This window comes from Euleptes europaea, chromosome 5, assembly GCF_029931775.1.
Source record: "Euleptes europaea isolate rEulEur1 chromosome 5, rEulEur1.hap1, whole genome shotgun sequence".
NCBI classification, from domain to species: Eukaryota; Metazoa; Chordata; class Lepidosauria; order Squamata; family Sphaerodactylidae; genus Euleptes; species Euleptes europaea.
The window spans coordinates 68,151,485-68,295,394 of record NC_079316.1 but is presented as its reverse complement, the minus strand read 5'-3'; the positions used below and the strand labels follow the sequence as shown (position 1 = coordinate 68,295,394).

Below are 143,910 nucleotides of genomic sequence, written 5' to 3'. Positions count from 1 at the left end.
GTCTCAAGAAGGCTGTCATTTTGCGAGGCATGTCCAGGCACGTACGCAGACCTTCCCCCGCCTTCTTCATCAGCATGATTGCTAGCCCATCAGAAGACCAACGATGAGTCGTTCCTCCAGCAATGCAACAATCATTAATCCCATCTTCAAGCAACTCTTGACCCTTTCAGTGTTGCGCAAGTCACTGGATTTAGAATAGATTTCCAAATTGTCACCACCCCACCCAGGCAGCCGACCATTAAGGCCCTTTGTCACCTGTTGTCACCTGGGAACCACGCAGGGTAATCCAATCACCTTCCTCCCCCCCAGCAAACAGTATATCTGAGGTCTCCTGAAAGTCCATACGATCACTCTCCTTAGGTCTCCTCTTCCATACTGACTGTCACTATGCCGGTCTGGGTAGCAATGCCAGACCACCCAGCTTTCCAGCCCCGCCGGTTAAGTCCCGGAAATCCATACCCCTTCCCCCTCCTCTAGCTGCATGGAACTCAGGACATCTCTACAGGAAAGGTGCAGTATTACCCCCTCATCAATACCTGCCACATGGCAAAAGTCTCTCTACTCCTCCCTTTTGATTCTTAGACTCTCTGTATGTTTGTGTTTGCAACATTGAATGCCTGAAAGACATAAACTCTCTTAATTTGGAATCCTTTTGCCTCTGTCATTATTCTAAGGTCACTTAAATGGGCTTTGGTATACATAGGCTGCATCTCGCTATATAAAAAAATATTATAGTTACCGATTGCTCAGCTAATTTCCCCATTTAAAGGAGCATTTCGGGTAACACGGGGGGGGGAATCTCATTACTATGCTGGGAAAATCTTTAATCATGAGCTTTCCTTTTACACCTCAGGCTGCTGCAAAAGCCATAGGAGCAAAGAAAGTCAAAAATGGTGGCAACTCTGTGTGAAACTCATTGAGACCCAATTTTCAATTTGCAGAATGAGAATAATACTATTTAGGAATGAGACAATAACTAAAAGCAACATGCATTTATTTGGGTAATGACTGGAGGAGAAGCACTGCTGCATAAAACTGTAATAACTGCCCACAGAAATAGTCCTACCCTGGATTAAGCAATGGAAGGGATGGTGTGGATCAATACTACTCCGTGCTCCAGAATGTTTGGAATGTAATGGGGCACTCTAGTGTGGGCAAGTCTTAGGCATCCTTTAAAGCTCCCAATTGCATAAGTTGCTTAAGTATTGAAACATCTCATAACCAACCACATAAACTGATCACATGGTTCTTTCATACAGAACTGGCAAGAGCCTTTGCATGTTATCCGAACTACCTGTGAAGGGGTGCTAATTCTATGGGATATTTCTCCAGATATGTGGGATCCACACATGGATAAGTGGATTTACAGCACCATCCTAAGTAGAGCTACACCGTTCCGAGCCCATTAACGTCAATGGGCATAGAAGGGTGCAACTTTGCATAGGATGGCACTGTTGATACAGACAGAAGAATGTTTAAGGTCACCTGTAGCCATTTTGGTTGTTTATGGGGCTGCTAGCAAAAGTGCTGCCCACACACAACCAACCCTGTTCCAAGCCTGTTTATGGGGCTGTTTAGTATATAAACAAGAGTTTAATAGTCTGGCTGGATGGATTGAGCACAAGGCTGTACGTTCAGAACTGTACTAATGAAGGCAAAGACAAGAAAGAAGGAAGGAGAAAGCCACCTTCCTGTAGAAAACAAGGGTAATTGTATGTGCAGAGAATGCACTAGGTATGGTTGTTAACAGCCATATACTTAGGGTTGCCAGGTCCCTCTTCACCACCGGCGGGAGGTATTTGGGGCAAAGCCTGAGGAGGGCAGGGTTTGGGGAGGGGAGGGACTTTAATGCCATAGAGTCCAATGGCCAAAGTGGCCATTTTCTCCAGGTGAACTGATCTCTAGCAGCTGGAGATCAATTGTAATAGTAGGAGATCTCCAGCTACTACCTGGAGGTTGGCAACCCTACATATTCTGCATTTAGATAGGACACAAAACCAATTTTTCAAACCAGGATCTAAATTTGGTGTGCCTTGGTGATTAAGAATAGTTACTCAACCATATGATCACACCATCTAATTGGAGCACGTGGTCGTGAAGGAAAGCAGCCCACAGTGGGTCCTCCTCTTGCCTTGTGGGGAAGGAAGTCGATGGAGCCAGCTTCTGCTGCCCCAGACGGCACACACTATCCCGCTTCAGACAAACACAACAATCCGAGCCACTTCTCCTAATGAACTTGGGTAACATTTGCATTGCTAGGTTGCCTCTGATACTATTTATACCCCCATGTCATCATTTTCTAGTAATAAAAGCAAACTGCTAGCAGTGTCAGGGAATCTGTTTTCAGGAGGCAGGAAGACTTTTATTTAAAGAAAGGTTCTTTTACCCTCCCATGGTGTGACTTCAGTACATTGACAAAAATTCTAAACTATCTGGAAATGACCATTCCAAGATTATTTCATTTCTTTGGGGAACCCGTATCTTGTAACTTTCATTGTAAATAAGACTGTTAGATTGGTTCTTGTAGGTTATCCGGGCTGTGTAACCGTGGTCTTGGTATTTTCTTTCCTGACGTTTCGCCAGCAGCTGTGGCAGGCATCTTCAGAGGAGTAACACTGAAGGACAGAGACTGTCCTTCAGTGTTACTCCTCTGAAGATGCCTGCTGGCGAAACGTCAGGAAAGAAAATACCAAGACCACGGTTACACAGCCCGGATAACCTACAAGAACCAATGAACTCTGACCGTGAAAGCCTCCAACAATATTAAAACTGTTAGATATTTGCACATTCTAAAGAACTGTGAGGGAAGGATGCTGGGATATCTTCCATGCTATAGATTCACATAGTCATGGATACCCAACATTACTTACTGCTTTCATAAGAGCTCTTAAAACTGGAGACATAGGCAGCAATCCACAGCACCGTAAGTGCAAACAAATAGAGAGGGCTCTTTGTGGTCCTAAGGGCAAGAGCAGCACCACAGCAGAAATAGGTGTGAAAGGAATACACAAAAACAAGAATTGGTTTTCAGTGGCCACAGCTTTATTGATAGGGTTGCCAACCTCCAGGTACTAGTTGGAGATCTCCTGCTATTACAACTGATCACCAGCCGATAGAGATCAGTTCACCTGGAGAAAATGGCCGCTTTGGCAATTGAACTCTATGGCATTGAAGTCTCTCCCCTCCCCAAACCTCGCCCTCCTCAGGCTTCACCCCCAAAATCTCCCGCCGGTGCCAAAGAGGGACCTGGCAATCTTATTTATAGATTACAGCAGATGGAGAATTGGCAATGCATAGGGCACCCTGTCGGCCAATGGAACGTGAATGCTGGGGAAAAATCCGGAGCGGCGAGCAAGTGGTTCCACATAGGCACAGACCTCTAAGTGGTACTCTTGCCACCTGGGAGCGGAGCCATGTGACAGCCCCCCCGAGCTGGGCATCCATTGTAGGACTTGATCCCCCCCAAGAACCCTTATGGGGGTCCCCAAAAACAGGGGGTGGGCATGTAGGTGCAGCCCCCTCCCATAAATGGATCCGGCCCAATGCCGAAACCACCACAAGCTGTGACAAAGAAGCATAACAGGTAAACACTTAAACATAGAGAGGGAGGGTGGGTTCGTCGCATCCAAACAACAAGGCTGGAAACTGGGCAGTGGAGGTTTATAAAGGGAGGGCTAGGGTGATGCAGCCAGGAGCCAATGTCATGCTCCAGCCCCCTGCCCCTTTGGAGGAAGCCTGCCTCACAAAGCCCACGATAGACTGCAGCCAGGAGGAGGGCCGACCCAGCTTGGCCAGCATGCAAGCAGGCCGGAAGCAGCTGGGAAGTCCTTGCCTGGCTGCCCGGACTTCATTTCTGGGTTGGCGCTACACCTTGCAGCCGCAAAGGAGGCCTGTGGTAAGTTCTGTGGCCATGTTTTCAACTTCCACAGGTAACGATGGGATGTCCATTTGCAAATACACGATGTATCCAGGAATACTATAATATACAATGTTGTGGGGTTAGCAGGTCCCTCTTCTCCACTGGCGGGAGGTTTTTGGGGCGAATCCTGAGGAGGGTGGGGTTTGTAGAAGGGAGGGACTTCAATGCCATTGAATTGCCATTGAGTAATGCCATTGAGTCGAATTGTCAAAGCGGCCATTTTCTCCAGGTGAGCTGATCTCGATCGCTGGAGATCACTTGTAATAGTGGGAGATCTCCAGCTAGGACCTGGAGCTTGGCAACCCTACAGTGTTGTGACACTGACAGTGCAAACCTATGTTTACTGAGAAGTTTCATTGTGTGCAACAGGGATTACTAACAGGTAAGTGTGCGAAGAATTTCAGACAAAGATGCTATTTTGAGTACAAGTGTTGGAGAAGGAAATTCTCCTGCTGTCCCTTGTATTTTGCTTGCTTGTCGCTATCCGTTTTCCTACATCTTACAAGAGTCTCATCTCTGACCTGATTACCCTATCAGGGGGGTGGCTAATATTGGGCATCAATAATATAGAAGAAGGAGGTGGAGTTGGTTTTTATACCCTGCTTTTCTCTACCTTGAAGGCATCTCAAAGCAGCTTATAATCACCTTCCCCTCCCCATGGCAGGCACCTTGTGAGGTAGATGGAGCTGAGAGAGTTCTGAGGGAACTGTGACTAGCCAAAGTCACCCAGCAGACTTCATGTGGAGGAGTGGGGAATCAAACCCGGTTCTCCAGGTTAGAGTCCGCTGCTCTTAACCACTATACCACACTGGCTCTCAATAATGTAATCTCAATGAAAACATTTGTTATAATGGTTGTGTTTTTGCAGGAATTACAATTCCTTCCTGTATGCTGGTGTCCAGAATGTCCAGGCAACTCTCTTCCCGATAGAATATTCTCTTCTGTAGAGTAATTGGGTCTCTGAGAATACAGAAACTCTATCCTCAGATCTCACTACTTTGATCTGGAGAGGAGCCAAAGGTTGGCCAGACTCATCGTCTCCAATCCTAAAAATATCTGCACACATGGAACCCCAACTTGCAAATAAGATTTGAGTCTGTGACTGTGTCTAATCTTTGAGAAAGGCTAGGGACTTCAGTACTGCTATTAAAAGAAATGATTTGGGTTGGTTTTAATATTAAGGGAAACGTTCCAAGGTTTCTTGCACGTGGGACTTTTGGGGTACCAGATGTTGTCACAGATAATAGCTCTATAAACCACATGATTCCCAAGCTGAGCCCACCCTAGCCCTATATCTGTAACCACAGAAGAGGCCGACTATAGCAGGCCAAAGTGAGATGGCTGTGCAAGCTCACTAGTACTGGAGCATACGTAAATTTTAACAAGCTGTTTTTGAAAGTCTTGTTTGGCACTGAAGTGATAAATAGGAAGGAAATCCTATGTACACTTACCTACAACTATATTTTCTGTAGACAACACGAAAGAAACAGGATCAACAATTCCTCTACAGCAGGGGTGTCCAATCTTTTGGCTTCCCTGGGCCACACTGGAAGAAGAAGAATTGTCTTGGGACGCACATAAAATACACTAACTTGGGCCGCACATAAAATACACTGACACTAACGATAGCTGATTCATAATGTTTTAAGTAAGTTTACGATTTTGTGTTGGGCCGCAGTTTGGACAAGCCTGCTCTACAGAGATGCTAAGGGAGCAACTTTGTGGCACATTGTCTGTACACAGTCTGTACACAGACAATGTCCATCCAACTCCTCAGATCATATGGTCCTGTCACTTCAATATGCCAGGGAGAGCGGGATATAAGAAAAAGAAAGAAAGAAAGAAAGAAAGAAAGAAAGAAAGAAAGAAAGAAAGAAAGAAAGAAAGAAAGAAAGAAGAGTTGGTTTTTATATGCCAACTTTCTCCACCACTTAAAGGAGGCTCAAACCAGCTTAAAATCACCTTCCCTTCCCCTCCCTGCATCAGACACCCTGTGAGGTAGGTGGGACTGAGAGAGCTCGAAGAGAGCTGTGACTAGGTCACCCAACTGGGTTCATGTGTAGGAGTTGGGAAACCAACACAGTTCACAAGATTAGCGTCCGCCGCTTATGTGGAGGAGTGGGGAATCAAACCCGGTTTGATCCCGATTAGAGTCCACCGCTCCAAACCACCGCTCTTAACCACTACACCATGCTGGGTCTCACTGTTGTGTTTGGCCCTTCCTATCAACACTGCAGAGGAAAAGATTGTAAAACTAACGTTTCAAAGTCTGAACAGTGAACTCCAATACGATGTAGGGCTTTCAGCATTGGAGAAATCTCCTTCGTGCCCCAGGTTCAAGTTCCAATGCCCTATGTGCTGTATAACACAATGGCTTTCTGCCATCAGAACGTAGAGGGCTTCTAGTGTGCAGACTGAGGTAACTTGTGTCTTCTGATTCAAATTAGGAAAGCCTAGGCATCAAGATTTCTTAAACTTACACTGCTTTATGCTTTACAGAAAAGCATAAGCAACTTTGTATAATTGCTGGTTTCATATTTACATAAACACAAGTGTTGAGCATCGCTGTGGTGGGAAGGCAGACTGTGAGCAGCAGCTTGTAACTCTTCTTCTAATAAGAAGATTGCAAACTATGTTTAACAAATTGTGAAGCCAGCTTGAGTAATATGTAAACTATCAAGGATTTTGGAAATATCTTCCCGATTACTTTTCCCGCTAACAAACAAATGCTTCTTGTTATGGGTCCAACAACTCAAGCTTCTGACAAATATATGAAAAAATGTTGACCACAAATTTCATAAACTACAAATTAATGGTGTGTTTTGGCTCTGCAGACGTGTGCAATGCTCCAGATTTGTGGGTAACAGTAACAGTTCTCATAAAGAAAGTGGTTAAGCACAGTCCTCCGCTTACCATTTTGAATGGCTTGGAAACAGTGAGCAATAAAACCATTTAGATGTCTCACCAGCAGCTTTTCTCAATACATTTTCCTCTCCCTCTAATATTTGCCTTTTGCAATAAGATAACTCAAACCATCTGCACTGCAAACCATCTGACTACTTCACTCCACTGATCTTTTAACTACTCTTTGGTCTCATACAAAAGCAGACAGACATATTGTGCTTCTTCATGTAATGCAGGTGAATGCAATCCTTTGCCTTTCTTCGCTCATGCAAACCCAAGATGGTTCATGAAACAGAAAAAAAAAGAAAAGAAAAACCCTGATGGCCCAATTAAAAATCAGTATAAAAACTGACAACTAATTAACGGTACCTATACTTACACTATTGATGGGAGGACGACAGAGCTCTGTCTCAGTGTTGTGGAAAAAAGTAAATGAAAACTTGTAGGGGATTAGGTAGCGAGCTTCGTTACATGTCAGACAGACAAGGGTTAATATTGATTGTATAGAATGCTGACCAGTTCTAGAAGATGATGTAATCTCCAATGTGTTAATTAGCTAATGGTCAGTGAGGGATTCATTGAATACATGCTTATTGTCACCTACACAAGTAATCTGCATTTTACTGCTTTCCTATTTCCTTTATGTAAAAGAGAAAGTAGTACCCAGTTACCTTTTGAATCTCATCCTGAGAAGATGGGACCTTTCTATCTTTTAGAAATGCCATATGCTTAAACTTAGGACCTTTCTGGCATGTTTAGGGAACTTAGCTATGTAGAGAGAATTTGTTGTTTTAACCTCCCGTGAACCTTTTCCCTAATTTTAGCAAGTAAACATTGTTTTTACTAAGACAAAAAGGATTTTGTTTATTCTTGTGTGCGTGTGAATTAATTGACTTTTGCTAAGCCATAATCAAACGATCCTAAATCTCTGATTAAAGCCCTTTTCCATAAGTGGAAGGTCAAGAACTCAACAAAACTGCAGAAGCCTTCCTATTGGATCAGGCTTATTTCAATAGCTGTTTCTGGATGAGGAGTGTGGCCAATCCCCTCAAAATCTTTTTGATGATGAATTAGGGTTGCAAACTTGTTAACTGTTCCCTTTAGCTGTCTCTTTAATATCAGCTTGACTGGCAGCCAGTTGCTGTTATTCCATTAGGCGTTCCCTAGGGTTGCCCATTCCAGGTTTGGAAATAACTGGAGATTTGAGGGTGGAGCCTGGGAGGGTGGGATTGTGGGAGGGGAGATACACATATGTGTACCAAGAGAGGAAGGAGAGCCAAAATGTTCTTGAAAGCAGCACATTTGAATTTGGCAGAATATGCCACTGTGCATTACGTGGAGGAAGGATGTCAGAAGCCAACAGAGGTAGATCTATTGGGGAGCAGACACCTGAGGAATACGTTAAATGACTCTTGAATAGGATGTGGTTGCTAAATATAAAGAGAAGTCAGCAGCATAGGACTGGCAATCTCCACAAACGCTCTGTAAATTAAGGACAAAAATTTGAAAGCTGGGGAAATGAGACAAAACTGTGTTATTTGCATAAGATTGTGTGTAAAGGGAGAAATTTTGGATTATAGAAACCTATTGTAGGGCACGTTTCTTGAAAAGCATAGAAATATTATTTCAAGTAACTCTTCTAGAGGCCCTACAACCACCCATGGGGCCAAAAACAAATCGAACCCCTTTTTTTCAGATCCCTATCTAATGACACTATCCTACACACAGCTCACAAGCAGCAACTGCGAAACTGGCTACTACAGAAAGAAGAATGTATTCACCAAAGGAGGCAGGGTAACTCATGCAACAATTGATGTGTCTTCATATTTGGTTCTCCCTCTGACAGCCTTTCCAAAGGAACTATAGGCACAATAGCATGCCCATCATTTGCCACTGGGCTTCCAGTTTCCCAGATCAGGGCAGTAAACTCTTTCTTGCAGAACATGGTGCTACAGGTCTTAGTTGCATCATGAACCTGATCCAAAAGCTAAACAATGAAATGTCACGTCCTAGCTTGTACTTTATAACAAAATTAATTAGTCAAAGAATGCAGTCCTTTGATGTCCCAGACCTGCTGAGCAGTGCATTTGAAAATGTGCCATAATCCCTAATGCTGTTTCCAAGCAATAGAGCTGAGAATGCAGATACAAAACAAGATGTTATGTTCTTTCATGGTTTTAATATAAACTATAAATCAATGGGTATGCTTAGGGGTGTTTAGCTTGGAAAGAAGGCGGTTAAGTGAAGACATGATAGAGGTCTATAAAATTATGCATGGTATGGAGAAAGTGGACTGGCAGAAGCTTTTCTCCCTCTCTCATAACTCTAGAACGCGGGATCATATGCTGAAGTTGGAGGGTGAGAGATTCAAAACAGATAAAAGGAAGTATTTCTTCACACAGTTGTGGAACTCCCTGCCCCAGGATGTGGTGATGGCTGCCAACTTGGCAGGCTTTAAGAGGGGAGTGTTTATGGAGTATAGGGCTATCCATGGCTTCTAGTCAAAATGAATACTAGTCATGATGCATACTTATTCTCTCTAGTATCAGAGAAGCATGCCTTTTATATTAGGTGCTGTGGAACACAGGCAAGATGCTGCTGCAGTCATCTTGTTTGCGGGCTTCCTAAAGGCACCTGGTTGGCCATTGTGTGAACAGACTGCTGGACTTGATGGGCCTTGGTCTGATCCAACATGGCTTTTCTTATGTTGTTATGTTCATGGCTTCACATCACCAGCACTACTGAATAAATCCTGAGTGAATAAGTCTATGAAACGGTGCTTTGAAAATTCAAACTAATAACATCCAGTTATTCACGAAACCAACAATTACCCTATTCACTATGCCCCCCCCCAACAATGTGGGGTCAGAAAAATGACACGGGGGAAGGCAGGATCCCTTCCACCACAACCCTTTGCCACAATGGTCCCAATCAGAATTGGAAATAAGTAAAAGAACTCACAAGCACATTATGATTCTTTCTTTAATTCCATGTATATTACTTACATTAAAAACAAGAAAGAAATCCATTTAATGTAGTTCTTGTTTTCAGATTCTGTGTGGACCAATACGACTATACAACATTCTCTACGCTGCAAGTTAACTTACTTCTGTAGAGTGTAGTGTGGGTTCAATGATGACACAGCATGAATGCATCTGATCCCTAATTGAACTCATGATTGAAATGCTGGGATATCCTGGGACCAATAAGCTACCCCTAGAGATATGGTTCCCAGCTGTTGTCATAGTCTTAAATGCTCTCTCCCCACCTTTATCAGTTAAATCTTCAATGAGATTAGCACACTTGCCCATCCTCCCTCCAGCTGTTCCGTATTCATGTCTCGTCACAGAGAGTTTTATGGCGGCAACGGTGTCAGTCAATATATGGGGGTGGGAGTTGCCTAGTGGGATTTACCCTCAGAGTGACTGAAATTAGGTAGCTGCACAAATTATAATCAATGAGAACAAAAACAACTTATTTTGAAAGCCTTTACTTTCTAAATTTTTGCCGTTTGTACTATTAATATAAAATTTCTATCCAAAAACTGCTTTTTTTAAAAACTGAAAATAAACTGGAAGAGGGTAAGATGTCCCATCTTCAGGCATTGCAACTGATGATTTTATACTAACGTGATACACAAATCCCCACATATGGCCAGTGTGACTATGTTCATCAGCATGTATGATGAATAATAAAATTATATATAAATGCTGAATAAGTTGTCCAGTATTGTATAAAATGATTCATTTCAGCTTTAATTGAATTTTAATCTTTAGAGTCTTCGCATTTTCTTCTTTCTATCCTACCTAACTCTTCTGACAAGCAGCAAATTTGGCTTAGGATGTTTGGTGTCCAATTTATTTAAGTTTTCAGTTTGCCATATTATGTAATTTTTGGCTGTCTTTATTTATACCTTCCTCTCCTCCTTCTTGGAGATAGGGCTGCCAGCAGGTTGGGAAATACCTGGAGATTTTGGGGCAGGGCTTGGAGAGGGGAGGAACTTCAATGCCATAGAGTCCAATCGCCAAGGTGACCATTTTCTCCAGGGGCACTGATTTCTATTGCCTGGAGATCAGTTGTAATAGTGGGAGATCTCCAGACACCACCTGGTGGTTGGCAACCCTACATGGAAACTCAAAGTGCCTTACAAGATTGTTCCATGGCAGAATGGGGATTCAGACCTGAGTCTTCCAGAGCCTAGTCTAACACCGTAATCACCACTATATCACACTGGTTCTCTATCAGTGCCTCATTTACATTAGCAGCCTAACTGTACTGATATTAAAAAGAAGTTCCAAATACAAAACACAGAATTCATAAAAACTGAGTCCTAATGTCTCATGCCATGGTTCCTTCATGACTCAAAAGTTCAAATACACAAGGCCTGGGCCAATTGTTTTTTGTACTGACAATATATACAAAGTAATTCAAAATAGCTCATGCTATTAATAATCTGATTTTAATTTAGCATCTGGTTAGTGCAGATGGGAAAACACTTTTATCAACTCGTAATAACTGAGTCTCCACCTGTGCCTGTGACCTGTATGATTGCAAGCAGCAAGCTCCACCTTGGGAAATGAACTGTTTTATGCAATGATGCCATCCCAACTCCCAAGTTCACAAATGAGACCCTAACTTCTGGCATCTTAAAAAGAACAACTATGTCAGAAAACTCCCCTGGTTATAATTAGCAGCATTTGCAAAGTTCCCTTGCACCTTTTAAGTTGGCATCGCTTTTCCATTCCAACTTTAGGACATATACATTATATTAGAAAAAGAAAAATTTCTAACTACTCTTCAAGTTATGTGAGCGATAAAACAATGAATGCATCAGTCAGTAAAAAAAATTCTCTTATAATTCCTATAACACTTTGCAAAACCTGGCTAACAAGGGCACTTCTAAACTTCACTGTCAAGATCATGCATAAAAGTGGGATCGGCTGTACTTACCTAAAATGTTTTTAAAATGAATCTTCCCCTGATCTTTCAGTGTCTTTCACTGCCTTTTACTCCTTCTCTGTGTACTGATCCCCTTCTCCCTGCATCACATGAAAGTGTTCTATTAATGTGAATTGGCTTAGGTTTGAGAACACTATGCCTAGCAGTGAAGTGTAAGGAATCTGACCCCGAAGCTCTAAGCTGCAACACGTCAGTTCGCTAGAAGAATTCTGAGTTCCTGGATGAGAAAATAGCATAAAGGACAGGCAAAACACACAAACACACCCTCACAAGGGCTGCAAACTGGGTGCAGAATGTTTTAATGTTTATTACTAAATCCAGCTTGTTAAAAAAACACTACTGTGGGATTTTTTATTCTCTATACTGCTGACTTCAATCCTACATTGAAAAGTAAGTGGAACTCCTCTCTGCCTGCTAGGGCTGCCAGGTCCCTCTTCCCCACTGGTGGGAGGTTTTTGGGGTGGAGCCTGAGTAGGGCGGGGTTTGGGGAGAGGAGGGACTTCAGTGCCATAGATTCAGCAATGCTGATTCTATGCCCTTAAGCAGATGATGAGAGGGAGGGCATCTTGGCCATCTTCTGGGCATGGAGTAGGGGTCACTGGGGGTGTGGAGGGGAGGTAGTTGTGAATTTTCTGCATGGTGCAGTGGGTTGGACTAGATGACCCTGGTGGTCCCTTCCAACCCTATGATTCCAATTGCCAAAGCAGCCATTTTCTCCAGGTGAACTGATTTCTATCGGCTGGAGATTAGTTTTAACAGCAGGAGATCTCCAGCTAGTACGTGGAGGTTGGCAACCCTATCTCCAGCTAGTACCTGGAGGTTCGCAACCCTACTGCCTACTCATTAGGTAGCACCACACACCAAATCAGTCCAGGAACATTAAGGCTGGAATCTCATTATCACTTATTTCTAAGTTAACATACATAGGACCGTGCAGAAATATTTGCATCATGTTGCCTATTTCATCCCTACCCCTTGCACACACTCTTCCCTTTGGAAGATCAGCAATTCCTTAAGTGACTACACTCATCTCCATTGTTTGGACATTTCCCCAAAATTAGACAAACAAAAACAGGAAGAAAATCAACTTCTGATTTTTTGGGGGCTACATAAAGAACGCAGATTTTTCAGAGAGGCGCTTCTGAATAGCTGTCACATTCCCATGATTTGGGTTCATTTGATATATGTCCTGTCAGATTCCCTGATCACACCAACTTTTCAGGTTCTTGTAGGCACCACAAGCAGCATCCTGAAGAGTTCAATCTCTGCACAGCAATGGGTGTAATTTTAATTTCCATCATCGCAGTAGCCTTCTCCCCACCCCAATCTACAATTTGTAGTTTGACAAATATAATGGAGGAGCAGACATGGGGGGGGGGGGTGTCATTCATTCCTACTGTGGTTTGTTCTCATCACCAGCACTAGGCCAAGACATTTTGATGTATGGAGTGCAAACTATAAATGGTTCCTTTCCCACAGTAAAAATGTAGTAATTCATGTAACAACTGATATTTTGCCACCTTTTGAAGATGTCCCAAATCTGCCTCCGGACTGTATTTCTGCCAACTTTGCACTGCCTGCAAATCAATGTAATTTTATGAAACTGACTAGACACCATATATACCCACCAATTCTCTGAAACTGGGCAAGAGGACTTTCCTCAATGAAGCTGCTTTATGCTGAGTCAGACCTTTGGCCTTTTAAAAATCACTACTTTCTGCTCTGACTGGCAGTGACTTTCTAGAGTCAAGTAACTATTTTTCATATCACCTACTATCTGGTCCTTTTTTAGTTGAAGATGCTGGAGATTGAACCTGGGACCTTTTGCACCTAAAACAGATACTTAACAGTGAGCCATTTCCCCTTCCTTTGCTCAGAGCTCATCAGTGAGCAAGATTGGCCTTGGACTCAGGACAGTACTTGCAGAACTGACTAACTAGTAAGAAAGAACCGCCAAAGACCAGCACTAAGATGTTCTATTGGCATAGCAAGTCATGATTATTTAGTCTGGCAACTGGTCTACTTTATTGCCTGAAATTGAACTAAGGAAACTAAACTAAGGTGTTATTATAAAGACAGGGAGCTAAAAACAAACCTAGAATGAGTTATCTGATTAAACATGAATCATCTGCAATTCTCCTTAGTTTGCAGAACAACATGATTTGTGTTTACCTGGCATCATGTTTCCTCTATTAGACTCAATGGGTCATAAGAAGAGTTTTAAATGCTTAACCCAGGATAATATTACATCATTTGTGCCAGTGCTTGAACACAAGTGCCAGAAAAGATTTCCCCCACCTTTTAAGTGTCTTATTTTGAAATATAAGTATTGATTGCTCCTGGCAGCTGTCTATGCACTTTCCTAGGCAAACAACTATGGACAGTTACGTTTTTTTACTTGCTACTAACTGCAATACCAAACACAGGCATGAGGAATTTCTGGGGCATGAAAGTCTTTCTACAGGAGTATAGTTTTCTCCTTCCCAGAGGACTTAACTTTCAGTAAACATTATTAAATCCTAACTGTTGTCTGTGCTGTCTTTTTGAAACTCACAGAACAGAGGTCCCCCAGTGTGGTGCCCGTGGGTGCCATGGTGCCTGCTGGCGCCTTTTCTGGCGCCCGCCAAGTGTTTTTTAGGAAGTGGGTGGGGTCAGGTAGGGCTTTTGTACAAGGCTTACGATTGACTCTTGGAGATTTGCTTGGCTGTGCAGATTTTTTTTTAAATGTTGCTTTGGCAGCTGCTGCCACCACAGCACAAGGATCTGCACTGTGCTACTGAAGTTAAGCTGTGGCCGTCATTGTGTGGCTGGCTGTGCCCACCTCACTGTGTCTGAAGAATTACAAATAAATGCCTTTTTCTCATTGACACTCAAAAGGGATTGCACAACATCAACCGCTCTAATCTACAGAAGAGTACCAGTATTTGTTGCTAATAGGGTTGCCAACCTCCAGGTACTCTCTGGAGATCTCCTGCTATTGCAACTGATCTCCAGCCGACAGAGATCAGTCCACCTGGAGAAAAGGGCTGCTTTGGCCATTGGACTCTGTGGCACTGAGGCCCCTCCCCTCCCCAAGCCCCGCCCTTCTCAGGCTCCGCCCCCAAAACCTCCCACCGATAGCAAAGAGGGATCTGGCAACCCTATGTGACCCTGCTGATACAAAGTTGTTAACTTGTGGAAAGTACTTCAGCGCTCTCGCTGAATGATAACAGGGGCAGAGAAACAAGAGTTGGGTGTTACAAGTCGAACTGTCCTGGGGGAAACGGTGTTTTAAGTTCTTTTCTTGCGCAGCGCTCCATGAAGTCCATATTGCGTGCTGATCTAACATTTGTATTACCATGTACCGTACTTAAGAATGCCGCAGACTAGGCGAAGTCTGCTTTGAAACACAAGCAGAGACAAAACGGGGGAAGTATTTCACGCAATTTTTTTTTTAAAAAAACGCAACGATCCCTGCAAGCACTTCAGCGTCTCTTGCTTTTCAGCCAGTGTTTGTGCGTGTTTTTCCCCCCGCCCCACTCCACAAAAAGACCTTCACGTGCTATCTTTCTAGACCAAACACTGGCGGGGATTTAAAAAAAAAAAAGAAGAAAAAAAGAAGTCCTTCCCTTCAGTCAACAGCTGAACCAGAGGGTGACGTCATCCCCTCTCCTCCCGGGAGGCGGAGAAAAGGAACTTGACTCACGCAAACTATCAGGATTCGCGTTCTGGTTTGGGCCTGCCGCGGAGCCGTAGTTATCTCCTTCAACGCTCGCGATAGGTGCCGCCTTCGGTTTCAGATCGTTGACGCATTTCCCTCCTTCTTTTCCCCCCACTCCACAAAAAGACCTTCATGTGTTATTTTTCTAGACCAAACACCGGCGGGGATTTAAAAAAAAGAAGAAAAGAAGTCCTTCCCTTCAGTCAACAGCTGAACCAGAGGGTGACGTCATCCCCTCTCCTCCGGGAGGCGGAGAAAAGGAACTTGACTCACGCAAATTATCGGGATTCGCGTTCTGGTTTGGGCCTGCCGCGGAGCCGTAGTTATGTCCTCCAACGCTCGCGATAGGTGCCGCCTTCGGTTTCAGATCGTTGACGCATTTCTCTCCTCCTCCCGCTGCGTGGCGGCGGCGGCGGCGCGGGAAGGAAGAGCGCGCTCGGCCGGAAGCCTGAACAGCGGGGTCATGGACGGGGCGAGCGGCAGCTCTCGACGCTCTTCGTCCGAGGACAGCGACGGAGACCTGAACGGCGAGGGAGAAGCGACAGGGGGGGCCGAGCGAGGCGATGGAGACGGCGGGGACGACGCCGCCCGGCGGCGGCTGCTCCGGCAGGAATACCGGACGCTGATCAACATGGTTCAGCGTGAGTGGCTTCCTGGAGGGCGGGAGGAGCAGACGGCGCTTAGCTGGGTGTGTGTGTGTCAGTGTGTGGCCCGGAGAGAGAGAGAAAGTTTAAACTCCGTGGGGAGGGAGGCTTTCCGAAATAACAACATTTTTTTAAATTACTTTTTATCTTCATAACAGGAATTTATATTGTAACCGAATGGAGGAACTCGGGGCGGTTGTTTGTTTGTTTGTTTTTAATTACTTATTTTCATAACAGGAATTTATATTGTAACCGAATGGAGGAACTCGGGGCGGTTGTTTGTTTGTTTGTTTTTAATTACTTATTTTCATAACAGGAATTTATATTGTAACCGAATGGAGGAACTCGGGGCGGTTGTTTGTTTGTTTGTTTTTAATTACTTATTTTCATAACAGGAATTTATATTGTAACCGAATGGAGGAACTCGAGGTGGGTTTTTTTAATTACTTTTTATCTTCATAACAGGAATTTATATTGTAACCGAATGGAGGAACTCAAAGTGGTTATGTTTTTTTTTTTTTAAATTACTTTTTATTGCTTATTCCATAATAGCACAATCCATCTTATTCGGTATTTCATAAAGCTTATCTTTCCATATGTTAGTAAATAGCAATATATAGCTTAAAGTATACCTTCATTGTTAAATACATCTAATATTTTAGATTCCCCCTCCAGCTTCCTCTTACCTATTCATAATCTAGTCACTTCTTTATATTAAAAATTATCTATTCTTACTAAACTAGTATATAATTATTTATAATTTTCTATTTATTCCTAATATCCATTATATACCCACTGTCATATATAACCTAATCATTAATATTGTCAATTGATATTAAAGAAAAATTAAAAATGCTAGTAGGTTACTTAATAACTCCCGAGAAAAGGATAGATCTATAAATTCTTTACATTGATAACCACTTAAAAATGAGGGTTTTTTAAAATTTATTTATGTTAAAGGTGATATATTGTACTTCCAAATGTATCATGGTGGTTCTGGCACAAGTGATAAACCTTTGCTTTCTACTGAGAATGATTTCTCTTGGCTGTCGCTGGTTTGTGGCTTAAACTTAAGCTTCTTTCTTTTACACGGAGGTTCTTTAGTTGTAAGAGTTAGGAATGTTAACACGCTTCCCCAGTTTCTCTCTCAAACTGGTCTGTGATCACTCCTTGGAATGCAGCAGACTGTCATATGAACTTTTTGAATAGGTCTTGCTCTGCTGATTTTTTCTTTCTTTTAAGGTATATAATATATATTTTATTGTAGATAATCGTGAGACGATGCTGAGTACCAGAAATGATAAACTGACAGAAACACTAGAAGAAGCCAACAGATTGTTTACTGGAGGTAATGCGATAGCTGCCCAAATGTTTGCATTATTATTGTTTTTATTTACTAAAATAAAGAGCCAGCGTGGTATATTGGTTAAGAGCAGTGGTTTGGAGCGGTGGACTCTGATCCGGAGAACTGGGTTTGATTCCCCACTCCTCCACATGAGCAGCAGACTAATCTGGTGAACCAGGTTTGATCCCGCGCTCCTACACATGAAGCCAGCTTGTCCTTGGGCTAGTCACAGTTCTCTGAGCTCTCAGCCCCACCTATCACACAGAGTGTCTGTTGTGGGGAGTGGAAGGGAAGGTGATTGTAAGCCGGTTTGATTCTTCCTTAAGTGGTAGAGAAAGTCGGCATTTAAAAACCAACTTTTCTTCTAAAAGTGCGTATGGAATGAAAACACAGAAAAGTTATATTTTATCATACGTGGCTATATGAACATAGTTATTTAATATATTGAACCTGGTCCAGTTGTAAGTAATTTTATAACTTACAGAAATACTTGACTGATATCTGTGGAAAAGTCTGTATCTCAAAGCACAATGCACCTGAAATGCTCTTTCTTGCCCCTGAATCGTCGTATCTCTTCATCACATCTTTATGCCTTTCTTCCAGGAACTTGGGGTTGGTCTCCCAGCTCCTACTCTGGCACTCTAATCACTACATGGGTTCTGGGCACAAAGAAATAGAGCTTGCCAACAACCACTCAGTCACTTTGTAGTTCCTAAATCATCATGGCTAAATTAAATATACTGTCTCTGAAAACCTTACGGAGGGCCATTATCCACTGCACTAGATTGATGAGGAAGAAATCAATTATCACCAGCTAACAATTGGGGTGAGGGATGCTTAAGTTGTCAGAGTGGTTACTGATTAGGTTAGCGTTGTCTGAATATTTCATGTTGCAAAAAGGACAGATAAGGAAAATTTCATCAAGGACCCACTCAAGTTATCTGTTTTCATCTAGACCTCTTGCATTAAATTAAAGGTATAATTAATTTTAACATTAAGGTTATTTGTACACTGTAATAACTTGCCACTGTTATGGCAAATCATCTATTCTATTTGCATAATTACATAAAAGTAGCCAAAACATCAATTGCCAGTAATATGATTTTCTGAGAAACTTGCAAAAGGCAAAGCTATACTGGATGGTCACACAAGAAAGCGGAATTTACTGTTCTAGTAGATTTCATTTAATGTTTGGAGTCTCTGCTTTAAGACATGAACTCTTTGAGTGCTTGCAAGTATTCTAGGAAGTGGTGGTAATGAAATACTTGACTTTCAATAGCCTTTGCTAGTAACAAAATATTCTTCTTTCTTAAGTGTCCCGAGCCAGGGAGGCTGCTCTGGATGCTCAGGTCCTAGTTTTGGCATCAAATCTAGGAAAGGAAAAAGCAAGCCAGTTGCAGTCAGACATGACAGTGTTTGATCCATCTGCTTTTGCTGAAGATCTAGTAAGTTTGCAGGAATTAGTTATTTGCTAAAATAAGGTTTTTGTGCTTAAGAGTTCTTCAACAAGAACTTGTTGTATAAATCACTTTTCCTCTTTGGCATCTTATAGTATAGCAGAATTTTTACTCTACCATCTTTCTTCATTTACAAAAGCTTAAAAGTAAAGCAGAGAACAACTTTATTGTTGTGAGATGGGCAGCCCATACCTGAAAGGGGGGCGAAGCTCCTTTGGAGCCAGTGTGACCCCGCACCAGTGAAGGTGCCACCTTATCAAGGAATAAGGTGGCACCTACGCTGGTGCAGGGGCAAACACGCCAGCATCTGGGTGCTGCCGGCCGGACTTTCTCAGAAGGGAAAGCTTGCACCAGCACGGGAGGGCGTTCCCAGGGATAGAGCTGCCTTTCGGCTGCTTCCACAGCCCTTTTGCCCTAGGAACACCCCCTTGAGCGGCAAGGCTGTGCCACCTTTTTCAGTGGCACAGCCTCACTGTTTTCAATAGGGCGTTTCCCCCTTTTTCGTTATTTTATTTTTTTAAATGCTTTTTTAGGCTCTGCGGCAGCCGGGAAGCCTCTGAGGAGGCAGCATTGCTCCCAGCCGCATATATACCCCCCCTTCAGGATTGTGCTCTTAGTTAACAGTGTTAACAAATCTGCTTAAAAAAAAAAAAAATCCAGAAGCCCAGTAACCTAAAATGTTGGGTTAGGTAGTGTACATTGTCCCCCCCAGTCAAAGTTCTGAATTGCAAAAAGTTGAATCCAACAGTCTGTATAAGCAATGTATATATTTTATGTTCTTCTTTGGCTAGTTATGAGTAATGCCAGTAAGTATGCAGGGCACTGAAATATTACTAAAGTCTCAAATGAGAGATGACTGTACAAGATCACTAAGTATTGGCAGCATGTTTTCAAGCTTATCTTACAGCTACAAGAGTTAGAAACTGTTTCTGACTTTAAGTGAAACGTTGTGCGACGTGTTGTGCTTCTTAGGAATCCTGAGATCTATGCTCAGTAAAACATTCATTCCTCTGTTTACTGCACTTGTGTAGCATCTGACTGCCCATGCTGATCCATTAGGCTGCCCTACAAATGTGAGAAATAGTGTGGTGACTTGACTTGTATAAGAAGATAAACTGTTTGTGTAATATATAGAAACAATATTGGTACATCAGACACATTATCCTGTTGCAGGGTTAGCAGACTGACCTGTAACATTTGCAATGGTGTTACACCATTGGTTGCCTGGTACCACTGCCTGGTCCAGGAGAGCCAAATAAAATAGGTGCCATAGTATAATTCTTGTGCTAATAAATCTAAAGAAAAAAAATCTTTGTGCCTATTAGACAACTAATTCTGGATAATGTGTGTGTTTTAAAGTGTATAGAGTAAGGGTAAGATAACAGCATGCAAAAGCTGGAACAATGCTGGAAAATTAAGTAATTCAGTTAAAATTCTGTCAAGGGAATGACCACGAGTTCCTGTTGAAATGGAGCATCAAATGATGCATCAAAATTAAGTTTAATTTATTTGTATCTATCCTTAGTTCAGTTTGGTGGAGTGTGGAAAACACCTTTAGGAAGCTGATATTAAGCCTGGTAGTCCTTTCACACACCTGCTTTCTAGGAGTAGACTTCTGTTTCATGGTGACAAATGGAAACTGATACCAGTATGTTTCCTCTACAGTTATCATTCATGGGTTTAAATCGTCTAGAAGGAGATGAAAGTGATAATGACAGTGAGCAGCTTGCCAGTGGATTTTTGCCTAGCAATGCTTGGCACAAGCTTGGTGAAGAAGCAAAAAAGTACTTTAGAAGAGCACCTACTTTCCACTTCATGTAAGTATGATACTTTTTTTCAAATATTGACAAAATAGCATGTCTTCAAACCACAACTGGAAACGTTTTATATCTAATGCTGAACCTGAACAAGCTCAGTGGGAAGCCCAGGTTCACAAAAACAAGCAAACAAACCTCAAAACTTTTGTTAAAAAAAATCAGGGATTGTCTTGAGCACCCATCCTGGTCCCCATGGTTCCCTGTGTTAATTAAGCTTACTAGCAAGAACAGGAGCAATGCCCCACAGAAAGGAAGAGGGTTTTTCTTCCAAGTGGGATCACTTGATTGGCTTAGTACCATGTGGAGTGGGAAAAGAACAACTAACCATGTGAGGGGGGTGCGATCATGGGAAAAAAACGATAAAACCTTGAAGTGAGAGCTGCATTTGCTTTTCTGTGGAGGGAGCAGAAGATGAGGCCCCTTGCCGGATAAGCCCACGTCAGGCTGATATGGCTCAGGATCTGTAAGCCAGTAGGGAATCGGTGTATTTAGCTTGCATTAGCTTTTTGTATTTTATCTGTTTTGCATTCTCCTATGTGTATGAAATCCTTCTGTTCTCTTTATGTTTTCCCTTCAAGTAATTTCATCTACCTTCCCTTCTCACTCTGTTTCTGGGTGGCAGAAAGAGGCAGAAGTAGGCTTGTTAGACTCTGCCTCAGATCTCATTGTGACAGGTGGTGGCAGCTACCCTGTGAATGAGTGTGTGTGCTATTGTTTCAGGGGCAAGCAGTAGCCAAATGGCCCCAGGTAGGCTAGGGAAGTAGAGCCCTCCATCTCTGGTTCTACCCTGCCTTTCCTTGGGGTCTTTGACGGATTTATCCGCCCTCCTCCCCACAAAAGCAGAGAAAGCTGGCCAAGATTTTTTGAGATTGTGGTTAGCATTGAGGAGTTGCCTGGCACTATGATTGGGAGAAGGGAGCAATTTAGTAAAGAGTAACTGAGCATTTGCAAAGCATCTTTCCTTTCCCCTCACTGAACAAACGCTGTTGTATAAGGGCAGGGCAGGCATCATCAAGCTCACTGTATCCGTATTCTATCTGCAACATCTATAATCCATTTTAAAAGTATTACAAACCGCAGGCTTGTGACTTTCCTATCATACCCTAGGACAGGGGAGAGGAACCTTTTTTCTGCCAAGGGCCATTTGGATATTTATAACATCATTCGCAGGCCATACAAAATTATCAACTTAAAAATTAGCCTGCTATATTTGGTCAAACATTTAATTAACTCACCTCTAATGTGATAGCTGGAACTGCTTCTCTTTGGTGAGGCGTGTGATGTGAGCTGGTATTGATGTTGCTACTCGCAACTGCTTTTCCAGATTGTGCAGATTTTTTTAAATGTTGATTTGGCACCAGCTGCCACCAAAGCACAAGCATTTCACTGTTACTGAAGTTAAGCCGCAGCAATCATTTTGTGACTGGCTCTGCCTCCTGTAGTAGCCATTTTGCTTCCTCGCTCACCATGCCACGTCAAAACCATGCCAGGTCACAACTCCAAACTCTCCAAAGGAGAGCCAGCCTGGTGTAGTGGTTAAGAGTGGTGGACTCTGGTCTGGGGAACCGGGTTTGATTCCCCACTCCTCCACATGCAGCCTGCTGGGCGACCTTGGACTAGTTGCAGTTCTCAGAATTCTCTCAGCCCCATGTGATCAAATATCTGGAATTTTCCTAGGCCGCCTCAAAAGAATAATAAATGTTAACTTTAAACAATTTGAACTTTGAATTGTTGCACATGGGAGCCACGTTGTTTTACTTTGTTTAGGTTGGGAGCTTTCACTGCTGATCCTCCTGTTCAAAGGCCACGAATTGAAAGGCAGAAGAAAGCAGGGCCAGCTGAAAAAAGGGTCATGCCTGCACAGGTAGTGTGGGTGGGTGGGTGGCTGGGGTAATGCATTGAATTGTAGTCTGTTACTGTTGTGAATTTCAGCGTCCAGTTGTTCTCAGTGTACTTGCTAAAGGGAACTGCCTTTTATAAGTGTAGGATCCAATAAAAATTCAGAAGACTTTTCAGGCACAGATCTGATTTGTTGGAGCAGGGTGGAAACGTAGATATTATTCTTTGTAACAGTCGTTTTTAACATGTATGCAGTGTCCCTTTCTCACCAATCAGTTATGTAAAATGGCTTGTAATATGTGGCTGAAGCCTTTTAATCCAACACTGGAAAAAATATTTTTCAAATGGGGGGTGTATGTGAGGGTGAGAGCTCTGGCAGCTTCCTTGCAAGTTACCTTGAAGGGAGTGATTTCTGCTGACTACTACTTGAGCTTCAGTTCTCCAGTGTTGCATCTACTCTAGTTCTGAAGATCACCCAGACCTTGGGAGAGGATTGTGACAGGTGCAAGGGACTAAGGAGAAGAGATGGTTTCGTGAACTATTTTTCATGGGTTAGTGGACCCAACTTTTTTGTGTAGAGATTGAAGCCTTGCGTCAAACATTGGCTGCATTATCGCGTATACTCTTAATGGTTTACAGAATTGTTTTTCCTGCTATAAGGAAAGAATATTCTTAGGGGAGAATACTGTATAACATGGACACAGAATATGCACCCTGAAGAGTACCGGTGGTCTGCTTTTCTAACACTTCAAGGCAGACAGCCTACTCCACCTCCAGTGAAACCATCTTGAATGTTGTGCCTTCCATGGTGTCTTGGCCTGACTTGATAGGAGTGGATGCTTCTGGACTGGAGGTGGTCTCCTTGGTCAAGACATCATGATATCATTGGTGAGGGTCTGATGTTGAATATATCGGAGTGCAGCCTGCTTAGTTCTGATCAAGCTTTGTTCTGGCCCATGTAACAGCAATGTACCCCTACAGTATAATGTAGTTGTGAATGACAGCTTAATTGAATTGTACTTCTAGCTGAAGAAGATGGAAGAATCTCATCAGGAAGCCACAGAAAAAGAAGTAGAGAGGATCTTAGGATATTTACAATCCTTTTTTAGAGACGAACGTAAGTATGCAAGTAGAACACTGCTAATGCCAAAATTGAATTGGAGCATTACTTGTTCCTATCTTAAAGCTTGTAAAGGAGGGAGGGGAGTTGTTCCTTTCTCCTTTGCAGGGTGAAGGAACATAATTAATCTGAAATGGCTGCAGAAGCCAGCAGTGGCTATAGGGAGTCCTGCGTTAAACTCCAGTCAGCTTCACAGTATCCGCAAAGTGGGGAGGAGCAAGCTGCTTAAGCTTCCTACTGTTAGGCTAGCTCAAGTTGCTTTGGCTCCACCTGTTTTTGGTGGTACTCAACTCTCTTTAAAATATTTTATGTAAACTGTCACTCAGCTGTATCATTATCCTGGGATTGCAGTGGGATTGCTCTTTGTAGCTCCCTCCCTTGCAAGTATCAGATTAACGCCATTCTCCAAATGCCAATAGGCAACAGGATGCAGCAAATACAGGTTTAAAAGAAATCTCTTAATGCCGCTGCATGGAAAAGAAAGAGCAAAAGGATGGTAAAAGCAGCACCATGTTCTCACACCTCATTTTCTATATTTGTAGCTGGTGTTCCAATATCCTTCCTTGAGTTTGTGACTGATCCAGATTCTTTTCCTCGTACTATAGAAAATATGTTTCACGTATCCTTCCTAATAAGGGTAGGTGTGAATGGTTTGCAGTGTTATTTGTCATTTAAAAAGCAAAATGCATCCATTTGTCATCGCTAACTTTAACTTTATCTGAAGCAATATTGTCAGGAAGCACAAAGACTTATTTTTTTATAGCCTTGAAGATTCCTAGTTAAATAATTTCTTGCTGAGTAAAGGTAAATGTTTCCATGCATAAAGCCACAGCTTTGGAGCCCAGTGCCTATGTGATATCACTAATTAATCTTATACAACAATTTGGTCTGATGTATTTTTAAAAACTGAAACCAGGATTAAAAAGCAGGCCACAGGATTACCTGGACCTTCTCTTCTGAAGAACAAACCTCTCCCTTTCTCTTCTAGCTTGATCCTGTCAGACCTCAAAAGCTAAGTAGGGTCGACCCTGGCAAGTATTTGGATGGGAACACCAGGATCTTGACATGGAAGAAGGCAATAGCAAACCGCCTCTGAATGTCTCTTACCTTGAAAACCTCACCAAAGGTTGCTTTAAGTCAGATGTGACTTGATGGCAAAAAGAGAAAGGAAATAAAACTAATCTCTAAACTGGCTGTTTTCAAAACATGCTTTGAAAGTCTAACCAAAGTTCCCAAAGCAAATTTAGGACTGTATTTGGTTTCATTTTAACTTGGATTGATTATACTGGGGAGTGGAGTGGGGAGGAAGACACAGTACTGGTTCCTAAATCTTCTGTGTATAAGCTGAAATCAGCTATCTGGTTCTATCTCTTGCCAACAATGGAGTCCGCTTAGAAATTAAGGCTTAGAAATAATAGGGAATGTAGTCTGATTCTGTTTCCCTGATTTAAAAAATCATCTCAAGGCCTGGGAATCTGTGAAATAGAAACATTGTCTTATTCATTTAAACATTGCCAAATCTCAGATTCTTGTACACCAATTAGGTATTTTTCGGTAGTTTTTGCTGGCTTAATTATAACCTGAGATGTGTTTATTCCAGGATGGGCTTGCAGGAATCAAGCTGGATGAGGACAAACTTCCCATAATAGGTAAATTTTAAGAATTCTTTTATAAAAGTGACTATTTGATTGCCATAAGACCTGATAGATACTTGCGTAAGTATACTGTAAGTTTTGTCTTAAATACTAACTTTTCTGTTCTTAAAATGTGATGTGTGATAGAACCTTTATATCCAGAGGAAGGAGAAAACAATCAGGATACTCAAGCACGGAAACAAGCAGTCTTAACAATGAACTATGAAGAATGGCAGGTAAAGTGAAAATGTTTCTCCTTTCCCTTAAGCTAACTAAAGTGTTCCCAGGAGACTGTGATCTAGATTCTGGAGTACTGAATAAATGGCAGAACTAATTGTACAAGCCTGCCCATCAATTAAAGTCTGCAACAGTGGCTCTGTTTTGGATATTCCTGCCTTCAGAAGTAAGACTTGAAGCGGAGCCTTTTCAGTGATAATCTCCACAGTCAAATTTTAGACGCCAATTGTGGTGTTGATGTACTGGTTAGTATAACTTGTTCTGGTTCTCTTTTGGTAGCCTGGGACATCTTTTTGACCTAATTCTGTTGTTTTTTTATTGGGAGGGGGCTGTGACTCAGTGGTGGAACATCTGCTTGGTGGTTCAATCCCCAGCATCTCCAGCTAAAAGGAGCAGGTGGTAGTTGTGAAAGACCTCTACCTGAGACCCTGAAGAGCTCCTTGCAGTCTGACTAAACAACACTGACCTTGTTGAACAATGGTCTGATTGAGTGTGAAGCAACTTCATATGTTGGTGTAGTCTTTTCTGTCCTCATAGGAATTTTTTAATCTTGTGGCTGTAAAAATAAGTATTTTATCATATATTTTGTGGACCATAGCCCACTGCCTCAGATGCTTATCTGAAAATTATTGTTTCACTTTGGGGTTTAAAAAAATTATTTACTGCTGATTTTAAACTGTTTAAATTACTGTTATAAAGCAGCTCAAGTGTGTTAAAAAGATTCTGACATGATTAAAAGTGAAGTGTATGTCTTTACAAAATGGGTATAAGCAATTTTGTGTCCTGCTTGTAGTAAAATTTTGGAAAGTTGTTTGTTTTTTCTTGATTCTGATCCTTTCACTTTAAGCCTGTGCAATAAAGTGGTAACAGCTACATAATTCCATATCTTATTGAACAAAATTGACACAAGCTCCACTTGTTATTCAGGGTAAGGGGGAGTATGATGCAAACGTTTTATTGAATGGATGAACAGGTGGTCACACTTATTTCTTAGTCCCCCCCCCCCAACATGCATCTCAAATTATGTTCAAAGTTCTGAACCAGGTAGCTGATGCTGGAAGAAAGGCAAAATGCTTGATTCTCTTTATTGTTGATGTGAATTTTAAATTCAGTTAACATTAGAAGCCAATCCTTTTTTCTCATCAGAATATTGTGAAGACTTTTGAAATTTCACAGCCCATGATTCCACCAGCTAACCAGGAAACCCAGTGATCTGGAACAATTCTGAAAGGTACCTTTCAGATATTAACTTAGTCACAAAGTTATTGAGAGGTGGTTATTTCTATGATTTTTCAACTTGTTTCATGTAACTGAAGACAGAACGAAGCCTACTTTTTTCCCTTTACAGGTATTGGAAAGTTCCATGAGAGGATTAGTACTAGGCAATGTCCTGTTGAAGTTGTTGCCCATAGAAACCAGTCCTTCTCTTTCAAGAAGCACAGTACTTGCTCAAACAGAGAACTTGTTGGTGTTCCTACCCCCCAGGTTTTTTTTAAATGAGATGTGATATTCTTTTTGTTATAACTTGTTCTTAGTTCTCCGTTTGTGGCTTGTTTATGTGCCAAACTATGTACCTTAACAATTTGTTAGAAATTAAAGTTATATTTGTATTCTATACAAGTCTCATGTTTGTGGTGTTTCTTCCTATTATACAACAGTTTAGAAGGGCTGTATTAACAATTTTTATTAATGCAAATAGCCTTGAAATTAGTGGAAGAATACTTATCTTTGTGGGTGAATCCAGAAGTCTTGCCAAGTGCGAGACCAAATGGGGAGAAAGGGCACGGCTTTGGTTAAAAACTCAACAGAATGTTTTCACGTGTTGTAATGAGAAACTCTGTTTCGATATTTCAACGTTTCAGTGGTCTGTCTGCATTTCAAGACAATTGCATGAATGTATGTATTTATTTTCAGCTACTGTGAATGTACTTGCATTTGTTGAAAACAATGAAGTGGAATACCTGTAAACACACAGGGAAGAACAGAGCCGTTCTCTTAGCTGTTTGGAAGGTACACATGCACATGGAAGTTTTGGCTTTGTGAAATCACACCACACATTGCTAGATTTAGTTCAAGAATTCACACTGAGGCTGTTCAAAGGACCAAAACTAAGAACAGTGTGCAAAAACCAAAAAACAATGGCACAGTAGGAAAGCGAGTCATTTATTAATAATGACCTCTATACATTTGCATGCTGCTTCATCAGATCTGAAAATATAATAATCTCCAAAGCTTTTCCTACAACTGATTTACGCTCAAAGACAAGAGTGGAATGCAGTAGCTCAAAAGGCAATGGATGTGTCGTATCTCGTCACTACCTCCTACACCCATGCAGGCAACAGGCTGGATCCAAGGTAAGTCTCTGAGGTGCTGAAAGTGGTGCTCAACTTCCCACATTTGGCCACCTTCAGCCATCATTTCTTCACTTGTTTTTGGGTGCAAGTAAGCTCACTGGAAAAGACAATCATGCTAGAAAAAGTTGAAGGCACCAGGAAAAGAGGAAGACCCAACAAGAGATAGATGGACTCTATAAAGGAAGCCACGACCCTCAGTTTGCAAGATCTGAGCAAGGCTGTCAAAGATAGGACACTTTGGAGGACGTTGATTCATAGGGTCGCCATGAGTCGGAAATGACTTGACGGCACTTAACACACAAGCGTTCTGCACTTGAGATAAAAAATGTTGCCTATTCCAAACGCATTGATGCATGAAGAAAACAAATTTGCCTCTTAACATAATTGGGAGCTGGTGTAGAGGTTAGCAGGTCAGACTACGATCTAGGAGACCGCTACGGAAGCTTGCTGGCTGACCTTGGGCCCAGTCTCACATTTTTGGCCTAACCTACCTCATAGAATGAAATGGAGGAGGCCTGGAAGCTGCTTTGGGTCCCCATTGGGGAAAAAAGTGGAATGTCAATTAAAAAGAGCAGCGCCTTTCAATAAGGTGATATTTAAAACAAATTCAGTACCTCTTGACTGATGTAACTGTGCAAACAGAATAAATGTGATAATTTGCTAATGCCTTGCCAGTATCCTTTGATGGTCATGCTAATGTAATAGCTTCAGTTCTATGTGAAAGCTATAGGTAAGTACTGATAGATTTTACAAGGCAGCAATTTACTAGAGAGTATTGTCCTGTTTAGGAAACTGGTAATCTACTGGAGTTTGTGTGAGAGAGAGAGTGTGTGTGTGTGTGTGTGGTGATCACTTTCCCCCCTAATTTCCCAGTGTGGTTCATTGTTAAATTTCCTTAACCTACTTCTCCACCATGTTCACATAACTGTGACCTATGACACCTTTAATCCCCTTGCCCTCAAGAAGAAAGGGAGCATTTGCCAACAATTGTTTTAAATTAAACTTAATTTTTGTTTCTATGCAGAAACATGAGCTTGAAAGAGTTTCCTTATTTATTTTTTTGTTTGGTTATTGTTGGCCTTGCTCACTGAGACTCAAGGTGGATTAGACAGTGGAAGTCAAATACAGTCAATAGGACGGGACATCCCATGAACAATACAACAGAGTTTAGACTACAGAAATCTGAAAACAAAGAGAAATCTCGGAGTTGAAACAAGCAAGAGCTTTTAAACACGATACATTGTAGTGTAAAAATTACCTAGTCTGGAGCATTCTTACAATGATAAGTAGCAATACAGAGGTATAGGTCACAGTCCCTCTCCCTGTACCAATGCAATGTTCTGACAGTACAGTTTTACTTACCTGCACAAACAGCCCTCTTGAATAATTCTGTTATCTGCAGAAAAGCCCTGCTAGGATGAGCGAAGTTGTGGCAGAGCATGGGGAGGGAGGCCATGAAGGGCTTTGTAAGTGATAGTCAATACCTTGAAATGAGCCTGTCGATGAAGTGATTGCAGAATGGCAGTGATATGCACATTCTGCCTAGCTCCAGATCATGTAGCTGCAGCGTTTTGAACTAACTGGAGTCTCCGGATTGACTTTACGGGGAGTCTCATGTAGAGCACATTACAGTGGTCTAGTCTTGATGTTAGTGGCATGAATCCAGGCCACCAGATTGGCTGACTCAAGGTAGGGGGCCATCTTGCAGGTTACTCTGAGTTGGAAAAAAGCTTTTTCTTCAGCCATGTTCACTTGCGTCTCCAGCAGTAATGCTGGATCCAGTGTAACCCCAAGGCTCTTAACCCTGTCAAAAGTGGGAAGCACAAGAGCCTTCAAGCCATCTGCTGGGTCAGAACGGTCTGTCATCAGACCAGGTGATGTATTTAGGCATATCATCAGCCAGCCCTATCTTACCTGTAGCATCCAGGTCAGAGTGTATTTGTGTTATTTTATCAGCAAAGAACCTCGCAATGGTGTCACAGCTAATTGATTTCTGTGGGTGTGTCAGGTCACCGGGTTTTCAAGGCAAGAGACGTTCAGACATAGTTTGCCATTGCCTGCTGAGAGAGCTCTGAGAGAACTGTGACTGGCCCAAGGTCGCCCAGTAGGCTTCATATGAAGGAGTGGGGAATCAAACATGGTTCTCCAGATTAAGAGTCTGCCACTCCAGCAGATGATGGGACACCTTAAATAGTTGGGTCAAGAGGTAGCTGACAATTGTTGCAGAGAATGGTAGCCTTGCCACTGTCATTGCCACTTCATATGTTTTCCAATGGGCTATGTAGCATACTCTTGTCGGGTTCACTGCAAGCTTTCTGCCAGCATCTTTCCAAAGTCTTCTGGCACTCTTTGGGTCACCCAGTGTTCTGTCTAAGGGCAGGAGAGGTCCAAGAGATGCAATCTTGTCAATGGCATGGAATCATGGCGTTGGAAGGGACCACCAGGGTCATCTACTCCAACCCCCTGCACAATGCAGGAAATTCACAACTACTTCCCCACACACACACCCAGTGACCCCTACTCCATGTCCAGAAGATGGCCAAGATACCCTCCCTCTCATCATCTGCTTAAGGTCATAGAATCAGCATTGCTGACAGATGGCCATCTAACCTCTTAAAAAAACCTCCAGGGAAGGAGAGCTCACCACCTCCAGAGGAAGCCTGTTCCACGAAGGAACCGCTCTAATTGTTAGAAAGTCCTTCCTAACGTCCAGAAGGAAACTCTTCTGGTTTAATTTCAACCCGTTGATTTTGTTAGCAAAAGTATATGCAATTTATTTTTAGATGGAAAAGAGTGAGGCGGGGGGGGGGGGGAATCCTTTTAATTTTACATTACTACTATTTTTGTCGTTTTGTACTACTTTGTCAATTTTTTAGTAAATAGATGTTGACCTATATGCTGATGTATTAAATGAAGAAAATAATAAAAAAAAATAAAAAAATAAAAAATTTTCAACCCGTTGGTTCTGGCCCGACCTTCTGGAGCGGCAGAAAACAACCAGAGTTTTTTTTCCCTCTTGGCCGAGGTGGCGGCGGTGCTACCGCTGCAACGAGCGGGGAGGGGGGGGGTCCCTTCTCGAGATGAGCAAAGAGCTGTCACCGTCGCCACTCTAACGAAGGGCAGGCGAGGCAGTCGCTGGGGCGCGTGGCCGCCCGAGCCCGCAGGGGAACAGCGGCAACAGCCGCCCGGCGCCACCATTCGCTCCCTCTGGCCACGTGGTTGCCAGGAACGCCGGCCAGGAAGGTCCCCGGCGCGGGAGGGGCCCGTTGCCAACCGTCCCCGGGGGCCCAGAGCCCAAGGAGGAAAGGCCGCGGCTCGCGCGCGGGCGAGTGGCTTTGCGCCGAAAGCGCGGCAGCCGCTCGGCGGCGACCAGTAGCCCAAGCTGGGGGAGCGGGAAGGCCGCTGGGCACGATGTACTCCATCGTGGAATACAAAGGGAAGACGACGGGCTACCGGTGCGGCTACTGTCGCTCCGCCCAGGGGAGAGTATCCAGCGGTAAGTGAAACGGGGGTGGGGGTGGGAGAAGTGGAACAAAGTTTATTCTTTACGGCAGCAGGTCCTCGTGTCCCGTCGCGGCGCTCGGGGTGAACCTGCTGCTGAATACGCGTCGTCATCGAGCCACCTGCCGAGTGTCCCTTTGCCTCTAGGCTCTCTAATCCGTATACTTCCCAAAGAAAACAAAAAAAACCCTCATTAAAGATGGCGGCGGGCTCGGCTTTGCCCTTCTTGCTTGCCCGTGAGGCGCGCGCTGACTGGCGCTTCCTCTGTGCGGAACGCTCAAAGACTCGACGTGACGTGCCCTCAGTAAAGATGGCGGAGTTCGCGCTTCTCATCCTGCGCGATGCCGGTTTTCCCTATAGAGGAAACAGCGCCCCACGTGGTCTTCATTTCCGGTTGTTAGAATTCCTGAGCTGGATGGCAAGAATAATATTGTGTGTGTGAAGTGCCGTCAAGTCGCTTCCGACTCATGGCGACCCTATGAATGAAAGTCCTCCAGAATGTCCTATCTTTGACAGCCTTGCTCAGGTCTTGCAAATTGAGGGCTGTGGCTTCCTTTATTGAGTCCATCCATCTCTTGTTGGGTCTTCCTCTTTTCCTGCTGCCCTCAACTTTTCCTAGCATGACTGTCTTTTCCAGTGACTCTTGTCGTCTCATGACGTGACCAAAATACGATAGCCTCAGTAAGAATATTACTCACAGTGGGTCGCCGTGTTAGTCTGTCTGCAGTAGAATAAAAGAGCAAGAGTCCAGTAGCAGCTTAAAGACCAACAAAAATATTTTCTGGCAGGGTAGGAGCTTTCGTGAGCCACAGCTCACTTCTTCAGATACAGATATGAGAAAGCTCATACCCTGCCAGAAAATATTTTTGTTAGTCTTTAAGGTGCTACTGGACTCTTGCTCTTTTATACTAAGAATATTACTGGTTGGGAAACCCCACATAAAAACCTCGCAAGGGGGCGGGGGATAAGCACTTTGAGAGCTGGCCTCTCTCTGTGTGCGTGCTTTAGAATACAGATATCCTTTCCCCGAAAAGTTACTTTGTTCATTTGATGACTCTGTTCCACAGTGGTTGTTGGAATAGAGCTCCAGGGTTGTAAAATTGAACAATAAGGTGGGCTGTTGGTGAGGCAGAAAAAAAGTTCAAAGCAGCTTACAGAGTTCCTGGAAAAAATTACAAAGCACAAGTGCTAAATCCAGCGTTCACTACTTCCTCGGTCCAAAGAATAGTTGGAAGCTGGAAGAATTTTTCACGCAACCATTTAATGCCTGTTTAGACAAGCAGTATGCCGTGTGGTTAGACTGTCTGGCTAGGATTGGAAAGACCAGGCTTAAATGCCCAATCTGCCATGGAAACATGCTGGGTGAACTTGGGTCAGTCATACATTCTCGGTCTAATTGACCTTACTGGATTGTTAGAATAAAAAATGAAAAGGGGCTTCAGAGCACATCTTCAATATTTATTTAAATTGGTTATAGGATACTTTCCCCACCATAAATGGGGACGTACTAAAACTAGGAACAGCACTTGCCCATAGACAATGCTCAGTTGCCAGGAGGGAAGAGTGAGAGCACTCTTGCCAATAGGGAACAGCGAGAGCACGCTTGCCAATTGGGAACATTGAAACTATGCTTGCCAATATTGGACAATGAAACCACGCTTGCCAATAGGGAATAATGAAACCATGCTTGCCAATACAGCAAGTGTGGTCTCAGTGTTTCCTATTGGCAAGCATGGTCTCAGTGTTCCCTACTGGCAAGCGTGCTCTCATTGCTCCTTATTGGCAAACATGTATTCACTATGGGCAGTCATGTATTGTCTGTGGGCAAATGCTGTTCCTAGTTTTAGTACTTCCCCCATAAATGCTGTTTCTTAAAGCAACAACATCGCACATCAGTGTTTACTGTTGTACAAAGTGCAGTACGTTATGTGTTTGATAACTTTCTGCGCACTGTTAATACGGGAGGCGCAAGGGCTGCAAAGTTTTTTCTTTGGCGTAAGCGTTGGCCACATAGCTACAACGGATGCATAGTGGGCATACATTTGGCAAATTGACAGCGCTCACATCTGACGAAGGAGGCTCTACACCACAAAAACGTGTGCCGGAATAAAATGTTGTGAGCCTTTAAGGTGCCGCAATAACACTCCTACTCAGTTTGGGTGTAATCACCTAACGCAACGCCCCCCCCCCCAAATATTATGATGCCGTAGCTGTTGAAACCATGGACTAACCCCACCCTAAATAACTTGGAGGGGGAGGTAGAGGACGAGATGCTTTCGAAGCACTGTAAACAAAACCAATCCTGCAAATCCGGTAGGTGGCTTTAAAACAGGGTTGCCAGGTCCCTCTTCGCCACCAGAGGGAGGTTTTTGGGGTGGAGCCTGAGGAGGGCGGGCTTTGGGGAGGGGAGGGACTTCAGTGCCACAGAGTCCAATTGCCAAAGCGGCGATTTTCTCCAGGGGAACTGATCTCTGTCTGCTGGAGATCAGTTGTAATAGCAGGAGATTTCCAGCTAGCACCTGGAGGTTGGGATAAGGATAGTACGAGGCTCTCAAATAACTGCAGAAACAAGTATTGACAAAGGAGTAAGTGAACGTGCAAACACGTATCAAAGGAAACGGTGCTAAGTTTCCTTTGATACGTGTTTGCACGTTCACTTACTCCTTTGTCAATACATGTTTTTGCAGTTATTTGAGAGCCTCGTACTATCCTTATCCCAGCCTGTCTATATTAGTACTTGTGTACCTTTGCTCCAGCACCTGGAGGTTGGCAACCCTGCTTTAAAATCTGGCCATCGGCGGCGCGTTTTTATTTTGGTTTTTTGCCAGTCACGAGTCCCCCCCCCCCCCATGAACCGCGCTATGAAAACGAAGCTGATGTCATGATAGACGTTTCCTTCAGGCGCCGCAAGACTTTTGCTCTGGCGGATAAACACAACAAGCGATGCCTGCAGATTGGTGGTGGAGGGGGGAGCTTTATCTAATCATCTAACTTTCTCCCCTCCAAAGATAAAAGGGCGCAAGCACTGCAAGCTCTATGCGTGAGAGCTCGTCCTGACTCCCGCGTGCGCCCACCGCCTTTCTCCCCCGCAAAGGGAGCGCTCTAAGGGCCGCGGTCCTAGACCCGGAAACAGCCCCTTCGTCCCGCCGCCCGGACTTTTGCCCTTGGTTAAGATGGCGGCGGCGGCGGCGGCGGCAGCTGCGGTCCCTTCTTCCGGGAGCCCCTGAAGGGTCTCTCAGGGCCGGCGGAGAGGGGGGGGGGGGGAAAGGAAGCCGGCAAGGATGGCGGCGGCGACGACGGGGGGCAGCTCCCTCAGCATCGTGGAGTATTTCGGAGGAGAGGACGGTTACCGCTGCGGCTACTGCAAGGACGACAGGGGCAACTTCTCTTACGGTGGGGGATCGCGATGGGGCGGGGGTTGGGGGTTGACTGTTGTCGGCCAAGCGGGTCGGGGAGTAAGACGGCTGGCCGGGCTGTGGGAACTAGCCAGAAAAAAAGGGGCGAGGATTTGGCGGCGGGACACACGTTATTTGCTGTGTTGGTTTGTGCCCGGCGTGCCTATATATGGTGGTTGTTTTTTTTAATGAACGCAGGCGGTGTGGACCCAATGTGCCCTCTACGTCGCAGGTTCCCAGGCTGGGTGCGGGTCTGCTAAACGTTCAGCGTGTTGGAAGGGTTGGGAGTAGACGGTCCGCTGCTTTTAGCTGGATGTGCGTTCTTGTGGAGAACCGGGTTTGGCAAGCGAATAAACCTTCAGTTCGTGACTGGAGAGAGAAACTATGGATGTATGTGAGGCTGGCCAAATTAACAGAATTCCTACATGGAAAAGATATGGAAGAATTTAAAAAAAAAAAAAAAACCTTGGGCAAAGGCCGTCTCAGATTGGGATAAACTGGCAAAAATGGATTTTACTATTTTAATTAGTGAGTTACAGAAACAAGTTCTATTACTTTTCTATTTTACTGTTAATGTAATTGTTAAAACTGTTTAGACACTTCTTTGGAAGTCTGGTGATGGGTCACTTTTTAAGGTCAAAAGGGTATTTTTGTTTTTTGAACTTTACAACTTTGTAACTATGATTGTATTAATTAGAGCATACAATTGATACTCTTTTGTATTTTCTTTTTATTTTCTTTTTGTTATTGCATTTGTTTTGTTTTGTTATAAAAATAAAAAAAATTATATAAAAAAGAGAGTATACGGTACATTGCTTTTATCTGAATGTACGTTCTCGTGGAGAACCGGGTTTGGCTAAACTTCCCGGGGCTGTAGCTAGCCAGATGCAGGTCATACACTGCAACTTGCCTTTTCCTTTTCTTAGAGCACCTTGTGTTTTAATGAGATGATGTCGTGAAGCCCGCTAGGGGTTGCCAAGTTCCAGGTTGCGTCTGGAGGTTTCCTGGGATTGCAACTGATCTCCAGGCGACATCCGTTCACCCAGAGAAAATGGCAGCTTTGGAAGGTGGACTCTATGACATTATACCCACCCTCCTCACGCTCCACCCTCCCCAACCAAGAGTTGCCAATTCTAAAACCCACCCAGAGCATTTGACTCTGACATCTAGGATTCTTGTTCTGAGCATATTAGATTTAAAACTGGAGAGGTGTTTTACAAGAATCTTGCTTCCAGGTGTAATCCTGTCACCTTTCCCCCCACCCCCCACCCCAAATGTTTTCATGACTTGTTTGGCTAACTGAACCAGAAAGCTGCCATGCTGCCACTGGGCAGTTGGTGTAATGACCCAAGCATAGAGAGGCTTGGGAAACAGTGGTGGGTTAGGAGATAAATTGATAGTAAAAGATGGGGGAAATGAGTTGGCAGTTCAGTAGTAAGGACTGGCTAGTCGGATAACCTAGCTGGGGGAAGAGAGAGAAGGTATGGAGAGAGGGTTAGTTTCTGGACCTGTCTGTGTTAAAGAGACCATTGGTGAGTCATCTTATCTGGACATCCTGCGTCTCCTCTCAGTGCCGGGAAGCATGGCACCTTTATTTATTTACACATCAGTACTAAGGGCAGCCCTGACCTGGATGGCCCAGGCTAGCCTGATCTCGTCAGATCTCAGGAGCTAAGCAGGGTCAGCCCTGGTTAGTATTTGGATGGGAGACCACCAAGGAATGCTAGGGTTGCTGGGCAGAGGAAGGCACTGGCAAACCACCTCTGTTAGTCTCTTGCCATGAAAACCCCAAAAAGGGTCGCCATAAGTCAGCTGCGACTTGACAGCACTTTACACACACACACACTAAGGGTGGGCCCAGTGCTGATGCTCACAAGGTCAGTGGGATCCCCAATTTATTCCAGAGTCCACAATTACCTATTAGTGGTGTGGTCCTAATGGGAGGTGGCACAATCAGTGGAACGGGTTGTTGTTGACTCTCTGCCCATGTGTAGTGTGTATGAAAAACAAATGGTAGTACAAATGTTGAGAAATTTATTGAGGGTCTGGTTTCAATGGTGTCACACAAGATTTGTATTTTAATATGCTTTCAATGGCAGTTCCTCAAACGTTTGGTTCAAAGAGTGCTGGGGCCTTTTACACCAACAGCTTTCCCTAGAGACTGCTTTTACTATCACATTGTTATTTGAAAGGGAAATCTATTTCACTACCTTGTTTGTCTGTTTATTCCAGGCATGTGGGCGCATTCATTGACTGTTCAAGATTATCAAGATCTTATAGACAGAGGATGGCGAAGGTGAATCAAGGAAGAGTCTTCTGAACTGTGTCAGCTTAATTTGATTCAGTATTCAGTGTCAAAATGTCAATATTTAAATGTCATAGTATTTTGCCAGGTATAGCAGTCTTTCATTTTTCTCATAAGTATAGTCCTGCTGTGCAGTGGCGGAGTTAAAAATGAAACTTATTTCCCATTCTTGGCTTTTCTGCATTCATCTGTTACTTCTCAATCCTTGTCACCAAAGGAGACGAGGAGTGTAATAGTGTAGACGGTGAAACAAGTTGCTACTGCCACATTTGTACCCTTACTATAAGGACCTGTCTTACCCCGAATCAATTGATGAATGTAGCTTTGTCCTGTTTATTCTTGCAAGCAGTAGCTTCCTGAGGTTTTAGAGATCTTTCCTTGCTTTGCTTTTTAACCAGAGATCTCAGGGACTGAACCTTGAAATGTTGTACCTATGTTCTGCTACTGAGTGCTTGAACCGCAGTTCCAGATTCGAGACAAACTAATTGATATGCTCTGGTATTTCAGACATGGTTCACCATGTCCTGGAAAGGTGGTAAAGATCTGAGCTGAATTTATATGGCAGCTCAGTGACAGGAAACTTTCTTTGAAGCATGGGCTCTTCATCTCACATTAAGCTTCATGCTCCAATTGAGAAACCTGGTTTGGTTCATGCACAGTTACTTCCTATATTTATTTCAGCCCTTAACTACAGTGAAAGCAGGAGGGGGGATTTTGCTTTAGAGATGGATTGCAAGGAAAGCAAGTACATGATTCCGTGGTCTATTCTCAGTCTTTTAGCTTGAGCATAATGTTTACTTTGGTCTGGTATAGTCTGAACTCGGAAGCTAAGCTAGATTGGTAGTTGAATGGGAGACCACCAAGGGAGACTTTGCAGAGGAAGGCAATGGCAAACTACCTCTGCTTAATCACTTGTCTTGAAAATCCTATGGGGACGCCATAGGTCAGCTGTGACTTGATGGCATTTTATACACACAAACATAATGTTTAATTTAGCCTTGTGGGCACTTTAAAGGGACTTTAATTTGGCCTTTTATGGACTCAAGTTCTCCTTTGACTACACCAGTCGATAAATAAGTATGAAGTCATTTGCTATTCTTTTCCTGCTCCTGTATAACCCTTATACTCTCAGGAAGTGTTCGAATTCATTAATGGGGACAAATCATATGTTTCGTGAAATATTTTATCAGACACAGTGGTTTATTGTAAAGTGCTTCACTTACCATTTAAACTATAAAGTAACAGGATTTATACCTGGTATAGAACCACCAGTGCTCAGCATCAGTAGCTGACAAATATTTATTTGGAATCAACCTATACAGGAGAACTTTCCCCCACTCTACTGCATTTAGGATTTAGGTTTCCAGCTACAATCCTAAATAAGTGTAAATTCTACTAAAGGTTGTGGAACTTTCATGTAGATGCATTTATGTTAGTTTTAAAAGACTGGTATATGACTGTCAATTAGGGAATATTTCATGTAGCAGATGGAAAATTTGAGTTGATTAGCCAGAATTAGCCAGACCAGGCACCTGGTTGGCCACTGTGTAAACAGACTGCTGGACTTGATGGGCCTTGGTCTGATTGAGCAGGGCTTTTCCTATGTTCTTATGTTCTTAGCTATTAATGCATGTGTTTAGGATAACACTGTTTTAAGAATTTGTAAAATGTGTTTTAAACATAATTTTTCAGGAGTGGAAAATATGTTTACAAGCCCATTATGAATCGGACATGTTGTCCTCAATATACAATAAGGTAAGATCATATTATATTATAAATCTAACATCTGCTCTGCCATGAATATTACTGGGAGTGGGGAGGCTGATTATACTAAATGTTTTTATTACATAGTAATCAATATACAATAAATAATATGCACTACAGAAGAAAATCAGTTACTTTTATTTTTTGCACCTTTCTGCATTGTAAGTGTTCACAAGTAGTTTTAGCTCACACTGTTTCAATTAAAAAAATACTCACTTTTTTATGTTGATGCCCCCCCCCCCCCAAAGTAGAACCATTAGGCAAAGGCTCAGATAAATTGACTGCCTGGCAGTACCGTCCTAAACAGACTTATAGCCTTCTAAACCCATTGAAATCAATGAGGTTAGAAGGATGTAACTCTCCTTAGGAATGCACTGTTCACGCCTGTTTTCAGTAGACTGCGAAGTCACATTTTTCCAACAGAAGATGTAGTGTCTCCAGTCCAGCAGGACGAGTAAAATTAATGACTTGCCCCTTATCCTTCTCTAACTCAAATGTCCACAAACTCATAACAGCTACAGTTAATGTTGTGCTAAACTGTTTTACAACCCATGGGCTTTTTGAGTTTTTCTCGGGGGGGGGGGCTGAACTACTAGGCAACTACAAACTGTAGCACAGGGGAAGAAGCAAAAGCTGGTGTGGAGAACTATTCTGAGCTAGAAACAGGGGTCAGTAGAGGGGCAAATCCACCTCAGCTGTTCCTGCTGCTTCTTGCTCTTTGCCAGTTTCTACAGCTAGCCACCAAGTCCGTCTGACTCCTCCTCTCTCCCCTTGCAATACAAAGCAGCTTAAAAGGCGGTATTTGCAGACTCAGCATGGCTTTCACTGCCACTCCTATCCTGGTGAATGAGTTGGTGCAGTTTCTCCAGAGGTTTCTCTGCGTGTGCACTGAGTCAGCTCTCACGCTCAGTGGATTTGTATACCCAAGTGGAAGACAACCCCCCCCCTATTTTTTTAGAAAGCCAAAAAAGTTTTAAAATGTCTGCCTTTTGAGTAAATAGTGCCTTTGGGTAATACACTACAAATCAGTTTCATGCTTCAAGTACTCTATTAATTGGGAGACATCTCAAAATATTTCTCTTTGTTTGCTAGATGCCGTGTTTTGCATTTCCAGCCTTCTAAATCCCATAAGAAAGTTCTAAAGAAGATGCCGAGATTCCTAACAAAAGGGGAGACTTCTAAAATAAATAGTGAAGGTAAAGAGGTCCTTTGAAAATGAGTGAGTTTTGTGCTCTGCAGTGTATGTTTTCCAAGAAGAGGTTAGTAGTATGTAAATTACAGAGGGCAATAGCTATCTTTCTTTGTTAACCAATGAATGCTGAATTCTGGTTCATAGTACAGTCTCCTGGTAAAATAATAAATTGTGAAACGTCACGCTATGGTTCAATTTTGTTGAACTTAGAATGCATGTAATTTATTTGTGTCTGTGAAATGTTAAACTATTTTGATTGTTGAATATGTCTGGCTGTTTAAAAATATCTGTGAGAGATTGTGATGACAACTAAATTCAACACACTTGAGGTTGTCATGCAGTTTGTTTCAGCAATTTAAAACATTTTTTAATCCTAATAACCGGATATTTACTAATGTTGTCAGGGCGGCTTTTTAAATTTGAATTCAGACAGAGTTCAAGATATATAAACCTCATCTGCATGAATCCCTTAATTTTAGAGAATGCTGGTAGTTGCTTAGATCCAGCAAATGTTTTGCATATGTGGAAAAGCTGTTCCAGATACCCCCTCGATCCTTCTGTGTGACATGAGGAACAGAACACACAAACCAGTGTAGAGGTTTGTTTTACATGCATAAACCAATGTTATCCGTTCCTATTGTCAGCTGCAAATGGACATCCACCCCTAGATATGCATGTCCTTCTCTTATTTTATATACAGATTGTTATTAGCCGGAGGAGGATTACAAAATATAAGAAGCAGTTCATCAGACAGCAAAGACATCCGATAAATAATGCACTAGGACTACAGAACTGGAAAAATTCAATGATAATATATATTCTATTAGAAATAGTTAATTGCTTTTTGAGTCAAATTAAAAATGGCATCCAAAGACAACAGTGATTGGTAAAACCAGCTTTCAAAGACCACATTTGTTTTTTGTTCTGTAGCAATGGTAGTGGAGAGATTTTGTTTCATATTAAATAATAATTGCATTGCATCATGGTGTATGAGTTGTTCTTTCTATTGTGTTAACAGTTCATATTATTCTTTACAGGGGAACCCATGGATTCCCACACAGAAGATACTGGCTGTAATGTTTTGTTAAAGAATGAACCAGACACCAGCCAATCTGAACTAGAACCCGACAATATTTACACAGAAAAGGTGGAGAGTGAAGAGGAAGAAATAAAAGGAGAAATAATTGTAAAGACAGACTCTGGACACACTGAACCCTGTAACGAGAAAGATAAGGCCAACTTGAGCAAGCCATTGAATCCAGCTAAAGTTGGTCATGCACCTCCCAAACCAGGTAGTTGATAACAATGATAATTCTTTCAAGAACAGGGACAGTAGCATGGGACCCACTAAGGTACATGCATGTGACAGGAAGTCATGTGACATTACAGTCACCTGACAGGAAAAGGAGTCAGTTATGGCCTTGTGATTGTTGGGGGTGGCCTGGCTTTGCTTCAGGGAGGGGGTCCTTAGCTTCAACAAAAAGGCATCAGCCCTGTAACTAAGTGTCCTCACCTCACTGGCCTGCTGCTTATCTCAGCATATGCACAAGAAGAGGTGTCCTTGCTCGCTGTACTTGAGCTCCATCAGTAGGGACTTTAAAAAGCAGAAGAAAAATGGTTGCTTTTTAGGGGCTTGCAACCCATCTAGTAGGGCGCTGTAGCCATGTGGGGGTCCTGACCCATGAGCTGAAGACCTCAGGTTTATAATGTAGAAGCCTGACAAACTAATGTAACACCTACGTTCTCCAGTGGTTCTTAGGGTGCTGCGGTCTAGAATGTTGGGAGAAATGCCTCCTAGACACAGTCAGGGTTGTGAGCTTTTTCCTGACTTCAGTGAGAGGGACTTGCTCTGGGTTTCTCAGTTTGGCTCTGCCTGGCAAGGAGCAGGTTCACAGCATCCTGTCTGCACTGAGCAGCTCCAGTTTTCTACTCAGAACCTTTTGTTTTCAGTTTTGGTTCCCCCCCCTTCAAATCTTAGTTGAGGGTGCTGAAACAGCTTCAGCTAGGCCTCAGAGCCAGGCAGTGGCCTGGCTTCACTGGATGTTATCTGCCCCACCCTGGAATTTACTAGGGGTGAAGCAGTGAGTGATGAGAGAGGAAGCCAGCTGGCCCGTTGGGGCTGTCTATGGCAGCAAGGGTCTCCGGTCAACTCAAGAGACCATCTGTGAAACCGCAGCTTTGAAGATGGCCTCAGAGAAAGCCCCACACTTCCAACTGCTTGAGGCTTGGAGCTGGTCTCTTTAGCTGCACTTAAACCCCAGTCCCAATGATGGTGCGAGGGGAGCTTGAACAGAGGCAGTGGCTTGGTTATAGATGTACCTAGACCCCACTTTCAGTGGAGGCAAGAGACATGGTTTTGCTGACAGCAGCGGTTGCCTGTTGGGTAGGGTCAGGCTAAGGATGTCTGGTGCACCCCCCACTCCCTAGGCAGCAGTTGGAGGCTCATGGAGGGCTTGTGTGAGTTGCTGGGAGGGGACGTGGCTCAGTGGAAGAGCTTTTGCTTTGCATGCAGAAGGTTCCAGGTTCAATTCCCAGCATCCCCAGTTAAGAGGACCAGGCAGCAGGTGATGTGAAAGTCCTCTACCTGAGACCTTGCTGCCAGTCTGAGTAGACAGTACTGACCTTGATGGTCTGATTCCATATGAGGCAACTTCATGTATGCTACATTTTTGGTAGGAACCGGGGAGAGTCAGGAATTAAAATGGTGGTGAAAGCATGATTGGAACTCCTTTCCCTTTCTGAAGTCTCCCAGCCATTCATTTCTAGGGCATCCTCTCCTTGTGATGGGAGCCATAGGAAAGCTCCTTTGGAGTTCTGTTGCTGACTTTTTGACTCAGTCTGTAGTTTCTTGGATTGCTGATGGTGTTGTGCTCAGCTGCCTATTACAGAAGAGGAAAAGTGCTTGTTGCATTCTTTTATTTTAAGAGAGGTCATGGTAGCTGTTGTTATCAACAGGAGCCTGTTCCACTGACCTTGAACTGTAAACTGCAATCACCCTAATATTTTAAATTAATTTTAGCTCAGTATCTGCTAATAGAAGCTGGGGCCCCACAAGCAACTATGGGACAGGAAAACAATTTAGAAATCACCGGTAGCCCCTAAATCATCCCTCCAGAATTCTGTAAGATTACAATGCTTGAACAGGCTATTTTTTCCTTCCCTCCTGTAATGTACAGCTTGGTCAAGAAATCTTGATTTAGCAATAACACCTATAACTAACAAATGCAAGCACATTGTTTAACCTAAGTTAGTTTTGTACCACCAAGCCAGGATTCTAGTTCTGGCCAAAAGCTGTATTGAAACATTTTTTTAAAAAAATGCAGGAAGCAATAGAGATGGTTCTTAACTATGAAATTTCAGTCACAATTTGTGGGTGGAATAGTATTTCAAATTCTATAATGCTGGCATCGCAATTTTAAGTAGCAAGTCTGCTGTGGTTTCAATAACCTTTTAGCATTTTTAGGTGCAAAGATCAAGGCCCTTGGTCCCTAGGTAACTTTGTTCCCCCCCACCCTAGTCTACAGTGTACGGAGAGAGCCAGCGTGGTGTAGTGGTAAAGAGCAGTGGACTCTAATCTGGAGAGCTGGGTTTGATTCCCCACTCCTCCACATGAAGCCTGCTGGGTGACCTTGGGCCAGTCACAGTTCTCTCGAGCTCTCTCAGCCCCACCTACCTCACAAGGTGCATGTTGTGGGGAGGGAAAGGGAAGGCGATTGTAAGCTACTTTGAGACTCCTTACAGTAGAAAAAAGTGGGGTATAAAAATCAACTTCTTCTCTTTTAAGCCCAGTAACATTGCTCTGTGTTGTAATTTGGCTGTTACAATTCTAATTACTTAATCCAGTTCCTGGCCAGCTTCATAGGTTTATATATCTGCTTTATTCTTTGACAGCTGGAGTAAACTTTATCTCATATATGAATGAGGAAATACTTATGCTGCTGACATTTTTAAGGGAGCAACACAAGGGCAGAGTGCCTTTTTGCTTACAATATTTTCGCCTTCTGGGTAATTTCCCACAGAAAACATGTAAGTTGTCATTCCAGGCAAAGGAGCAGACTTAAGCAAACCGCCCTGTCGTAAGGCCAAGGACATACGGAAGGAGCAGAAAATGCAGAAACGCCTTCAGAACCAGACAGGGAACCATGCACTTCAAGAAGAACCTCAGATTTCCCAAAGGTCTGAGCCTAAAGCAAACCCGCTGAAATCAATTGAAGACTTCGTTTTTGTCACCTTGCCTTCTGAAGCTGTGCACCAGTTAGAGGTATTAATACAAGCAATATAAATGTGGAGAGTTCTGGTTATTTTAGCGGCATTGTTAACTTTCGAGGCAAAATAGTCTGTTACTGGGGGGTAATTTTAAATTCAAAAACAGGACAAATGGTAGTCAGTGGTCACATTAGACAAGGCTTTGATATTTTAAAAGGGTTATTTGCTTTCATGTTCTTTCCCCAGGGATTTTGTTTTGCATATGTATAAAACTTAAGTGAAGGTGTACTGTGCTGGGGCACAAGAGGGCGCTATAGTTCCATCTGAATAGGTAACCCTACACATAAAAAACAAAGATAACAAAGCCCTAATGAGGTTATTAAATGTAGAAATGTAGTGTCCTTTCTGATATCTATACCTATATATTCTGTACTATATATATTTTAGATGACGAAAGATAAAAAAAATTATTCTTAACTTATTAGAAGGACACTAATACTATACTTGTACCTATAAATCGCATGTGAATCTATTAACATACAAACCTGTTCAGTGGTGCTAAATATGCTGGGATGCAATTTTTTACATCCATATTTACTAAAAAAAATTTTACAACTAAATGGCAGGCCAAATTTTGATAATTTCTTGGACTGTCCATGTAGTCTTGGACAGTGTGCTGAAAATTATCTGCAAGGCAGCTAATGCAGGTATGTAATAGTTATATATTCTTGGCTGCTGTTGTGTGCACCAGACTGTTCTTGAGATAACAGTTTTGGCTTTCAGACCACTCATTGCTAGGCTGATGCTGTGCATCCATAGGGAATGAAAGAAAGCTGCCATAAGCAGAACTTATGCCTCCTTTAATGTTAGAAGGAAAGCGAGGACGCTATGGGTACTGCCATTTTGGATTTGCAGTTCTCTATTAGAGTTCAGTTGGGTGAGCAGGAAATGCTGTTCATTCCTTCCTTCATGGGCTGACGTTTTGGGCAAGGGAAGGGTCATCTATGGACACATGACCAAGCTCCTCTTGGAAGGAGAGCCTCAAAAGGCCTTATCATGGCTCAGGTTTGTAACTCTAGTGTTAAGAACCTTTTGTGTGCGAGAGTCACTTAAGGGAACTAACTCTCCTTTGCCATTGCTCCAAATCTTTAGATATTCAAAGAACTAGTTACTTAAGCTTCTGAAGCATGTGGCTTTTCCTGTTCTCCTGGCTTATAACCGTGTCCCTTATGAATGTTGCCTGTTCCTTGGTTCCATTCCCCAAGCTTGTAATGTTTCTTCCAGTAAGGTTTCCCTTGCCATGTTTCCTTTCCCTTGAACATGTTCCATGTTTCCTTGCCATGTTTGAAACCCTTCTCTTGTCATGTGTCATCTCCTGTCTCTGTCCCATTTTTGCTTCTGCTTTAGCTTGTCTCTGACCTAGGTAGTCATTTGACTTACACTAAACATGATTTTTGAGTCTGTTGATTTCCAGTTGCTATCTCTTCGTGGCTATGCTCAGCACTTGGCCATATAGCATGTTTGCTTGGTCTCTTGCATGGCATGATGCGTAGTCAGAGCCTGATTCAAAATATATTTTTTTCTCTTGAGCTTACAAACAGAGTGACCCAGAGTTCATTCAACCTGAGCCTTAGCAATGAGAATCAATCCCTTAAGCATCCGTTGGCAGTAGAATTCAGTAATCTCACTTTAAAATAAAAAGCTTTCAGCTTATTTATTTAAAATATATCTACACCACTTTTCCCATTAAGGTCCAAGATAGCTTATTTAGCACTAACAACACACTAATACCAGGTGCAAAATTGCTGATTTTCCCAGTTTGGATATGACTGTCTTATGAGGAGTTGTGGTATACTCTTTGTAAGAATGAAAAAGGAGGTGCATCGAAACACTTCCAAACTTGGGCATGATGTGTTAATGGAACTCAGGACATACTACAAAGGGTTTAGTTAGATGAAAGAAAAGCTCAGCAATTCTGTTCATAAAGATTGGTTAAATATTGATCGTGAGAGCCAAAGCAGATGTGAAAATCTGGTTTTTCAGGAAGGTCTACTCTTTCCAGATGAAAAGTTGTTTGCTACAAACCCTCAAATTTCCCTCAGTGTGTTCTTATATAGCAAGTTTGTTTACCTTTTTGTTATGATTATAGAACTCAGCCTCCACTTTTAAATTTACATTAGTATAATTTTTGTATCCATGCGTAGAAAATATACAACTTATTTTATACAGGTTTGTATTGCTGGGTTGTTGTTTTTTTTGAAGTTTTATAAATCAAAAATTGGGAAATAAACCCAATAGTTACTTTACATCTAGATATTCCCCTGCTGAAAATAAAAATGAGGTAGAAAATAAGTTTGCATCAGTAGGTTGCAGAATTTTTGTGTTAAAACGTACAAAAGGAAATAATAGCTTAAAAGTTTATAAACTATTGTCAGTGTTTCTGTTATTGCAAAATTAATTTCTAGCTATTCTTACTGTTCTAGTTCTTCTGTTGTTATTGCAATAATGACTGTCTCTAATTCTTTGGAAGGTGAGGCTGGTGAGATCATCTCCACCAAGTTCCCAGTTCAAAGCCACATTTCAGGAGTCTTACCAGGTCTATAAACGTTATCAGATGGTTATTCACAAGGACCCACCTGATAAACCAACCGCCAGTCAGGTCAGACAGCGTAAGCTTTATACAAACCCTCCATCTCACTTGCGTTTATTTTGAAGCAATTTGCCATTATTTTTCAGTAATATTCCATAGATGCTTATAAAATGGTATGAACTGAAGGTCCTGAGAATACAAGCTGGTTTTGCAGATCTCATTGGTGCCACAAATGATTAAAGAGATGCCAACACATTCGCATAGATTTTAGTAATGTTCTGGAAGGAGGAACAGGAGGGCATGTGAAATACACAATATATCCTCTTTTAACAGTAGGGTAATCTAGATTTTTTAAATTGTGGTTCAATTTCTACAATGAACAGTTCCACTGGGACTAAAACGTGTTGGACTAATACTCATAATTATGAGGAATGCTTGCTGTTGGATGTTAGTCTCTTGAGTTAAATTCATGCCGGAGGTCCTATCCATAAAGTATGATGCACTTCAGGAAGGGATGGGGAGATTAAGCAAAGTTGTGATGAGTGAGTGAAGTGTGATGAGTGAGTGAAGTCTGTTGAGTGAGTGAAGTCTGTTGCATGAAATGCTTTCCCTTCTCTTTCTCTTTACATAAACTCAAGTCCTTTGCTTTAACCTTGTGTTTCTACATGTCAGTCCCTTCTGTCCTTCTGTCCTAGTTAATTTCTGTTCCAATTGTTATCGTTGGTGGGGAGAAGCTGGGGAACACACTGACTTTTGTAGAATGCTGTTCAGCTTTCTTAAAACACAAACAATTATTATCCCAAATGCATGCTGCTTGAGCTCATCCGAATACCAGGCAGAGCTCAGTTTTATTCCCACTCTGCAGTCCTCCTTAACAAGACCTCTGACCTCAATGTAGCATTGGCGCTCCCGTTCAAATTGCAGCTTTTTTGCCTTCTGGCAATTCCAGCCTGGTTTCCCCATCTCTAGTTCCTCTCTCTTCACCTGACTACTTCCTGCCCATACCCCAAAATACAGTGTTCTGCCTGCCATCATGGCAGAATACCAGCCTTCGGCGCTGAAAAATGCATGGTTCTTTTCAAAAAATAAAAGTGGCAAATAAGAGTCACTTTAGAGAAGAGTAACAGTTTTGAAACGAGTTGACATTTCTTAACAAGCATCAGTTGAATAAAAGCATTCCTAACAAGGAGATATGTATTGTAGGCATGGAGAATGTGATCATTGGTAAAAAGCTAATTGTTGGTTTAAATTAAGTTGAATGGTAGGTAGAGTGCTGTGATAGAGTGAAAGATTAGTAGAAATGTGTGGAGCAGTCATTTCCAAACTGTGTCATACTTTATGGGTAGTCCCTTTTGAAGTTAAGTGTATTCAACACTTTGGCTCCTATGTTCGTTATGATCGTATTTTAACTCAGAATATGATAAAAGTCAGGGTTGCACAAATAGCCTCTAGTGCCTAAAAAACAGAGCCCTGTGCCTGGAACCTGGGTTATTACACAGGCCACGAAGCATGGTTCTCCTATCATAGTCCTAGAAAACCTTGCTGGCTTCTAGATTTTGCAGAAATATTTGTGCTGTAATGAAGACCCCAATAGTCACATCCACTTGAAGTAGCTCTACTGATGTAAGGATATCAGCCCTATCTTTGTGGGGCAATCGCTGTATGTTTTAGAAAAAAATCTAGGTCATGTTTACAGTGCACAGTAAGTTCACATGGATCAAGATCAAGCCTCTGGTCCTCATTGTTACTGTGTGTGAACAGAGAATATACATTAGAATACACCCAGCACACTCCTATGGCTCCACCTTGTATGGCAATTATTGGAAGTAATGGGAAAGTTGACCTCAGCAGAAGCTTTTATGTCATTACTGACCTTCTCATTGAGGAACCTTAAGGTTTCAACCACTGGCATATCCTTCTGGAATATGAGTAAAATCCTTATTAGTTTATTTGCACTTCGTCTTCATATTTTTCACGAAGAAGCTGCGTGAGCTAAGTGAGCACATAATATAAAGTTACTAAACTGAGGGTTGCTGTGGCTAAGCATGTCAGCTTCAGCTATTCTAGGATTAAAAAACTGCGATTCATATAGATCAGAACCAGCCTAGCACGAAAAGCTTGCTGTTGCTTGAAATTCTGATATACTTCTGCGGTTGTTGGGCTTCCTTGTGTGTCTCCTTGGCAGAGGCTTTGAAATGGGTTCGAGGAGATAATACATTAGCCTTACCTTCAGGAGCATTTGAACATATTAGAATTCAAATAAACACGTGTTTTCGTTGCTCTGAAGGTGAGGTTAGTACGAGTCTCTTTTGAGGACCCACAATTCAGATCATCTTTCACCCAGTCGGCCACTTTATTTGCCAAGTATCAGATGGCCATACACAAGGATACTCCTCCTGAATGTAACAAGGACCAGGTACAGTTCACTGCATATACTTGTCCGTGTTGTTGGTTGTATGAGTTATGATTTAGCTCTCCGTTTCCACAGCAGAACTGGTTGTTACGGCACCATGGAGAAAAGAATTATTCATTGCATGGGATTACATGCAAGATACCAGACCAAATTAAGTTGTTTGGTGATTGTAGTTAGAGATGTGAAATCTGGAGGGGAAAGGGGGGGATTAACATTTTTTTCCCTCTAGGCCTTCACATCTCTAATCATGGTGGAAAATGTTGATGCTAAGAAAGGAAATTGAATACTAGCAAATGATTTAGTAAAGTGTATGAAATGCTGAAATTGACACTAAAGTGTGCTGGGTGGGGGAATAGTGGAAATGTTGACTTGTTTTGACTGGCAGCATTCATCATACAGGCTCTAATATGTTGTTGGCTGACCAAGTTAGTTGGAATAATATTGACAATGATTTTCTCAAATCATTTATTTGGAAGCAAGGCCCTCTGTCCTGAATAGACTTTGCTCTGAGGTAAATATACTTCAACCCAGTGACATTATTTCTCTTAAATATGGTCTGTTAACTGTACACAAGAGATCAGGACTGCCCAGCCTCTCATTGTTTTTCATCTTTATTTGTCTTGCACCATGTTTTATATATTGTGTTTGTCTTCTTCCCAATTTCTTCTTCCTTGCTTAATTTCTTATCTCCTTTCCCCTCTCAGCCCTTATAATGGTTAGCCTCATGTCTGAATGGATTTAATGTCATATGTGGTGAACTTTTAAAAAAATGCATTTGTAAATGAGGCTTGAAGAGGGTATCAAACTGGTTTAAAGCTAATGTAGCTATAGTTAATCTCAATCCACATTAAATAATAATAATGCCAAAATGGAGTGGGTTGGAGACCTTGAATGAAAGACAAGAGGAAGTGGATTGAGGGCATGGAGCATGTGAGCAGGGTGGGGTGCATGGAGCACATGAGCATGAGATTAGGGAGACTCACAGTCTCTTAACCATGGTTAAGGAATCAGAAATGTTAGCATATGGCTTGGTTCAGCTGTGATGCTGTGCTGTGGTTTGGCACTACAAGAATAACATTCCGAAGAAGTTTTTTTCCTTTTGCACAATCTAATACATTGCTACTTGCTGTTTCACTCAAACTGTGGTTAGCATTTGTCCTGCAAACCAGAATTGAATTGCACTCCAACCATGGCTTTCAGAACAAATGCTTGAGCATGTGTTGGAACCATTGATCTTGGCTATTCCAGCAGGCTACAAGACATCTTATGTATTTTTGAGTAACTGTTTCTAGAAAATGTTACAAAAAAGTATTGTTAAAGTTTTACGGAAGTTGCAAACTCTCATTTGACTATGGCTTACAACTCATGTAAATATTTTTAAACAAATATGTTAATTGAACACACATGAAGCTTCCCTGTACTTAATCAGACCATCAGTCCATCAAGCTCAGTATTGTGTACTCAAACTGGCTGCGGCTCTCTGGGGATATCAGGCTGTTCCTCAATTTGTTTACCTGATCCCTGGTTTATCTGAGGATGATAAATGCTTTTTGTTACTCCTTTTGATCGTATCCAACAATTTTTGCTTTTTATAATGTTGCAAGGGATATTTCTTGCAGTCTATTCCTTGAAAATTTCCATGTATTGTGACTGGAGAAAATGCTAAAGCAATTTCCACTTGCTTTTATAAAATGGTTCTCTGTAGAAACAGTTTAAATCAGATGACCTTCCCACATTTAAAATTTGCTATATTCTTTTCAAAATATAGCGATTTAATGTGATGATTATGCTCCATGGCAATGCAAGCAAGAAGTCCTAGTTTATGTAGGTTTGTAGAATGGAATGACAACTTCAGAACAAACTAATGTACCATCATCAGTCAGTTTCTTACAGAAAAGGTTGATGAAAATCCATTTCTTTTAAATAGGTGCAACTTCATCTGCTTTTCCCCTCAAATTTCAGACGTTTTAAAATATTAGTCTAAATAATCTTTTGGGATAGTTGATATTGAGTGCCCACACAATCATAAAGTATTTTATATTTTATAATATATAATTTCAATTTAAATAAGACATTTTATTGGTCTAGTAATTATTTTTAGTGTATTGAAAATAGCTGATTTGTATTGCTTTGACCACTGGCCATTTGTGATAAATAAAATCTGATTGAATCCTAGCGTAATTTAATGCCTAATATATTATTGCAGTATTTTAGGCACTGAAAGCTAGAAAAATATCTGAAGACCAGTATTTACAGCATAGTTAAATACTTGGAGTTGTATACATTGGTTGACTCCAAATGGTGCAGTGTGGAAACATGCTTTTTTTTTAAACGTACGTTTAAATGTTTAAAAGTATGTTGGTTTTTAATATAGCACATAGACTGATTCTGGTTGGCGCACTTTTATTGAAGTCAACAGATTGTTCCAGTGGTTGAACTCTTGCATTTTTTGTTTGCCATTTTTGTTCTCGATTCAGCATTCATATTTGTCATACAGTTAATACTCGATGGGATGTAATACACATTGACTTGTCTTAGGCAAAGAACGTTTATGTGTTTTACACATAATGAATTAAATTGTTCGGATCCAGAGAAAAACTCTTCTGCAAAGCAGTGCAAGTGTAAATTTAATAAATGATAGCTGGCTGACTTTTTGAAAAAGCAATATTGTAGTCACGAGAACATGAATTTATTTCATTGTGCTGTGTGTCAAATATTTTGTCAGATATCCTAAGTAGTTGAAGTAAGTGTTCCTGGATTCCAGGATGGCCACAGTGCATTTGTGTTGCTCCATTGTGGATTCTAATAAGTGTTTGCTATGCACAATTTACAGTGTGTTGACTTGGGTATTAAAGTGAGAAATTTTAATGCGAGGTCGTGTACTGGCTAGACCGTCGTTTGGTGTCTGAACCGGGAAATCCCAATCTGTTTTGCTTTCTTGCAGAGCATACCTGGTTCTTCCCAAACTTCATATGGAATGGGTGCAGTTATTTTTTGACTTTGGTTTAAGTATTAAAAGAGAGCCATTGACATAGGAGTAGTAGGGTTTTTTTATTATTATTATTAGCTGACCTTGTTTGGGAGCTGTCAACGTTTTTCTTTTTTGTATGTAATTTGTATTAAACCTCGCTATTAAGCAATCAAAGTACTTGAACTGAAAATAGAATGGCTTTTGAAAGGAATGACACAGCATCGTTTGTATTTATGTACTTGCTGTATTTTCAAATGAAAAAATCTGAAGATGTATTTGTATAATATCCATCTTCACAAATTATGATGCTTCATGTATAAAGCATATTTATGGTGCTAAATATACTTATGATAATGGTTTGTTCATATTTACATACCATAGCTCCCTAGAATTTTAAGAAAAATTAATTAGACGGAGATGCAAAGTTGATGAGGCAACATTGAGTAACAGCACCCTGGTTACAAGCAGTTGGATGAGGGTTTGTCCATCAATCACATGCCCACACACAGCATGTAAAGGGTAAACTCATATGTAGCTTTTCTGTCATAAGCTGTGTCACAGTATATGGAATCTGTTGAATCTGTCAAAGAACAAAGATTTTAAAGAGAATTCCTTTAAACTTTGTAATTATTTCAAAGGGTAGCTATTGTGTAAATAATAAACTCCAAAACATTGGAGGTTTTGTGATCCTGAATCCAAGATATCCTGGACCAAGATTGCTGGAAGTGTCCAACAGTGGCATCCTAAGTGCACTTAGGTGCGTGCATTTAAGTCCTTGAATTTGCAGAGTTGCTCTGTAAATACAGTAATCTGAGGGATAACCCGTATCCCCAGAAATGTTGCCTGATGATCGTCAAGGAATACTTGGACCTTTTCTGGAAAAAAGGTCTAGCAACTCTGTGAACACTTCATTAATAGGTGGCATGTGAGAAGTGGGAGCATAGTCTAAGATCAAAGTTGAAGCCCATCGGTCAAGCACCCCAAATACCTCCCATGTTCTTGTATACACTCACTTTTAACTACTGCCTATATTTATCAGGTGTCATTTTTTTAAGCTTTCCCTTCATAGATCTTGGAGTCAGAGCTTAAAGCTTAACTGAAAGCTCACTAGATGTGTAGTTTTATATTGTTCACTTCCCCAACTAGCACTCTTGTGACAGTGATGAAGGATTTGGCAGTTAAGTAGGCTGCTAGTCCTTGCTGTAGTGCCTTAATGGAATGGGATTTCCTGTGATGGATTACTGTCCATGGTATGCTAGGATAACAGTATTTGGTGCTTTTCCTGTTCTTTAAATTTAATATACGTCTGAAAAAGGGAAATGCTTCTGAAGAAATGCTTCTGTGAACACCAGTGCATAGTAGGACATGTAGATTGGTCCATCACAAACATCTGCATGGCTCATCTGCCTCAACGTATCAGTGCCTTGCTGATGTTAATAACAGGGACAGGTTGCAGTATTAGTTTGGAGATCAGTTTATATAACCCATGATGTTGTTGCATGCAAATTACATTTCTGAGTGTTACAGTGCAATGGAATCATAAACATATTTTCAGAGTTTTCCTGTGTATCTGTTTCAGCAGCTTCACACGAGCCTTCTCCAAATTCTTTTAAAATAAATGCTTGCCATGTCTGTTGCTTGGGTTCAGATGTGTATCTGTGTAGAAAACATTCACCTCAGGACTTAAGAATTCAGGTTATCTGCAACAGATGGCTTGTTATGCATTTTAACAGATCTTTGCTTTATTTTGTCTAAAGTTGCTGCCTGATTGTGAGTAGGGTTTTTTCTCTTCTCCCTGAAGAGTTCTGTGAGGTTTGAAAGCTTGTATATTCCTCTAAGAACAGTAATTTGGTACAGCTACCATAAGGTTGCCAACCTCCAGGTACTAGCTGGAGATCTCCTGCTATTACATCTGATCTCCAGCCGATAGAGATCAGTTCACCTGGAGAAAATGGCCGCTCTGGCAATTGGACTCTTTGGCACTGAAGTTCTGCCTCTCCCCAAACCCCGCCCTCCTCAGGCTCCGCCCCCCAAACCTCCCGCTGGTGGTGAAGAGAGACCTGGCAACCCTAAGCTACCAAGATATTTTTGGATCTCCTTGTCATCCAGAAATAGAATCGAACATACTAAGTATACATATGTGGAATGGCTTTCTTATAATTTATAAAGTTTTCTTTTAATGTTCAGTATTGAACTAAATTTATGCTACCTCCCTCTATTGATGCAGTTAAGATGTTTTAACTTTAAAAATACTTTTTTTTCCCCTGCCTGCCGTTGCTCCCATCGATAAGAGTTACTATTTGGGGCTGCCATATGCGGTTTCCATAATGCTCTTTTTGTTAAACTTAACTTTTGGGCAAGTCCCTTTATGGTATTCTGTGTCTTCTGAAGAAACAGTTTACATCTGCAGTGTAACCAAAACAAACCAAGTGGCAATTACACCAGTTAGAAAACATTTCCATACATGATCATAAGTCTGACAGTAGTTCTCACAAACAGCCATAGTTAACAATTTTATTGCTATTTAGTCTTTCTGAGGCAAACATTCTACTCCACTGCTTGGCCATATTTTATAATGACAAGTTTATAGGAAAAAAATAGTGTGTTGCTCAGTTTCCACTGCAAAACTGGACACCCTCCTTACCTTAGGCTTAGTCAAATATTTGTTTTGGAAGAAGGTTTATTGAAAGACCTGCAAAATATTCACTGTCTAAAAAGCTGCAGTAATGTGACCGAGCTGGTTGTAAATAGACTTTTCCTTTATTGCCCACTCCAAAATGACAGTTGAATGTTAAATATGGAGAATAAAGCAAAGGAAGGTAAAAACAGGGAAACTGGTTTTTGTTTTTGTTTTTTTTAAAAAAGAGTAATCTATGTAAAACCTCCTTTTCCCCCCTCTCGGCCCCCTTCCAGGTTTAGCTCTGAATGTCTGGAAGAAATCCACAGCTTAAAATCATTTATTTATTTATTTGCACTCTATTAGGCAATCCAGGTGTGTGAGTGGAAGCCTTAAGGTGGGCCTAGAGCTCCCGCATGAGCAATGGAATAGCTGAGTTGTGTTGCACACACTATTGAACTGAATGGGGAATTTTTGTAGATTTCCCACATGACTGAGTGTGTGTGAGAGAGGGGGGGCAGGCCGGATCAGAGCAACATTTCTTAAACTTCCATGAAAATTCAGACCACTCCGTCTTCTTTTCTTCCTTCGCCCATCCATAACCAGTTTTTCCATGGGTGAGTGTGTGGAGGTGTCCCTGTACAGGGATTGCTCCCTTTTGTTTGTAATATGGTTGCCATGCAGCCAAATCTGTTCCAGGAGGGAAAAAGAGCTTTAAAAAAAAAAAAAAAATTGAGGACATCACAGCAGCAACCGTTCAAATGAAAGAGAGGTACGGAGTACAGGCAGAATTATCATTTTGGACCACAGTAAAGGCTGCTTTGCACCAAAAATGTATGTTCTAAGGTGTGCGCGTGCGTGCATACACCTCTTTGCAATCTGGTACTTCTAATTTGTTATTTTAATATATTAAACTGTATGGCTGTTCTTGTAATAATTATGGGTTTTTAAAAAATTCTAGCTCCCAAGCTTCTTAAGTTTTATTACTGGTTTTCGTTTGTATCATTGTGTTTTTAGACTGGCCTACAAATTGCATTGTGAATCTTCAGTTTTAAGAGCCCCAGAGAAAAGCATTAAAATAAATAAAAACGAATTAACACTGCCTTTATCTGAATAAAGCATCATGTCTTCCTGAATTTTTTTTTTCACCCTAAAATGTGGTGGGATAATTTGAAAGAATGGGAAGCAGCGGGGGCTTCTGCTAAGGAAGGCAGAAGCTGCTCTCTTCTTCAGGTAGCACATGCTGCCTCTGAACCTTCACTTCTTTCTTTACTTCTGTATTTGTGTTCTCTGGAGTTCTGGAAGATTGGATAGTTGCACAGACAGTCCTTTGCTTCAAGAAGGTTATTGCATGGGGTAGGTGAAGGGGCATGAAATCTGAGGCTGCTTAGATACTCAACCTATTTTTGGACCATATATAAATGGAGGTATTGCAGCATTGACTCATTATGCGATGTTGTGCTGCTTGTCTCTTCAGAGTATCAAGGAATAAACAGAAATAATAAAACAACGTTTCCAAGAAGTCATATGTTCTCCAAATTGTGTGAGGGAAAAGTTGGCATCCCACATCAAATTATGCTACCATAATGAGCTGGGATTTGGTTTCAGGAAAGGGTAATACTCAAATTGAGTTAATTTGTAAATTTCTAAGGTAAAACCAATTCCTCCTATTGGGTGTTTTTCCCATATAGAAAGGAGCCAAGACCCAAATGTTGGATGCAAATGTATGGATTTAAACCAGAGCAGTTGTTTTAGGCAAACAAATTCAGGAAGGGCCAATTTTCAGCAAAGGACTGTTGGGGGTTACTTAAACCTTTCCATGCTTTCTGCCTTTTCTTTGCCAATCTCATGATACCACCCTGCAGGGTTCCAGATCTGTGTTTACCATTGAAAACACACTTGAAAACATCATAAACACACTCCTAGAATCCCATTGGGGAAGGTATTGAGAGAGAGTGTGTGTTTGTGTATATGGGAGAATTGAACAGAGTTAACCTTTTAATCCACATTGAATGGGATTTGTAAGATGTTGATACTTGGAACTATAGAACAAGAAAGGAATAGGATGGCTTTTGTTCAGTTTCTGGCAGCAGATATTAACATGCTGTGATTCTTACTTCGATAGCAATAGGAGTCTGTTCAGTTGCTAATATTTTCTAACCTGGAACCTCATTCCTAATGCACTCTTGCAGATTGAAACATAGTATATTGGTACATTATTTAGTAGAGGTTTTACAGTGCAGAGCACAATACACTCAGAAGCCTGAACCAATGTAGGTATTATTGGATCAGAAAAATTACTTTGCCTGGTTTGTTAGCAGCTGTATTTAAATATGCAGCTGGAATAATTTTGAAATTTGGGGAAACAGTGCAATCTTAAGCAGAGTAACACCCATTTCAGTCCAAAGAAGGCTTAGAAAGGTGTTCCTCTGCTTAGGATTGCATTGTAAGTCTGGAGAAATGTGTGTTCATGATAACTGTCCACTTTAGCACTTGTGCACATTATTGATCAAACAGGATTGATTTGATATTTGAATTTAATAATTTATAACAAATATTCTTTGATTTGCTAAAAACTGTCACTTTGAACTTCATGTGGGTATTTAAAATCAGCTTCCATTCCCCACCCCCCCAGTCTTCTTTTGGTGTTGACTTGAGTGTTTGGAGGTAGCAGCCACAGTGGAACAAATGACCCAGCAGAACACAGGAAGGCAGTATCATTGAGACTCTGGCGAGGGATGGTACAAACGTCTTTGAAGCTTGTGACGCTCAAAGTTTTGTACCTTCCCATGAGTCAAAGCTGGTCAGAGAAAATACATTAATTTTATTTGTTTTCCAAGCAACAGCCTAGAATATGAAAATTAGAAGTGATGAAGTCTGTTCATATTTAATTTGAAATACTTTAAAATGCTTCGTTGTAAAATGCTGCACAACAGTGTTTTAAAGGTAAGCAAATATTTGGCAATTGTTTTTGACATACACGGATGAATGAGAGGCCAAAATTGAGTCTGTCAGATGTCAACATTAGTCGGTTCTTCCTCAGGTTATAGGGGTTTCCCCTTCTTTAACTGTAGTTTTAAAGAATTACCACGTCTGGTTCAAAACAAAGCAATTCAGGTAGCGGACAATCTCCCCTTCAGTCCTTTTCCTAAATCTAAGTGGTTCTTTGGAAACTGCATTATTTCTTTTCAGAATTTAAACATATAATTAGAATAATGGAACGTACAATTTCCCCATGCTTCGGTTGTAAAGCTGCCATTTACTCTGGCTCTTGAACACCTTGGCTATGAATAACTCTGAAAGGGCTAACTATAGACATCACACTGTTCCCTTGTCTTTGGCAATGGCTAAGGCTTATAGAAGTCTGTGTTTTGATTGTCAAAGGGCTTGTCTAAATATTTACCATCCATTTGTAGGTTGATCAGATCTTGCTTTCAGCTACACGTACAAAACCAAAAATAAAATGACATAGCCTTAAGAAATTAAAAAAAAAACTAGTCTTCATTTGTTGAGGTCTAAAATGTACTTTATCACATTGCTTTCCTTTGATGGAAGTGAGTTGTAGATTAGTGACTTTTTAAAAAAGTATTGCAGTATAAATGGCACCTTTCTCTGAGAGCTAGAAGGTATATGCTATTTGGATGTAATATTACTGCAATTTATAGTGATTGTTCAAGATTATTTGTCATATTATTATTGCTGCTGTTTTGAGATTTTTTGTTGTAATTTTAGCATGAATGATAAAGCTGTCAATAATCCAATAGTGTTTTATGGAATTTTTTGAGCTGCCTCAGATTTTATATTCTGCCTCTCAGGAGGATGTCTTGAATAAAGTAAATAATGCTTGCATTGCTTTCAAGAAACATAAAGTCTTCCATATTGGCTGAAACTGAATAACAACAAACCACCCCAGGAAACTAAACACCCCCTATTCATACACACGTTTTAAAAAATCTTCCTCTTTGTCCACATATTTCAGTTGGTTCATTTAGGCCACTTAAAGTGTAATCCTGAACACAGCTGTGCCCTTCTAACCACATTGAAGCCTGTGGGCTTGGAAGGATAAACTCTGCTTAGGGTTGCACTGTAAACCTGTGAAGACTTTGGTATTGATCAGTTTTTTAAAGCTTGGAGGCATATCTCTTTAAAATAACAAAAGGTCTGGCTCAGGTGTCACTGTACCCTCTTGCCAACCCCCACCATGGTAACTGGAAATGCTCTTCTCTCCTCCCATACAGATTCCCATGCTCCTACCTTTCTTTTTTAGTTTTAAATATAATCCTGTGTTTTGTCTGCACCTGTGTAACCATAGTTCACTTTTAAACCTGAGATTGAACCCCATTTGTTTTAAGACAGTAAACGTTTGTCTTCGTACAAACGTTAGAAACTGACTTCAATATCTGGTTTAAATGTTAACTGTGCTTATACTAGTAGAGACACACTAGTACAGAATGGGAAGGAAAGCAAAAATATGCGTACATCGACAATTAATTGGCTCCAAACCAGGTCATAGTGTGTGTACACAGGAACAAATGTGAGGTATTTTCACCCCAACCTGAATAATTTTAGGTTACCTTGTGATGCATCTTAGTGTTGTGAACAGCTCAATGCATACACACATTTTTGATCAAGCTGATTTTAGATTTTTTGGTTATTCAAGACTTCTGAACACAAGTTGGCCCACATAGTCTGAGGATGGTAAATGAGGCAAATACAAGGTTCGTACCCTGTATATGAATTTATTTACAAATTGTATATGCTGCCTCTCCAGAGACCTGCTGTTTTTAATACTAATGGAGGGGCACTTATGAGTAAGAATCAGTGGGAGAGGCAGGAGTATTTCTCCTTTTCCAGCTGGTTTATTCCTACTTTGGCTATACCAGTCTGAGGAGACAGGTTGTTGGGGGGGGGGGGGGATTGGCATGCAGCAAAGGGAATAGCAACTATATCCTGCCTTCTAAATGTTATTCTTTTTCTGCAGTAAACGTGTATTTCCCATTTTTAATATGTGTTGAATGATTTAAAGGCACTAATGCATGAGGATATCTGTTAAAATGTTAATCCAGTCTTTTCTAGTTGCTTGCTTTCCCATGTGTGTTTTTTAAATAAGCCCTTAACCTCAAAAAATAGATTTTTAAAATCTTAATTTCAGAGGTTGTAACAAAAGTAGGGTTGTCAGGTCCCTCTTCGCCACTGGCGGGAGATTTTTGGGGCAGAGCCTGAGGAGGGGAGGGTTTGGGGAGGGACTTCAGTAGAGTCCAATTGCCAAAGTTGCCATTTTCTCCAGCTGAACTGATCCCTATCGGCTGGAGATCAGTTGTAATAGCAGGATTATTACCTGGATGCTGGCAACCCTAAACAAAAGACTAACACTGTTTATTCCAGCATGAGCTTTAGTGAGTCAGAGTGGGTGGAGTTAATTGTGGTAAAGGTGCCACTGGACTTCTTTTAAATCTTAACCTGTTTTCCATCTTCCAAAATGTAGCTCAAGTCTATGGTATTTTGGTATGTTGCTTTTTTGCAAGTTCATCTAGAATTATTTGTGGCATCTCCATTTTTGTATGGGGGTGCTTTTAAGAGTGTTATTGCATAACCTACTTTGATTTTCAGGTACTTACTGTATTGAAATGGTAAATAAGATGGAATCACAGTTCTGAATAAGCGTCACGTGTGTACTTTGTGCAGTAAAGCTGCACTTCCAAAATCAAAGTGGTTGTATACATATAGCAATTGCTTTGTGACTACAGACCACCCTCCTGTTATTCACAGAATATAGCCACTATATTGGGAAAAGAGGCCCTTCAGAATAGCAGGGAAAATGCCTCTGAGGAGACTGTTTCAGGTGACTTGAAAAAGCAAGTCAATCTTTGAGGAAAAGGCTCAGGCACTCCTGCATCTCCTTTCCTTCCCTCAACAGTATCATCTGGTGCACCTCTTAGGACAAATCATACTGGTTCTGAGCATAAGCAAAACGGAGACTCTGAGCCCTGTTTCAGATAGTTAGCTGATCTTTGTGTGGTGGAGGAGAGTGATGCATGATGTAAATACTGTATTGTAAGACACAGATGCTCAACACAGAATCTGCTTGTGCAGAGATCCCATTTGTGTAGTTTCTTTCACTTTTTGAGAAGTAATGGAGGTGCAAGTGTAGAATGACTGCTTAGTACTAGATTACATTATCTGGGTGGCTGCAGACAGGGGAGCTGGACTCCTTCCCTATGCAAAGGCGACTTTCCAAACTAGGACTTTGTCTTACAGGCAAAGTATTTTTGGGCTGCATGCCAGATTCCTGTCCTTTATTTTGGGTAATTCGTGATGCCCGGCAGAAAGCAAGTCCCTTGTCAAGATGATAAAAGCACAAAACTCATTTTCAGCTGCAGTGGGACACAGCCAAACACATCAAAATAGTAATCCAATACCTTCAATAAAATGAGATGACTCTGTTCTGGGCTCATTCAGGTCTGGGGGGGAGGGTTCTTTCTTTTTTTTTGCTACAACTGTTTACTTCAGACTATTCTCTAATTTTAAATTCCTAAAAATATCAAACTCTAAAGTTATTACAGGCCAGTTTGTACCCTTGCAACAGCATCTCTGTGACTGCCCGGTAATGAATTTGTTAGGCCCAGTAAGCAATACTAAAGTGGGCCTGGTTATAGATCAGATATGCAGCCATTTTCATATCTTAAAATTGCAAGATAGATTTCTAAGAGGTGAATTTATGAAAGCTGATGTTTCATTTTATTCATATAGAAATTGTTGCGTTCGTTATTTACAGGGATGGGGGCAGGAAGAGAAGGAAACGCAACATGATTTGTAAATTTAATTCATGGTTTAATTCCCATTAAGCATTAATATAATTAAGCATTAATATAAATAAACTTCTTGTAAAAATATAATGTGATTGAGATTAATGAATTAAAGAAGAAAAACTAATTTATTCATGCTTTTTTGTTTCTGTTTCATGATATGTTAAAACACCGATCTTTGGGGGCCTGGACTTCCAATAAATATTCCAAATATAGTTCACAAGGTTCCTCTGTGATTCTCCGCTTGAGGTATGAAATCGTCTTAATCCTAAATGTTCACGTTGTTTTAATATAACGGATGTCTGCAGTAATAACAATGGAGAGAATTAAATTCTCAGTTTCATTCAGCACCTGTTTGATTTTTGTTGGAATTAGTTGGATTATTTGGGGCATTAATTAAAATGTTATTGTACAAGCTTAATTAAACCCAGCTTGCTGCCCTGACCTGGATGGTCCAGGCTAGCCTGATCTCGTCAGATCTCAGAAGCTAAGCTGGGTCAGCCCTGGTTAGTATTTGGATGGGAGACCTCCAAGGAATACCAGGGTTGTTGTGCAGAGGAAGGCACTGGCAAACCACCTCTGTTAGTCTTTTGCCATGAAAACCCCAAAAAGGGGTCGCCATAAGTCGGCTGCGACTTGATGGCACTTTACACACACACACACACACACACACACACACACACACACACACACACACAGCTTGTTGGGGGTAAAGGGAAGATGACTGGGGAAGGCACTGGCAAACCACCCCGTAAACAAAGACTGCCTAGTAAACGTCGGGATGTGACGTCACCCCATGGGTCAAGAATGACCCGGTGCTTGCACAGGGGACCTATACCTTTACCTTTTAATTCTATTTATACACACGCAGTCCTTCCTTAGCTGTGCACGCCCTGAAGGGCACACCGGACGCAGTTTAGGCCCAGCAATTACAAGCAAGCAATTAATACAAGGTTCCACTACAATAACTTGTAAATACAAGTTGAAAGTTAGCGCAGTCAGATTTAGCAAAGCAGTCCCCAATATTAGTCAGTATGCAGTACATCTGCCAGTAAGATTTGCCATTCAGCAAATGTGATAGGCATGAGGAGCTTGAATGGACTTAATTGGACTGCTGCTGAATGGGGATTCTTATTGGTAGATATATTGCATAATGGTTTACAGTTCAATCCAGTGCAGAGTTACTCTAGTCCAGTGATGGCGAACCTTTTAGAGACCGAGTGCCCAAACTGCAACCCAAAACCCACTTATTTATCGCCGAGTGCCAATGTTTAGAACAGGGGCGGGGAACCTTTTTTCTGCCAAGGGCCATTTGCATATTTATAACATCGTTCGGGGGCCATACCGGGTGTAGATCTCCTGGTGTGTGTGTGTGTGGGGAAGCTAGAGTTGCCAGGTCCTCTTCACCACTGGCAGGAGGTTTTTCTCCAGGTGAACTGATCTCTATTGGCTGGAGATCAGTTGTAAAAGCAGGAGATCTCCAGCCACCACCCGGAGGTTGGCAACCCTAGGGGAGGCTATGCAGAGAAGGCTTGGAGGGTGCCTCTGCTCCCCCAGGTCTTCCCCCTCCTCCCAGGTGGGAGGGCAGCCAGCGGTGAGCCCAGGCAACCGAGGTGCCAGGGAGGCGCAGCTTGCAGCCTGCGGTCGATCTGCAGGGAAGGAAAGAAGGAAGGAAGAAAAGAAGGAAATAAAGGAAAGAATGAAGGACAGAAAGAATGAAGGACAGAAAGAAGGAAGGAAGCAGGGAAAGAAGGAAGGAAAGAAGGAAAGGAAGGAAGGAAGGAAAGAAAGAAGCAAGGAAAGAAGGAAGGAAGGACAGAAAGAAGGAAAGAAAGGGAAGAAGGAAGGAAGGAAAGAAAGAATCAAGGAAAGAAGGAAGGACAGAAAGAAGGAAAGAAAGGGAAGAAGGAAGGAAGGAAAGAAAGAAGCAAGGAAAGAATGAAGGACAGAAAGAAGGAAGGAAGGAAGCAGGGAAAGAAGGAAGGAAAGAAGGAAAGAAGCAAGGAAAGAAGGATGGGAGGAAGGAATGAAGGACAGAAAGAAGGAAGGAAGGAAAGAAGGACAGAAAGAAGTAAGGAAAGAAGGAAGGAAGGAAAGAATGAAGGACAGAAGAAGGAAGAAAGGAAGCAGGGAAAGAAGGAAAGAGAGAGAAAGAAAGAAAGAAAAGAAAGAAAGAAGAGAAAAATTAGAGAAAGAGAAGGGGGGGAAGAGACAGAAAAAGAGGAGAGAAAGAATAGGAGAGAGAATGACAGAAAAAGGAAGAAAAGAGAGAAAAGCCTTCACACACACACACACAGCCGTCTCCCTACGACCGGGCTTCAGCCTTCCCACCTCCCCCCCACCCCCGGGTGGGAGGTTAAAAAACAAACTGGTGGCAAACAGTCGCCACACAAAACAGTTCACGGCAAAAGCCAGGGCTGGGCTGCGTCCCCACTGTTGGTTTTGGGCAAAGGAAAGCTGCGTGGGCAGGAGCTGCCGTGGGGGGGGAGGAGAGGCACCCCAAAAGCAAGCGCGCATGCTTGCTCCCGAGCCTCTTCCCAAGCCAGAGCTCAAATCAGGCGCTGCTGCCGCCGCCGCCGAAGGCATCCCAGCCCAGGACGCAGGGACGCTGGATGAGCAGGGGGCGAGGGGGCTGGGAGGATCGGCCGCTCCATCGCCTTCCCCACCGCCTGCTCGGCCGGGAGTCTCTCAAGGCTGCCGCTGGCCCTTCCTCCGCCGGACCACGTTCTGGACGAAGGAGTGGGAGAAGTCGGTGGCGAGGAGGTCGCCAGCCCAGGGCTGGAGATCTCCCTGCTTCCTGCGCTCGGGATGGAACAGTCCGGCGGCGGGAGACGTGAAGGGGGAGGGGCCGTCTGGGTTCCTTCCGAGCGGGGCTGCTGGGGAGATCAATGCAAAAACGTTGGCTGGAGCACCCGCTCAGTAGTTGCAGGGCTCACCCGTGCCTTGCGCTACCAGGACAGAAGGCACCTTCTCCGCCTTTTGGGGCGGGGAAGCTGTTTAAATTAAAAGTTTGCCGCCTTTTTCTTTTGTTTTGTCCCCGGGCAGGGTTCCGCACCTGGGCGGCAGGGAGTCCAGGGGTGGGGCAGCTTTGAAGGGCTCCGCGCTGCCTGCAGGCAGCCCGGAGCCCTTCAAAGCCGGGCGGGGAGTCGCGTGCCCACAGAGAGGGCTCGGCGTGCCAGACTTGGCACGCGTGCCATAGGTTCGCCATCACGGCTCTAGTCTAAGCTCACTGAAAAAAATGTGCTTAAACTGCAGTAACTCTCCTTAGATAGTCCTGTAAAATAGTTTTCAGCTGTTGAATCCAGCATTTCAGCTTTGGGATATGCTAGCTCAACTTCCGTGTTGAGCAATACAGAATATCAGATAAATTAAGGCTCACTGAACGAGCTTATTTTTGACCATGCCTGACCAGTATTGTTTTGGGAAGATGATTAATGGGATTCTCAGTTTACTGTGTTTACTTCCCATTGCATTCAAAATGTATCCAGTTAGAACTGCAACTTGAAGAAAAAAAATAAACCAAAGTTTTGTGGCACCTTAAAAACTACTGTTTATGCTAGAGTCAATTCCACTGATTATATTCCACTTGCTGGAACTGCTGCCTTTTGAAGCTGTATTGCATAGGTGACTTATGAAATACATACTATTCTCCTCTCCCTTCGGACTGTGCTTTTTAATGTAGTATTTGGCTACATGATTAGATTAGGATTATCTCCTTAATTAGCCACAACATGAGAATTTGAAGGCCATCAATATTGGATCAGTATGTTGGTGTGCTAGCTTTTGCAGCTAATCTTGATTGGTATTAATGCAGAATATATAGTGCAGACTGATTTTTTGTGATACCCAATAGTAGAAGCAGTTCATAAGGCAGAACATATCAAAAACACATGGAGTCCTTATGAAGTTAGGTGTATCAGTAGAAAAGCAGGCGCATGTTATATTAATTAATTCATTCATTTTCTCTCTTTTCCGCCTCCCCAACTTAAAACTTGTACCCATGGGCATGACAAGGGAACATTTATTTAGAGTTGATGTCCTCCTTCCCTTGGTGTACTGGAGGCTTTCATTCATTTTCTCTCTTTTCCGCCTCCCCAACTTAAAAATTGTACACATGGGCATGACAAGGGAACATTTATTTAGAGTTGATGTCCTCCTTCCCTTGGTGTACTGGAGGCTTTAGCCCTAAGACAGATGTTTAAATGTGTTCAGAAGGCATGGTTAATCTGGCAATATATGGTGAATCTTGCCATTACACAGTGTTTATTTAGTGTACTTATGCACTTTACTTGAGATATATGTTAACCTCTTATATTTGGGTCACTTTTGGATGGCTAAGAGAACAAATCTCTGCTGTGCTATGAACTACTTTGCAAAAGATCAATTTGAACTTGCCAAAACAACATTTTCTCTACAATGCAGATTTTTTTTATTTTGGGGGGGCTCTTTGCCTGTTAATCAAAGAAGCCTAAAGTTTTCAGCTTTGTTCTGTGGTTTTTAAAAACATAAACGCTGGTGCCAATGTGTAATTTTTAAGGCCAAAGCTTCAGATTACTTCATTTCTAATAGCTAGGAGGACTTTGTTTGTTGTAGGTCTTAAAGAGTTAACTACCACATGAATGTAATGAAATTGTCAGGTTATAGTAATTGCACCAGTCATTTGATACGCTGCCATTTGAATGAAGCCATGTGTGGAAACTTCTTGTTTCTTTTCTGCTGAATCTCCCCTAACCCCTTTTACATTCCAGCAAGCTGAAGGCTAATCAGGATCATTAGACTTTATAGGGAAAGAATTTTTATCACCTCGTCTAGCTGAGCAGCAGATTCCCATTCTATTCCTTGCCTTGTATCACTACATGGATGCTCATGTACATTTCCCTGTAAAGTTTATGCCAGGTTTTTTTTGCCATGAAATATTTTTATTGATGTTTTGGATCTTGAATTGAATTTTGTGTGGCACTACTTGCACATGTTTTCAATTAGAGAAAGCCAAATAAAAAGGGTTGCGTCTCCAAGGCCAGAAGGATTTTTGAAATTCTTTGTATTAAAACAAACTCCACGTGCTAGGCATAAAATGTTTAGCCTCTTTCCCAGTTCTACCACAAATAATTTCAAAGGAAAATTAGACCTTATATGACTACGTTCTGGTTTTCTTTGGAATTTTAAAGGAACCGCTAAAGGCAAAATCCCTTGCCTCTATAGCAAGGTAGTACCGTATATACTCATGTATAAGCCGACCCGCGTATAAGCCGAGGTGCCTAATTTTACCCCAAAAATGGGGAAAAATTAGGCACCCGTGTATAAGCTGAGGGTCGGCTTACACAATGCCCCTGCCCCAGGTCGCCCTCCCGCCCGGCCTCCCAGGCCCTCCAGACCCACCCCAGCGCCACCCCTCCCGGGCCCTCCACACCCACCCTGACCCCAGCGCCACCCTAGGGGGGAGGGAGAAGAGCCCCTGAACCCCTTACTCACCGGGAGGACGAGGCCCGCTGATCAGCTGGAGGCGGCGGCAGGGAAGGCACGCAGGCCGGAGGCGGCAGCGGGGCCCTGCCTGAGCGCAGGAAGGCCCCGCTGGCCTCTCCCAGGCCGCAGAGAAGGGGCGGCGGGGGGGGCGGGGCCTGCCTGCACTCAGGCAGGCCCTGCAGGCCTCTCCCAGGCCGCAAAGAAGGTGCGGGGGGCGGGGCGGCGGGGGGGCGGCGGGGCCTGCCTGCACTCAGGCAGGCCCTGCAGGCCTCTCCCAGGCCGCAGAGAAGGCGTGTGGGATGGCGGCGGCAGCGGAGGTAAGTTCCCCCTCCCCCCTCCCCTCGCTTACCGTATTGACCCGCGTATAAGCCGAGTTGGCTTTTTTCAGCCCTTTTTTTGGGCTGAAAAATTCGGCTTATACGCGAGTATATACGGTATTACATCGATTATATTCAATTCTTCAGTTCTAGCCCTCAATTCTTAAAAAAAGAACACTAATGTTCTTGGACATAGCAATGCAGCCTATAAATGTTAAGAGCAACTTATTCCTCCATCTAGAGAAAGGACTCTAAAGACTCTTAGGTTTTTATAGGACTCAATGCCCTTGAGGGAAGCATTGTACAATTTCACTGTTAATATGCACCGTGTGCTTTAGTAGCTTGCGTTCATAGAAGTGCCCATCACTCTGCTGTGTTTGCATTTGTGATAGAGTCATTTAATGGCTCTTGTCCCATTAAATGAGAATTCATGTCTGCAACTTTCTGTTACCAGAGCATACCCCTTCCAGTCCGCTCCTACCCCGCCCCCCATGTGGTCAGCCCCTTAATTTCTTTATCTCTGTACCCTTTTTACCCCAGTTCACGGTCCACTGACATAGCAATTCCGACCACTGCAAATTCTGTCGAGCTTTCTCGTTAAAATCTGCCACAGAGAAGATGTGAAGGCCCAGGGAAAAAAACAACAGAAAATTGTGGGGGGGGGGGAGTTTGAGGACTTTCTGCAATCTTTCTAACAGAAAAATTGGGAAATTTGGCAGAGAACTGGGGGGAAAAGCCCTGTGGTTTTGTACCATGTATACCGGCTTATTCCTGGTTTGTTTCCCATTGACACGCCACACTTGCCCCGCCTTACAGCATCACAACTGTGTTTTTTTCTTCATCCAGTTCTCAATAGCACCAGACATCTCCCCGTCTCAGCTCTGAGTCTGCCTGTGTTTCTCTACTCTGGTCTCTCCTTTCTTAAAGACACAGTGACTCAGCATGCTCCTCTGACGCATCTCCTTGAGGAAAAAAGCAACACCAGTGAAGCCCTAGCTACATTGATTGCTTAAGCTCTGCAACAAAGTACAAAAGCACCTTGTTAACACCTGTAGCATAAAAACAATCAAATATAAAACTTACATTAGTTATTACTCCGTCACCCTGGCTTTCTTTGGAGATATAAAGTGTTTCTTGCAACTCTCTTCCCTTTTATATCTGATCTATCTGAGTTCACATTCACATCTGTTCATTCTTTGAATTTGCTTTTTCTGTTCAGCCAAGCACATTGAACGCAATTCACCAGTATGTATTGTGTGAGTGGAATCCTGTGGTTAACGTGCGTGATCTTCTAGGAAGTTTAATCATCTGAGGGATGAACCTTGGTTTCAGAAGTGAGCTATAATTAAAATAATTTTTGGTTATGCCTAAATGGTTTTGTTATGCCTAAATGGAGTTGATGTGTATTTACATTTCTGAATTTGTGATACGTTTCAAGTGGGTAGCAGAACAAAATTTGAGTTCATTAGCACTTTAAAGCAAACAAAATTTTCTAGGGTATAAGCTTTCATGAGTAAAATATCTGATGAAGTGAGCTTTGACTCACAAATGCATATACCCCTGGAAAATTTCATTGGTCTTTAAACTGCAACTGCACTTGAATTTTGTTCTATTTTTTTTAAGCTTTTGTTTCTTTTGGTTTTTTTCCTGATAACAATTGAACGTATTGATGTGAATGATTAAAATTTTGATAATTATATTCCAATTTGTAATCTCTAGGCAGAAAATCCACCGAATGGTCCTGATTGTGGCTATGGTTCTTTTCACCAGCAATATTGGGTTGATGGAAGGATAATTGCTGTGGGTGTCATTGACATTCTTCCAAAGTGCGTTTCTTCTGTGTATCTCTACTATGATCCTGATTATTCCTTTCTGTCTTTAGGAGTCTACTCTGCATTAAGGTAAGCAGGCTTTTAAAATAAATGGTAGCCTTTAAGTACAGTTCATTATTTAAAAACAGAAATTAAAAACAGTGAAGGTGGCTTTAGCTCTATTTTTTGGAGATCAAGTAAGAGTTTACTTTAAATGTTTACTCTGCTTTGGAAAATGAGACTGGCATATAAGAAGTGAAATGCATGATCAGAACAGTCACATGAAATGTGTGTTTTTTTCTAAGCTGTTCCCTTTCAGTTGTTGATTGGGGAATCTGCCCCCTCATATTAAAAAAACAGGCTCCATGCATAAGGTTCTTCTTGGCCTTCAGCTGGCATATTACTTGCCAGTGTTATATTTGCAGAGAAACATTAAATTTTCCCACCTGTAGTTTGAAGCGGACATGCCTAGCAAAAGCTTCACGTGGCTGTTCTAATCCAGTGTTTCCTTCTTATGCTGTATCCTCTTCTTCAAAAGTAGATGAAATATTTATTGGGGAAAATCAAATGGATGCATGCCCTCAATCACTTTTTCCTGCACAATGAGAAGGATGGGAATATCTGATCCATTATATATGTGAATTTCTGTTAGCATGAGAAGCCTATGTCAAACAAATGGAGGCTTTGGTCCTGGCATCAAAGAGATAGAACATTCAGATAAACAAAGGGGAGCTGTGGCTCCGTGGTAGAGAAGAAGTAATTTGCATGAGAAGAAGTAAAAAAAGAGTTGGTTTTTATATGCCGACTTTCTCTGCCACTTAAGGAAGAATCAGACCGGCTTACAATCGCCTTCCCTTCCCCACAACAGACACCCTGTGTGTTAGGTGGGGCTGAGAGAGCTCCACAAGAGCTGTGACTAGCCCAAGGTCACCCAGCTGGCTTCATGTGTAGGAGTGGTGAAACTAACCCAGTTCACCGCCGCTCATGTGGAGGAGTGGGGAATCAAACCTGGTTCTCCAGATTAGAGTCCACTGCTCCAAACCATTGCCTTTAACCACTACATCAAGCTGGCAAGCAGGAACTGACGCAGAAGGCACTTGCCACCCCTCCCCACAGGGCATGTGTGGAAAGGCAAAGCTCGCCTTCAATTTGCCAGTTGCTGGCTGGAGCTCTAGAGTTTTCCGAAGCTGCTTCTGTGCAAGCGCAGAACCCCTATATGGGACCGCACAGATGATCATTTGATGAAGAGCATTAATTACAGATAAGCAACCTGTTTTTCACAAGTGTGTCCTGTAGCATCACATTCATTATGACTTTCAGTGAACAAAATGTTGCACAGTTCTTTGTTAGGGCAATGGCGCAATGATTTGCCGAACTTCATAGCACCAAGAAGGGGATTTGAATCTGTACATTCTGAATCCAAACTCATTTCTTTCACCAAGTTCTTGTCTCTTCATTTTCTCTGCCATACATGAGTATCTAAGCAAAAAGCTTTCTCCCTACCCAGTTAGAACTAGTCAGTACATTGGTGACCATACGTTTCCCCCACATCTGACTGCCTACAGATAGAATGCATTGTTCCATCAGTAGTGCCGCAAAACAGTTATTTGTAATATTGCATTACTTAATGAGCAATATTGGAGTGCCTGAGTGCTTTTAATTTTTTTAAATAAGCCATAAAGCTTTGTAGTCTTGGTGAATATCCGTTGGTCAGATAGGTAAGAAGTAAGCTTGTCAAACCATGCATAAGAGGCCATAAATATGAACTCCCAGAGTGGAGTTACTAAAAGTATGCTATGAACTCTTAGGAAGTAAAAAAGGAACTTGATACCATGCAAGCTGTTACCAATTTTAGGCAGAAGGTCAAAAAAGCCTTGTATGCATTTGGTGGCACTATTGCTGTTAAACATTTCAAGGAATATTGTTGAAGGCTTTCACGGTCAGAGTTCACTGGTTCTTGTAGGTTATCCGGGCTGTGTAACTGTGGTCTTGGTATTTTCAGAGGAGTAACACTGAAGGACACTGTCCTTCAGTGTTACTCCTCTGAAGATGCCTGCCACAGCTGCTGGCGAAACGTCAGGAAAGAAAATACCAAGACCACAAACACAGCCCAGATAACCTACAAGAACCAATTTCAAGGAATATTATGCTTACAAATGGATGAACTACTTAAAAATGGATGAACCCCTCAGAAACATTGCTTCTAGTCCAAGGGTATGATGATGAAATGTTTTAAATTCAAAATGTGGAAATACAGTAAAAGAATATTAGTGGCTTTGTTGACAATTTTCTGACCACATAAGGACACTTCCTAATGTAATAAAACCAAAATACTTATGATGCCTATTCACCAAATGGTCCACGCTGAAGACACAATAACAATGAAATGCGTGGTCTAATCAGTTTTTACCCATCTATGACTTTCAGTTTTACTATCTTTCTGTGGAAATCATCTAATGCTACAGCAAAGGACAAAAGTCTGGATAAGGATTTGGATTTACTCCCCCCCCCCTTAGAGTATCAGTGGATAGAGTTTTCTCTTTACTCCAAAGGTTTTATAGGTTGGGGTGACATTGGTTTGTGAATTAGACTTTTTTCCCCATTTGCTGTTAATGTGTGACTCTCCATACTTGCTAGAAGAGCCTAGGTGTGGTGCTGGCACCTTGTTGTGGTATGTGGAGTTTTCTTCCACTCCCAGCTTGTGGCCTTTTGTGATTTGGATGATAGTGAGATGACAGGACATGCCTGTATTAAGTATTCACTGACTTGGAAGAGATCCTACCATTTTTAAAATGAGGCCTTATTTATAATGCTATTTGGGTATCCTACTTATCTGCAGGCAAAAATAGCAGAGTTAATGAACTGGATTATCAAATATATTTTACAGTTCTGTGAGCAGACAAAAAGGCAAATCTGGCACATTATTTTACAATCAGTGACATTATTTTCAGTGGATTTAACAGAAAGATATAGAAAGTATGTTTAAATCATTCATTCCCATTCCTTCTCCCCCAGAAGATCTACTGACAGAATTGACAAGTTCAGAGCCTGTCTTCCACATATGCCCTTGACAAGGAAGTCTCTCCCTGTTCTTTTCTTCATACTTCATACTCCTAGTATGACCCTCAAGTATATAATTACCACCGGATAACTGGTATTTTTAATCCCTTCCTAGACTGGCTCCCATTTGAGGTTACATATTGGTATTGTTAAGAAACTGAATTATTCTGTTGTCATCCTAAATTGGTGTGTTCAAATTATTCATTTATTTAGAATTTCTGTTATGTACATTGTAGATTGTGTCATTAATGTAGTAATCCCAGTTCAACCTCTGTCATACGTTGCAGCTAAAAGTATTGTGCAATAACCCATTTTGTAGAAGAATAATATGTGTACAAGGTGGTTAATTCTTGTCTGAGAGAAGCTGGCTAAGTGGGTTTTTTATATTGATATCAAAAAGCCAGTGTGGTATCTAAGTAGACTGTTGCGCTTGGAAGTGGGGAACCTTAGCACAAATTCAATTGGTGATCTTGGGGCAAATCATTGTCAGCCAAAATTAAGTAGTTTTTTCATCTGTGGAATTGGATTGCTCAAACCATGAGTGTAAGCCATAGGAAAATCTTCCCCCTACCTTCCCTTTCCAGCATACCTCTTACATCCCTGAAAAGTCAGCACTGGGGTTTGGGGGAGCCAAATGCACAAAAAGCCACAAAGTGTGGGGGAGTGGTAAGGAGAGAGAGAATCTCCCCTACTGTCTTCCTTCTACTGGGAGAGGGAACTTCTTATTGGTAAGGTGGAGTAGTGGTGATTTATGTGATTTTCCCCTGATCACTGCAGCCCTACTGGATCTCATGGCATTGTGTCCGTGAAGCTCCCCTGTTCCCCCAACGTTGCCTTCTCTGGATTCTTGGGAGAATGCTGATGAGGGATGCAGGGAAATATCTAGATCTGCTGCCATGGGCATGTTCTGGTGATGGTGCACAGTATGCAACCCACCCAAGACTTAGCTGGTGGTTTTGAATTGATGTGCAAAACTCAGCACTCTTCAGTACTGCGCACACAGTAGCATGTAGTGTCTCCTCTCCTCAGAATGGTTCTCCTGCCTTTCTAGCATTCTGCAACTCTCAGAGTTCCATTGCTTAGAGCAGTGGTCTTCCTTCGCTTGCCCCCTATCTCAGCCTCACTAGTGCACCCTTGCCGCATCCTTGTATCTTTAGTTAACCAGGTTAACTGCTGACTATTCCTCAGCAGCTTGAATGTTCATAAAAGTTCCATGGCAGTACAGCAGCAGCCAGTGACCAATAGGAGAGGACTTGCAGACAAGTAACAGGCCATTTTTAGCTTGCTTCACATATATAATTCAACATTGCCAAATACTGGTTGAGACAGCTAAACAAACAAAGGCTGAGGAAGAGAGATGGAAAGTAATATCACTAAGACAATTAAAAAAAAAGGCAGTTGTATATCACTTGCCCATTCATATCAGTTTTGTTTTCAGGCTGGATGAAAGCAAATGTCTTCACATAAGAAATGCAATGGGGACAGCTGGAATCTCACTGCTTCAGGACAATATAACAAAAAGAAAAAATACAACAATTTTATTTCGAATAGGATGAGCACAAAACACAAACACCCCTCTACATATGGAAAACAGCATTTGCTGCCTATCGATAGCTATTTGCATGTAAATTGCCAGAACTCACTAGTTTTTCCTCAAAACTTGTTGGTTTTAAATTCTCTCAAGTTGCATGTACTGTTTTAGCCTGGCTGGATACAATGACTGGACCCAATTTCTATAGCACATCAGTGCATGAATATTAACAAGAAACCTGTTAAAAGGGTGCCTCTAATCACTTGCAATTTGAATTTCAGATTAGCTTCTTGGCAGGACAAAATGCAAAATTGGCTCTCTTACTTAAAGAGTTTGGGGTTTTGTTGAGTTTTATATGGAGCAGTCTCTGCATTTATTACTCTCATTCATGACTTAAATGTAATCATTCTTTTATCATAAGCCAAAATCCAGGTCATTCAATTTTTGTTTTACTTTTTTATAAGAGTTACTTGCATATGTGACCACATCTATCCAATATTATCTTTTCATCCATTCAGAATGATTGCTTTTTTTTTTACAGGGAAATTGCTTTTACTAGGCAACTTCATGAAAAAGCTTCTGACCTAAGCTATTACTACATGGGATTTTATATTCATTCTTGCCCAAAAATGAGATATAAGGTAAGTCTCAAGTTGCTTTATTAGCGAGTCTGAATTCAATCTGTCTTGAGTGTTTTATGTGGTTATGACAGACTTATATATTCCAGTTGATTTCCTCTCTACTTTTACTTGGCCAAAATGGTACTGGATGCTGTTCAGTTTGGTTCCAAGAGTTGAAGCATTTTACAGCTCTATCTACTCAAGACTTCCTGGCCAAGATCCAAAGACCCGAACAGCTAGTTGTACATGCCCAAAGGATGCTTTATTCTTGGCTTTATTTTCTTCGACAGTTCCTTCCTATGTGATACAGCGAAACGTTTTTTGAAGGAGCTTTAAGAGGTAGTTTGTGGTATTGCATAAGTATCTTCCGCTTAAAGGGGGGGGGGGGAATAAAACTTCCTTGGGCCTGCCTTAAAATAACTCCTTCGATCCTGACCATTTTATTGAGGGTTGGTAAATTTACCATATTTATAATTGTGATAAATTGTGTAATTACATTGAATGCTGCAGAGGATCCTGAGGCAGAAAAGTGAGAGGGGGTATGAAAAAGAAAGCAGGGAAGAACAGAACCCACAGTTTTTAGTGAAGGATGAATATGCAGCAGTATTTTCTGCTGAGGACTCTTCTTTTTGCAAATATTCCAAATGCCACTTCAAAATGAACTGAACAAATTGATTTAATTGTTTTCTGCATATGGAAAAGACTCAAACTCTCTAGTGCATCGGCAGATGACTATTACACCCCTGCCTTTAACATAGAATCGGTCGCTTTAGCCCGATTTCACATCTTCTGATCCTGCCTTAAATTTTTATGTCTCTTAATCCTTTTGTGTCTCTTAATCCTTTTGTCTTGGCGAGGAATTCTTTTTTTCCAATTTAGTAACTGATGAGAAGTTTAAAGTGCAGTAGTGGTTCAGAATGTGCTACCAGCTGCTGAGCAAGACAGAATATTGTCCTGACCAAATGCATTTTTAGTGGTAATCTGGCTTTTCCATCTAAAAAGCCATACTCTTCCCACAAATGCTTTGGAAGTCTGCTGATACAGCTTTTGGCATATATTGTTAGTGTTAAATGTAGTTTTCTATATTTGAATTCCTTGGAACTACAAAAAGCCTTCAAGATAGTAAATGTTTGGTAAGGAATTGAAAGACTAAAAAGAAGTGCTTCAACCCTAGCAGTTACTTTTAACCCTAATTCCAAGGGACTTGAACTTGACTGCATACTCATATTCGTTATTCCTTTTTTTGCAACAGTAGATATACGTTTACATTATAGCTGTGACACCCTGTGTCAGTGGTTGAAATGTAACAATTTGTTGGCAATCTAAGAATAAGAATAAATCCCAGAAAGGTATGGACATCAGGGTTCCCAGGTAAGGGAACTGAATTAAGATTTTACTATGAACAGACCACCAACAGCATTGCTTTACAGATGGGGCCAACATAGGGGCATTGTGGGGCAGCTTCTGAACAGCCTAGTGGACCTCTGTGTAGCAGAAGCAATTGGGACCAGTGTGCTCCATCTGGAGGTGACAGTGGTGGGATCAGCCCTCCCTGGACTTTGTACACCTCCTTCTGTCTTTTATCATGTCCTTCTCTGTCCTTCTCCTGTCCTCTGCCAGAGAGTAGAGGATGTTGTGTGCCACTGTTCGTGTGGCTAGTGAAAGGCGCTAGGAGCACCTGCCATCTACTGGGGGGGGGGAGGCAAGTGACTGAGTAGCAGCAGTTGCTGGGCCTAGTAGTGAATGTGCAAAAAAGCAATGTAAACCCACAAGCAAGAGCTGCCATTTGGTTGCCTGTTCTCTCTGTTGGTGTCTCAACTGCGCCTGGAAGGAGAAATCTGAACTGGCCCTGCCAGTGTGATCTCTGATGTGGTACTGGGACTGCTGTGTTTGCTTTGGTAATCTGAACTGAGAGTGTAACTTGAACCTTCCTCATGGAGTAGTGATCAGGTAGGTGAGATTCACATGATCATTCCCACCCATATGGCTCGGGATTAGGGTTGCCAGGTCCCTCTTAGCCACCGGTGGGAGGTTTTGGGGCAGAGCCTGAGGAGGATGGGGTTTGGGGAGGGGAGGGACTTCAATGCCATAGAGTCCAATTGCCAAAGCAGCCATTTTTTCCAGGTGATCTGATCTCTATCAGCTGGAGATCTAGGGTTGCCAGGTCCCTCTTTGCCACCGGCAAGAGGTTTTTGGGACGGAGCCTGAAGAAGGTGGGTTTGGGAGGGGAGGGACTTCAATGCCATAGAGTCCAATTGCCAAAGCGGCCATTTTCTCCTGATGAACTGATCTCTATTGGCTGGAGATCAGTTGTAATAGTGAGAGATTTCCAGCCACTACCTGAAGGTTTACTGATATAAGGTTAGTGAATCCCTAAGGAAATGATCTCAGTACACAGCCACTAATTTTCTTTAACATATGCACTTTTACTAATATGTTACTGCAATATGCACACTGTATATGCTTAACACTATATAACTAAGTTCTAAACTACAAACAGCCTGAAATCAATGTCAATTAGGCTTGTATGCATTTACACAGTTTTTTTCTTTGTAATACAATTATTCCAAGTTATAATACCCCCAGGGGGAATATTTCTTACGACCAGCAGCAAGGTCCATAAAGTCCTTAAGATGTGTTATACTTCGCCACAAATCAGGCAATGCGAATTCAAAGTGTTCTCAATCGCGGTCAGCTGATCCCGCGTAGACCAATCCGATGATTCTATCGCCTTTACTGCTGGTTGAGCCGATTTTAAACGCTAGCTTCTATGGCTATGCGCTTTTGTTGTTATGATATATATGGCACGTAAATGATGACAAGTTCCCGGTTATATCTCCTTGTTTCGCATAAAAGTGCAATATGCTTCCTCAGACTGTGCAATAATATCTCTAAAATATTAACAACATTACAATTACATATCAATGAAATACAATTTTCTCTGAAACCCACCCCTGTGCATTTAATATAATAAATCAAAGTGATATATATCCTACCTGACTGCAGATTTGCTGTTCATGAGAATGACCCATAGTCACCTTTTTTCTTTTTTGTTAGTGCCATTCACCTGACTTTAAATAGTCTTTACCAGGTGTGAATGCTAAAATCTACTGTGGTAAGTATTCTGTATAAACTTATTTAGTTGTAATTATTTTAGATACATTTTTAAATACATTTTAAAATACATTTCTAAACACTCTTATAAATACATTTTTAAATATATTTTTAAATACTTTTTTAGGATTTTATTAATGCTTTTAAGAATTTTAAAAGTTATAAGATTTATAATTAATTTATTGAATTTTAAGAATTTCCAAATGTTAAATGGATATTGAAAACATGATTCCTGTGGATGATTACATAAGAATTAATGCTTGATACTTGTTGCTATTTATAAATAACTGGACAGATCCAAAGCAGAGTTTAATCCTTGGGGATGGATTGATTGAAATAAATGAATGAACCGTGCCTCTTGCTGACATAAAATTCTTTCAGCATTAATATAGGGGCCTTTCTGTATTTGCCAAATGGCAAAAAATTGTAAATCTGTATCTCTATGTCCTTTTTCTATAAAATGGGGGATCATGGGGGCCTCTAATACCTTGTTCCGAATTCTGGACCTGTGCTCCCCTATTCTATATTTTAATGCCCTAAGGGTTTTGCCAATGTAAATTAAATTACAGGCACATTTAATGATGTAAATTATCCCCTTTGAATTACAGTTTGTAAAGGATTTGTATTTCATTGATATGTAATTGTAATGTTGTTAATATTTTAGAGATATTATTGCACAGTCTGAGGAAGCATATTGCACTTTTATGCGAAACAAGGAGATATAACCGGGAACTTGTCATCATTTACGTGCCATATATATCATAACAACAAAAGCGCATAGCCATAGAAGCTAGCGTTTAAAATCGGCTCAACCAGCAGTAAAGGCGATAGAATCATCGGATTGGTCTACGCGGGATCAGCTGACCGCGATTGAGAACACTTTGAATTCGCATTGCCTGATTTGTGGCGAAGTATAACACATCTTAAGGACTTTATGGACCTTGCTGCTGGTCGTAAGAAATATTCCCCCTGGGGGTATTATAACTTGGAATAATTGTATTACAAAGAAAAAAACTGTGTAAATGCATACAAGCCTAATTGACATTGATTTCAGGCTGTTTGTAGTTTAGAACTTAGTTATATAGTGTTAAGCATATACAGTGTGCATATTGCAGTAACATATTAGTAAAAGTGCATATGTTAAAGAAAATTAGTGGCTGTGTACTGAGATCATTTCCTTAGGGATTCACTACCTGAAGGTTGGCAACCCTATGGAGATCAGTTGCAATAGCAGGAGATCTCCAGCTACTACCTGGAGGTTGGAAGGAAAGGTAGACACCACTGCACTAGTATCAAGGAGATTAGGAAATCAGTACAGGAGCGAACAGGTTTTTTTTTTTACGAAGTGCAAAACATTTAATATATGCTACCAACCTAATCTAAAGACCACTATGTACAAAACCGACAAACCAGTCAGCAACAAGTGGAACCTACAAAATCACATAAAAGAGTTCACATTGTCATGAAAGTTCCAAAGAAAATGTTCTAGAAAATCTCCAGTGGAGTATGTAGGTAGTTGTCCAGTTATGACGGTAATATTCTTATATAGAAGAAGCGAAGTTTCCAATGAGGATACGACCATTTCAAATTCTTATATATAAATTCTTCATCAGTCCTTCAATTGGTATTCTTCTTACATTTTCACAAAGTGTAGGTTACATACTGCTTCCCACGAAGGGTAAGAGATACAAAGTGTAGCTCGGGATTAGGGTTGCCAGGTCCCTCTTAGCCACCAGTGGGAACCCTACTCGGGATTCATGCACATGCTGTAACCACAACTGATTGGATCATGGGGAGTAACTCATATGTAGCTCTAGATGTGTGTTAAGATTTCAGCACAGTTAATCATTCATCTCCGTGCTGGGGCTAATATGAGCTCTTTCTTCTATTCTCTTTTCGAAACAGCTATTCAGTGAACTAAACCCCACACTCTGTTCCCATACCTTCTCTTCCGGTATTGTTGTCTTTTTATCCTATAATGTATTATCAGCTAGTCCCTACTGAATATTCTGTTGCTGGAATGTTGTTGTGTGTGAACTGTTCTGGCCACCTTTTTGTTTTGCCCTTCATTAACCTTAAACTTTGTGTAAGTTGTCAAAAGGTACTCATTTTGTTTTTAAGTTGAGCTTCCTTGCCCTGTGGCATTTCCCAGGCTCTCTCGGCATGTATATTTTCATGCAAATTAGTTTCAATTTAAGCCCACAATGTCGCTTACTTTGGCCAGCTGTCTGCCTTCTCAAAAACTTTTCCACTGAGATTGCAAATTTCAGAAAGGTATTCTTGGAAGCGTACAGTGAACTAATTGTGAGAAACGGTTGCACGTCCGCATGTTGTTTTAGTGACTGTTCTGTGACTTGAACAAGGTGTCTTGGTAAAAACTTCACCCAGATTTGCATAAGTGCCACAGGAAATGTATTTATTTCAGTCTCTCCATTTCATTCTCCCCACAGTGGCTAGAATAGTATAAAAAAGTTTCTGAAGTGCCAGCCAAGAAACAAAAGGCCAGTTCATCTGTGATTAATCATTACGCTAAATACCTTTGATGGGCTGTGGTCATAAGCAAAGGTTTTCTGAATTGTGCAGCACTTGAGAACCAGTTTCTGTGGTTAGGTTTTAGGGCAGTCAGCATCTTTTCTGCTGTATTGAAAGCTCATACAGTAGTAGCCTGCAATTCCACATCCGCACAGTCAAGGGTTGGCAGCCAAAATCCCCTGAGCTCTGGCTTTTTCACAGTTCCCTGACTCTGGAATTTAGTTAACTTTTTTTTTTAAAGTAAACTTGGCTTTGCTGCCTTAGCAAAAATGGGAAACCACGGTACAGCAAATGCCCAACAGGATGTTGTTCAGCCACATTCTCTTGTGAGTCTGCCACTAAAAAACATTGAAAGGATTGCAGTATCTTTCCACTCCTGTGCACTACGCAGCTACTTATTTGTACCTTCATGGATTCTTTAGTCCACCATACATTGTTTTGACTTCATATGGCAAGCGGGTCAATTGCCCTGGCCTGCAAAACCCAGGCTAGCCTGATCTCGTCAGATCTCAGAAGCTAAGCAGCCCTGGTTAGTGTTTGGATGGGAGACCACCAAGGAATACCAGGGTTGGTACACAAAGGCAGGCAATGGGAAATCACCTCTGAATGTCTTTTGTCTTGAAAATGGCATGGAGTCGCCATAAGTCGGCTGCAACTTGACGGCAAAAAAAAGTACAAAGTCAATCAGTTGTTTTGATACCAATGATGGGCAAACTGCCATCAGTTTGCTTTGGAACAGGGCCAGCAATGGCAACTATCTTTCAGGAATAGTTTTTTATTTTTTTAAAGTAAGATAGATTTTTTCTGTGTTCAGCTGTAGATCAGCTTTTGAAATATGACATTAACCAAATGCACTTTATATAAAGCTATTTGTGTGTGTATGTACCACAGGTCAGACAGACCTAACGAAACACTTCCCAAAGGATAATTTTAAGGCTCCACAGAGCTGTGGGCAAGACTAAGGAATCTCCAGAGCCTTGGAAAATGAAACTGAGTAATTCCTGATCTTGAGTATGTCTGACCAATCTCCAGGAAGCTTCCTACCTCTGTCTACAGCCTTACAAACACTGTTGTTTTTATTCTTTTCCCCTTAGTCTTTATTTTCTTGACCTTTTTTAGCTTATGGTGAAGAGTCAAAAACATTTCCTTTACAAATCTGTGGTTGTTGGAGGAACGTTTTTTTTACTTGCTCACTCTAAACTTCAAAAAGTCAAGAAAATGAAAACTTGTTAAGATTATTTTTCATTTTTAAAAATATTTGAAACAAAATTTACACCAGTCAGTTTAGCTTTAGGGAATGTCTTGCTGAACGGTCTATTTTGTAGACTTTATGAGAATACAAGTTTAATACATAGTAGTGACGTAGTTTGTGACATTTGGATTACTGAAAACCATCTAACTTTAAAATGAATTTAGACCTAAACAATCTACAGATTTTAGTAATATTTCAAGAAAACAATCCTGTTGGGAAGTGAAGGCAAGGTGTATCTCAAAGATTTGTTTCAATTTTGATAAAATGATCAAAGTTAAACTGGCATTGTGGATTTTTTCAGTCATGTGAAATGTCAAACAAGGCCTGCAGTGGTACAGGATGATATGTGCTGCTTCATAATTTGGATACCGTTCTCTCATTGTCTCTTCAGTCAATCAAGCCATCTTCCATTTACAGCACATAATGCAAAGTACATCTTTTTTTAATTTATCCGGGAAAATGAATAATAGATTACTGAAAACGAGCTCCTTTGAATGAATGAACGAAAGAAAAAGAAAGTAAGGCTTTCCTTCTCGCTCTGAGGAGGAGGGCATCTTAAGAGTCGAGTGATTCCCACCAGATGCTTAGGGAGGCAGGGTTGAACTTCCTCTTCCTGTCTCCTGGGCAGGAATTGCCTGTAGCCGAGTTTCCTTCCTGCCTTGAATAGGGAGAAGTAGCAGCAGGAGTTGCTCTCTGCAGCAGCTACCTTAATCACATTTAAAGAAACAAATTTCCACTACTATTCTATCTTTTTATCCCTCCTACAAACTATTCCATCTTTATTTCTACCCTTCCTTGTCGGATTCTCTCTTTATTCCTCCGGCTTGCCTCTTACCTCCCCCCCGCCGCCCCGAGATAGACGGGAGCAAGATAGTATTCGGAGAAGACAATGGAGCCAACGAGTTCCTCTCCAAAGGGGACCACATGGCCGAACTCCTGACTTCAAGGAACTAGCAACAACACGAAGATCTGACCTCCAGCAACCACAGACATGGTCTCACAGAGGCTCTAAATGCAAAAGGCCAGAAGATGCATGCAAAAAAGGTGTGAAAACACCATTTCCAACTGCAGCGAGCCTGTCCTTCAGCCAGGCATCAGGAGACCCAGAGGATCTAACCAGCTCTCCAGAGGAGCTTCTTCTAGCTCAGCCAACCTCCGTTCAGATGGCAATGGGTAATGTAGACACCCTTCCCTCCCTTGAGATAGCGGGTGACTGGCAGACCTTGAAGGCGGAAATACAGGCCTGGGTCAGATCAGCCCTCAGAGAAGAGCTTCTTCTCCTACAAGCCCTGTCCACTGCCACCTCCTCCAGGGACTCGCAGGGATCCCCATCCAGTTCTCCATGGCAAGTCCAGCTACCTGGGGAAAGTCTGCCTTCATGCCCCTCCCCCACCAGGGAGTCTCTTGCTTACCAAGGCTTCCAGGACAGTTAATGCCCTTGGGCGGGCCCTACCCATTGATGAGATTTCCACCCATCTACACAGGGCTCGGAGGTGGATGAAAAGAAGGAAGGCGAATTTTCCTCGGAGGAGGATGACAAACCAATAACAGATGACCAGCAGACCTAGGCTTTTTGCAGGGGAGGACTACCAAGACCTAATATCTAAAGCAATCTTGGCCATGGATCTGTCTGAGGAGCCTGACAATGGGGATGATCCTAAATTTAAGACCAGACCCAAGGGCCCTAAGGGATTCTTCCAGGGTAGAATTATTAGGCTCCTGCATAGGGGCGTTCCCATGGGCTCGTTTTCATTCACGTCCCCTTCAGTGGCTTCTGTGACTTCAACAGCTTTCTGTTCTACAAAAAGGGGACAAACCCCTGGCCCTATCAACCTCAACCAAACAAAGCCTCCTCTGATGGACCAACCTAGGCAATCTCAAGAAAGAACAAAGTTACCTGCAAGACTTGGTGGTGCAAATCTTCACTGACGCCAGCCTCCAGAGATGTGGAGCCACCTGCCAATGATAGGTGATACAGGGCACCTGGTCCCAGAAGGACAAATCATGGCATGTCAACCTTTTGGAGCTAAGAGCTGTTAGAAAAACCCTGATGTTTTCCTGCTGTCCATCAGAGGCCAACATGTGCTGGTCCGCATGGACAATATATCGGCCAAAGTCTTATCTGAACAAGGAGGGGGGAAAGACAGGTCGTCATCCCTCCACAGAGAGGCTGAGATCATCTTTTACTGGGCCAAACTGCACCTGAAGTCCATCAGAGCCAAACACATCCCAGGGGTTCTCAACACCAGAGCAGACTGGCTGAGAAGGCAAGTCATAGAAGAGGGGGGAGTGGTCTCTCAAGAAGGAAATCTTCCAGATAACACAGAGATTTGGCACTCCAAAGGTGTCCATGTCTGCCCTGACCCACCAAGTACCCCACTTCTACACCAGGTACTTCCACCCAGAGGCGGAGCTGGTGGATGCTCTGTTCTCCCCTTGGATGAAAGGTCTTCTGTACGCCTTCCTTTCGCTCCCTGTCATTCCAAAGGCATTAAGGAAGATCCACCAGGAAAGGAACACAGTGATCTTTATAGCCCCACAGTCTCCCAGGAGACCATGGTACTTTAGCCTGTCATCAAGAACTCTGGCGCATTCCATGGACCTGCTCTCCTAGGGTCCCATTCACCATCCAGACCCAGACTGGCTGTGATTGATCACCTGGAGATTGAAGGGCAGCAGCATCTGAGCCTAGGATACGACAACCATCCTAAACACCATCCTAGAAGCGAGACGGCTTGCCATCAGGAGGATTCCTAACACCTCCTCAAAAGCATTAGTGCTGTGGTGCAGGCGTAAGCACGTAGAGCCTCTACTTTCCAGCATAGGTAATATCCTAAAGTTCCTTCAGGACAGGGCCCAACAAAGCCTGAAGGCCTCAACGCTTCACAGGCCGGTATCGGCTATTGCTACAGTCATACCTTCTCTGGAAGGATACCCATTGTCCAGACACCCTCACATGCTGTCATTTTTAAAAGGAGTATTCCAATCCTGTCCTCCGGTAGCACACACATTTCCCACATGGCGTCTCCACGTGGTCCTATCCATCCTTACAAAAAACCTGTTTTAACCGCTCAGGGAGATTTCTCTAAAATACCTACATATGAAGACCACCTTCCTTACCACAGTTACCTCAGCTCACAGAGTATTGGAACTGGAAGCCCTGTCCAACAAGGGTCTTTGTGTGTTCCATAAATTGTCCTCAGACCAGATCCTACCTTCACTCCGAAGGTAAACACACCATTCCAACAGCAGCAAGAGATCCACTTACCTTCGTTCTGCCTGAAACCATCTCATAACAAGGAAAGAAAATGGCACAAACGGGACCTGCGATGCACACTTAGGATTTACCTTAGAAGGACAGCATCCATCAGGAGAACGGATGCTCTGTTCATCTCCCTCACAGGGCCCAATAAAGGGGAAAGCTGTCCAGGGCAGCTCTTAGTTATGCAATTTGACGGTGCATTTCGGAAGCATACAAAGCAAGTAAAATCCTGGTGGCTAGCAGCATAACAGCACACTACATCTTCTTAATTCGACACCAGGCTTTGGTTGAGGAGATCTGTCGCGCAGCTACCTGGTCTTTGATCTCCACATTTGTGAGTCATTATCGCCTGAACTCCTTCTCTTCCTCTGATGCAGCCTTCGGGCAAAAAGTCCTTGTGGAAAAAAGCAGGTTGTGGAAGTTACCTAGACACCCCCACCCCCTAGATCAGGTCAGCTCTTGAAGATCCCAACTCTTAAGCTGCCATCCTCCTCAAAGCGAGAATGGAACCTTGATTACTTACTGTGAGGATTCCTTCTGCTTTGAGGTAAGGAAGAAGAAGAGTTGGTTTTTATATTCCAACTTCCTCTACCACTTAAGGAAGAATCAAACCTTCCCTCCCCTTCCCCACAACAGACACCCTGTGAGGCAGGTGGGGCTGAGAAAGCTCTAAGAGAACTTTGACCAAAGTCACCCAGCTGTCTTCATGTGTAGGAGTGGAGAAACCAACCTTGTTCACCAGTTTAGGACCGCCGCTCATGTAGAGGAGTGGGGAATAAAACCCGGTTTTCCAGATCAGAGTCCACCATTCCAAACCACCACTCTTAACCACTACACCATGCTGGCTCTTGCCCACCCTGGTCAAAGACAAAAAGAAAAGAGAAAGATACAAGAAAGGAAGAGAGAAAGGAAGAAGGATGAGAGTGATCAGATATGCGAAGAAGAGAAGCCTTCCTCATTCAGCTTTAGGGGCAATTGCTTCTCTCCCCTCTAAACCCCTTCTCTACAGTTAATTCTCTTGTTTTCTATCACATTATGTGTTATATGTTTCTTCATGGCTGTTGGTTCAATCTCTTGTTATGTGAATTCCTTCCTGTCTAGAAATAGCATGGAAAGTGCTTAAACTGAGCTACAGGCAATTCCCAATGATGAGACAGGAAGAGGAAGTTCAACCCTGCCTCCCTAAGCATCCAGTGGGAGTCACCCAACTCTTAAAATGCCCACCTTACCTCAGAACATAAGGAACCCTCATGGTAAGTAATCAAGGTTCTGTTTCCTTCATTTTCATTTGACACTGTTGGCTAATGCTTATGGCTTGACCTGATAGGAATTGGGCTTCTACTGGAGTTCTGAAGGTGGAGTTGTCAATCTCCATATTTCAGAATGACCAGCGATTGTTTTGCCTTGACAGGCTTCAGCAAACTCTGTGGTGAATGACACAAAATAGGTTCCTGAGCAACTCTAAGAACACTGCACTCTAGGAAGAATATAAAAACACAGGAAAACCAATGTTTGGCCTCATTGCAGTAACATGCATAGATGTGCAGAGCCAATTCTAGGCTCTATCCAGAGAGTTAGTGTTCTTCTCAAGCACAAAGCACAGCCAGTCCGAAAATTCATATTTGTCTGCTTCTATTAGAGAGCAGCAGGTTCAAGAAAGCTGTTGCTATATTGAGTACATTGTGAAACCTGGAAACATGTTACAGAAATAAGAAAGTAGCCTGCGAGCGGAGGAGCAAAGCTCTCTCGTGCGTATTCTTGAAAACACAGGTGGCTTTCTCTCTGTTGCAGTATTTGGATTTCTACCTCATTTCCAATTGCTCAGGCTAGGTCACAGTATAGTAGGCTCATTGTGTTGTCTTCGCTACCATGTGCTGTAGGTATATTAACCTGAGAAATTATGTCTTCCCAACACAGCAGCATTTGTGGCTTATTGTGGATTTGAACTAGTCTTTGTATTCTTTACATTGGCTCTCTTTGCCCCTCTCTTACTTCCTGACGACTCAGCACTTTAATGATGTGTGTCTGCGGGACCAACTCTCCTGGTGTGTTCCCCGGAGGACTCTTCGTTCAACTAATACCAATCTTTTGGTGGTCCCCGGCCCAAATTTTATAAATTTTTATTGGTTTTTTAAAACTATAAATTCTTCATAATTTTAACAACAATGTAAAAATAATATCACAATCACAATTACATTAATGGTTGTCTTGATTACCATTAAACATAAAAAATAAATCGACTTCCCCATCACCTCCATCTACCTCTTAATGAAGTGTTATTATCCTTCGTTAACATATTCTGATCCTAGTATTAATCTCATTCTAAAGTTTCATGTTATATAAAATTTTACATTCTGGATCAGAGTAAAAAGTAACCTTCCATTTTTCCCAGATCTTATACATTATCACAATGATTCCTTCAATTCTCCCCTTTTCCCTAGTTTCTCCAACTCCACCAGTTCTAACATTTAAATGATTTAATCCCTTTATTCTGAAACCTTTGTCCCTTTCCATTTGGCTGCATAAGATTGCAGCCAGTATAACATAAATTTAATCATATTAAACAACATCCTCTCCAATATTTTAGGGATATTTCCTGTTTAATCAATCTTATTTCAGTGTAAATCATATCCCAGATCCATATCACAAGTCCACCCCTTATAAAAAAAAAGGAGAAAAAACCAATATCCTTAGTACATTCCAACATTTTCCTTAAAGTAATAATCACATATTCCAGTATACTTTTATATCAATTGATAGTCTATATAAGGAGGACTTGTTTACATAATCCCAAAATGATGTCTAAATCTTAATTCCACTACATCGTTAATAGCCATGCCACCCATCCACACTGTCAAAGCCTTCCAATCCAGCAATCATATTTAAATCAGTCCTTTAACCATGGTCTAATACTTCCTTCTGCAACTGAAATAAGTCAGTCAGGTATGGGAACAGGATTTCTTTATGCTCTCTCATTTCCTCAGACAGGGTGCGTGTCCAAAAATAATTATTTCTGGGCTTCATTTCCATCATGGCGATTAAATGGGTTATTACTCTCCTGTGAGCCCGGTCTCTGCCGGGGAGAGTGGGGTATTAAATTGAAACAATAAATAAATAAATGACGTTAGCTTGCTGTCTTGTCCACCTAAAGCCATTTTTAATGTTTACATATACAAGATGCACAGACAGTCTCTAAAGAGGTGTAGGAATTTTCCCTTGTCCAACAGCCCAACTTTATATAGAATTCTGTATACATGGTATAGTTCTACGTACTTGCAATGACAGGCCGTGTCAAGTTTGTGCAGCATTAATGAAACATAGTAGACTATCTTAGAAGAATCTAGGTTGATAGCATGGAGCCATCTCCTGTGGTGGATAGCATGGAGCCGTCCTTGGCAAAATATGACTGTAGGCCTTCCTCGCATTGACTTTTCAACATGTATATGTAACCTTATATTTTCCCATGTGACTATATGGTTGGGAAAATGTATATATATGCTTATATGCAAAGAACAGACATTCTAGACACGCTGTAAGAGAGTTTATACTTGCTTTGTAAGAAAGGCAGTTTATTAAATACATTTATATAATGTTAATTTATGTTAATAATTAACACATAAACAGTAGGAAAAAACACATTAACCTTCCACCTTTCCAATTCTTTAAAATCTGTACTTGCTTAAAGTTTAAATTTCAGGTCAATTGAAGGATAAGGGAAAGAGGTTAATAGCTCCTAAATTATTAGAGCTAATTTGACTACTGCTGTCAAAGAGAGCTGCCAGAAAGATTAATTCCAGATTCCCATAACAAACTTGAGACAAACTGTTCTTGAATGAGACACTAGGGAGAATTTGATCACGTCTAATTCATGCCGTAGTGTAGTTATATGCTTGCTAATCACAGCAGAACACGACGAAAATGGCCATGAGTTATAATGAGACTAGATGGCACCTAATACAATGGCCTGTGAGGCTGCCATGATTTACATTACCAAATTTTACAGGGGGATGCACCCTAGAAACGTTGCTTCTTTAATACCATGTAAATATGGATTTCATTCCTGGAGTTAGCTCATTCTTTTGCTATCTCCCATTATACATTACTTGTTTTGAAAGAAAGGGCTGATGTTAAAAACTAATTTCATGTGCTCTTGCATCACCAAATGTTCTTTACTTTTTTCCAGGTATACAATGACTTTTGTAATTCTGTGGTAGCTTGACAGTTTCTAGTATGATTGCACTAGTTCATGTTACAGAAAGTATTTCGCTATTTTATAGTCTTGAAAAGTATTGGTTGCAGAGAAATAAATGTTGGAACGAATTGTAATGACATTGCTGATGATGGTTAGATCTATATTCCTGTGGATTTTAGATTGAAATATCCATTATTTGTCTGTGAGATTGTTTTAAAACTGTTTTCATTTAGCTGATGAATCTTACCATAATATGGATTTCTGTAATTTGCAATGGCAATACTTCCATTACTGAATAAGTTTTATCCTTTACTAATCATATTGAAGTCATTGGCTAAATGAATTTTAATACAGTAACTCCAGATTTCCATGCTAAAATATCTGATAATCTCTGTGTTTGAATAAGAACAGAAGATCATTGTTGACTTTATTTCCTGAAACATTAGACTAGTAATTGAACTGATAAAGACAGATGCCATTTATTTTAAAAGCAAAATGTCAGTATTGTGGTAGCTTCTAGAACTGCCTAGTTCTTGTCCAATATTACATGAACAGTCTTTATGGTAGTGCTGCTCACTGCCCTGAGCCCCGCCTTGGTGGGGGAGGGCAGGATATAAATATAATAAAATAAATAATGCCTTATTTGTAGTCACAGGGGTCAATCGATCTTTGAAATGTCTAAATCCCAGATCCAACCAAAAGAATCAATAAGGTGGTTTATTTATTTCATTATGTACTGTACTGTTTATTTACTTCATTATGTCTTGCGACTGGCAAACTGCCATCTTTGTTTTGTAGGCATGAGAAGTTTTTGTAACCATGCAGAACTTCTGTAGCTACTAAGCACTCCTAGGCGTCTACACAACAATGGAAGAATGTGGATTCAGTAATCTGTTTTAAATTGTCTCAGAATAAATGTTTAAAGTGGATTGTTTCAACTCCAGTTTGTCTTGATATAAACTTAAAATATGCAGTTGTATCTTCTTTTCCTCTTTCAGAATCAGATTGGCTAATACTGAATGAAATAAAAAGGGAGCATTTGCCCACTGTTTAACTTGCTGGGGTTCTTCTCCTATCCTTGACATTTTTTCCTGAGTCGTTAGTGGATTTGATCAGACCAGTTTCCCCAGCCCCGTTCGTTGTTTTTTTCCTTTTTTGCCCTCAACTGCTTTTAACATTCTGTGCTCCTTCCTACACAAACATCTGACAGCAAGCATGCTTAGTCCTCTTGGGGATGGTTGATGGCAGTCCTTTGTTTAATGTACAAAGTAGGTTTTTTCATATATACCATCAATTTGGTATTAGAAGAATAATTTCACCTATTTAAATTCATTATTCAAATAAGGACGGTTATGATTAGATGTTATCTCTGTGCACTGGGAAGATTTTTTAACAGTTTAATAAATCTTTGAACTCTGTATGCCAGACCAGTTTTCTAGATTGTGGTGTCATGGGCTCATTTGCACTCACTCTTCTCTGTCTCTAAACTGTATTTGAAAATAAACATTCCAGAATTAGTAGATAAAGAGGTATTTCAGATAAATGAAACTGTCAGTTTCCACTTATTTATAACTGATAGATTTTTTATATATTAGTACAAAGCAGGACAACTTGTAATGTTTATAAACTAAAAGAGGTAAGAGGAATCAGAGGCACAAAATATTTATACAGGCAAATTAATTTTGCTTTCTTTAAATCCACTGAGTGCCTGCATGCTTGTAATATTTGGGTTCTCAGAAGAGCTCTTTTCATACCCGTCACTCATTTGGCTATTGTTGTTTCAGCTTTGAATAAACATTCATCCATCTAGGCTCAGTAGAGAATCTATAAAAGTTTCTATAGCTGTCACCAGCAGTCTGGAACCAAGGTACAAAAGCAGCTGTAGACTAAATAATATTTATGAGATTAGCCCTTCAAGACCAATCATCTTTTCATTCCATTGTTTTAGCATAAGGTGAAACACTAAATACCCTTTTGAGAGTTCTTGTTCTTTTCCAGGCCTTGTAACTCATAAGATAAATTATTCAGTAGCGGCATTTGTGACAGTATGATTGCTTTTCATTCTCTATATGAAAGCTCCTGAAGATTTTTGGCACATTTAGAGATATCTGTATCTGTTATACAAGTTGATCTTTAATTAGAGAAATTAGATCAGCTAAAAAATAAAAATGCTTTACCAGTGAGAAAATCAGGAGGTCCTCCCTCTCTTGAAGTAAAGAACTAAACAAGGCACGGGGGGGGGGGGGAGTTGAACTGCAAAAATCAGGGAATATTGAGATATGCAAAAATTAAATTATTGTAAATCCAATAAATTCTAAAATGAATATCAATTAATAAATGTACAGTAAGTACAATGATCATAACATATAAAAGTCTCCTCTTGGCAGATAAAAGACCAGACATTATTCGATGAGCTGTCTTCATCAGTGGTCATCCATAAAAAATAGAGGGGATTCCTATGTCGAGGATGCAAGCAAAACATGTAAACAATTTCCAACAATAATACACAGAATTAAAACAGTAATATGAGTTGTGCTTGTGTTGTTGAACTGAGCCTAGTGAAAGTTCCTTTAAAAGCTTATTTTCAATAACCATTAACAGTGCAATCCTAAGGGGAGGAGCAAATGGGGTTAGGAGGTGGTGTGACCACAGCACCAGCGTAAATGCCACTTGCGCTGTCCAAATGGGCACTTACTCCAGCCCTGGTCCACTTACACCAGTGCTGGGGAGCAGCACGGCGATGCCATGCAAAGGTGCCAGTGCAGCCGCTGTGGCAGCGTACCTCCATCACAGGGGCTCACGCTGGTGCCAAAGGGGCATTCCCGGGGTGGGGGCATTACTCAGCTCCCTGAGCCCTTTCACCCCTGGAATGCCCCCTTTTGCCAGCATAAACGTATGCCAGCAAAAATGGTGGTGCAGCCCATGGAACCGCATACAGCAATTCCCAGGTGTTTGGGGAATTTTTCTGTTCAGCTTGCTGGCCTCGGCGCAGCAAAGTGCTCAAGAGTTTGGCCTGGCTGCGCCGTCCACTGTGCAACTATCCCCCCACCCCTTAGGATTATGCTGCCCGTCATCAGTTGGTTCGTTTGGTGTCTCAATGAAGTTACATACCAAGTTCCAAGACACCAAAGAATCAAAATCTCTTAGCAGAATTACTTTGCAATTCCTATAAATAACTATATTTAAAAGTTCATAATCTGGAGGATATCTTTTACCATTAACCAAACTGCTATGCTTTTAATGGTAATGGCAAAGATGTTTTATCTGGTTGACTACTGAGGAAGTATGCTTGTCAAAACATATTTGGTCTTTTAACTTGACAATGGACGAATTGTGTGTGTGATGATTATTTTGTTTTATTAATGTAAACACTGATGATGATATGGTAATTCTATAATGATAATCAGTTAATATGTAAATCTATAAGCCTTTTTTAAAAAAAAAATTGGGTTGTTGTGTAAAATTTTTGGAATCTAAAATATATACATTCCAAAAAAACATCTGAGGTATCTCACTAGTAATTTACAAGTTCAGGTTGAGTGGTGATTCTTTTTTCTTTACTAGGGATTTACTAACTATAATTTAAAGTTTGTATTTACTTACACACACACACATCTATCTATCTATCTATCTATCTATCTATCTATCTATCTATCTATCTATCTATCTCGGACTAGCTTGTATTAGTACTATACGGACAAACAAGCTGTGTTAATATACAGCTGAGGCAAAAGAACTAACAAAGTATCCTGTTCTTTTGAGGATGATGATGGTACATAAAAAAGCTCAGGTGGGGGTATATTGAAAGCTTCATTATTGGTGTTCCAAAAATAAAGAATAGATTTCATGACCTTTCTCTTGCATCTCGTTTTCATAGCCGATAGATCAGAAAGTAGTCACGTAGCCATGCTTTTTTCCTGCCTGCACATTTAAAGCCTACATATTTGTATAACAATGATGATGAAATCTTCCTCTGAGGGGAGATTTATTATATTTTAGTGCTGAATTAAGGACAGCTCCCCCCCCATTGCTAGATCCTTGGTAAGTTGATAAGCTTGCATCATGATGAAGGGAAATTTATGTTGTGGAGGAAGGTCCTTGTGAGCTGTTTACAGCTATAGATCAGGCTGAAAAATTGAGAACTTACTGTAGGAAACTTCCTATCCCAGTAGGACATAATGACTTAACTGGTCTGTTCCAGCTCTTATTTCAGTGTTCTATTAAAATTGTTTTTACACAGAGTTCACCTGGCAGACACTGTTCCTTTCTGTAAGCTTGTAAAAGGCCAGTGTATCCCTGCAAGAACCGAGAAAGGTTATATTTGACCTAGGTAGAACACTTAAAAGCATCTTTTAGAAACCTGTTGTTTTCTCTCCTGCGAGCTGTTCAAAATTTTCAAACCAATATGCTCCACAAATTAATGGAGCATTTTCCCTTCTTTTTCTTGGGCACAGCTTGTTAGGGTTCTCTGGAGAGCTAGTGAAAATTGAATAGTCCGGGAGTGTCTACCCTGTTGCAGAGAAAAGGAAATGAGAATTTCTACACTATCAGATTTCTCTCAAGAAAGGTCAATTTGACAGAAACAGGATTAATAGCATCATCTCCAAAACAACGGAACTAGTCTTCCTCCCCCTCCCCCCATTCATGATACTTCCATGGGTCTTTTGCATGATCCCTTTATCCTGGTTCTTAAAGATCACGTATGGGACATAATGATGGGAAATGCCTTTTGATTTCCAGTAGCCTGAGTTTTATACTAATACTGTTATAGCTTGTTTGGAGAGCTAGCTATGGGGTAGATCCTGTGGATGTTCTGCTGGCAAAATAGATCTTTGCCTGCTTTCCCCCCTCCCCCTGCAGTCCCCTGTGATGCAGAAAAAGGCTTTGTCAGTAGAGCTCCATAGGTGAAGCCATACTGGTCAGTGGGCTGCAGTGAGGAAGCGAATTAGGAGAGATTACCCCTTCTAGTTATCAGTGAGGGACTGAGATGGAGACTAGCTCATGGGACATTCTGTTCCCAGGCATTATACTTCTGGGCTTGTTACACTGTGATGAGCAGGATCATGATCATGGGGGCACTGGCTGCTTTTGAAAGAGGGGGCAAGGAATAGATGGGAGGAATTGCAGCTGCCTTCTCGTCCACTGGAAGATCTAAAATTATCTGTCTGGTGCCTGGCATAAGAGATGACTGCGGCCAGTCACTGTACTGTACCTTCCAGTTTCATGCCAGCAGTGTTGAGAGGATGAAGGGCAGCTAGGCAGAAGCATCTGCGATCAAGGTGGTGGTGATGGCAAGTGGCAGAGACAGTAATGGTGGAATGCTATTTCCCCTCCCTGTTGAGTCCCTTACTTGTAAGTATATATGAATGTGTAATTGGATTGTGCAAGTATTTAGGGTCCCTCTGCCCCTGTGCCATATAGGATAGGAATGGAGGAATGCTTTGTTTGGCTTTCATCTCTTTTGATTTAGAGGCATATTGTGGAGTTTGCATCAGATTTTCAAGCCTACTACAGCCAGCCATGCTGCAGTCTACCTGTTTCTGAGAATCTCTCATTGTGAATTACTGAAAGATTCTTGTGTGTTGTTATAACTGAACTGGGTAAAAATTAGAGAAAAGCAACTGGAAAATGGGGGTAGGGGCAAAAGGGGGGAAATGTCACTAAGATTGGGTTCCGATAGACTTGTGGTGGATCACAGAGGGAAAAGCACACTATGAGATGCAGAGAGAAACAGAGTAAAACGGTAGAGGTGATAATTTGAAAAGTGGGAAAGGGACATTTCCCTCCCCCTCACCCCAAGCTTCTTTTCTGTGCTTGTCCCTTCCAAAAGTTGTTTTTGCGAAATAACAAATTAGAGATCTGATATGTGTGTTGATGCATAACATGTAAGTCACCCTGAGTCATAGTCCGTGCTGGGGGCAGGGGAAGCAAAGCATGTGCAAAGGAAGCAAAAGGGGTTACCAGAAAATGGGTTAAAAGAAAACACTGTGTGAAAATTATAGCTCAAATGCTTTTCTGTGCATAATGTAGCTGTGCAGCCCACTTGCTAATGATGCTGAAGTGATATAAATTGTGCAGCCCGTTCTAAAACATGGATATTAGCTGTGCTAATTGTGATACCTGAACAAATTGCTTTTTTAACAGGAGAGCTAGATCACTGTTACACAGCAGGCATGCAAAATCCCAGCAGGTCACAGCTGATGATTTACCACAAATGCACACTAAGCCCTCGTATTCATAATGTGCAGCATTGGAGGTGTGAAATACAGTGTGGTCAAGGAGAGGCACAAGCAGATAATGTAGGATTAAAGGAGAAAATGTGCTAAACGTTCTGGCAACAGCTTAGCAATTTAAATTATTGGTGTTTGAAACAATGTTAAGCTCCAACTTAAAGCATGCTTCCAGATTTCTGAAGTTGGAGGTAGTAAGGGGATCATAGAAATGGAATGTAACGTCACATTATCTTATCCCGAAACCACGGGTTTGCATGGAGGAAGGGGAGGAGGGGTTGGTTTTTATATGCTGATTTTCTCTACTTTTGAGAAGAATAAACCGGTTTACAATCTCCCTCTCTTCCTCTCCCCACAACAGACACCTTGTGAGGTAGGTGGGGCTAAGAGAGTTCAGAGAGAACTGTGACTAGCCCAAGGTCACCCAGCTGGCTTCATTTGAAGGAGTGGGGAATCAAATCCAGTTCTCCAGATTAAAGCCTGCCTCTCAACCACTACACCACACCAGCTTTCATGCTTGCACCCTCCTCCCTTGTGCTCCCTTTCATCTGCATGAATTTCATTTTTCTATTCTTGTCCACATACAACTTTGAACCATGATTAGTGGTAGCTAGAAAGTGATATGGGTAGGTATGTGTGAGCTCAGGAATTCCTCTAATTGGTCATAACATGGGAACTAGACTGTTGACAGTGTCTTAGATACTGTGGAGTAATGCTTAAGTACATGGTTCTTTCCTACCCTCAGCAGCCCTGCAAAATGCTGATGATGGAGATTGTGGGACTGTCATTGACAAAAGCTATATAGCCCAAGAGTGCTCATTTGCTTCTATGTGTTTTTGGGGAGCGCCATATAGATTAAAAAACCCCCTCTCAAAATCTGTGTAACTATATGAAACCATCCTAATTGTCTTCTCTAGTACACACTTACTTGATGAGCAAAGTTGGTCGCTTAAACATGGGACTTAACTAGGCACAAAGTTGGAAGCCTTTAAAATAGCATCTACAGGAAGGAAGGGGGAGATTTAGATTAGGATCAGCACATAGCAAGGTAAAGGGGGTAATCTTAATGTCCTTTTCCCAGGATTTCTTTTTCTTTTTGCTGCTGGGGCAAATACCACCTCCAGAGAACCTATTCGCATCTGCTAAAGAGCATGAGAAGAAGGGGCAGCATCAAATGTCCCTCTTAGACTGTAGCTGTTCAGAGGAGTAAGAGATGGGTGCTCCAGTCATGGATTATCAGTGTTACGTCTGGGTGTACCACAGACTATGGAAAATTCTTTTTTTAAAAAAAAATCAAAATAAACCTGTCCTTTGTTCTGCTTCTGAAAAACCAGGGTCCATACCCATGTTTAAATGCAATTTTGAAGTTTAATTTTAATAATGTTCCCAGTCCTCCAAGCTTCAACATGCCAGTAGAAAAAAAAATGGGTATTCATTGTATAAACTGCATTGATATGTTTAGATTTTCAAATACCGCTGATGCAGAGAAAATGTTAACTGAAACACTTATAAATACCATTATGCCAAATATTTTACTAATTGAGTTTCCTGGAAGACTATGACAGCAATTCTAAATATATTTTTAGACAAGATAGGGAGATCTGTGATTATATCTCCTTTTAAATTTCTATTAATAGCAGCAATTAGGGCTGGAGGAGAGAAGGGAATTGAAATGTAATGTTAGGCTGGGGCTTAACATTTCCTTGTATGCTGTTTTACTAATTTAACTTGCCTCCCTCATATTGCTTGTTTCCGTGATAGGGAAAAACACAACAGGAACTGTGACCAGGGGGAGGGGATTTACATATGGGAAGACAGAAGAAAGGGTTAAATCGCCCTTCCCCAGACTGTCATAAAAATCAGGACATGTTAGACTCCCAGGCCATGTGTACCCACTTTAGAAGATTTTCAGCATTATGGTGAAATCTCATTCCTGTTCTTGAAAGCAGAAGCGCACAACTAGTTTATCATGTACTAGTAGGGTTGCCAGCCTCCATGTGGGTAGCTGGAGATCTCCAGGTGACAAAGTTCAGCTCACCTGGAGAAAATGGCTGCTTTAGAGGTGGACTCTCGGGGAGGGGTTGTGGTTCAGTGGTAGAGCATCTGCTTGGCATGCAGAAGGTCCCAGGTTCAATCCCCGGCATCTCCAGTTAAAGAGACTAGACAGGTAGGTGAAGTGAAAGACCTCTGCCTAAGACCCTAGAGAGCTGCTTCCGGTCTGAGTAGACAATACTGACTTTGATGGACCAAGGGTCTGATTCAGTATAAGGCGTGTTCATGTGTTTAATTATACCACATTGAAGTTCCTCCCCAAACCCCACCCTCCTCAGGCTCCACTCCCAAAATCTCCATGTATTGCCCAACCCAGAGCTGGCAACCCAATGTACTAGGAATTGATATAGGCAGGCTTTAGGTCCACAACAGCAATATGAAAGCAGAATGTCACACTTCCTGACAATTATGAAATCCCACTATCTATGGAAGATACTACTGAAGAACAGCTTCCTATTTTGAAGTTGCCCTATAGCTATTTCTCCTTTTAAACTGTGTATTTCACATAAAGGGAAAGGGGTGGCAGAAGGGGAGGTCAGCCATACATTCTCAATAGAAGATACAGAAAGTTCCACAGTTCAGCCTGCTCAGTACCCAGTGTGGGATTACTCAGAGGCAAAAAAACATTAACCACGTCACTCTACAACACTCTTTTGTTCTAGAGGCATATTTTAGTGCAGGGTGTTTAACTGGTCACTTTATCGCTCCCTTGCTTTTCCCCTTCACCCCCCTTTCTTGGTGCCCACCAGAAATCCAACCAGTCTCTCTCAGCACCGGTTCCCTCTTGAAAAAGGCTCGTTGAAGGCAAAATCCTTACATATGACATTCATTCAGGCTGTTGTAAAGTATGGCTGGATTTTTAATTGGAAACTTCTGGAGGCAGGGTTGGCAGCTCTGCCTTGAGGTTCCGTAATTGAACTATTCTCACTCTGCCATGCCTCGCGTTCAAGTTTCTGTGCTCCAAACCAAGTCAGAAATTTCTGAAGTTCTGTTCCAAGGCCTAGGCCAAAGGTTTTTTAATGAAACTTAAGTCTGAAGATTTACTTTTTGCATATTTTGAAAAATCTAAGGGATTTGGCGAGCATTTGAGATGAAGGAATATCGGCCGAGTTTGTTTTCACAGACTATACCAAATATGAAAAATAAAAGCTCCAAAGAAAGATAATCGTTTCAAAAAAACAAAGAGGGTCAAGTACCAGTAGCATAGAACAAACAGAAAAGGTTAAACACACATTTAATTTTTTTTTATCAGGTAAAGCGTACATCTGTGTTCTATTTTTCCACAATAAGCCCCATTGATCTTTTATTAAAAGCGAATTAACGTGGCCTTCATCTTAGTTTCCAGCCAGCTGCTTAAAAGAGGAGTCCTAGCATTACATAAACAAAATGACCCTGAATTATCAACAGCAGTGCATTAAGGCAGAGGCAGGCTGGCCATGAGAAAAGGCAAGGCAGTCTAAAGGTTTATTAAATTCAGTCTTTGCCTTGAAAGGCAACACCAGTGGAATCCCAGAAGTGAAGTACTGCAGCAGGGCCCTTGCTCCCTGATTTTATTACATAAACAGAGATAGGCATTATCTTCCCCAAGAGAGTGCTTTGCACGTAAATTCAGCTACTCGGTTTTCACAAACTGTGTTTAGATTGTACTGGAGAGAGCACATTCCCTACTCCCCCCCCCACACACACATTAAACAGTCCAAAACGTATTTAGTGAGACCTCTCCTGAACCAGAACTTAGATCTGCAGTACTGTGAAACATGTTGAGAGAGAGAGAGAGGAGTTGGTTTTTTATATGCCGACTTTCTCTACCACTTAAGGAAGAATCTAACTGGCTTACAATCACCTTCCCTTCCCACAACATACACCCTGTGAGGTAGGTGGGGCTGAGAGAGTGTGACTAGCCCAAGGTCACCCAGCTGGCTTCATGTTTAGGAGCGGGGAAACAAATCCAGTTCACCAGATTAGCCTCCGCCTCTCTTGAGGAGGAGTGGGGAATCAAACCTGGTTCTCCAGATCAGAGTCTACTGCTCCAAACCACTGCTCTTAACCACTGCACCACACTGGCTCACTTGTTTCCTCTGTGTGTATGAGAGTGAGTGCGTGCATGTGTTCCTTTGGGATATTTTCATTGGAGAGATTTTGAAGCCTCAATAACAAAATATGGATAACTTTTGGTCTTTAGAAGGCCGGGCTTAATCTCCCCCTGCCCCCATATAACATCTTAGAATCATCACTATCATCTCGTACGCCTTAGTATCATCTTGTACATGCACTCCATTTATACATTTGTAGACCAGCACTTCTGTATATAGTGACAGCAGTGCACTACCTTTTTCTTAGGACCCACCAAAATATCAAAAACAGCTTTTGAGTTCCCCAGAACTCTTCGTCGGGCTGACGTAAAGTGCAAAATGTCAGTGGTGGGGGAAAGAATGATGGTCGGGGAAATGGCGGAAGAACCCCAAAGCCTGCAGTGTGTTGCTTTCTTAAAATGGGGCCCAGCAGGTAATGCAGCCTTTAATCAGATTACATACCATTGGGTGCAGTTCAGTTTTAAGATGCCATGAAGACTCCTGACATGAAGAAGCAAACAAGCAAAACAACAACAACCCTGTGGAGTTTTTCCCTTTGAAAATATTAAAAACTAACAACAGACAGTTTGATTTTAATGTTCATTTTGTGCCTTTGTGCTCGTGCCAGTTTAGCAAGACAGGAAGAAACCAGTGCTTAAGACAGATTAGTCAGGCATACTACACCTTTAAAAATGGGGTGGGGTACAATTTGTATAAGGGATACGCTTTGTTCACCTGTATGTTGTAATTGAATTATATTGCTTAAATTTTCTATTAATAGCACAGCCTTTACCCTGGAGCAAAAGATGAGGTATTTCTCCCCCTAAATACATGCTATTTATTTCTTTTTTTTTCTTTTCCCTAGGGCCAATATAGACCTTCTTACTTGTTGTGTCCAGAGACGTATGTCTGGGTACCCACTGAGCAATGCCTGCCTTCTCTTGAGCATTCAAAATATTGTCGCTTCAATCTGGATGCCAAAGCAGGTGGGTGTATAACTTCCGTCATGCACATTTATCTTGAGATATTACACTGCCTACCGGTAATGCTATATGTTTAAATGTCGATTTTATACCAGGGCTTGGCTTCTTTCATTTTTAAGTGCCTTTCTTTTTCCTTTCCAAAACATCTTGAGTCTTTTCTCATTGCCAGAATCACCTTGGCATTGTTTACTATAATGTTCCCCATAATGAGTAGAGATAAAAGCCATTTCATTTTCACAGAATGTTATCTACTGTAATTTCAAATCCTATATCACCCTATAAGCTAACTGCTGTGGTTCATAAAGTCGATATTGGTTGCTGTTGAGACATCGTAGTGGAAGAATGATGGAAGTCTCCATACATGCCCACACACCCCAGTATTCTTTGCAGGCTGACCCTTCTCCGCACACACAGCAGGTTGCGTGGAAACTTTGTTCCTGTATAATTTTTCTGTCAAATTGGGTCTGTATGATCAGGCATTCATGTGGACGGCCAGTTTGCATGAGAGGTTGTTTGGGTATTTGGAGTAGCGCACGGATTACTCCACCAGGGTATCTCAGGGTCTGCTCCAGGGAAGGTATCATCTGAGGCACAATCTCAGTGTCATTCAGACCATTAGGAGTGCAGATCCTATTGCTTGAAAAAGGGAATGAATAGAATCAAGGTAAGGGTATGATCAGCCCTGACCTGGATGGCCCAGGCTAGCCTGATCTCGTCAGATCTCACAAGCTAAGCAGGGTCAGCCCTGGTTAGTATTTGGATGGGAGACCACCAAGGAATACCAGGGTTGCTGTGCAGAGGAAGGCACTGGCAAACCACCTCTGTTAGTCTCTTGCCATGAAAACCCCAAAAGGGGTCGCCCTAAGTCGGCTGCGACTTGAAGGCACTTTACACACAAGGGTATGATCAAATTGACCTTTCCTAATGGGATATAAAAGTTGTTCTGAGGACACGGAATATTTGGGTGAATAAATAAGTACCCAAGATAGTGGGGCTAGAACCGGGAGAAGGCTGGGAAGGTCCAGGAAGAGCAGCACAACATTGACCTAAAAGAGAACATGAAATGTATTATGAGTATCATTTTGAAATAATAAAATATGAAAGTTTGTGTCTGGGCCGATGTATTCAGCATGGACAAAATGCAATCTGAATTCAGACTTGTGTCCTGTGGCTTAAGGAAATTAAAACATAGCTCCATGCTGAATAGCAGGAGGCCTGCTGTGAGCTACAGTTATTTGAGGTTTGTGTAGCTGCTGGCTTTTAGGAAGCGGTGCTCCATTCCAGGGCCAGTTTCCTGCAAAACACCTCCTTACAGTTGTCAGTAAAATAAGTCCCTTAATTGAAATACAGTGAATATAAACATCAGGTCAGACAGACAATGGTGTGTTCTGTTTCAAATGTAATGTTTTTCCGTAACAAGTCCTGTAGGTATCACACTGCAACAGTTCATAATTCAGCAAGTAAAGACTTCCTTGCTTATGAAGTATTAATATGCTTGAAGACCAATGATGGTTGGTTGTACTTTTCTCTCATCTGTGGCTGTGACGAACCACTAGAAGAGAAGCCTTCAATGTGCATTTTCCTGGACAAGAAAATTTCAGAAATAACTATTTTCTCAACTTAATGGCAGATTAGTTTGTACGCATATGATGTTATTGGACCTATTGTATTTTGGGGGGCATCTTCTGAAGAGGTCTTATGGTAGCCTTTATCTCTTAGATACTTTGAGCTTTTAGGATTCTCCAGGGTCATCATTTAAAAAATCATGTCTTTCTTCATTGTGGTTGCAAATGTTGATGCTTTTCAACATCCTATATATGTCTGTTTCAGGGTATGTGTGTGTTAAACTGGACAAAAATAATATGGCCCCATCTTTAAAGCAGCTGATTTAAGAGCATTAGCAACAAAAGAACCAGGAAAGGATAGATGAAGTTCTTCAGTCTGTAGAATATCTAAATTTCACCCTTGCAGCAATCATATATAGTATTCAAGATATTAATTACTGAGAGGAGAGCTGAGCTAAATGTATACATTACCATGCTCAGTCTACAGCATTTTTCTTTAAAAGCTGTAATGTTTTATATGTTTTATAAATAGATGTCTTATTTAAGTAACCATTGAAGGTTTCAGTATGCCAACCATCTAGTTTCAACCCTATTAAGGACAGAAGATTCCTATTCATTTATGATTATTCTTAGTACCACTGAGGACTGAAACTTCCACTTTTGAATGCACTGTTTGCTTTCCAGTGGAATCCTAAGACAAGGTGTGTAAAACCGTTGAGTAAAATTGGACCTTTATCTACTGGGCAACTGAGAAAATATTGTATGCCTCTTAGTTGTCCTATTTCTTGCTTCTGCAAGAAACAGGGCCTAGAGCAAGTTCTGCAAAAAATGTTGTGAGTTTGATAGCTGTTCACTGCCAAGTAGTGGTGACTTTTAGACATCAAAGGACACAGAAGATAATTTGAGATACCTTCTTGAACCTTTGTGATTGTGTGTAAAGTGCCATCAAGTCGCAGTCGACTTGTGGCAACCCCTTTTGGGGGTTTTCATGGCAAGAGACTAACAGAGGTGGTTTGCCAGTGCCTTCCTCTGCACAGCAACCCTGGACTTCCTTGGTGGTCTCCCATCCAAATACTAACCAGGGCTGACCCTGCTGAGCTTCTGAGATCTGATGAAATCAGGCTAGCCTGGGCCATCCAGGTCAGGGCTCTTGAACCTTTACTTGTATATAAAGTGTTGAATAAGGAGAAAGGCATGGCAGTTTCAAAGACCAGTGACAGCCACTAGAAAAGACCTTTTACATGTTGTTGCTTTGAGAGAATGACCCCATGATGATGCGGCTATATGGCTAGTGAAGCAGTGATTATAGATTTTCAAGTGCCATCTTAATAGTGCTCCTCTCAAATGGTGAAATGACAGTTCAACAGGAACCAGTGTATAAAATGTTCTTTTGACTCATGGAAGACCTAGGACAAAAACTCAGTTTTACTAAGATTGCTAGGTGGCTCTTTTCATAATGTGTTTTCTCTCTCTCATTCTCTCTCCCTCATTCTCCCCCATTTATGGAAAACCACTGGCAGTGAATTCTAGAACTTTGTCCATTGATATGTTGCATAGACGATAATCACAGAGTCAGGAGTCGCATTTTGACAGGGCTTAATCAAATGTTCATAGTGTCTCTTATTGAGGGGCATTGGTACGGCAGTCCAATTTAATGGCTTGTTTTTTAATATTGTGACACTGTTTTAAATGAAAGCTGCCTTGAGCAGGACTGTGAAGAAGTGGCACAGAAGAACCTCTGGTTTGTTTGTTTATTTAGGATATATTTCAGTATCCATTGAAGTTGATGGTGAAGCTTCTATTAATAGGACCAGGATTATCCCAGGTGACTTCAGAATATTCTTATTCTGAATAGGATATTTTCGAACCTATTTTTATAGGGTATATATGTTAGGATGGTGTGTCTTACTGAACAGTTTAGAGTATATTGCCAGTTTCCCACGTGGCAAAGAAATCGAATGACAGAAATGAAAACTGTGAAAAACATCTATTTTCAAACAATTGCTGTGGATGAATTTGGAAAGTCCTTGTTCAGTTTGTTAAAGTGGAAACAACTGCATTGATTATTCACAGCAACTGTTCCAGCTTTTTTGAGCTCACATCTGTTTCTAATTAACTTTATAAACACTTGAAGGCAATTGAAGTTCATAATCCAGCATGATCCTTGATCATAAAATTTATTTAAGCAGTAGAGATAGTGCTAATGAGCTGTATCCAAACAAATTTGTCAACATCTAGTACATGCATCAAAAAGCTAATATATAGGTGAAATTTTGAATCCTTGAGATTAAATACTTCTAGCTATGTTGCAAGATTTAGCAGAGAGAACATCATTATCTGAACCTTGGTGTTCTTTTTTCCAAACACAAGCATTTTAATCCTTGCTAATCAACTGTATTTGTCTGTTCTTCCAAATGGAAACTGTAAGATTTCAGATTCCTCCAAGTGTCTCTTCATGGGTCATTCTTGGAGGGGGAAAAATCACATGGAAAGCAGTTTCAGTAAAATGTTTTCAGTGCATGTGCTTTCACATTTGTTCCAAAAGTATTTCTAAAGGAGCACACATGTGGGAAGACCTACAGAAAAATATAGCTGTACAAGGCAGCAGGATGAAAGGTTATTACTGAGTGTTTTAACCTTAATGCTATTAATGTTTATGCCTGCATGGAAATCATTCTAAACATAAAGCATAAGTTACATTGGAATTGTCCTCATGCATGTGCATTTCTTTTTCATGTTTGGTAAGTTTGATTCACTGTTTAGTTGACATGAAATTTGTAGTCTGCTGCCACAAGGCCACCCTTAAGTATGCAAGCTGTTTGCAGGTACTATTAGAAATATACAAGTGGGAAGCCGCAAGGACTTGTGGGGAGGAGGAGTGGAATCTCATATCCCCCTCCCCCCTTTTCCCTCTTTCCTTTCCCTGAAAGCCCCCATAGCCTCTTCTGTTTGCTGTGCCCCTTCCCCTGGTTTTTACTGACAGAAACCAAGGCTTGAAGGCTGGCCATACTGTTGTGGTTGCCTACCAACACCTGATGAAGACATTTGTTTCTTAATGGTACAGGTAATAATAGCATTTGGGGGGGGGTTAACTCCCTTATATATGTTTTTCCCCCCAGATTTTTCTGCAAACCTGGGGCATTTTTCAGATTTGTAAAAAGGTCTTTCTTGTTTATTCATGGCTCCAGTCTGTGGATTTAAATATCCACAGATTTGGCCGTGTTGAGAATTTGATCTATTGATACATTCGGTCGCATATTAGCTTGGGGGGTATATACAACTACTCCTAAAAGGATGCTATTACTGGCAAGGGAGCACTGTTGCAAGCAGTTTTGCATGTTGCCTTTTACATTTCCAAGGAAGTACTAGTCCCAGCCATCTTCCTTTATAATAAGCCTGATGCACAGCATAAATGGGAATGTTTTCTACTCAAATTGGGGAGCCAATATTATGTATGCTGCGTTTCTGCCACCTACCTGGTGTCTCAGTTAGGATGAATTGTTTTTGTGGATGGGAGAGATTCTCATTTTTAAAACCTGCTTTATAGCTGATCCTATATTTTACCAAATCCAGACTTTTATAAAATCTTTCATGGACCATCCCATTTTGAGGTTCATGGATGAAGTGCTTGATTATAATGCTAACCACAGCATAATTAAATCCAGCAACCTTCATGGAACACCAGAAGCAAAACCATAAATCCTACTCTTAGGTATGAGGAGAACGGGGATGAGCGGGGGGCAGAGGAAGAAAATAGCCTTAAAGGCCATGAAGATGTGAGGTAAACGGAACTCTTTGGTGGAGCTTGAAAGCAGCTGAAACATTTCAGTATTGAATCTGAAATAACTTGCGCAATAAAGGAGGGCAGGATGTAGCAGAGGTGCGTACAAGACGAGGCGCAGGAAGCTAATTTGAATATACCGTAGTTAATTTTAAAATTTAATGTTAATGCAACCTGTCTGTTGCTGGTCTCTTGGCACCAGCAGCCAGCAAGATTTACTGCTGTTATAAGAGCTTGTTGCAGACCAAACCATGGCACAGTTCTATATAATGTGGGTAATTAATGCTGCTTTTATGAAAAGAAAATAAGATCATACATGATTTTGGTTGAAGTAAGCTTGCTAGAAAGCCTCTCGGGCTGAGAATAGGGCTACTATGAAATTTGGAATTTTAGAAAGAGGTATGGGGAAGCTGCTGAAGAAATCATAAGCTTGTCTTCCTGGATCCAGCATGATTGGAGTACTAGGTTTTGACCGGAGAGGCATGAAGCTCACTAAGGCCAGTAATACAATCCTAAATAATGAAGTGTAATAAAATAAAATGGTTAACAATCATGTACACTGTCCTAAGTTTCCAGGAAGAAGCACAAGATCAATGTAATGGCAACCAATCATGTAACCAGGGTGTTGTAGTGGTTAGAGTGTTGGATTAGGACCTGGAAGAGCTGAGTTCAAATCCCCAGTATACTGTGGAAGCTTGCTGAGTGATCTGGGGCTAGTCATACGCTCTCAGTCTAATCTTGTCACGGAGTGTTTTGGGGGACAAAATGGAGGAGAGGAAAACAATGTAAATTGCTTTGGGTCCCCATTGAGGAGGAAGGTGGGATATAAATGAAGCAAATAAAATAAATAACTCCATCTATAGCTAGATGACACCTCACTCCTATCTGGTTTGAGCTTCAATTTTTTTTTTGCCTCCTCCTGATCATTATTGTTTCTAAACATGTGTTTAGAGCAACTACTGTCTTACTTGCTTATTGTAGTAATTGTCTTCAACCACCATAACACTTGCAAATTAGATTTTAGGGTTTATCAAAAGCCTAGTGGACATTTTTACTGAGCTAGTTCTTTAGGGCTTGCAGTGGGGATAATGATCACTCTTTGGGCTGTTTATTTTCTCATTGAATTGAGCATGTACACAGATATCATTTCGGCTCTTGTCAGATGAGTATGTTTCACCTAACCACAAGAAATAGCTGATCTTGGATTTCTGATATTTCATTTCTTCATAGTCTGACTAGAAGAAGAAGAAGAGTTGGCTTTTATAGGCCGACCTTTCTCTACCACTTAAGGAAGAATCAAACTGGCTTACAATCACCTTCCCTTCCCCTCCCCACAACAGACACCCTTTCAGATAGGTGAGGCTGAAAGAGCTCTAAGAGACCTGTGACTAGCCCAAGGTCACCCCACCAGGCTTCATGTGTAGAAGTGGGGAAACCAAACCGGTTCACCAGATTAGCGTCCCCCGCTCGTGAGGAGGAGTGGGGAGTCAAACCCGGTTCTCCAGATCAGAGTCCACCGCTCCAAACCACCACCACGCTGGCTAGAGACAAATTGTAATCACAATAGCCAAGTAAAATCCTGTTTCAACAGGAAAGATCATTTAATTCGGTGGCTCCAGCGAAGATGGATCCTGTTCCAGTACAGACGCGGCTTCAGTCTGTCTCTCACAATTAAAAGGGAAGTGCTTGATATCGAGCCCATGGCACAAAATTTAAATTCTGCCACTGGGCAAGTTCAGCAAGGTAGATGTACAAAAGCATTATCTCGTACAGGAAATACAATTTTGGTCCAAGAGCAAATGCAAGCCAAAAAAAAAGAAAAAAAAGAATCAGGTTTCAGGGTTCAATAAAAGGAATGAGATTGAAAAATAATGAGCAGTCCTTGAAATACGGTCTCTGTGTGGGTGTTTGTTTAAAGATGAAAGTTGGCGCCAGACCTGCTCAGGTTGCAACTAATATTTTGCCTAAAGGTGTTGTAAATATAAGTCTTCCGTTTCCTTTTAAGAAGTTAGACTTACTTTATGGTTGTGTGTGCCCCGTCCTGGAGCTTAACTTACAAATATTATTCTTTGTAGAGTTTCATAAAGAATGGAGATGGCAGAGATGAACAGGTAGTACAGGTAACAGCAAAATAAAAGCCGTGATCAGATGCTGGAAAAATACTGGATACTTTCAGGAGGCTAATGGGGGGGGGGAGAGAGAGAGAAAGCTGGGAACCAATCAGATTAGCATTTGACTTCAGTGTAGGTAAAGCAAATATCGACCATATTCACCAAGAGAACCACATTTTAGCATGCTGTGCACCAAAGGCCAGTGATTCTTCACACTGCTCTTGTGTACTGTGAGATGCTGTGATCTTGACCAACTACCCAATATTTTTGGCCACGAGTCCAGTTGGGATTCCCCTTTGTGCCTTTTGGCTTGGCAGCTGTTTTTTTGTCGCAGTGCCGGGTTGCATAAGCAGTATTCAACGCATATTTCGTAATCCACTTTGAATCTCAGTGTGAATGGTGGGCTATCAAATCAAGTAAACAAATAAATGTGCAGCCCCACAACAGGGAAAATAACATCTCCCTGAAACTATTTTGGCTCAAAAACAGCCCAGGGAGTAGGGAAGGCTAAAGCCTCTCCATCTCCAGTGCCGTGGTGTTCATCCAAGTCAGGTTCTGCAGTTTTGGGTAAGTTCCCTACAGCTGTCGTGTGACTGCAAGGGGGACTCTGTACGGTATAGTTCGGCCATAGTCTAGTCCTAAATGAATGGCTGTTGGTCCATCTAGTGAAGCGGTGTTACGTATGAATGCCAAAGCAGTCAGTGGGAAAATGTTCATGAGACGTGAAAGGATTCCGGTATCGTGATGTTTTGCCTTTCTAATGAAGGAATGGGAGAATCTTTTTGAGCCTTTTACATTAGCAGATGCAATTTTGTCAGGGCATTGTCACACAATTATACAGCCATTCACTGATTTGCTAGAAAATTATTGCACGCGAATGTTAACCTCAATAGCATTAAGCCCATCCCAGTTCTTCTTTCTTTGTTTATTTATTAGATTTTTAGCCCGCCTTTTCTCAACCAAGGTTGGGCTCAGGGTGGCTTACATCGGTTTAAATATAGCATCTCAACAATAAATAAATATTAAAACTAAGAATACATCTTCATAATTAAACAACTGTGACAAATGTGCCCGTATATTATCATGCATTCGCAAATGGCATCTTGTCACAGTCATGCCTTACATTATTTGTATATACTCATAAAGTATTTTATGGGTGCACTTCTAAAATGTAGTGTTTGAGGCAGTTTTAAGTAGGGACCCACATGGGAACATTTGTTCCCATAATTCAGTCAAGTGCTGCAAGCTTAAAAGAAAAAGTAATTGTACAAGACTATTTTAAGAACAATTTGTTCAATTTCTTCATCAACATGAAGGCCTGATAGTATAAAGAAAGAGGGCCCATTCATTAAGAAGACTGCATGGAAAATAACTGGGTTTCTGAGACCTACTACACTGAAGGGCTGGCAGAAAAACTTCCTCAATTTGTGTTTATCTGGTCTTCTGTCTGTATATTTCACTAATGCTCTTCACAAAACTCAGTACAAGGCAGGTTTTGAAAATAGGTCTATGTTTCTTTTTATAGACATTTATTTTATTCTAACATGATGTAAGTAGGATTACTTGAGTTGCCATGGTAGTCACAAATGTGAGGAAGATTTTTCCATTTCTAGATCCAAACCATTGTGTGACTAGTTCTACATGCCCAAGGGAACTTTGTATGTCTGTTTTGAACAGTGCACACACATGCATCTAATACAAAGCTTGCTTTGCAGCATGAAACAGAAAAGTTAACAGCAGTTTACAATATGGCGTCAGGGTTCTATGTTCAAAGGAAAAAGTAGCACACACAAGCTTTGGGGCATGTCTTAAAAGAATGTGTGTGTGGGGGGTTCAATCTTCACATTTCTGTTTATAATGTACAGCATCGGAAACGATGTATATAAAATAGAAGAGTTGGTTTTTATATGCCGACTTTCTCCACCATTTAAGGCAGAATCAAACCGGCTTACAATCGCCTTCCCTTCCCCACAACAGACACCTTGTGAGGTAGGTGGGGCTGAGAAAGTGTGACTAGCCCATGGTCACCCAGCTGGCTTCATGTGTAGGAGTGGGGGAAACAAATCCAGTTCACCAAATTAGCCTCCGCCGCTCATGTGGAGGAGTGGGGAATCAAACCCCGGTTCTCCAGATCAGAGTCCACCGCTCCAAACCACCGCTCTTAACCACCACACCACGCTGGCTCTACAAGGACAATTCTTTTTTTGTATATAGAATTTTATTTTTAAACACAAAAACAAACATATAAAACCTGAACTAAAATGAACTTCTACAAAACTGCAGAGTGCCTAGGTGTTGGCCCGTCCTGGCTGCAGGGGTAGGCTCAGCTCCCCTCTCCCAAGCTGAGCCGTAGGTCTAAATCTACTGGGGACATGTTCCCTGGTATCCACCCAAGCCCATGTTATCCTCATGTTGATGCTAGGAAACAGCTGCTATCAATCTGACTTTCACATCAAAGGCACAGCACGCATCACTTCTTATTGACCCATAATAACTCTTGAAAGATAAAAATCTAAGAACAACCCCACCCCAGTCCAAACCCTACACATGGTATAATCGCAGAAACTGCACAAATTCAATACTGGAAAGGTGACATTATTCAAAATTGGAGAGTGAATCCAAAGATGTGTGTTGACCCTGATGTGGGTTTCCAGCCAACGTAAAAGTAACACCAGCTTTAAATGCTACTTTTTATGTGTCCTGCAAACAGTATGCAGACACCAAGTAAGCTTATTTTTCAGTCATCTTTGCTGCATTTAGAATAGACAGTTTTCCATGTCTGAGGTCTTTTTTTTCCTGTGCACTTTAAGTTTACAATAATAAATCTTATCTCTGCTAGTTTGGAAAGAATTCTCAAAGATCAGGTAGAATTGCAGCACGAATTATTCTTCCCTAACCCTTTCAACTAGCTCCCAACTGTGGCTGATTTTAAAACAAAAGGATTTTGTATGACTGTCTATGAAAGTTGGTTTGATTGGCAGTGTTTATTTAAATCCAGCGTGGCTTGCCTGTTGTCTGTTGAAAGTAGTGAACAAATGAGCTCTTTTATTTCTGGGTACTTTCATATGCTTAAGATTGGGATTGGAATATCTATGGTGTGTTTTGTAGCACTGAACAACTACTTATTACAAAGCTGGGATCACCCAAGTTATGCTATTAACTCTTGATTTTTTTTAAAAAAACTAATCATCCTTGATTTTTAGAGCTTCTGTCATAAATTTTCTCACTTTGATGCAAGTTACCTCCTTAATATTTTCTTTAAGCAGAACACCTTGATCTCTTGTAACCTTTTAGCCAATGGTGCAGTTCCGAAAATCAGGTGGTTTGTTATCTTGGATAGGATGTTAACGCCATTTATACCTAAAGCAAAAAGGAATAAGGGCTGTTCCTTTGGTCATCATTTTCATTAATGTGTGTTTATTTCTCCTTACAGTTGATGAAGGGGGTGTTAAAGAACTGGGTCGAGTTCGGATTCTTCACAAGAGAACAGTCATGCCTTACAGCGTGTATAAGAGAAGGAGAAAGGGGCCCAGTGATGAAGAAAGTGTTCAGCAATATGCCACTTTGGTGGGACAGGCATGTTCAGAGCGAATGTTGCTCTTTAAAAGTTGAAACATTTGTGGAGATCTTCTGTCCTACTTCTAGATTGTATCCCTTACGGTTTGTGTTGATAAGCCTGTTTATTCAAAGTAGAGATGTATAAAATGTCTCTTTCTGGTAACAGGCATATATATGAGTGTCATATCTTGAAAGGATACCATTTTTCACATATATAAAGATCTCTGCTAAACCTGTTTAATTTCACAAATCTATCTCATTTTCTGCATTTGGAGAATCAAAGAGTGTGAAGTTTATAAGTGATTGGAGATTACTGTATAGCTTTGTCTAGATCTATGAGGGAGAATTCTTATAGGAAACTGGCTACTGAAAAGTATGAAAGTTGTGATAAAATATACCACAAACTTTATTTCTATTTACTATTGTTGGGGGATTAAGTGCATTTGCATGCTAACATTATGCAGAACCCAGTCCCGTTCAGATCAACGGGAAAACCAGGGGAAGTTCTTCAGGATTATAGACTTCCCTGATATGGCATAGGATTGATTATCTGACATTGTGATATAAATTAAAGTTCAGGCTTTTTGGACATTCGTTGCAAATTGTAATGTTTCTCTTAAATAATGTTTGCAATAGCATTTGAATAGACAAGGAACTTGGAGGTTGGCATTGATTTTTGTAATGATACTCTGGTAAATACTTATTATTTTGGTATTAAATTCAAGGATAGGTTTGTGATCAAATAGCCAAAGAGAATAATTTATATAAGGCAACGGGTTTATAAGAGGGTATACAGTTTTGTAGACAAGTGGCGGCTTCCCGACTTGCATCCCAGCTTTTTGGCATTTGTAATGGGTATTTGCGTTCATTATAAAAATCTGGGATTCCACTTCCAGTAACATGAAGTTCAACATGAAGGAATGATACTTTTATTTTTAAAGTAAGCAATTGAAAAAGTACAACTCAATTGTCTTTGCATAATCAGCACTGCTAATGGCATTTGAATTTTGTTTCATTAAAATTGTGAGACTCAGCTGTAAAGTTGAAGCTTCAATCCTTTGTAATGAATGCCGTATGATGTGTTTATCAATTTGTCTCATTTTTCTTGCACAGCTGAAGAATCCAGCAATGGATTTGGAATTTCTTCAGCTTTCTGAATGTAACAGTAGCTTACGTGGAATTAGTTTGGAAAGACCAGCCATCATTCTAAGGTTCTGTTTCTTGGTAGCATACTGTTTGCTACATTGCAGTTCACGCCCACAGTGCTAAATATTGGAGACCTCAAGAGTCCAAGTTTACCTACAAGGAAAGATCCCTATACTCATTTTGTAAACCACAATTTCATGGTTAGAATAAAGTTGGTTTTAACATTCCCATAATTTTTCAAGAGTGTGACAAAACAGATGTGAAGCCTAGAATATTCTTTTTTTCCCCTTTTGGTCTATCTTGGGCAAATAAACCAACACTGCATATTTAACACTTCAAAAATACTGCTGAAATCCATGCAGTTCTGAGAATTTTGTTGAAGCATTCTCTGGCATTCTTGTTCTTGATTTTGCAGGATAAAGGTCCTCTGGATATCTTGCCACCTCAGATTTAAGTTTGGTTCTTGTCAAAGTAAAATGGCACCATTCCAATTACATGATCATGGGGACCACATACAGATCACTTGGAATTTCTTACCACCCCCACTGTAATGAAGAGGTCCTTCTAGATTGTGTCCTTTAGAATCAGGTGCATATTTCAGTCTCGAGTTAAATGAAGTGCCTTTCAAAATAATTTAGCTATAAATCAAGAATACTATCCCATACTTGATCTGATAACAAATGCTTTGTAAAACACGAGCACATACAATATTCCAACATTAAAATAGGGCTTTATTGTTTGGCCATTTTTTTAAAACAGTGCTGTGATTTAAAGAGAGAATTATGGCTTGGCTCGTAACTGTTCCTTCCCTTTCCATAGCATGTTTTCAATTGTTGAATGTGTTCCTCTGGTATTAGGCACTTTCTGTTCAGCACCTTGCAAGGGAGTGTTGCCTGTCCACTGCAGAAAAGCGCTTGGGAAGCAGAAGAAAGGGTTAGGGTTCAAGTCGCAATTTGTTGTTTCAAACTTCAGAATTACCTTAGTTTTTGTTTTGTTTTAGACTTTAAGTTCCTATATGTATGTCATATTCAGGATCTTTGAGAGAAATTGTTATGCTTTCCAAAAGTTATCTTCTATATATTTCCTACCTACTTAACCGTTTGACGACTGTAGACTTGGAGGATTCACAATTGAACTTTAAATATTTTCTTCTTCAGAGTTGAAAACCAATCCCTCTTCACCTCTTCAAGAGCTGAAAACTGCTGATTACATAGATTTCTTTGTAATTAGCCATTTTCCATTAATTATTATATTATATCACAGCAGTAAAGTCCTGCTATAGGCATTCAGATGAAGCAGTGACAGGAGAGCAGAAGTTTTTTTCCTTCCACATGTCTTGGCTGAAGAGAAGAGATGCTTGTTCAGTCTTATATTGGAAAATGTGCATCTTCCAAGGGGGGAAATGTGCACTAGCCATCCTCCAATGACACCCAAAACCCTGGAAAAACTAAGCATGAGCTATTGCTGGTTCCTCTCTTACCATGCTTTGGCATTCTTAATGTGCCTGAGACTTATCTGTAATCGAGACAAATGAGCCAGGTCACTTGCAAGTTGCTGTAAGGGAAGACAGAAACCCTTGCTCACTAGTCTGTGCTAGGAAGTGGCTCCCTGGCCCACAATACAGTAGTCAGAGCCTCTTAGCAAATCAAAACCAAGCCACTGGGGTCCAGTTCACATGATGCTTGGCCGCTCGGGTAACTTGTGTAACTTCTGTGTGGCTAGGGCAATAAATATGGATGCAAAACAGATAAAAAGAGTAGGTTTTTATATGCCGACTTTCTCTACCACTTACAGGAGAATCAAACCGGCTTACAATCACCTTCCCTTCCCCTCCCCACAACAGACACCTTGTGAGGTAGGTGGGGCTGAGAGAGCTGTGACTAGCCCAAGGTCACCCAACTGGCCTTATGCGGAGGAGTGGGGAAACCAACCCAGTTCTCTAGATTAGAGTCCACCACTCCAAACCACCGCTCTTCCTCTTGGATGGAGTTCTAGTCACAGAGAATGGGGAGTCTTTCCTGAGGTTTTTTTTAATATACCTACACACTTTACCAGTACTGGGCTTCTCTTGTGTTGACAATATATAGTGGTTTGTTTGTTTTCTCCTAATCAATTCAAACAGTACTTGCTATGATTTTTTAAAAGTGGGAATGGAAATGGGAAAACATTCAGTTAGACTATTTGATAGCTTCCTTCAGTTGAAGGATCGTACCTTTATTTGTGTAGAGGCTTACTATATATAATTTTCTTCCTGATCTTTCTTGTTTTTGGCATCATTTCCTTAGAACATACAAGGAATTTAATAGCTATAATCTTTTTTAATTATGTGTTTTCTACCTTTGAACAATAACTGAGTTCAGCAGTGGAATTCTCTTATTTTGATGAATCGGCACTTTAAAAATGGGTATATTGTCCTCAGTACCCCTGTATTTCAGGACTTAACATGTGCCAGAGTAGTTCTAGAACCTGCTTTAATAGAGTTGGATTCATCCTTAAAGTAAAGGCTTTCATCACTATCACCACCATATTTTATTTATAATATTAACAACACCATTATTAATTCTTGTATGAAAGACTGTTTGCTGCCTACTAGTTTCCCATTTGAAAATCAACTGATACAATAAAAAGTAGACGCAAAAGAGCCAAGGAAGGAAACAAAAGAAAAGATGGAAAATTGGATTCTGAATCAAAAATCACAAGACATTACCAAGCAAAACTAGTGTTGGTTTAAATGCTTCTAAAATAAATGGAACAAGAAATATAGATATTAAACTGCTGTCGCTACATTTAGGCAATTTTTATTTTAAGCGATTACATGCTATGGGTTTTGATGTGGACTTAATTTTCATGCCTTATGACCGCAACCAACAACGTCAACATACGAAATTAACATAGTGAGGCAGGCATGCCTCATATGGAGAGGAGTAGGATGCCAAACTGCTGGGCTGCAGCATAATGGGCAGGATTGTAACATGCCTCAAGTCAATAGCATAGCACATGCTATATCTACGAATATTAAATTCCAGTTGAAGAATCTTAACAGCTGGAAGAGCTTTTCCCTAAAACTTGGAAGGCTGATGCAAGTCCTGGTCAAAAACGCAAGGCTTTATTTTTCCATGATATGATGGTTTACCTGAGCCGATGGTTTACCTGAGTCACTTCCGACTCATGGCGACCCTATGAATCAGTGTCCTTCAAAATGTGTCCTCCTATCTTTGTCAGCCTTGCTCAGGTCTTGCAAATTGCTTTATATACAGTAAGTAATTTAGGAACATTCCATAGTGTGATCCCCAACAATGCAGTCTGAAGGCCTAGGCAGTCTAGGCCTAAGCAGACAAGCTGCCATAGCTCCTTCTGTAATTCAGAAAACAACTTTTTGTCTTAGCACAAAGAAACTTTAAGACTAGAAGAGAAGACTCAAACTAGAAGAGAAAGAATAAGAAGTCCTTTTCGTGCTTTCCTTTCATAATCCTCCTCCTTTGAAAGTGTGTGGGGATAGAGATAGCCATGATCCTTTCCCTTCTCTCCATTTCGCCGTCTTATTACGATACCAGAAAGGTTGCCTTAATTTAAAGGAATGCTTTCGAATGCAGACTTCCAGCAGTAACTGCAGGGGAAAGCTACCAAGATGGTTGGGTGAAATAAAATGACACGGTAAGTCACTGATGATCGACCATTGTATATTTACGCTGCTTCTATTGTGACAAAAAATTATTGAGTGATCAAACTATTAGTGTGCCACCAGGGGGCATGTTAAAGCTTGCAAATCAAATGCACAGCTCCATGATAAAACTTGTTAAATGGGAAAACATCGTTGCTGTTCTAATAAGGAAGGTTGCTCCTGCTCATCTCCCGTCCGTGTGAAGGAGATCAGTCACTGGTGTCAACATATAAAACCATCAAAGAGTTTAAAATGATAGTTAATAATATTTATATGGAGGATGATGCATCTCTAAGTTGAAACAGCTGCACTAAAGAATTACTAGCAGAGAGCTGAAAAAGCCCTTTAATTTGTTTCAAACTAATTTACACTTTGCTATTAAACTGCTGCTCTCCAGTGCTGTGATCCAAAGAAGCACGTACAGATCTCTTGAAAATGTTCAGTGATCACATTGGCCAAAAGGCCAGCTTCTAACAGGGCTTGTATCTGGTTGGAGCTACTTTATAACTTGTCCGCATATGAGGTTTCCAGCTTTCACTTTTATGCCATCTTTTCTGTTGTGGAATTAGGTCTAACAATATTGTAAATCACTGTAGGCAAAGAGGGAACAGGGTATCCTTTCTTAGTAATGTCCCGTGTTTGGGAAGAGAAAGGGTAATCTGCTCCTCTGCCTTCACCTGTACAGGAGGGTTAGTGTGTGTATGTGAGGGTGCAAAAAGAATCCAGTAGAAGGTGGCTAGTTTTTAATTTTCAAAAAGCAATTTGAGTTTAGGACTGCTTGCCAAAAAAAAGTCCTCTACCTCCTAGATCAGACAATCTTGTAACCACTTTTACTGCCATCTTAAAATATTTGTCTCCTTTGCAAAGTAGAATGAAGTATAACTTTGTTTAGTCAGACAGTTCTCAGAGTTCTTGTTGGTGAGCCACCCTAAACTGAGAATTACTGTTGTGCTCCTAAGGCAGATTCTTTATGTCTGAATCTCTGAAGGCCCTCAAAGGAAACAAATGGCTGCTCACAGCAGCGTCGTAGGGGAAACCAGCAACTTGGAAGGCAACTGCAGAGAATAAGAGTTTCAAAGTCACTTGCACCAGAAATAAACTATTTTCTTACTTTTTGTATTATGAGGCATTATTGATTGAAGGCTGCTTAAAGACCCCATGAGAAGAGCAGAGCAATTTTCCTCCAAGTAAATTAAAACGTTTTCATTTACCCTAAAGACTCAGGTAGATGGAATGAGGAGTTGAAAGAATCAAACCGACTTACAATCACCTTCCCTTCCCATCCCCACAACAGACAGCCTGTGAGGTAGGTGGGGCTAAAAGTTCTGAGTGAACTGTGGCTAGCCCAAGGTCACCCAGCTGGCTTCATGTGTAGGAGGGGGGAATCAAACCCAGTTCTCCAGATTCCACCATTACAAACCACCGCTCTTAACCACTACACCACGCTGGCTCACGAGTTGACTCTCGACCATCCTCAGAGTAAGTGGGGAAGGGGACCAAGGGCATATGGAAGAGGGAGGGCTCTGCCCGGTGGCTGGTGGATGTAATAGATAGAGCAAATGACTCATAAAACCACTGGAAAATAAAATGTGAACATTTTTAAAGGCCATCCAAAGGACTAATAACTCATTCGTAGCATTTAAATGGCCCCGAAAATTTATGAGATAAAAAAGGCCAAGTCCAATGGTGCAAAATAAAGTAAAAATGTATTTTATTACTCAGTAAAAATTCCCTATGCATTTTGCCAACGGGCTTCTTCAGGGGAGTCTGTAATAAATAACATGCAAATATATTATTGAGTTCTCATATGTAATAGTTAATTTTATATTTAGATTAATATACACACACACGCTACTGAGATGGCATATTGAGCAGAAGGCACCAAGGAGAGCCTAAGCCATTTGTTGCTTTGTAACTAGGGGTGTGCATTTGGCTAAAGCCTACCTGAACCCCCCCCCCTAAAAATACCTGGGGGTGGTGGTTACCAGGGAAAATGGCAGCAAAGGGAGCTAAAAAAGCAGATCCCAAATAATGGTGAAGTTTTTTGGCATTATTCAGGGGCACTTTGGCCCCACTGAAAAATTCCGAAAAAAGGTGCACAGCCCTATTAGTAACTAAAACAGCATTTTACATTATGCTCAGGTAAACCAGTATAAGTGCTGTAATGTATTCCTGGTGTTCCCTTCACGACTGCCAAGAAATTTATCTCTGATTGGTTTGTCCTCCAGGGCAACTGGTTAACCACTGAGTGAAACAGGTTGCTGGACTAGATGGACCGCTGATCTGTTCCAGCTGGGGTGGTGTTATGTTTTTATGATTCCTTTATTCCATAGATTCATATTCTACAAAAGAACTTCAAAGAGAGAACCCAGTGCAGAAGTGCAGAATTGGGATTCATTAAGAAGTCTGAACAACGATTCGAGATTTCACACTATAGATGTTACTAACTTTTTTCTTCATTTTTGGTGGAGGTATTTTATCAGGTGAAACATGGGGGGTGTTGTTTTTGTTGAAGGTATAGGAAGTATTTCTTGGGAACTGCCATAGGAACCTTGCTCAAGAGCGGAATGTAAAAGAAAGGTCATTTAGTATCTTAGTACCCCCCCATGTGCAGATTTTATTAGGTTCAGCTAACCTCTGTATGGCCTCTGCTTTTCTGATTGGATCTTCTTATGATGTTACATCCTGTACTTTCCTGGATTAGATGTGATGTCAGTACCATTTTACCTGTCTTTCAACAATTGGGAGTGGTTCTCACCTGCTCTGAGTGATTTATTACTCTTTGGATTGGATCTTGTTTTGAACTGGCTTCTCTTTCTAACCTCTTCCCCTTCCTGCCTTTCTGTTGTTTGTACTTTGTATGTGCCTAATAGATATACACCTCGTGCATCTGATGTAGTGAGCTGTGACTCATGAAAGCTATGCTGCAGTTGCTCTAATCTTGCATAGTTGCATGCTGCAATGACTTTTGCTGCAATAGTTGCATGCGGCAATGACTTTTGTTAGTGCCTGTAACGCATAGAGCGTCTTAGCACTAGTGCCAGTGGATTGCTTTTTATTTTGCAGCAGAAGACCAGCACTGCTACCCTTCTACTTTATTCCATGATTCAAGAGCAAACCGATCAGAGAAAATAAGTCTTGAGTTTCCAACATTCTTCAGGAAAAACAGAAACAGAGAGGTTTTCTAATTTCATTTAGAACTGACAGTGTCACAAGCAGTGATGTGCGTTTTCTGGGATAATTTGTTCCAGAGGAGGGGATGGCAGCTTCCCCCCCCCCCCATGGAGAGCAATAACATAACTCTCTTGGTTTTTAATTGCTGACTGGTTAGAATGGTTACCTTGCTTCTTGTTTTTGTATATTTATGTATGAAAATGTGCATCTCATTGCATCCTGGAAGAACATATCTGAGACCTGAACCGTAAGCACCTGAACAGATCAGAAGCTGAACCAGATTCTTAAATGGGTCTAACAGCTTACTTTCTTTTTACCAGAAGAGGAAGATGAGAAATGTCTACTTAGCAGAAATTTGATGCAGGTTAATTAGTTGGATCCAAAGGTGCTTTCCATGAGTGAAGGGGGCACTTCTCCCAGAAGGTGAGGGGTGCTTTTTCTCAACATCTTTCCACGGCAGACCACTGTTTCCTATGCTGGGTCTGAAGCACACTGCTGCCTCCCAATCACCAGTAGTGGCATATCTGAGAATTAATTCATTTGTGTTTTACAGTCCTCCTTTCTCACCGAAACTCAAGGAAGATTACATAATATCAGTGCTCATTTATGCATGGGAGTTTTACCTGAGGTTCGTTGCTGTCTGGACCCACACTTTCCAGTTGGGAATCTATGCACCAGCAGTTTCTAAGGTCAAATCAAGTCCCCGCCCCTTTAAATGCTGCTTTGTAATTGGCTTACTTGTAGTGCTTACTGTGAGAGAAAATCCCCCCCTGAACCCAATTGCCACATTAAAAAGCATTTTAAGAACAACAACATAAAAAACTGAGCAATCTGAAAGGGAGGGGGAGAAATCCAAGCCTCAGTTTTTAAAAGATTTTCTTCTGCTCAGAATTTATTTAAAAAAAAAAAAAAGAGCTCCCAGGAAGCAGAAAGTATTTGAATCCCTGCCTCTGGACATGCTGCTTTGTAGTTGGCTGTGAGAGAAATCAAACTTGTGTACCCTGCACTTTGCCTTATACAAAGGGATTTCACTCAGGCTTTGCTCAGGGAAGATGGAAGAGTTGGATTAACAGGAATGGGAAGACCCGGACATTGTGAGGGCTGGCAGTGAGGTCATCTCTAATGGATGGAAAACTCATGCATTACTCCAAGGAACAACCGAGACAGACCGGGGGCGAATGTAAGTGAAAGTATTCATGCATAAACGATCAGTGCAATCAATAGGATGATGAGGTCTCTAATAAACAATGTAATAGGACTAGGATTTCAAAATCTGAAATAAGGCATAAAATATTAAACGTGACTTGGTAACCAATGCAAGAAATGGCATTACTTAAGTAGAAATATAATGTAGTGATAGCAAGATAAAACCATATAGCAACAGATAAAATGTATTCGTAGCATTGTCTACAGTTCCATTCCCTCTGGTAAAGTGTCTTCTTGAATACTTTTTTAATGCAGAGCCCCATTTCATTTATAAAAATGCCCACCTCTATTTTACATAGTTTGCAGAAAACCAGAAGTGCAGGAGCCTTCCTGACCTCCTTAGGCAGGCTATTCCATAGGGTAGGGGCCACTACAGAGGAAGCACATATACAGGCAGTGTTGATCTGGCCCATTTGCAGGGTGGTACATGTAGAAGGCCTTGTCCAGGTGAGCAAAGTTGTTGTGGTGGGGCATAGGAAGAGAGCCAGACCTGCACCTACAAGGATCCAAGGCCATGAAGGGCTTTGTATGTGATGGGCAGTACCTTGAATTGAACCCAGTAACTAATGGACAGCCAATTGAATGACTGCCTAGTTCCTGATAACCAAGCTACAGCATTCTGCACTAACTGGAGGTTCCAAGTTGATTTTGCGGGGAGACTTTATGTACATAGAGTGGATTACAGTACTGTAGTCTCATTGTTAGTGTCACGGATCCAGGAGGCCAGATCAAGGTAGGGGGCCATCTTCTAGGCCAGTGATCAGCAAACTCATTAGTCAAGAGAGCCAAATATCAACAGTACAACCATTGAGATTTCTTTTGAGAGCCAAATTTCTTAAACTTAAACTATATAGGTAGGTACACTGTTTATTAACTTAATAAACTTTAATTAAAGCTTTAAGTCTTAATTAAACTATAGGTACACTGAATAAAACTTGATATCATACTTAATAATGATATTTATTGATAAAAATTAAATTGTAAGTAAGGTATCCATAAAGTTAAATCATGACAATGACTGACAAACACTTAATGTGAACAATGGCCTTGCATCTCCTTGGAAAGTTTGGGTAAATCAGGTTTGTATGTTGTTGTTTTTAATTTTAGGCATGATTCCAGGTTCTCATCAATAAGACAACTTCTCAATTTACTCTTGATAAGGTTCATGCTTGAAAAAGATTGTTTGCATGAATATGTAGAACCAAAAAGGGAAAGAACAGCAAACGCTAGTAGAGGAAGGGAGTGGGGAGGAATGGAGAAAGGAAGGAAGGAACTGGGAAAGGAAAGAAGGAAGAAAGAAAGGGGGGAGGGATGGAGAAAGAAAGAGGAAGGAAGGAAGGAACTGGGAAAGGAAAGAGAAGGAAGGAACTGGGGAAGAAAGGATGAAAGGGAGGAAGGATGGAAGGAAGGAAGAGTGGGGGAGGGACAGAAAGAAAGGAAGGAACTGGGAAAGGAAAGAGAAGGAAGGAACTGGGGAGGAAAAGCAGCCTGGAGCTGGACTTTTGGGAGCCGCCTGAGGGGGACGAGGAGGAGGAAGGCAGCGAGGAGGAGAGTTTACACCTTCTAAGTGGGCTGGTGATTAAGGCGTGAAATCCGCCCCCCGCCCTGGAAGTTCCCCCGCAAGATCCTGGCCGGGCAAGATGCGGCCTGCGCAGGGGGCGGGAAGGCGATGCGCAGGACCAACTCCAAACTCTCAGTGTGAGGTGCGGGGAGGGCAAAGCGAGCTCGGTCCTGGCCCAGGAAGCATCATCGCCTTCCCCGCCCGGGGCCAGACGGAGCCAACAGGAGGAGGAGGAGGTGGGGGGGTGAGAGGTCACCCAGCTCCGGTCGCCCATAGAGACAGAGGAGGGAAGGCGGCGGTGGCCGAAACGAGGACCGTACAGCCACGCCTCACTCCTCACGGCGGAGAGAAGGAAGAGGAGAGGGAGGAGCCCCCTCTCTGCCAAACCAAGGCCGCAGCCGGGCGGCAAGAAAAGATGAGGGGTGGTGGCAGCTGAGGGGCTCTTGTCATTCTCAGGCCGCTGCCGCAATGGTGGGAGGTGGGGACGGCGCTGGGGCGAGAAGGAGGAAGGGCCACTCCTTCCTCTCTCGGAGACCCTCCTGCTGCTTCGGCCGTCCTAGGGCGCTGCTTCCACACATGGGAAGAGCCGCACTTGGGCCCAAAGAGCCACTTGCGGCTCGGGAGCCGCGCTTTTGCGACCCCTGTTCTAGGCCGAACTTAGTTGGAAGAATTTTTTTTTTTTTGCAGCTGCATTAGCAGTAATACTGGGACCAGTATAACACCTAGGCTCTTAACTGAGTCAGCATGTGTGTATGTAAAGTCGCAGCTGACTTATGGTGACCCCTTAGGGCAGAGGTTCCCCAACTGCTCTCCAAGGAGCACTTGGTGCTCGGGAAATGTCTCCAAGTGCTCCATGAAGAGATTGGAAAGAAAAATACTACTGTCATTTGGTTTAGTACATAGGTGCTAGGTGAAAATTAGTGCTCTGTGGCTAATTTCTCTCCTGAAAAGTGTTCCATGATTCAGAACGTTCAGGAAACTGCCCTAGGGTTTTCAAGGCAAGAGATTACCCAAGGTGGTTTGCCATTGCCTGCCTCTGCATAGCAGGCTACAATGAGAAAGGGGCAGCAGGAAATATCTTCCATGAGGAGAGATTGTAACCTCTTGTGTCCAAGGATTAAGGGAAGTGGAGTAGCTGAACTATTATGCAGATATGTCTTTTTTGGCCATTTCCACAGGAAAACATGAATTACCTTTCCCCCGTTAATCATCAAGGTTGATATTGCTGGTATAATCTAACCTAGTTTAATCCCTTTCCCTTTGTGGAGCAATATCTAGCAAGTTAGCTGTCAAGTAATTTTGTGCAGCCTGACGAATGCCAACGCGAAACAGGTAGAAAATATGGACACTGTATGAAATTCTGGAAACCGGGCTTTGAATTTGAAATTTATTTTCAAAATCTGAGTGCTTTGGACTTTTTAAATGTCAGTGTTACATATGTGGCCAATTATTAATATTCATATCAAAAACTGTGAATTGATGAGAGTGCTTGAGAACAAATGCCTTCCTTGGTGAAAGCAAAACAGGAGTGTGCTGCTTTCTGCTTTCTTGGCAGCCAGAAGGGGAGTGCTTCATAACTCTTTTTATGCACCCTCAGAAAGTGCTTTTTGCAACTGCCTTATGAAATGAGCTACATGAATAGTTCAATATGTGTGCTATGTGGTATGAGATCATTGCAAAAATCATGCAGTGGAAAGAGAAGAAGCGGGAAGAGAGACGTGAATCAACCCTTGTAAAAGCGCTAGGAAAACATCTTCATTTGACTTTTTGGGAGGGTTGCTGAATCAATACTGCAATTAGATGGTACGCTGCAAAGCTACCCAGTATACCCTATAGGATATCAGGCAGCCTGAAATAAAAAGTCCATTTTATTCTGTAGGGATATTACGGTTTTATTCCAGAATAAATGGCAACGCTTGAAAATAAGGGTTGTTCTCTCAGTTGTGTATTACCCATGGTTCAAGAATGAATTCCTGGGTACCCAAGGTTGGGTGAAAAGAAAATATATATATAAGTCTATGTATAAATAGTGAAAGTATAATTCATTGGAAGCGCTATGTAAAAGTTAAAATTATTTAAAAGCATTTGTGCTATTTTAATGCTTTTAAATAATTTTAACTTTTACATTGCGCTTCCAATAAATTATACTTTCAGTATTTATACAGAGACTTATATATATTTTCTTTTCACCCAACCTTGGGTACCCAGCTTTTGTTTTTAGGTTGGGTTTTATTTTTTTATTTTTTTCCCTTTTTTTCTTGCATCAAGAATGAATTCCAACAGGCAATTATTAGTGACAAAAAGGTATGCAGCTTTATTAACAGAGAACAACCCTTTTCCCAGTAAAATGACCTTAATAAGATGGGAAGTCTTCTTTGGGAGGCAAGCAAGACGCTCCCTAAAATCACACCTCCTGTCGGGCAGCTCGTCCTCCTTTTGCAGGCGATTCTTCTCACCGAAGACCTGAGCGTCACTCTTGTCTGGCCTTCTTCTTCTTTTCAGCAGAGAGCGAAGCCAGATTTATTTATTTTCCCATCACCAGGTACTCATTATTTACAGTGCTGTGGGGAAGTTAACCTCCTGATGCCCTGAGATTGCTCTCACATGGAGAAGGGCTACATTGATCTCCATCTACCTCCTCATGATTACAATAGTCTTCCGCAGTTTCCACTACAAGCTGAAAAACAGCTGATGGGGTATGTGAACCAGACTAAAAAGGAGATGATATTGCAAAACAGCACAAGCAAAAGAGGAGGAGAAAAAGGCAGTTCTCTGCCCTACAGATGGAGGGGAAGAAAGACAGAGGCATGGGTAAGAGGGGAATAATATGAGTAAATGTAGTGAAACTTAGGTTTCTTGAAGGAATGAGTTTCACAGGTTAGGCTCCACTGAACCACTCCTTAGGCAATGAGAAACAATTGCCTCCTAAAGACTTTAAAGTGCTTTGATACACCTGTGAGGAAAAGCGCCTCCTAACAATAAATTTAGCATCCTTCTATAATTAAGACTTCCTCGCCCTAGCAGGGATACCGAGTATAAAAGGCATATGATCATTCCAGTACAGTGAAGAAACTTCCTTTTAAATCAGTATTATAATATAATAAGAGGGGGAGCCATAAGGACTTGTGAGGGATACCTCACTTTCCTTTATATCCCCTTCCCACACTATTTCCTCTTTCCCTTCTCTTGGCAGCCCCCATAAGCTTACCTTTCCCCATTTAATTCTCTCCTTCCCCCTCACTAAGCAACCTACCTTTTATCTACCCCACCCCCATCTTCAGCTATATTTATTATTTATTTACTTCATGTATATCCCGCCTTTCATGGGTACCCAAAACAGTTTCCATCACTCTTCTATCGTCCATTGTAACTTGACACAACCCCTATAAGGTAGGTTAGGCTGAGATTGTGTCAATGGCCCAGGGTCACCCAGTGTGATTCCATGGCAGAGTAAGAATTCAAATCTGGGTCTCTCCAATCCTAATCTGAAACTCTAACCACTGCACCCCACTGACTATCATGGAGTGGTGGCTGTTGAGCGGTAGCAAGCAGGTGGGCCTGGTCAAATCATGCAAGTGGTGTGCTAGCAAGTTGCTTGGTGGTTGCTGCTGGTCCTGGCCCTGATGAGTCCCCTCTCAAGTCCAAAACAGCCCTTGAAAAGATCCTGCCCCCTCTCTTTGACTTTTACTGACAGAAACCAAGGCTTGAAGGATGGCAGTAGTGTCATTGCCTAGCAAGTCTCTGAGGGCATTCATTTTTTTAAAGCTACAGGCATAATTATCATTTCGGGGGGTTTAACACCCCCGTGTATTTTTTTTAGATGTCAGATTTTTCTGCAAATCTCAGGCTTTTCTCACATTTGCAGAAAAACCTGTCTTTTCTATCTAGAGCCTCTGGATTTAAAGACACACAGATAGGGCTATGTATGGGTTAAGTTGGTGGTCTGCAATGGGAGAGGGGAAAGGCAAAAACCACACCTTCATTTTCCACTGGGGGAAGAACCCTCTACTAGCAAGAATGTGCTTATTATCAACGCAAATGAAGGAAGTAACAAAATTTAAAGGTTTGTTTGTAGAAATAAGCAACACTTTTGCAATATTGGACTTACTTTCAAGTACATAAAGTAAGATGTTATTGAGAATATATTGGAATTTCTAATGGAAATTCTGGGTGGATCCAGTTTTGACTCTGCTTGCTAGTGACTGTGGAAAAGGAATGACTGTGCTCCAGAAAATGTGTCTCCTTGTTGACCCAGCCCATGTTGCTCTTTCCCTCTTTCTTCCTCCATGGCTTTTGTCTTGCCTGCCTCTGGGGTGGCTGTAGTGACCATGATAGAGAAACCTGTCTCTGGCTGCATTTCATTCCTTTGCTTAAGTGATTGCCTTTACTGAACCTTGAAGCTGATGGACAGATTCTGCTTGGAAGACTTTTTGGGACCAGTAATACAGGACTGTAAATTTCCTGCTTGCCTTTCATAGTCCAAGGCATACAACCTTTTCTTGTCCCTTATTTATGTCAGGGTTTCTTACATTCACAAGGAAGAAGCCAACAAGTAACTGCACTCTTAAGTCCGGTCTGCTTCATTGCAAGCACTCTTTAGGTTCCTCCTATATGGATTACCTGGGTTTTCCAGTTCCTCTGCAATGCTGCCACCCAAACACAAACCCATACTGAAGTTGCTAGACAAAATGTCCAAGGCACTACAGAATTAGAGAGCAGCAACTATAAGGTTGCATGTTCGACCCAACTCTTCCTTCCATGGTATTTATTTCCTGGGTTTGCTCTGCTCTCCTCACCCTAATATTGAAGCTGCTGACCTGCTAGAAAGAATAACTCTACCGATTTCTGACAAGGATACTCATAAATAATCAGTGAAAGAGTAGTTACCATTATAAGAAATCTGACCAGCAGCATTCACAATACACAGCAGTTGCAATCCATACAGGCTCTCCCTCTTTCCAACTAGCTGTTTTCACTTTAGAGTGTCTTAACTGTCTCCAAGTTTGGGGACAAGGATCCTATCGGTATATATCATCTTTCCTTTAATAGTCCCACATTGCAGTTAGATAATCATCTTACTCCAAGGTTTTTTTAAAACCCAGCTTGCTTGAGGTAGAAGGGATTTCCCCCCACACTCGGCAGGGTAGGTGTAAATGTTCTTGGGATTTGCTCCGCTGTCATAAATGGAAGCTGAAAGGAGATCAGCAAGCTACGACATTACAGGAGTCTGGCGAAGGTACAGTTTCAGTAGCTTCTCGGAGGTGTGAGGACTGGATTCCGGCCATCCTTGTTCTGTCTGTTCTGCTTCTCTTGATTTCGATATACTGTTTCATATTATTTCAGGAAAGCTTTAATGCCATTTCTGGATGCGTTAGCAGAAACAAGGCCATGGCTGTAGGGTCCATGGAGGGTTTGGCTGGAAGGCACACAGAGCAGCAACTGTGCGGAAGCTAGGCACGTCTGGGTTTAGTCAGTGCTTGAATGGGAGGCCACCTGCAAACCTGGTTCCATAGACAGAAGTAAGTAGTAAAACAAAACATCAGCAAGTAATCCTCAAGCTGATATTGGTTAGTCTTGGAAACGTGTGTTCTGGTTTTGATAACTACATCTAAATTACGTTATAAGCAGACCGGAGAGAACTTAGAAAGCTGCAGTGACAACAAAGGGGCATGAAGGATACAAATCGGATCTTGGCTTCACTGAGTAAACAGGTAAGGGGTAAGAGAACAGTGAGCTCATAAGCAGAGAAAAGTAAAACCCTTGGAATAATTTTGTGATGGGGGAAAATTTTGTTTCCACCGTTGACATGGGAAGCACAGCCGTCCATAAGTGTATCACCTCACTGACCCCACCTCTGGGTTTCCTTCCACTGTGAGGTAGGCTAGGGCTAGGCTGAGAGTCTGTGGCCAGCCCAAGGTCACCCAGCAAGCTTCCATGGTAGAATGGGGACTCGAACGGGGGTCTCCCAGATCCTAGACCGACACTCTAAGCACTATACTGCATTGGCTCTCATGATTTATAAGGGAGTTACAAATACACTGGGATTTTTAAAATCTTACTTTGTTGTTCATCTAAATTCATATTATCAATATCAATGGCTGCCCCTCTGTTTTGATTAGCAGCATTTCACATATGCACAAGCGAAGGTAAACCGAGTGAACTCTGCACTTTAATGACACAATCCAACACTGACCTTAGGGAAAATTGATTTCCGCTACAGCACATGTGCCAAAGAAGGCTGCAAATCATAAAGAAGTGAAAGTTAGCAACCACAGATACTGTGCAGCCATAAAGCATGGACCTCAAATCAGATGCCAGCACTGGAGCAAAAGGCAGCATGGAAATTCACAGTAGATTGCACAGAAGTGTGGTGTTGGATTGCATGTAAGTGTGAGCAACAGGTCCAGGATCAAGAGTGGGTTTGGCGCAGACTCTTATATAATGTAATTACTGGTGATTGGACATGCACATACACAAAGAACTGCAGAATGAAAAAAAAAAAGATTTGGATTCCTGGATTCTGTATCACAGCCACAACATCCAGAATGCAAAAGGGATGATTAATGCACATCAGTGTTACCAAGCTGCAGGAAGCCAGTGTAATGGGGGATGCATTGCCCATCTGGTTTATGTTTGGCTTCCAAATACATGAGTTAAAAACTGAGAGGTATACAGCGCATCAACAGAGTTAAGTGTGAATTGACTAGGTGGCAGCAAAACAAAGCTGTAGCCCAAGAAATCCATTTCCCAAACATTACTTAATACGAGGAAAACCCAGGAGGGGGGGCAACTTCGAGACAGTGAGAAATACCGCACTTGTATTCCCAGCGATGTATGAAGAGTTTGAAAATGTTATAAAAAATACTGTTCGCACTTTCTATGTATTCCCAGCGATGTATGAAGAGTTTGAAAACGTTATAAAAAATACTGTTTGTACTTTGTTTGGCCCCTTTAGCTGTGAAGACGTCTTCCAACCATTGATAAGCCTTGGTATCCAAAAACCCTTTTAGAGCGATGTTTTTTATAACATTTTCAAACTCTTCATACATCGCTGGGAACACAAAGTGCGGTAACCCCCAGTGTCATGTAGAAGCCTGCAGAAAGAGCTGCTGCAGTTTGGACAGCAAGATGGAGCAACAGCTCCTTCTGGAAGCAACACCACCGGTGTGAAGTTGACCCCCTAGTTTCCCCCAGTTCTGCTGTGCCTTTTCCCAAACCTGCTTTGGGTCCGTTTTCTTCAGATCATATCCAAAGCAGGTTTGGGGAAAGTGTGGCAGGGAAGATGCAGATCTATAGCACCATATCTGGAAGGATTTCCTCTCCCATCTGTGAACCCTCTTCCTGCTGGAGGTTGTTTTTTCCCTTCCGTTAAAAAAAATGCTCTCCATAAAGTTAAACTGCTATCACAAGATCCCACCTACCTATAATTTAAAAAACTGACAGCTCACCAGTGGTGGTGGGGAATAGTGAGTGGGTGAGAAAAGGTCAGGAAAAAAATTATGTGTGGAAACTACATTGCTGCTCCAAATGCCTTTGCAAAGTTTCTCTTTCAACAAGTCCTAGATGAAGATAAGTGTTGGTGGCCTGGTGCTCAGGTGGGCAGGTTAAATGCTTGCTTGCTGCATTGCTCCTGCTAGAACAGCTAAATTCAAGTCCAGTAGCACCTTAGAGACCAAGAAGATTTTGAGAGTATAAGCTTTTGAGAATCAAAGCTCCCTTCATCAGATACCTGCCCCCAACAGGGTTCCATCACTGTGGGAATTGAGAGAGTGAAGACAAAGACTCGGTGTCAAGGAAAACAGACCTCTGGTCTCAGAGCTGCGTTTTATTTATAGCAAGTAGTAAATACCAGTTGCTTGTAACTTGCAACTGTTGTGAGTAACCATGGTAGCGGCAGAGATAGCAAACTAGGTCAGCCGAGCATATATGGTGCAGGAACTAGAAGCCTTTGTCTATTGTTCTACCCCCCCCTCTACGGAGGAGGGGCAGCCTCAGTGACGTGGCCTGCCAGCCATCACCTGACTGCCCCACCAAGGCCGTGCATGGTATAGCGGCAGTTTGCCAACTCGCTAAACACGGCCTAGTGGTCATAGCGGTGGTCTGCCAGCGTCGCCAGAGGGCCACAACCCTACACTTCCCCCTTTTTCGTTTTAAGCTGATGATATGCATAAGACAGAAAGTGACGTTGCACATGCTCCTTAGAGAAAGCACACATATTGTAAAGACCAGGAAGACATTGGACAAAGCACCCCAATGCAATAAAACCAGCAATGATTCCAAGTAACGCTAAAAAAGTTGCTCGCAGCCACCCAAAGTCAGGTAGCCAGCTGGTCAACCAATCAAAAAGACCAGGAGCTCCGGAAGTAATAACATTGTTAGTGAGCATATGACGCAATTTCTCCAGCTCGTCCTCAATGGTTTTGTTGAGGTCATGGAATGTGACTTTGCAACCTGCCTGACCAACAATTTTACAAAACCCACCTTGACGAGCCAGGAGAAAATCTAAGGCAAAGCGATGCTGTAAGGTGATTTGATGCAATTCAGAAATCTCTTGCTGTAAATCATGAATTAAGCGGCTTGTAGCATTAACAGTCATTTCTAACCTACAAGTGAGGCCTAAGATGGAACGGCGGTTCTCCTGGGCAATGATCCCTGGGTAGCTCCCCAGAGTCAAAATCCCAGTAAGACCAGCCCCTATGGCGCGACCCCAGTCGCTTCCCCCACTGAGTTGGGCGTCCACAATAACCTCATCGGAACACCCGGGGCCAAGGGGGGCCGCTGCGGCACGCCTCACTTTGTGATTGGCTAAAGGTGTCCCAGAAGCATCCAGGACTTGGACTGGCAAGGTAAGATACCCAAGAGCTGCACACTGATATTTCCCAGGATGACAGGTGGTAGCCCACCCTGACCCCCAAAAGAACCAAAGGTTGGGATCGCGGATGAGCCAATTGCCACAAATGCTACCGGATGTGAGCAGGGAAGCATTTGGGGGAAACATCGGTAAACGGTGATACAACTGTTGTGTGGTAGTGTTCATGAGATGGAGATTGGGTTGGAAAGAAGAGTTAAAGGTACCCCAAAGGTAAAAACGGTCAGAACAAGCAGTATAATTGGCTGCATTAATTCCCCACATCTGATCAGCAGCAGTCTTAAATGTCCAGTGGGAAAACAGAGGATTGCTAGCATAACAACAGACCCCAACCCAGGTAGGTAGCGATGAAAGCGAAACCTTTGGAAAGGAGTACTGTTCCAGTGAGGGTCAGTGGTGGAGGCAAACAGCATGGAGTGGTTCAAATGTTGTAGTTCAGACAGAACCAGTTCAGGAGAGTTAAAGGGAGTAGGCAAAAAGGACATAGCAGAGGCAGAGAGAGGAGGCTCATAAATCAGAGAAACATTCTTGCCATGAAAAGCAAACATGTAAGAAGCATGACGAACCCATAAGTTCGGAGTAGAGGACTCATGCTTGACCCCCTGCACTCCAGAGCTCAGGAGACAAAAACACAAGATGATCATAACTGAGTTCACAGTCAGCTGAGCAAAAACAGCAGCCAGAAAGTTCTCTGGGGTCATGGGCAGGTGCTGCTTAGCCAACTCCTGTTGGGCTTGCTCAGACAAGCCTTTGAGGGCCCCCCAAGTTACTGGAGGGCTCGATCTGCGACGACCACGACGCCTCTCGGCCATGGGCTCAGGGTCCGCCAACTGAAGGCGGAAGCCAGGAATCGGGTTGGCTGGAGGACTCGGGTCGGGGAGTCTCTGATGCCACGCCATGGAGATCAGGGCGAACACACCGTGCAGGCACCCACAACGGTCCGGTAGATGTTTGGACTGCAGCGTAGCCCCGGCCCCACGTGATGAGAGGCACCGGCCCGTGCCAAAGGGGGTCGGGGAGACGGCGGTAGCGCACCAGGGGCTGTGGCAGCGGCACGTCAGTCTGGAAGTGCCGCTGAGTCCTAGTAACAAATTTTGAATTAAAAGAGAGAAGGTTAAGATGGTTGAGGGTAAAGAGAGCCTGAGCAAGTAGGCCCTCTTTGTCCAAGAGGGAGAGGCCAACTCCCCCTTGTGTTTTCAATTTTTCAAGCATCCGCTTGAGAGTGCCATTGGCACGTTCCACGATGGCTTGGCCCGTGGAATTATATGGGATGCCAAAGGTATGGCGCACTTGCCACCGATCACAAAAGGCAGCAAAGGCGGAGGAACAATAGGCAGGGCCATTGTCCTGTTTTCAGAGCAGAGGGAACACCCATAACCGAAAAGGCACGAATTAAATGGGTGCAAACGTGCTTAGCCTTCTCACCCTTTTGGGGAGTGGCAAATAGGTAACCAGAATAGGTGTCCACAACCACATGGAGACATTTCCAGGGAGCAAATGAAGAAAACTGAGTAACATCCATTTGCCACAATTGATTGGCTCCAAAACCTCGAGGGTTGACACCAGTGGAAGGAAAGGAAGCCTGTCCCGCACACTGAGGACATTGCTGAATGATGGCAGAGGCTTCTGCAAGGGGCAAGTGAAATTGTTTCGCCAAGGCCTTGGCGTTTTGGTGATGCATGGCATGGCTCTCAATGGGGGAGAGAGCTGCATAGGAAACAAGGGAGTCAGCCCGTGCATTTCCTTCAGAAATAATGCCAGAAAAGGGCTGATGACTGCGGATATGAGCAACAAACAGCAATCCAGTGCGCTTTGCCAATTGATTGCGCAAAGCAATGAACAGACTCAGGAGATTGTCATCACAGGAAGGAGACACGTAGCTTCCTTCCACCTGAGAAATGACATTACACACATACAAACTATCAGAGATGAGATTGACTGCATCATGAGGGAAAAGACAAATTTTCAGAAGTATTTGAAAAAGTAAAAAAAAAGGACTAAGCAAAAGAAAAAAATGTGGAGAGTTTTTATAATTTCCATTAATTTTAGTATAGAATTGCAAAACGCAAAAATAAAATGGGCCCATACAAAGGGACCCTAAAAGGACAAAAAGTGTTAGAACTGCAGTTGACTTAAGCACAGAAAGTTATTTCCAAGGAACAATAGAACCTTTTAAACAACTAATTCTTTGGTCAGGAGATGCTACTGAAGGTCTGTGCCATAGCAACGGGAGGGGAGTACAGCGAGCTGGCTGGCATAGAATTGTTGCAACTTTAAGAATGTGAACGTGTTTGTGTGCTGTTTAGGCACACTGAGTGAAGTGTGTAGCAGAGAAACAGAGAGCAGGAGAGAAAAAGAGGGGGAAAGGTTTATGGCATGCAGATCCAGAGGCCAAAGTGCCCTGGGTGTCACACCCACAAAGACAGCATAAACATTCAAATATATACATTTTAATGGCTGGTGGGAAACTTCTGCAGTTAATTGCTTCGATGCAGATGTAGTCCAATTAAACATAGTTACCACTGTAGAATCATTCACATTATTTATACAATCCATTTCTTTCACTGACTTTGTTATTAAGATTCCATCTTACCACGTGTACCATGAGCTGCAGTCTCATGTTCCCACCTTCCTTTGAAGAACTACATTGTAAATTCATTATTTTCTCTACACTATTTGTACATATTGTAACCTTCATAACTTCCACCAGAATATGGACATGGGGGTGTCTCCCGGAATGGCCTGGAGAATCTCCCGGAATGGCCTGGAGATTCTCCCGGAATGGCCTGGAGATGTGATTTTTGAGCATCTGGTGCATGCTATTGCCGTTGCAGACACTTATGGATATTTTGGGAGTGTGAGGTGACCTAATAAGTCCACAAAAATGGACTTATAGACAATGTGACTGTTGAGTTTTAAAGGCAAAATATTTTTGATCCTGAGGCTGTAAGGTCAATGATAGCCATATTACGAGGGATCATGTTCGGGTTGGGCAAGCCACACTGTAAGGCACCCATTGGTTCGATAATTTTATTGATGGCGCGCAAATCATGCAGTAAACGCCATTTGCCAGATTTTTTTGTTGATGACAAACACTGGAGTATTGTAGGGACTAGTGGAAGGAACCAAATGACCCTGCAACTAGGCGTTGCAAAGCTTCCAATTTTTCACCAGGCAGTAGCCATTGGTCGATCCACACATAGTCTGTAGAAAGCCATGACAAAGCAAGGGCACGAGGCTTAGTCATTAGTGACTAAAGTAGCCTCCTATTGAGACAAAAGGTCTCGTCCCCAAAGATTGACTTTAAGTGGGACGACAATTGGAGTCACGTACCCCACCTGCTGGTCAGTTGTGGTAGTGACAAGGAGAGGCCGAGCACTTTGCTGTGCCGGCGTGGAACCCCCCACCCCCCAGACAGCAGCTGACTGTTCTAGAGGCCAGGAGGGGTCCCAATCCTGAGGGGTGATCACAGAAACATTAGCACCAGTATCGAGAAGACCTCTTAATTTTTTACCTTGTACCTTATACTCACGAATTGGCTTCTGGTGCCAGATGTTCTCGGTGACCAAGGCAATCTGTAAGGAATCAGAAGAAAAATCCCCCTTGTCCACTCCCGAGGGCGGGAGCGGCACAAGGTGTGCACAGGAAGCACCTTCCTTTAAATTCAAAGGAAGAGCGCTCCAACACTGCAAAACAACAAATACAATTGTCCTGGACCACAACCTTGTCCGGTTGCACATTGATCCCCTGTTGCTGGGCTGCACAGGTAGGTAAGGCCAGGTATGTGCCAGGAGGAGCCTCAGCACGCATGGAAACAAGGGCAACCTCACCAGGGAGGGTTTGTTGAAGTGCTTGTGCAACATAGAGTTAGGAGTGTTAGCACCACTCCCCCGGTAGGCTCCCCCACCGGGGGCTCGGCACTTATTCCTAAAGTGATTGGGCTTTTGGCAGTGAAAACAGTGAGATGGTATTTTTAAGCCGATTTACAAAACTTGCATATGACTCATTGGGACTTTGTTTCAAGGCAGAGAAAGATTTACGCAGGTGGATCTCCCTCCCACTCTTCGGAAAGATCCAGGTCCCCATTACAGCGGGCTGCCTGGACTGCCAACGCCACTTTTGATCGAGGCGGTGGACAAGCGGGAGAAGGAGATAAGGGAGCCAAAGACGAGGCTGCAGGGAGGAGAGCCGGATAGGGGGGCGGTGTCACCTCCATAGCAGGTTTCAAGAGCATGTTGTCCGCTGGCGTCCTAGCGCAGACAGCTCTATAAACCTTTTGCCAGGCAAGAATATATTGCACTGGTGCATGGGGCTCACCCTTCAAGTCCCTTCCTATCTGCTCCCAGTCCCCTGGTTTGAGAGTGCCTTCCTGGGGATACCAGGGACACTGACAATCAATCTCCCGTAGGAGATCCTTAAGGTCTGCTGTCGACACTGAGTCCCCGTTATGTCTCACCAATTGATAAAGTTCTTCAGCATGCTTTACCTGCTCTGAAGATAATGTTTCACCCATACTTACCAATGGGGGCCGAAGCCGAGGGGGCCGATGAGCCGTGGGAGCCAAAGAGCTGAGAGTACGCGTAAACCTTTTCCAGTCGTGGTAAGCAGGCGAGACCCAGTGAATCACGTCGAATCACGTCGGCGGCACCAGATGTGGGAATTGAGAGAGTGAAGACAAAGACTCGGTGTCAAGGAAAACAGACCTCTGGTCTCAGAGCTGCGTTTTATTTATAGCAAGTAGTAAATACCAGTTGCTTGTAACTTGCAACTGTTGTGAGTAACCATGGTAGCGGCAGAGATAGCAAACTAGGTCAGCCGAGCATATATGGTGCAGGAACTAGAAGCCTTTGTCTATTGTTCTACCCCCCCCTCTACGGAGGAGGGGCAGCCTCAGTGACGTGGCCTGCCAGCCATCACCTGACTGCCCCACCAAGGCCGTGCATGGTATAGCGGCAGTTTGCCAACTCGCTAAACACGGCCTAGTGGTCATAGCGGTGGTCTGCCAGCGTCGCCAGAGGGCCACAACCCTACACATCACCACCTCTTCAAATGCTAGATATTATGGCTGGTGCCTGGGGAGGATGGAGTTTGAGATTGATATGATGTAACTTCCAGGTAACACTATAGAAATTTCCCCTAATTTTTATGGTAAAGACAACAGAGATGGGAGATTCCAGTTCACCAGATTAGCATTGCCACTCATGTGGAGGAGTGGGGAATCAAACCCGGTTCTCCAGATCAGAGTCCGCCACTCCAAACCACCATTCTTAACCATTACACCATGCTGGCTCCCACCATTCTTAACCACTACACCATGCTGGCAACATCAGGGCTGTAGAGCCCCACCACTTACCAGTAGTTCCAAGGCAGGGCAGAAGGAACCCTCTTTGAATTCACTGGAGGGCCATGGCATCAAGGGGACAGAAACAGTAGTCAGGGAAAGCAGGCATGGTGAACCCCATGCAGGTTCCCCTGCCAGGGAGGGGAGCATGGAAGAAGTCCCACCAGAACACCCAGAGCAAGCATCTCAAGCCCAGAGGGCTGGAAAAGGCCTGGGGCAAGAGCTGTAGGAGGGACATGGAGACAGGTGACGATGGTCATCATTGACCAGGAGGAGAGCCTTTTGAGGCCTTAGATAAGGTGGAGCCAATGGGGCAGAGGAATGCAGAGGGAGACTGGTTCAGAAATCAAGAATGGATTAGGGCCCTCTCCTAAACAGAGAATAGTGGAGAAACCAAAGGTGGCCCCACCCTAGGCAGGCCTTTATTAGGCATGGCCCCAAGGCAGTTGGGGAGGATGAGCCCAGCCATACTCAAGTGACCAGAGCATGGGCAGAGGGCTGGAGGAGAGACGGGTAAGGGTATTGTGAACCCTCATCCTCTTTTCTGAGACTCCTGTGGAGCGTGCTTAAGGAAGGGGATGCTGGTGAGTACATACACCCTGGACTGTAACCCCCAGGAAGAGGAACCCGATACTATAATGATGACCAAATGATTTTATTATCAAATCCTAACAAATGACACATTTTGCATACTGTCAAGTACATCAAATTTAAAAATGAGTCTGACATTTATTGTTGTCATTCCAAGAACATGTGCTCTTTCAGCAAAGAATCTTGCATGTAGTTGAAATCAGCTTTTAACGAACAATTTATTTGGTTATCTAAGGTCCGTGAGCTGTTGGGAGAACTGAATCCTGTAAATCTCGTGATCTTTGAGTCATGCTCTTCTTTTCTAAAAGCAAAGTGACTTGTTAGACTACAGATCTGAGTTCATGAAGGATAAACAGAATGTGCCTGCTTTTTGAGCCTGTCCTCTGAGGAACTACTGAGCACCAGTTTGCCAACGCCAATGGTGTCATTACTGGCTACACGGTTGCAATTATATTTGAACAACTTTTCATATGGAAACATCCAGAGTTTGTTGATAATTTACGGGCTGTTTTCCATATCCCCTCTCGGGAAACATCTCTAGCCTAGTTAGTAAATGAAAACCAAATGATTTCATTGCTGTGTTTACTTTTTGTAAACATAACACACATTTGGTGTACATTTGGCTGTTATCAAGATGTTCCCTCTTGTTGTAGGCGAGATAATTTGGATTTTCAGAGACTTTTCTAACAGCAACTTTATACTGATTTATTGTAAGGCTCGTAAAGCAGTTTACAATCTCCCTACATTTTATCCTCAGAACAACAACCCTGTGAGGAAGGTTAGGCTGAGAGTGAGTGACAGGCCTAGGGTCACCCGGTGAGCTTCCATAGCAGAGTGCAGATTTGACCTGGGTCTCCCAGATCCTACTTTAACACTTTGAAGATGGGGGCAGATAAAAGGTAGGCTGGTTGGTGGGTGGGATGGAGAGAAAGAAGCAGGGAAAGATGTGAGTATGGTGCCAAGGGGAGGGAATGAGGAAAGATGTAATGCTCAGTGGGGTGAATTTTCTACTTAGGGCTGCCTGGTCCCTCTTCACCACTGGTGGGAGGTTTTTGGGGTGGAGCCTGAGGAGGGCAGGGTTTGGGGAAGGGACAGTCTTAAATGCCATAGAGTCCAATTGCCAAAGCAGCCATTTTCTCCAGATGAACTGATCTTCAGGACATTGTGAGGGCTGGCAGCGAGGTCATTTCTAAGGGACGGAAAACTCATGTAGAACTCCAAGGAACAACCGAATCAGACAGGGGGTGAACATAAGTCCAGGTACCCATGCACAAATGACCAATGTCCAGATCTTCCCATTCCTCTGTTATCTTGACTCCTCCCTCTACCCTGAGCTCATCCCGGCTGAAATCTCTGTGCAGGTCTTTCCACAAGGTGGGAGCCACAACAGAGAAAGCACATGTATGGGCAGTTGTTGATTTTGCCCATTTGTAGGGAAGAACCTGCAGAAGGTTCTGCTTGGATGACCAAAACCATCATGGTGGAGCATGGGCGGGGGGGGGGGGATGGTCTTACAGATATGAGGGTCCAAGGCCATGAAGGATTTTGTAAGTGAAAGCCAGTACCTTAAATTGAACCTGATAACTGATGGGCAGTCAATGGAGCACAATGGGAGTAATATGCATGATCCCTAGCTGACATTCACACAACCACATTCCTTACCACATTCATCATAGCAGTCATTTCTCCAATGAACATAATAACTAGAATAGCTAGAAAAGTGGATCACATTTTCACTGAGGTAAAATATTGTAAAGTACAGAGCAATAATATCCCTATAATGGACTTTACTGTGATTTATGGTATTCATAGGGTTTCCAGGTCCCTCTACGCCACCAGCGGGAATTTTTTTGGGTGGTGCCTGAGGAGGGTGGGGTTTGGGGAGGGGAGGGACTTCAATGCCATCGAGTCTAATCAAAGCGGCCATTTTCTCCAGGTGAACTGATCTCTAACAGCTGGAGATCAGTTGTAATAGCAGGAGATCTCCCTAGGTACTCATCATTGTGTCGAAACATGTTGCTGAAAACTGACCTTGTTGTGAGTTCCTTAAAATTATCAGTAAATTCAGCCCTGTTCTTAAACGTCCACAGAAGTGCAGAGTGTCACTTCACACCCCCACTTCTCTCTCTCACACACACACACTAGCATCTACTACAGAAGTGGGAGGGAATTCAGCAGCTACATTGGATCTGATACAAATGCAAGATTAGGCCCCAGGGCAATAGAACGTACCTAATTCTGCCAAGCCCAAAAGTAAGTGCAAACAAGATGAGAAATATTTGCAACATGTTCCATTCATGCCAAAATAACCAAGCCTCATTCAGCACAGAGTCCAAAAAGAAGGCTCTCCAATATGTTCCTAAGTCTCTAAGAAAACATGGGAGCCACTGATGACTTTATACCAAAATTAAGCTGTGGATGGTTTTAGTCTGAAATTCTAGAACTAAGAGGAAGGAGGAATTAAGGAACTACATGGTAGTAGCTGCTCGTCACAGACTTTGAAGCCTAAATTTATGGCCTGGCTTTCAAATGACAGGGAGCCCCATCATATGAACATACAAAGTAGTTTTCTATGGAGGCAGGCTGTTGGTCCATCTATCCCAGTACACTCTCTAACTGGCAGCAGCTTTCCAAATTCTCTTAGGCAGGGATCTTCTCCACTCCTCCTTCCTAAGATTTCCTTAATCAAAAATGTCAAAAAGACTCAATTTAAGATTTAACATATCTAAGGGATAGGGAGAGATTATCACCTGATCAGTAGAAGAGGTAACAAGCCTCACCCACTGCTTGGGGGGTTAGACCAATCCACATTCGTCCCCCTCTATTTCATCTATCAGCGTAGCTGCTTCCTCCACTGTCTCGAGCCTTTTGTCTCGGAGGTTCTACCTTGATTGTGAGGGAACCTGCCTGTAAAATTGTTCCAGTCCCACTAGATTTTGTAACTCCTGAAAGGTTTTGACTTTAAAATATTGTCAAAGGCTTTCACGGTCAGAGTTCATTGGTTCTTGTAGGTTATCCGGGCTGTGTGACCGTGGTCTTGGTATTTTCTTTCCTGACGTTTCGCCAGCAGCTGTGGCAGGCATCTTCAGAGGAGTAACACTGAAGGACAGTGTCTCTCAGTGTCAAGTGTGTAGGAAGAGTAATATATAGTCAGAAAGGGGGTGGGTTTGAGCTGAATCATTGTCCTGCAAAAAGTATCAAAGGTAATGTGCTAATCATTGTCCTGTAAGCCATGCAGATTAGCCTTGGATTTCACACATTAACAGATCACTTCAGGATACAATGGTTCCATATTAACATACCACACCCTCATTAGCACATTATCTGGATACTTACAGGACAATGATTAGCACATTACCTTTGATACTTTTTGCAGGACAATGATTCAGCTCAAACCCAACCCCCTTTCTGACTATATATTACTCTTCCTACACACTTTGACACTGAGAAACACTGTCCTTCAGTGTTACTCCTCTGAAGTTGCCTGCCACAGCTGCTGGCAAAACGTCAGGAAAGAAAATACCAAGACCACGGTCACACAGCACGGATAACCTACAAGAACGTTTTGACTTTACTCCCTTCCACTCATCTGGTCAGGGTTTTGTCCAATCGACATTCAAGTTGAGAGTAAGTTTCTCCAGGCTTCCTTTTTATTTAACAAAACACCTTTCTGCTCTGTTCCTCTTCAGGGAGACCAAATCTTACTCTTTCTCTGAAGCGAAAATAGTCTGAGATTTCTCCATCCCTCAGCTCAGGATATCCTTCACTGAGCCTGCCACAAATTTGTAGGCGCATAAGCTGCACTCTGTCCTCATCAGGGACCCCAAAATCTCTACAAGTTCTCTCAAAGTTGGAAAAGAACGCTTCAACATCATCCCCCTTCTCATATCTAGGGAATCTTTTCTGTTCAATAGCGGGACTACCTTCGTTTCTGGGAGGGTTTGGTAACTCTGCCCTTAACTGTAGTTCCTGTATTTTTAGATTATACATTTCTTTTTCGTGTGCCATTTTTGCTTCCCTCTCTTTTTCTCTTTCCTGCTATTCCCTTTCTGCCATTTCTTTTTCTGCTTGAATTTTCGCCAATTGAATTTCTCTCTCTGCTTCTATTCTTGCCATTTCAAGTTTTATTTTCATAAATTCTAACCCTTGATTAGGATTTTCTTCACAGGAGGCTTCCTCTGTCTGAGTATCTCCCTGTGCCTCTTGTGTTTTGCATGGGGGGGGGGCATTTCTGACAGAGATGTCTGAGGTAAAATGTCCAGGTAAAATTACTCAGATTTTTAAAATATTTCCCTTTTCTTATTTAGTATCTACGGTGGAACTACTAGTTGTGGGTTTATTTCGTATCATGGCACTGCCACCAATATATGTGATGGGGGGGGGAGACTGTCTTGCCCAAGGTCACCCAACAAGCTTCCATGGCGGCGGGGGGGGGATTCAAACATGGGTCTCCCAGTTCTTAGTGTAACACACTAGCCACTTCCTGATGCTGCCATTTATCATTAAACAACATTAATAACCTCTTTTCTTTTTAAAAATATTTTATTAGTTTTTGGGGTATACAAAAATGGGGGAGGAAAAAGGGGTAAGGAATAGATACAGTATGTTATTGGGTTGTCGTCTTGGACAGGTTACCACTATCAAATGCATTTTTATTTCTGTTCTATCTAAGAATAGTTACTAGGAAAAAGGTAATTGTAATATTTTTATTAATAAGTTTTGACACAGCCTAAAATAGAAACTAGATCGATAGAAAAACATTAATAATTTCAATAGACATTTATTCTAATTATATTTGTCCTATATAAACTGTGTATCTATCAAGCATGTTTATTAAAATAAAGAGGAAAAATCTTGTTGTTGTTGTTTTCCCTTTCTCTACAGGCATATCAAGTCCAAAAGGAATTGGGCAGAAATCACCCTCCACAGAATATGGCGAGATGATATCGAATGCTGGAGCGTTTGCTTAAAATCCAAACGATGTCGTTCGTCTAGGATAATCGGGGTGCCAGAGAGATAAATGGAAACTTTCGGCCTTTCTTTGGCGAGGCATGTGGTGAGTCTAAAGTATTTGAAATGTGGTGCCCAGGGCTGCCCTTCTGTGGAGACGTTTCCATAGCAACAGGCAGCTGGGCTCTAGGCAGTGCCTTTGCTTGCTGTGCCAGGGAGGCAAGTCAGCAGGAGCGCTAGCTGTATTGGGTTGTGTTTGGGATTCCCCTCATTGTTTTGCCGGCATAAATATTCTCAATAGGATTAACATCCAGAAGAGCCTAAAGACTGTGGGAAAACTTTTGTGGCCCGTATTTATCTCTCCTGCTCTGATATCTTAGCACTCCCGCTTGCTGAACAATAAAAAGGGAGGGAAAAAGTAAGAGGAAATGTACTTTAGTAGCTCTCTCTTTTTTTTTACGATATACATTCAGGGAAGGCATAATAGCCTTTCCGCAGCAGCTCTGTTGTTTAATTCAAATGTTAGGAGTTGGGGAGAAATGCAAAACAAACAAACAAAAAACAAATGGGAGAAGGATTGGGGAAGGGAAGACCTCATTAAGGGATCTTCTTGACAGCTGATAACATAAGAAGATGATTTTCTTGCCTGCTTGCACAAATGCCTGAGAAGCAAGTTAGTACATGAGGTCTCCGCCTTGAAGGAAATGACTGAGTCCCATTTTATCTCTCTGTAGTTAATTGCTTAGATTCTTGCATATTTTGTTCCATTCCATGTGCCTGTCTGTATATTACACAGGTACTCACAAACCCTCATTTTCTGATAATGTGCTCCCATTATTTTTATGTGTCTGTGATGCATCTCTGCAACTGCATGGCATACGCAAGGTGTTTTGCTTAACCTACGGATTTTAGAAATTATATAAAGTAGGGTGATTTGTAACTTAGAAGGGTAGGGGATCTTAGCGGGTAGCCAAGCCAAGCAATGTGACTATGATGTCTGAAAACTTCCCTGGCTCCTTTTCTGCCCACCTCCTGAAGCTTTGGCTGATACAATCCTTGACTATTCTATATAAAATAGTGGTTGGAATGTTCTTGCAAAATCCAAGCCTACCCCAATGCACAGAGTTGTTTCACATGGTTCTTCACATATGCCAACCCTTTGGAAAAGTCAGATGTGATGCCAGATGGTATCTTTTGCATCTGCCTCCCTCAAATTGCATATATGCTAGAGAAGCAGGACAGGTATTACAGAACAGTTTCAAACAAATTTGCAAGCAAGTTTTAAGGGTGAAATATTATGAATACGCTCAGGCTACTGTCCAAATAGGGTTGCTTTTAAAAATTATTATTGCTGGCTTTGTTCTGCATTCTATGGAGCCTGCACAGAGGTCACATACGAATGTGGTTCTTTCTGGCCATCCCCATTCCCTGAGGAATCCCCTGAAACCTGTCAAATACGGCAAGGACTCACGTGTTCGAAAAGCCTTGGGAATTGAGGGGAAACCAGACGGGCACTGCTTAAACCCACAGGTTACAGTAGGGGTGGCAAAGTTTTGTGTGGCGGCTTGTAGAACCCATCAGACACTGCTGAGAATGCCAGTATGCCAACAATGTAATGTGTCGTATAACTAATTCACAATAACTGTGTAAATAACTAACTTATAATTTGTGTAAACCTGTGATCAGAGTGTAACACTGAGAGTTTCTGGTGGAAAACTGTGAAGAGCTGTGCTGCTCTATGACTGTTTTTAATAAAGATTTGATTTGACTTGACTGGCACTGCTACTGTGCTAATAAAGTTTCTGCTGATGGAAGGAAAACGGGAGGACAATATTGCCAGATTACCCGTCCTCACTGCAGCCATTCAGGTCACATGGTTTTGTCCACATGAGTCCCACAACCTTCAGCAGAGGTATTTTTGGACTATTAGGGAAATGTTGAAGAGCCCCATGGTGCAGAGTGGTAAGCTGCAGTACTGCAGTCCAAGCTCTGCTCATGACCTGAGTTCGATCCCAACGGAAGTTGGTTTCAGGTAGCCGGCTCAAGGCTGACTCAGCCTTCCATCCTTCCGAGGTCGGCAAAATGAGTACCCAGCTTGCTTGGGGGTAAAGGGAAGATGACTGGGGAAGGCACTGGCAAACCACCCCGTAAACAAAGTCTGCCTAGTAAACGTCGGGATGTGACGTCACCCCATGGGTCAGGAATGACCCGGTGTT

General features: G+C 42.0%; 2 protein-coding genes across 4 annotated transcripts; both read left to right on the top strand.

The window, feature by feature from the left end:
• The first annotated feature begins 15,807 nt into the window (after positions 1 to 15,807).
• NSMCE4A (NSE4 homolog A, SMC5-SMC6 complex component) lies at positions 15,808 to 26,787 on the top strand. Its single transcript, XM_056850470.1, has 10 exons — positions 15,808 to 16,123; positions 17,394 to 17,474; positions 18,786 to 18,916; positions 20,594 to 20,745; positions 22,513 to 22,609; positions 23,611 to 23,701; positions 24,247 to 24,341; positions 25,305 to 25,353; positions 25,486 to 25,574; positions 26,722 to 26,787. Exons 1-10 carry the CDS (start codon positions 15,808 to 15,810, stop codon positions 26,785 to 26,787), a joined length of 1,167 nt encoding a protein of 388 aa, XP_056706448.1.
• Positions 26,788 to 34,711: 7,924 nt separating this feature from the next.
• Positions 34,712 to 111,288, top strand: ATE1 (arginyltransferase 1). 3 transcript variants are annotated; one of them, XM_056849425.1, is made up of 13 exons: positions 34,712 to 34,823; positions 37,058 to 37,121; positions 38,823 to 38,885; positions 39,987 to 40,090; positions 41,124 to 41,378; positions 44,130 to 44,347; positions 46,823 to 46,951; positions 49,170 to 49,298; positions 61,906 to 61,938; positions 69,189 to 69,370; positions 74,413 to 74,512; positions 100,063 to 100,183; positions 111,071 to 111,288. In XM_056849425.1, exons 1-13 carry the CDS (start codon positions 34,712 to 34,714, stop codon positions 111,247 to 111,249), a joined length of 1,689 nt encoding a protein of 562 aa, XP_056705403.1. In that variant the 3' UTR covers positions 111,250 to 111,288. The 3 variants fall into 3 exon arrangements, with proteins under 3 accessions (XP_056705403.1, XP_056705404.1, XP_056705405.1); XM_056849426.1 differs by lacking the exon at positions 46,823 to 46,951; XM_056849427.1 differs by lacking the exon at positions 49,170 to 49,298.
• The last annotated feature ends 32,622 nt before the right edge of the window (positions 111,289 to 143,910 follow it).

What these genes read in the sequence shown, in the direction of transcription:
- ATE1 (XM_056849425.1), top strand. Translation starts at nt 34,712, where the DNA reads ATGGCGGCGGCGACGACGGGGGGCAGCTCCCTCAGCATCGTGGAGTAT. An exon ending in TCATGCACCTCCCAAACCAG is followed by an intron (nt 41,379 to 44,129) that starts GTAGTTGATAAC and finishes TTGTCATTCCAG; the next exon opens with GCAAAGGAGCAGACTTAAGC. An exon ending in TCTGTGATTCTCCGCTTGAG is followed by an intron (nt 61,939 to 69,188) that starts GTATGAAATCGT and finishes TGTAATCTCTAG; the next exon opens with GCAGAAAATCCACCGAATGG.
- NSMCE4A (XM_056850470.1), top strand. Translation starts at nt 15,808, where the DNA reads ATGTCCTCCAACGCTCGCGATAGGTGCCGCCTTCGGTTTCAGATCGTT. An exon ending in GCTGATCAACATGGTTCAGC is followed by an intron (nt 16,124 to 17,393) that starts GTGAGTGGCTTC and finishes ATTTTATTGTAG; the next exon opens with ATAATCGTGAGACGATGCTG. An exon ending in GGACAAACTTCCCATAATAG is followed by an intron (nt 25,354 to 25,485) that starts GTAAATTTTAAG and finishes GATGTGTGATAG; the next exon opens with AACCTTTATATCCAGAGGAA.